This window comes from Equus asinus, chromosome 8 (assembly GCF_041296235.1).
Source record: "Equus asinus isolate D_3611 breed Donkey chromosome 8, EquAss-T2T_v2, whole genome shotgun sequence".
Taxonomy (NCBI): domain Eukaryota; kingdom Metazoa; phylum Chordata; class Mammalia; order Perissodactyla; family Equidae; genus Equus; species Equus asinus.
This window is the reverse complement of record NC_091797.1, coordinates 31,913,504-32,035,399: the sequence shown is the minus strand read 5'-3', so window position 1 is coordinate 32,035,399 and position 121,896 is coordinate 31,913,504. Positions and strand designations below refer to the sequence as shown.

Sequence of the window (121,896 nt, the reverse complement as noted above, 5' to 3'; positions counted from 1 at the left end):
ATTCTGTTGTAAGGTCTAAATCCTCAATGATGTGTCTTCATATGAATGTAATTTCAGTCGTGCAATAATTTGGTGTGCTATTTTACACTGGATATTTACATTTTTCTGAACTGGAAAATTTTGTCTAATTATTTCATTTATGATGTTTTCTCTTCCACATTGTCGGTTCTTTCTTTCTTCCACACATTATTCACATGTTAGAACCTCAGGACTGAGCCACTGATTATACAGTTTTCTTATCTTTTCCTCTTATTTTCTGTTTTTGTTTTTTTTATTCTCTAATATCTGGGAGAAGCTCAACTTTATCTTCTACATCTTCTCTGGGATCATTCATATCTATTGCCATTTCTAAAACTTCTCGCTTACATGATTGACCTATTTTTATAGTACCTTGTTCTTGCTTAGTGGATGCAATGTCTTTTGGATCACTCTGGAAATATTAATAATAATTTCTTTTAAAACTTTCTATTCCATGAATAGTCTCTGTTTCATTCAAGTTTTTCTATCCATTTATGTCTCTATATTCCATGTTGGAAATTTTACTCCAATACCTGTTAGTCTTTGAATTTTTGACCCTGATTAAGAGCAGGGGGATTGTGCTAAGTCTGAGTACATACGTGGATCTTGTTGACATTGAACTTCAATATAGGGTGATTTTGATAAATCTTTTGTCGGATGTCAGTATCTTTAGGTGTTTCCTCTTAGGAAAATCAGATTCCCCAGAAAAGGGGCTTCCAAATTGTTACATGGAAGTTACAAGTCTGGATTATGGAATTCTTGAACATATTCACATTTTATTGCCCTATTATCTGTTTCTACCTAACCTGTTGTCTGTTTTCTCCCTCACCAAAATGATCAGTTTATCCTCTCTGGACAGTATATTCCAGATTTCTTTCAGGATGGAAATAAGGATATGGGGGGAGGGGGGTTGGGGTAATCTAGTCATCTAGCACCTTAATCCAAATCATCAATCTTTAAAAATTTTATGGAATAAGCTTTAAGTGTTTTATTTAAGAAATTTTTACCTAACACAATGTCATAAATATTTTTACCTATTTGCTTCTAGAGGTTTTATAGTTTTAGGTTTTATAATTAGGTTTATGATCCATTTAGTTAATTATTTTTATAGTTGAGGTATGGATCCATTCTTTTACCTTTTGTATATGGATAACAAATAGTTACAGAACAATTTGTTGAAAAGATGATCCTTTCCACGCTGATTGTCTTTGCATCTTTTTGGACAATCAGTTTTCCATGTGAGTGTATTTCTAGACTTTCTGTTCTGTATCATAGAACTGTTTATCATTATACTCATACATTACTGTCTTGATTACTGTAGCTTTATAATCAGGGTATGTTAGTCCTCCAATTTTTTCTTCTTTTGCAATGTTGTTTTGGCTATTCTAGATCCTTTACATTTCTATGTGAATTTCAGAATATACATGCTAATTTATTTTTTTAAAAGCCTGTAGGGTTTTTTATTGGGATTGTATTGAACCTGTAGATAAACTTGGGGAGAATCAGCAACTTAATATTTAACTTCTCTCAGCAAAGTTTTATAGTTTTTAGTGTACGAGTATGTACAATGCTATTACAAATGGTATTGCTTTTTGTTTCTCTTTCTGATTGATGCTAGAAATTCCATTGCTGTTTTCACATTGATCTTGTATTCTGCAGTCTTTTAAAACTCACTTGCTAGTTCCAGTAGCTTTTCTGTAGAGTCCATAGACATTTTTAACTAGAGGATGATATCATCTGAAAATAAGGACAGTTTTATTTTTTTCTTTCCCATCTGTTTGCCCATTCACTATATTTACTACCTTATTGCACTGGCTAGAACCTCTAGCTTAATGTTGAAGCTTAGTAGAGCAAACATACTTATTCTTCATCTTACGGAAAAAAATCTTCAGCCTTTCATGATTAAGTATAGTAGTACTATAGATTTTTCATAATTGTCCATTATCAGGGTAAGGCAGGTCTCTTGTTTGCTGAGCTTTTTATTAGAAATGGATGTGGATTTTGTCAAATGCTTTTTCTACCATCTATTTATTCTTTTAAGTTTGCTAATAGGGTGAATTACATTGATTAACGTTTTACTGATTTGCATTCTTGGCATAAACACTACTTGATCATGCTGATTTCTCCTGTTGATATAGTCTTGGATTTGATTTGCTAATATTATGTTAGATATTTTGAAACTATATTCATGAGGGATGTTGGTCTGTAATTCCTCTCCTTGTGATGTCTTTGTCTAGATTTGGTGTCAGGGTAATTATGTCTCCATAGAATGAATTGGGAAAAATTCCACCATGTTCAATTATCTAGAAAAGTTTGTGCAGACTTTGTATTATATTATGCTTAAATGTTTTGTAGAATTCACCAATGAAGTCATCCAGGCCTAGAGTTTTCATTCTGGGGAGGCCTTTAACTGCAAATTTAATTTCCTTAATAGATACAGGGCTATTCAGGTTATCTAATTCTTCTTGAATACACTTTGGGAGTTTGTCTTTGAAGTAATTTATTCATCTTCATTGTCAAGTTTATTGGCATAAAGTTTTTCATAATGTCCCTTTATTATTGTTTTAATATCTGTAGAATATGTAGAGATGTCTCCTTTCTATCAATTATATGGTGATTTGTGTCTTTTCTCTTTTTTCTTGATCAATCTAGCTAGAGATTTATCAAATCTATTGAGCTTCCCAAAGGACTAGCTTTAGGTTTCTTTGATTTTTCTCTATTGTTTTTCTGTCTTTTGTTTTAATTATTTCGACGTTCAACTTTATTATTTCTCTTTTGGTTATGCTTTCTTTGGTTTAATTTGGTCTTCTTCTTCTAGTTTCTTAAGGTAGAAGCTAAGGTTATTGATTTAAGGCCTTTTTTATTTTATAATATAGACATTTAGTGCTATACATTTCCCCTAAAATATTGCTTGAGAAGCATGCCACAAACTTTAATCTGCTGTTTTTATCTTCATGCAGTTTAAAATGCACTTTACTTCCCTTTTTATTTCTTCTTTGACCCAAGGTTTATTTAGAAGTATGTTATTTAGTCTCCAAATATGTGGGGATTTTTCCAGATATCTTCTTGAGTTGGTTTCTAATTTAATTTCACTGTGAACAGAGAAGATATTTTCTACAATGTGAATCTTTTAAAATTTATTGAGATATATTTTTGTGGCTCAGAATGTGGTCTATCTTGATAAATATTCTGTGTAAACTTGAAAAGAATGTGCTTTCTACTTTTGCATTTAATGTCATTATTGATATGATTCCAGTCTATCATCTATTTATTTTCTGTTTGTCCTGTCTGTACTTTGTTACCTTTTTCTTCCTTTTCTGCTTTTGTTTTGATTATTTTTTAAGAGCCATTTTATGTCCTTTCTTGGCTTAATAGCTATAATTCTTTTTGTTATTTTAATGATTGTTTGTGGTTTATAGCATTCACATTTATCTTATAACATTCTAACTTCAATATTATACTACTTTATATCTACTATAGGACTTACAGCAATGTATTTTCATGTCTTCCCTCCTGCCTTTGTGCTGTTGTTGTTATACATTTAAATCTTTCCTCTGTTATAAAGTCCATACTTCATTGTTATTATTTTTGTTTAAGGAGTCTTTTATCTTTTAAAATTTTTAAACAATAAGAAGAAACCATTCTATAATTACCCACGCAGATACTATTTCCAGTGCTCTTCATGCCTTTGTATAGATCCAAATTTTCATTGGTTACCATTTTCCTTCTGCCTAAAGGGACTGCTTTTAGCATTTTTTATAGTGTAGGTCTGCTACTGATGATGGTTTTTTTTCCCCACTGCTTGTCTATAAATGCAAACGTCTTTATTTCACTTTGTTTTTGAAAAATATTTTCACTGGGTATTAAATTCTATTCTGGCAATGTATTTTTTCCAGTACTTTAAGATATTCCTCCACTGTTTTCTCACTTGCATTGTTTATGATGAGAAATAGACTGTCACTCTTATCTTTATTCTTCTGTGTGTGTTTTTATTCTGGCTTCTTTAAATCTTTGTTTTTGAGAAATTTGACTTTTATGTGCCATGGTATCGTCTTCATTTTTGTGCTTTGAGTTCATCGAACTTTGCTATATACTGAATGTTTGTGTACCCTTAAAATTCATATTTTGCAACCTAATTCCCAAAATGATGATATTTGGAGATAGGGCCTTTCGGAGGTGCTTAAGTCATGAGGGTGGAGCCCTCATAAATGGTGTTAGTGCCCTTATAAAAGAGACCCCAAAAAGTTCCATCGCCCCTTCAGCCATGTAAGGACATAGCAGGAAGACAGTTACCTATGGACCAGGAAGCTGGCTCTCATCAAACACCAAATCTGAAGGCACCTTGATTTTGGATTTCTCAGCCTGCAGAACTGTGAGAAATAAACTTCTGTTGTTTATAAGCTGCTGAGTCTATGGTATTTTTGTTAGAGCAGCCCAAACAGACTAAGATAACCTTTTGGATTTGGAATTTATAATGATCAAATTTAGAATATATTTTTCACTCTTATTTTCTGAAATCTTTTTTCTGTTTACCCTTCTCCTCTCTTCAAGGACTTCAATTACTTTTGTATTAGGCCCTTTAAAGTTTTCCCACAACTCACTGATACTCTTCATTTTTTCAGTACTTTTTTCCACCATGTGTTTCATTTTGAATGGTTTCCATTTCTATGTCCTCAAGTTCACTAATAATTTATTTCTGCAATGGCTAACCTGCTGTCAATCTTATCCCCTATAATTTTCATCTCATACATCATTTCCATCTCCAGAGGTTCAATCTGAGTCTTTCTTTTAAATGTACATCTCTAGTGAACTTTTTGAACATCTGGAAGATAGTTATAACTTCTGTTTTAATGTCCTTGTCTGTTAATTCTAACATCTAAATCAGTTCCATGTCAATTTTAATTTATTGATTTTCTTTTTATTATGAGTTATATTTTCCTGCTTTCTTATGTGCCTCATAATTTTTTTTTGTTTTTAGTGAGGAAGATTGGCCCTGAGCTAACATCTGTGCCCATCCTCTTGTATTTTGTACGTGGGTTGCTGCCACAGTATGACTTGATGAGTGGTATAGGTCTGAGCCTGCAAACCAAGGACACCAAAGCAGAGCATGCCAAACTTAGTGTCTATGCCACTGGGCTGGCCCCGGGGCCTTGTAATTTTTGATTGGATGTCAGACATTGTGAATTTTACTCTCTTGAGCTTTGGTTTGGGATGAAGTTGATATACTTGTAAGCAATTTGATCCTTTTGAGTTTTGCTTTTAAGATTTGTTCTTTAATACTGGATCGGTTTTTTTTTTTTTAAGATTGGCACCTGAGCTAACAACTGTTGCCTATCTTTTTATTTCATGCTTCTTCTCCCAAAATTCCCCCAGTACATAGTTGTATATTTTAGTTGTGGGTCCTTCTAGCTGTGGCACGTGGGATGCTGCCTCAAAATGGCCTGATGAGCTGTGCCATGTCTGTGCCCAGGATCCGAACTGGAGAAACCCTGGGCCACCAAAGCAGAGCATGCGAACTTAACCACTCAGCCACAGGGCCGGCCCCTGGAGCAGTTTTTATAGTCTAGCACTAATTATTCCCTGCTACTGGGACAAGACAATTCCAGTACTCTAATCAATGTCAGTTTTATTCTGTGCCACTGTTGAGAAATGTGAGGAGGTTTATCTAAGTTTTATTCATTTGAATATGGCTTTAGCTGTGCTACTCAAAGTGTGGTCCACAGACCAGTATCTATCTACAAACTTTTTCTTACCAGTTATTTATGAAACAAATACAGACATAGAGTGTTAAAAAACTTTTAGAGCAAACTGACAGAATTATTTTAGGCATATTGAACATAATCATAAAATAATTAGCACTTGTAATTGTATGGCTTTGTTTTTTATTCACTTCATTTTTCCAGTAATTCATTGAAGAAAATCATCAGTCTGTGATATAGTAGATATAAAGCAAGAAACATCATTCATAACAATAACAAGAAAAAAAGATTCTTCTCTGCAGAATGTTTAACAAACAGTGCCTGATGTGGTCAGAAACTATGGTTATGGAGACTCATGGAGACTTAGACCAAGAGGCCTCATAATCAGTGGGCTTGAGGCTCCCCATCAGGACTGAAGCCCCAGGGTTTACGAAGAATGGGCGACTGTCTTCATAGCATAGGTTCTTCCTCTAAGTTACTTAATATTGTGCAGATGAAGACATTTCCATGGATTTAAGTTTGAAGTAAGGATGGACAGACCCAGAGAAGCTTGCTTGGGTAAAGGAGAAAATGTGGGTACCATCAGTCATGTTGTAGAAAGAAATATCACCATCCTCATAATCCAGGAAAATCACAATCTTTCGCAGACACTTTTCTATCGGGAGAGACTTTTCTAGAGAAATATCTTGTAGACAATAGGTGAGAGCCCTGTATTCACATCCCTTCTTCTGTAAGACTCTGTATTTCTTCTTTTGTAGATATTTGTTATTCTCTATGGGCTCCTCATAAATGCCTAGAGTCCACTCATCAATGTCTTCAATGTCCACCTCCCAAAAATGTCTCCAGAAACTGAAGCCTTCCTGAGTAAGTGTGATAAGGTTGCAGTCTTCTTGCTTATTACTGAGAGATAGATCCTGTGTTCCCTCCCTGAAGTTCTCTTTTCTCTCTGGGTCAGAATTGTTCTGGTGAAAGATTTCATGACTTAGAGTCACAGGGGCTGTAAGGGGAATAAAAGGAAAGGAAATGGCCAACATTGTGTATTTCAGAAAGCTGTTGTACAGGGGAAACCTTAACAAAACAGGGCAAATGTGGATCCACTGGTGAAAGAATACCTCTCCTCTGAATGTGTGTTGGTTGGGGGAGGTGGAGCTGGGGTGTTAGATGTGCTCTCACCATGGGTTCCAGGCTACTGATCTCATCTGATCTTGGCTATGCTACTATCAGTTTCCTGGGAGAGTGCTGGAGTGAGCAGAGGACTTGCAGTATTTACTTGAGAACAGTGTTCTTTCCACATTCTCTACAAATTAGACCTATGTTCCTCAGTTAGCAACAGCCTCCATGTGAGCTGAGCTCTTTAAAAAGAGAAGCTGACTAGGGGCCGGCCCTGTGGCAGAGTGGTTAAGTTTGCGAGCTCCGCTTTGGCCGCCCAGGGTTTCGCTGGTTCGAATCCTGGGCACAGACATGGTACCACTTTTCTAGGCCATGCTGAGGCGGCATCCCACATGCCACAGCTGGAAGGACCTACAACTAAAAATGTACAACTATGTACTGGGGGGCTTTTGGGAGAAAAATGAAAAATAAAATCTTTTAAAAAAAAAAAGAGAGAAGCTGAGTTACTCTTGCCACTTTGAGCATTTTTGACTAGCTGGAGGTCTCCTCAGCTGAGGGACTATGTGAATTCCTGTTTCAGAACCAAGTAGACTCCACAGACAAAAAAGCTGGGCCAATATATAAAGGTGAGAACACAACCAGAGTAGCTAATCCCAGCAGCAATTTCAGTTCAGGCTAACATTTAATGATCTTCATGTTCTTCCTTCTCTTTAGTAGAATAATGGTGCCTCTATCTTTTTAACTAGGAGATGATGTTAGGAAGAAAAAATGGGACATCAGAGGGCAGATTGGAGGAAGCCAAGAGATAAAGAACCACTCACCAAGCTGGAACTGTTCCTTTCTCCAGTCTGAAAAAGAGCAATACAAATTGAGACCAAGGGGGAAGCATATCCAGGGAATGAAAAGGAGGCAAAATGCTTCTTCCTTAGCTCATCACTTTCTCTGCTCAACTCTCCTCACTTTCTCCTCTAAGCCCCTCAAACTCTGGTAGTGTCCAGGGACTATAACACATGTGGTATGACTTCTGTGCTCAATCCAAGTTTAGGAATTATCCCCTAATTCAGCCTGATGCTGGGGCAATAAGCTTCTGCAGCCTGAACCAGGTTTGGAGAACACCTGGAATGAGGTCTAGTGTTCTAGGTGCCTGTTCTCTTAAGACCTTTATGACTCTCCTCACCAAGGATGAGAGCTTTGAATGTCGTTTCATTTTATTTTATTTTGGGGTTTTTCCAGCCTATGACCTCTTCAGAGTAAAGCTTAAGCTTGTGACTAAGGCCTTTGAACTGACTCATTTTTATCCCTTTAATCAGATTTTTTAAATATCTTTCTCCTGAGACAGATTCCTCATGAGGAATAGAACTGCATGTGCTTCTTCCTGCTGCCACTTCTCTTATGATAGGGCTTGTGATTTTATTTAAAGATTGGATATTCTCATAGAGTCTTGGGGCAATAGGCAGATAAGGACGTATCTGTAATTCTTGACAGAAGCAGCACTATGATCTCTCACTGAACTGCCCTTCTGTAAGAAGTGTAGCACTCTGATGTATAGAATCTATGAATATATGAATCAAGAAGGACATCTCAGATCATCTATTCCAATCTTTTCATTTTAGAGATAAGGAGACTAAGGTGAAGAAAGAGAAAATGACCTGATTCCTCAGCTATAATTGGCAGAGTTGGGACTAAAACTCATATGTCCTCACCCTTAGTACTTTGCGCTCTCTTCTAGAATCATGGGAACATTTTTAAGCAGCTCATGAAGAAAACTCTTCATAGAAACTACTTAACCAACTTTAACCCTTGGGAGGGGTTCCTCTGACCTCCTTTTATCAAAGCACTTATCAGGCTTTGTCTATTTGCCTGGTTCCTAGCTTACTTCTCCCAGTGGACTTTAAGTTCCACATGCTCAGAGATAATGGCTTATGCTACCATCGGGCATGTTAACATTGCACAAGTATATGTTTAAGAAATGACCTGGTATGTTTTTGAGATCCAACTCTATATTACACATGCACACACACACTTGTAAACCCACACAATACAAAGGCACAGACATTAAAAGGTATAAAAATAGCCAATTCCCTCTATCACTAGATAAATATATTTTTAGAAATGATATTAAAATATTTTGAAAGATTGTTTTTCAAACTTTTTCAAACATAAATCTTTGTTACTGTATATTGAACTTTATTGTCTTTATTTTGAATAGGTAAGATAAGTAAAATCACAATTAACATTTTTTTTCCAAATATAAAATATAGTACATTATGTTCTCTTTTAAACTTTATTTGCTGGGGCCAGCCCCGTGGTGGAGTGGTTAAGTTCACACGCTCCACTTCAGCTGCCTGGGGTTTGCCAGTTCAGATTCTGGCCTAGGACCTAGCACCCCTCATCCAGCCATGTTGAGGTGGTGTCCCACACAGCAGAACTAGAAGAAACTACAACTAGGATATACAACTATGTACTGGGGAGCTTTGGGGATTAAAAAAAGAGGAAGATTGGCAACAGATGTTATCTCAGGGCCAATCTTCTTCACCAAAAAACTAAAAATGTGATATAATTTTTAAAAACTTTATTTACAGTATAGAAATGCTGATGTGATATAGGGTAGTCTTTATTTTTCCCAAATCTCATCAAAATCACTCTGAATTCTATTCCTTCCTTCTCCATAGTGGATGGGCTCACAATTCATGTTGAGTCCTACCCTATGCATGTTGTGGAATTTACCAGTTAGCAGTTATTTTTTCTTTATCCTTAGCTCTGGAAAACAATTGATTATTTGAGCCTCCAAATACAAAATACTACAGATTGATACCAAATAAATTTTCACAGTTTGCAAATGGATGTGTGTGTTTATGTCTCTGCTGATTATACTCAGAATACCAGAGGCAGATGGCAGGATCTAAGCCCAGAGAGTTACTTACCAGGATACAGCAGGGCCTTCTTCCAATCTAAAACAGAACAAATCCAGGTGAAACATTAATCTGGGGCCTTGTGTTCATTTTCATTCCCCTTATTTTTCTTCCACTGATCACCACTAAATCTTTGAGTCATTCCCTCTAAGAGAAGGAAGCTGAGGAAGTGTTGGGCATCAGGACATCAGGTGGCGAGGGAAACCCAGAGTCTCTTACCTTCATTGTATAATGCTTTTCGCCCTTCTGCAAGAAACAACACTCAGTGAGAGACCCAGAACACGTGTGACAGGGAAACAAACTCTAAACACAGCATGAGAAGAAGCAAGACTTACCAAGCTCTGCCTCAAGGTTCGCTGAAAAAGGAAGAGATGTAAAATTCATCAACTTGGGCTTTAGCTGCTCCTGAGTTCGGGGAGGAGCTAAATGAATTCAGTTTGGCCTTCCCTTAGGGGTCTCATAGTCAGGTAGGCATGAAATATTGGCAAAAATGTATGTCAAATCTAAAATGACAAGGATTAAGAAAAGCTCATAGGAAGTATCGTGGGATTACTGAGGAAGGAGTGCCGATTCTTCATGGGAAGCTTATTCTTGAAGAACAAATAGGAAGAGAAGATTAGGAAGACAATTCCACAAGGAGAAACAGCAGCACAGGTCAGAGCACAGAGGCATGAAAGGGCCTGGTGTGGTTTGAGGAGCCCCACTTTGGAGGACTCATGACCTCTGCCCACAGATCTCCTAGCTTCCCATATGGTTTTCTCCTTTCCACAAGACTCTCAGTTCAGTGGAATTCTTGATACCCTCTGTTTTCCTTGGGGTCCTTTCGCAACCTTTCATTTCCGCATCTGCCTTATACTACCTGTATCCCCAGCTTTTCCATGAACCTCTGACTTGCCCTGCTGCCCCGATTTACCTTTGGCAGTAAGTGCCATTTCCTTTTCATTCCTCATCTGGTCTCTTTCATGAGATTCTTTCTTTGTTTTCTTTACTTCTCTCTCTTTGGCTTGATGTTCTCTCCAGCCAGTGTAGCTGATCCCAATGAGGAGGAGCCCCAACACAGGGAGTGTCCCAGCCAGGGCTGCCTTCCATGGAGATGTCCTGGGGAAGAAAGGCTCTAACAGGGGAAGGGGAAACACAGTAAGGACCAGCCTAGAGGAAGCCCTGCCCTCTCTCCAAGGCTCCCTCCAGCCCTTCTTCCCTCCTTTCTGCCTTTACCACACTCCCAACTCTGCCTTGGGGTTTATGCCTCACTGACCTGGAAGGAAGATGGCTGACACTTTTTCTTGGCCAGAGAAGGGATTCTGGATGGAGCAGGTCACGTTGCCCAGGGAGCTGTCTGTGACCACAAGAGATGCTTCCACATAGAAGAGCCCATCTCCATCTTGGGTTTGAGACTCAGAGAGGGTTGGTAGCTTCACTCCCGCCATGTTGCTCCACTGCACTCTGGGTTTTGGGAACCAGCCACCTGAGGAGCACAGCACTCGGATCCCACCATCCTCAGGCCCCATCATGTGAACGTGAGGGGCAGAGCCCAAACCTGAGGAGAAAAGCCACGTGCCTGAGGCTTGTGGTCTTCGGGGCTTAGGACTTCCTGAATCTGAAGGCCAAACTATACCCTTCACTAGACTGATGAGTAAACTGAAGCTCAGAGGTCAAGAAACCACTCACAGCCAGTGTTAGGCTAACCTATGAAACAGTTTTGAAATCAGCTTAATGCCTTTGCATTCTTCTAGGACTAGGAGAGCATTGGAGTCATTCCAAAGAGAGGAAAAAAATGCACAAAGTTAAAAATAAAAGGAGTTTAATTCTGTTAGTTGTCTTTCTCTCCTGATTCGGTAAAAACTAATGTTTGGGAGTTTCAGTACGTATCTGAATTAATAATAGTTAATTCAGGATTTTTAGGTTGCCAAAACACCTTCAGAAATACTGGTGTTTAAAAGCAAATAGAGTATAGAGTCTTATCTTCACTGTACAGTTGAGGAAATTGCCATTCTGCAAGGTAAAGTAGCATAGCAACAGATGGAGGGTCACAAGAAATACTAGGTTAGGAATCCAGATGTCCTCACCGTTCTCTTTGCCTTACAGCATGACATATACACTCTGTGTCAAATTAACATACCTATAACATGCAGCTCCACGATGGCCTCTTGGGAGATGTGACCATCCTTAAAACGACACTGGTATTGGCCATTGTCAGAGGCACGGACGTGTTGGATCAGCAGCGCCACAGACCCCTTGTGGATGGAGTCCCCCACCAACTCCGTTCTTCCGCGGTACTCCAGCATCTGCTGCCCGCCTCGTTCCTGTCCATTCTGGTACACAAGCACAGCAGGGGAGAGCTGGTCTCGGTACCACCGGATGTGCATGTGGGCTGCACTCTGCTCAGGGGACAGCTGGCAGGGCAGAGTGGCATCTGCCCCTAACAAGACATTGATGGGCTCATCTGGTCCCTTCACAGAAAACTCAGACACTGCATGAAAATCAGAGACAGATTGGGGGAATGAGTGAGGGAACATGAGATGGAAGACCCATCTGCATCTCTTTATTTAGGGACCTAAACATATTTCTTTCTTATTTGTATTATTTTCCAAAAAATTAATATACATTTTAAATTTTATTTATATATAAAAATCTACTTCTTCAACTGTAGTCCCCAGAAGTAGCAATTGTTGACAGTTTGCATTTGAGAAGACATATTTTTTTTCTACACACTTACAAACAGTGTTTATATATGAATTATGAAAAACCTATGGAAAAGAGATTTATTGAGAATTAAATATGGCAAAGTAACTTATTAAGCAAATATATATTTTTTTTTGTGGTGGCAAGAAGGGGAGTATTGGAAGGTTCTTCTCTCCTCATTCATCCCATAGTCTCTCGGCACTCTGCTCCTAGGGGTAAGTAGATGTTTCTGACCTTGAGATTTAGGTTACTGTGTGTTGGGGTGGGGTGGGGGGAGGATTAATAGTGTTTTGTACCAAGATGAAAAGCAGAATTTATAAGGTGAAGTAGGCCTTTTTGGTTTTTCAAATAACTGTGAAAGTTTAGAATCATAGAGAACTTTTTTCATAAAAAATATTTTCCCGAGAGGGGTGCAAGACTTGGAGACCAGTGGTTCCAGATGTTAAGAGGCAGAGCAGTGCCTACCAGAGAGGACAGCTGGAGTCCCCAAGGGAGGGAAGGAGGATGCTGCGGACCAAAATGGGAACTTAGTCTGAATTCTAAAATATGCTCTTTCACAAAGTCACTTACAGCCATTTGCTTGAAAGTTATTTTACTGTAGAGATCCCATTAGCCAAAAAGTGACAGGTACCCCCTGGGCAAAATTGCTTATCAGATGCCCAGAATATTGTGGATCCTGTGAAAAGTGAGGACTTAGGGCCTGCAAATGCAGCGACTGTGGAGTGGGAAGAGTTCCCCAAGCCATGGCTATGTGGATATTCAGGAGGAGTGAGCACAAATGTCAAGGATATATGAGCTTAGAAGAAGGAGCCCATGGCCAGTCTGTCCCAGGGAGTGTGGATCAGGCAGTTCTGGGCAAGGAGCATCACATTGGCCATTAGGCTGCACTGAGGCTGTGGTCCCTCTTTCTTTTCCATGCCTGTGTAAAACCCAGGGTACTAGTATAACTCAATGGATGTGTGCCCTTAGTTAACTGATTCTGGGCTGTTGGCCATACCTGTTATATAAGCCATTTAATTTAAGAAAAGGTATTGACATTGCTTATAACCACAGTATAGTGGAAAATATCATTATGTTTCACATAAATGGGATCATTATATACCAATTTCTGCAATAAAGAACATCCAACCATTTTAGTATATGTAGTCAGCTCTACCTGATTATACAGATGGGAGAGCTTGCCTTTAGGATAGATTCTTGTAGAATTGAAGATTCAACATGTATGAGAATTAAACACTTTGATACTCACTGCCTAACTGTCCTCAAATTAAAGGGATGATAACAAAAATGTCATTATTGTTATCTCATAGCTGGTGTCTCTCCAAACTTAGAGTCTAAAAACTTCATCCTGAGGGCTCCTTTTATTTTATGAAAGAAGGATTCATGTTCCAGAAAGAATAAATGATTTGTCCAAGAACATAACCATATAGAGCTTAGGGATCTTGAGTCCAAATTCCTTGTACTCAGACTTGGGTTTTCTTGGCAGTGTGAACATTACAAAGCATATTTTAACCAACAGTTACATCAAAATCAAACAGGCTAAAATCACCCATACTCAATAAATGTTTAGATAAATATTACAGCTATGAGTTTTATGAGGTCTGCTCAAAGGAGGAAAGGGCATTGATATGAAGGAAAACACTCCCATTCTTGGCTGGACACTTCAACCCTCCTATTAGCAACAGACACAGCCACAGACTCCTTAGGATATAACTGTCTTTGAGAGGGGCCAGAGTTGTGAGTGATGGATGACCAAGTTTTTTCATTATATGAGAAGAGCCATTGAAACACGCCAATAAATAAAAGGCATGAAGCAGAACACTGACCTGCTGAGCACCATCTGGACGCCTGAAGGAGAAGAGGGAGGAGGAAGCCAGCGGGAGAATAGCCAGGAAAACACACCATCTTCTTCAGAGAAGAAAGTGGAGCACGCTGGAAACATGAACTGTTCCCTGTGACAATGAGGTGCTCTGTTGAGGAAGTTGGTGAGAAAGCCAGCAGAGTGAAAGTTCTTAGGAAACAATCTCCTGTTTGAACATTTACTTTTATATGCAGATTTTTGGCTGTTTTCCCTCATAGACCTTAAGACAAATACCCACCAACTCCTATCTACCCCAATGGGTTTTCCTTCCCTCTCTTCTTTCTGGAAACCACTGTGTCCCCAGCAGGTGTAGAAAACTGTAAACTGTTCACTTGTGTCCTATGCACTCTCTCGCTTATTTGTGTATTTACCCTCCCAACAGAACTCTCTTGAAATTGAAAACCCTGAGTTCAATAGTGAGGAATAAAGTTAGACAAAATTTGTCCACTTCTCTCAGCCAATCTATTGGAATTAATTCAATCATTTGTTTATTTATTTTGACCACAAATATACTTGTGGCTTAACTTTCAAAAGGGAAAGGAGTTTTCTCACCATGTAACCCAGAGCTCAAACCCTTTGTTTCTCAGAACCCACATCTCCCACAGACACAGCTGCACATCACCACACATTCCCCTCTCACGATCTGGATTGAGCCAAGGGGGTTCCCGGAAGCTCCTGGACTCCTCAGTGCACTGACAAGGCCCAGCTCCGGAGAGAGTTTGCACCTGGTTGTTCTTGTGGTCACCATCCGAGCGTGTGGTGGCAGGGGCTGGGAGCAGCAGGTTTCTCACCCATCTCTGGAATGGAAAAACACTATTCATAAGAGGGACAAATAGGGCTGCCAAGAGGCACTGGCATTTGAATACCCCTCTTGGAACGTGTCTAACAAGAAAGTCACAGCCTGCCTCCAGCTCTTCTAGTTACTTTAGAAGTGGAAGTAATAAAGATCATCCCAAGGGACTTTGGACTGGGTTGAGTTATAGAATGATAGGAACTCTAAAGTTGCTTTTGTTTAAAATGCTCAGTGTAACTCTCTCCTCTCATCTGCAAAGGGCTGAAATCACATTCTTGAGGGAAAGGGAGTCATCTTCCTGTATGACTTTCAGGTCTTCAGGTCATCCCAATGTTCAACTCACAAGGTTAACTGATTTAGAGAAGAAAACCAGGAGAAGCACATGTCCTCCTACCATGCCATAATTGACATTGGAAGCCATGGGCAGAGCTGTGCAGGGGAAAAAGAGAGGTCAACGATGGAGGGCTCTGTGCTCTGAGGACCTTAGAGCTGTATTTCCAAGAATCTTAGGGCTCCCAATAGTAGAATAGAAATAATAACACAATTGTACAGTGCCAGACATAGAATGTGATCAGAAGGAATTTTCTTGACATTTCACATTCTTTCCAAGTTTAATTCATGTTTCTTTCTAAATTTAATTTATATTTCTTCATGTCACGTAAGGGTTACGGATAATCAGGGACGCAAATAACAATTGCGTAAGTATTAGTATGAGAGCCACTAACAATATGGCCAAAGGGGCACCAAGATCTTAAATAAATATTCTCTAGAGACAGTAAGGTGCATTTGGCTTTCTAAGAAACTACATTTATTGAGATATACTTTGATATACAGAGAATGTCTTTTCAATTCTCTGTCTAATGGAATGAAAGACCTAACTGGCAGATGAAACTTTGCCATCCGAATGGCAGATATATTGAGATGAATTGAGCAAGACGTTAAAGTAAAAATTGCTAACACAGAATTTATATGTTACTGACACTCTTCTAAGTGGTTTACACATACAAATTCATGTAATCCCCAAGCCAAACTTAGGGTAGGTACTATTATTAAACTCAATGTCAGATGAGGGTACTGAGGCACAGAGAGGTTGTGTAACTTGCTCAAAATCATGCACTTGTAAATAGCCTCCCCAGGCTTTTAACTCAGGCAGTCAAGTTCAAATATCTATGCTGTGAACCTGGATAATATACTTCTCTGAAAAAAAGAAACCACTTGTTTTTGATTCTCTCTTTAACTTGTAAGTATGTAATTATTAGATAGATTTATTACACATGCCAAGTCAAAGTTCTTGCTCCTTATCTCATTTTACTTTCAGGTTTGAGTATGTCAGTGTGGCCAAAGGGAAGCACGCTGCTGACACATTCCTGTGGAGGGGCCATCTTTCTTTCTGTTTTCCAAAACCCTTTAAAAGACCACCCAAAACTTCCTCTGGGGCCCCAAGTTTTGTAAAGTCTGATATCACCTTGACATCTTGGAGCAAGTCTCACAAGAGAGACCTGTGGACAGCCGAGAGCGACGGTAACTGGGAGAAAGGGCAGAGAGTATTCCTGGTGCCTGCAGCAGTGAGGATGAGAAGTTCCAGGATGCCCTCATCTCTGTAAACAATGTGAGTGCTTCCTTTTGTGGGTGATGGGCAAGAGGGAGGGAAGTGAGAGAATCTGACCAAGGATCCCAGGGATGGAGGACAGATCAAGTTATATCCCTGCCTTCATCGTATGGGAATGTATAGGGAGAAAGTTTGTTGAGGTTGGAGTAATGTTCTTGTTAAGGTGATCTCTCTCTGTGGCTGCTCATTGCCTTCTCTCTGTCTCTCTGTCAATTGGATAAAATGTTCTTGACTAAGAGAAGAGTTTAGAGAGACTGTGGACAGATCTATCACTGAAGAACATGGCTGTTGAGATGAAGACTGCTTCCTTAGAAAAAGGAAACAAAAGATCTTTTTTTGTGAGTGTCAAAGGCTTCCCTGATGTTCCCTGAGAGACACTACAGTTGTTTGAGAGCTTCAGGAGACCGTTTCTTAGAAGGACTGTGAACCACCTTAGCCATGACCCCTTTACCTTATGGGTTCCATTTTTATCTTTACTCCAGATATTTTCAGGACCCCCATCTGTGTGTCATACTGTTCTCTGCTGTGGGAAAGATGGTGGGTTCTCTGCACTTCTCTCTGCCAAGTGACCTCTTCTCTATCCTGCTTCTCCAGGTGTCCATGTGGGGCTCAGGTGAGAATATTTTATATTATGTATATCTGGATTCTCTTGTTCTCTGAGTAGAAGGATTAAATCACTCCATCACTTCTCATGTATTCGTGGGTTAATTCTAAATCCTTCCTTTGATATAATGACTTATTTAGCCATACATGAGGACAAATAAATCAATGTTATTATTTTAGAGAGAAGTACCAGGTAGAATTGCTTCACTAATGCCTTCTAATTCATTCAGGTCTCAGCTTCATGAGAAGTGCATTTTATGATGTCCAAGACCTGATTAATAACTCCAATTTAATGATTTCTCAGCACTCTTCCCTCCTCCTTCAGAGAATTTATCACCACTGCAATTAAAAAATCATTTATTTAATATGAGATTGCATTGTTGATTGTAAGCTCTGAAAGGGAAGAAACCCTCTTTGTTCTGTTCACTACCACATCTTCATCCTGAATGTGTGCTGCAAATCATTGCTGTATAAATGAGAGAATGTCTATGGGGCTCTGGTTGGCAGTAATAATGCTGTGTTCTAAAATTCCCAGGCAGGTCATTCTGATACCCTTTTCACTTGTGGCTCTATTCCAGATTCATTCTTAGTGATTGGCCCCTCAGAGCCCATTGTGGCCATGCTGGGTGCAGACACGGTGTTGCCCTGTCGTGTGTCCCCAGCCATGAGCGTGGAAAACATGGAGCTGCGGTGGTTCCGCTCCCAGTTCTCAGAGGCTGTGTATGTGTATCAGGATGGAATGGAGCAGACGGGAGAACAGCTAGTAGATTTCAAAGGGAGAGCAGAATTGGTGAAAGATTACATCGCTGAGGGAAGAGTAGCTGTGAGAATCCACAGCCTCCGGATCTCAGACAATGGAATGTACAAGTGTTTTTTTAAAAAAGGCAGTGATTATGAAGAAGCCATTTTGGAGCTAAAGGTGATAGGTAAGTAATTACCTAAGAAGATAGACCACTCTAAGAGAAATGTAAATGTTCCCTATTTGATTTTAGGGGGAGGATGGCGAACAGGACAGAGACAAAAAAGGCAAGTATCCTTGGAGCTGGTCAACATTTCAGACACTGGATTTAACCCCAAATCCTCTTAATCTATTTATACATTTATTGTGCTCTACTTTAAAATTAAAAAACTTTCATAAATATCTACCAGAAAAATAATTTATTTCCTTCTTATGTCTCTCCTCACATATTTTGAAGGAAGCCACCATGATTACTAAAATGTACCGTTGCTCTCAGAGACCGTAATCCCAGTTGACTACACTGACAGACAGAGGCTCAACTGACAGTGTTAGTGGTTGAGTTGAAAGCACTGTTTGGAGGAAGTGACTGTGAGCGTTTGACAGAGTTGATTGGTATTGTAATAAAAAAAATTTGTCGTCAGAGGCTTGAGGTCAGAAAATAACCGACATTCAGTAACTAAGTGAAGCAGAAGTAGAGAAAACAATTAACTGAGTGGGTTTTGGGGGAATAAAAAGGCCCTGAAGAGAGGGATCAGTGTGAAAGGCTGGAACTGACTGAGGGTTAGTCCACAGAACACTGAATTGACCACTGTGAGTGTTGTCATCATTGGTGCTCTTTCATTTTTATTTACAGTAATTTCATAGTGCATTGTATCCAACTCAAACAATTCAGAAAGGTATAAAATATAAACTGATAACCCCCCTCTCCCTTCAATATTCCTTTTTCTCTTCCAAAGTAGCAATTAATACCAGATTGTTCTATGCTCTTTCAGTTATCTCTCTTTTTTTTTTAAAGATTGGCGCCTGAGCTAACAACTGTTGCCAATCTTTTTTTTTTTTTTCTGCTTTTATCTTCCCAAACCCCCCTGTACATAGTTGTATATCTTAGTTGCAGGACCTTCTAGTTGTGGGATGTGGGACGCCGCCTCAACGTAGCCTGACGAGCGGTGCCATGTCTGAGCCCAGGATCCAAACCCTGGGGCGCTGCAGCAGAGCGCGTGAACTTAACCGCTCGGTCATGGAGCTGGCCCCTTTCTTTCTTTATGTAATACATTTATATATAATTAAATCTTAATAGTATATTATATAATCACAATATTTCTAATATATTTCAGTAGCAAATTTTAATCTTTATTCATAAACTAATCTTCAAAAATGTTCATGTTAACTTATTTAAAAACAAAATTAAATCTATCTTTGGGCCCCCAGCCCATAAGCCTAGTGTGAAGTTATGTCTTGGTTCTTATTGGAGCTTCCTGCTCCTGCTCAATCCCTAGAGTACTAATTGGCAAAAGGTCCTTGGAGTCTCATGCAACCCGTAGTGCTTGGGATTCGGTAAATCCCCTCCAGTCTTGGTGCCTCACTGGTTAGTGCTGGGGTGCTTATCTTCCCAGGCTTTGCTACATCTCTCCAAACTGATTCCAGGAAGATTAAGTCGAGAATATTATTAAAGACTTGATGCGATTCTTCAAGAGGCACCTGAAGATTTCTGTCTCTTCCTTAGGTTTCGAGAAACCTCCCCTCCACTCTATCGGAGCTTCTTTCTATTCCCCTTAAGGATGCTAGCTCATCAACATTCTTTTTCCCGCCCATATTACACAACTTCTTTAACTAACGTATGCATTCAACAATATAGGAAGAAGGATCTTCCTCATGCAGTTCCTGCTTTATGCCAAATAGATATTCCTGAAACTGAAATACTATCAATGGAATCAGGAGAGGGAAAACCTTAGAGGAAAACTCAAGTAACAGTTATCTAAGCAGAATTAACAACACATTAAAATGTCAAGTAATTTTCTGCTCCATATACATACACTGATATTTTTACTTAAAATATTTCACAATATCTTTTTCCTATAACTTGCCTCTTCCTCCTTAACAATATATAGCAGACAAATTACAAAATATTGTATTCTTTTATGATTGTAAATGTTTTCATTATATAGAAATTCTGTAATTTATGTGAATATTTACTTTCTAATGAGCATTGACAGTTTTCAACTTTATATCATGGCAAAAATAATGAAATATACATATTTGCACATAGATCTCTATGCAGTGATATAAGTTGTTTCTCACAAGATGTTTCTCAAATGATTAAGTTTATATCCTATAATTTAACAATTCCAGTTTCAAGATAATCATGAAATTTCTTTAAATTATGGATAGTCCAATAAGTGTTCCAGTTTATACTCCTAACAGTGCTACATGAGAATAAATATTTATTTACACTTTTGATGACACTGAATATTATATTTCTTTTGCTTCATTTTTATCAGTATGAAAGGTAAAAATATCTCATAACAAATTTGTATTACTCTCATAACAAATGAATTGGATACCTTTTTATGTATTTCTTACCTGTTTGCATTTTTTCTCCCTTCAATTTCCTGTTAATATCCCTTAATTAACCGGATTTTTTTAAGAGAGATCTTTTTTTGAAAATTTTCTATAGATTCGTGGTTGCTCTTCTACTCAAATTTTGAAAACACTTTTTTCCTAGTTTGTGTTTGACTTATAATTTTTGTGATATCTTTCCTTTATAGACCTTTAAAAGTATTTTGTAGTCAGAATTGTCAACATTATCTTTCATGTGTTGTTAGTTTTATGGTGCTCTTAGATGTGTCCATCTATACTAATATTACAAAAATATTTTATTTTCCTTTCTCCTAATACCTTTTCTGTAAGATATATTAAAGTGTAACATACATAGAGAATTTAGTACTGACTTTAAATGTCTCTCTCAATGAATTTTCATAAAGCGAATGCACCTGAAAAACTAGCACCCTAATCATTAAACAGAGCTTAATTAGAATCCAGGAAAATCTGATTTTCCCCTTCCAGTCACAATTTCCCCAAGGACAGTCACCATTCTCATCTCTAACCTCATGGATTAATTTTGCCTATCTTTGAATTTCACGTACATGGATGCTTTCATGTCTGGCGTTTTTTTGGGCTGACGATTATGTTTGTGAGGTTTTTCTATGAAGTTAATTGCGTGTAGTTGTAGTTTGTTTCTATCTTTTTTTTTATTGCTTTGCTTTCTACATTTAAATCTTTACAGAAATGTGTTTTGGGTATAAAGTTTCATGGAATGCTCAAAATATTCTTTCTTAATGTATATTCACTTATCTCTGTGCCATTAGAGAATAATGTAGAAAATCTCCATCAATTTACAAATGCATTTTTTCCCATAACTGTCTCATAGATACCAAGGTATATTCTAAATTCTCTACATGGTTATAATGATTTGTCTGTCCATTTCTTTGACAACGTCAGGGTGTTTCCATTTTTAAAGCTTTGTACTCTCTACCTAGACAAATGTGTTGGTTTTTAAAATTTTTTCTTCTTCTTCTTTGAATATGTTAAGCCTATTTTAAACTAATATTTCTAACTTAACGCTATCTGACAATATATATATAGGCTCATTTATCCATCTTCTTTATGTGTAACTTTAATGGGAAGAAGCCAAACCTGCTATGTCTTAAAGGAAAGTGCTCTTTCCTTTAAGACAAACTCTCCTGAGCCATGTTGCTTTGATCCCACTTACTTTCAGTAAGAGGTCAAAGATTTTCACAGTCCCAGAAATAACCTCCTTGGAGTCATTGCATTTTTCAGTTCCTTTTCCATATCAGTTCATTGACTAATGGGTGTAAAGATAAGTCCAACCTTTAGGAGCAGTTGGTTGATTATCTATCCACACTTATCTTCCATTCAGTTAACCTTTGCCTAGTACAGCTGCTTCTATGCTCAGGAATGGGCATCCCTTCTTTTTTTCTTTCTTGACATAAGTATAGCTTTTGTCTGCTTATTTCAACTTGGAACTTCAATGGTTATATTCTTCCAGGAGGTGCGAGGTCTATTTGGTCTATTAGTTCTTGCTTCCTAGGCTTTGCTCTGCTTCATTTTGCTCAGGACCAATTTCACTCACTTATATTCATTTCCTTTATTCTAGAGAGTTGACAGCTCCCTCAGGCAATTCTGAGAAGATGGATTGTCTTTCAGACTGCTTTCTGTTTTCCAGAGTGTGTCCTCCCAGGCAGGTCAGGGCTTGGCAGTAAAAACTATTAGCTGTATTATAATTTTTATCCAAAAAAAAAAAAGACGATTAGGTGAGGTTCCTAATATATTTTCTACATCTGAGGAACTGGAATAGCACTGAGCCAGACATAAGAAGATTCATTCTTTGTGGTGTCAAGTTTAAAAAAGACAAAATAACATATAGTCTTAGAAGTCAGGATAGCCATTATTCTCAAGGAGGCAATGGATTCTTCTAGCATTCTGGTAATGTTATGTTTTCATATGAGTACTGGTTACATGAATCTACTAGTAGACCCAGCCTACGCAGAGCTGAAGAAGAGGAGAGGTGGTGGAAGAAAAAAGAAGGGGTGAGAGTGCAAAGATAAAAGAACACCTTTACTCTTTTATGGACTCACTTCATCTTGCTACCTTCATCTTTTAGATGATCTCTACTCAGAGTAAGAAAGAAAATTTGGAAAAAACTACAGAGATTGTTTAAGGAAGTGACTACACAAAGTCTCAATTTAAGCCTAGAAAGATAGTCTTCCTTGAGACTCCAATAAATGGAATAGACAGATACGTGATATAGATATAGATATATTGATTTTTTTTCCTGAAAAAATTCAACATTGACAAATTTTACTTTGCTCCTTTCCTATTATCCTTTATGACAAATTGCTGATATGCTTGGGTAAAGTAGTTATGAACAGGCGGTAATATAAGTCCTAGTGTCAGCTTAAAATCTCTTGTGATTTTTGAACCACAGACATCCATTTATCTTATGGGAGAAGAAAAGAAACCCCCTCCTTTCACCGAGAACTATGGTGCTTCGTCCATCTCCCCACTGGTGTTACTATATAAAATTAGGAAATTCTGGATAAAAAGTGTTCGGGTCTCAGATGAATTACTTTCCTCTCCAGGTTTGGGTTCTGCTCCCCATATTTTCATGGTGGGTCCAGAAGATGAAGGAATAAGGCTGACATGCACAGGCAAGGGATGGTTTCCCCAGCCTGAGGTACAATGGAAAGACGCAAAAGGAGAGAAGTTACCGTCTCTCTCTGAGGATGAGACCCAAGACGACGATGGGTTGTTTCAGTTAGAGGCATCCCTCATTGTGAGAGACAGCTCAAAGAGAGAAGTGTTCTGCTCCATGAAGAACCCCTTCTTTGGACAAGAGCAAGAGGCAACTATTTCCATCCCAGGTCAGTGTTGCTCATTTTGGGGACAGGAAAAAAGGAAAGAGGGGATATTTGGGACCTGGGATGGTATAGACTTGCCTGATGTATGTTTTTGATAAATTTTGGGGGGTCCTGTGTCAGAACCCTTCTTCCCTAGGACCTCTCCTTGGAAGGTAGCATTTGCTGTGACTTTCCTCATCCTTGGTATTTTTGTGGGTGCTGTTATGTTTTTGGCCTGGAAAGAACAGCAGGAAAAGAAGAGAGTACGGGAAGCCATGGAGGAAAAAGAGAAAGAAAGTAAAGCCAAAGGTAAACTGTGAATCAGACTTGGTGGGATCTGTGAATTTACAGGGTTTTTTTTTAGCATGGCTGTGCATATGGGTGGCATCTGTTGGAACACAGAGACTTACGTGTACTGAGTTAGAGCCCCAAGACCTTCAACAGGACATAGAGCCCAGGATCTCCATGACAAAAATATTATAATAGAGAGTTCAACTGAGAGAGAAAACTCACTAGTATAAACATGGAGTTAGAAAAAATGGCCATAGTAATTCTCAATTAAGGTAAATTTCTTTATGTAGGTATACGGAAGTAGCATTCAGGATCTGGGCTTAGTAACATACTCTAGAAAATAAACCTTGGATTTTTTTCTGTAAAGTCTTTTTTGTTATTTTCTTTCCTTTTTAGAATCACTTGAGAAAGAGCTTGGTAAGTTCTCCATTGTCTTTACTCTAATAGGGGAAATAGAGTCCTTATTCCATGCTGTGTACTTGGCATCTAACAGGCTGTTATTCTTTTTCAGTCAGAAGGAAGGAATTATATCAGCAAGGTGAGTTATATTGATGTTACAGTTGGGTCAACTCTCTCATCTGCCCCTGTGTTCTGATTGCCTCCTCTTTACCTTGTTGGTGAGGGAGACATCCCCCACCCTAAATAGAATGAGATGGTCAGATGCACAACAGCCCAAACTGGACATATGCAATTTACAGCAGTTTATTAATCACATATGTTCATATCCTGTGGTTGGAGGACACCACAAGCCATGCAGGGCCACATGGGGGTTGCACTTGGGAACAGAGTAAAGCAGCAAGGGCTGTGGGAGGCTGGCTGTTGTCTGCGGAAGTATGTGATTGAATTGTTTGAATAATTTTGCAGGCTGACAGGGAGGTGAAGCCCATTAGGTTGAAGACCAGGTAGGGTTCAGCTGGCTTGGCTGATCAGGAAATTAGCTGAGTGGGGAGATTTTCCTCCTGGGTGGAGGACATATCTGGTGAGAGCAGGGAAATTTAGTTAGGTGTTTGGAGCCCTGTGAGGCTCAAAGATGTCAAAATATCACATGAAATAGAATACACTCTCACAATTTGAGCCTATCTTCTCCTTCTCCCAAAAGAACAAGACCCTCATGTTTTATCACAGAAGTGTTAGTGGAATGTGGAAAATAACACAGGAGATGTAAAAAATGTCAAATACCTCAGAATAGTCATGAAGTGATGAATACAGCAACATAGCACTATCAAAAACCTTCATATTGTATGTTGTTGCTGCCATTTCATGCTCCGAAGTGAAGGTCCTATGGATGGGAGAATCTAATTCCTTTGTTTTATTTCAGACTGGAGGAAAGCGAAATTATATGCTGGTGAGTAACAGAGGTTGTCTTGGGGCTACAGCCACCCCTGGATTTCATGAGGTATTTCCAGGGCATTTTTCAGAGATCTACCATCTTCTGGAAACTTTATTTTGAAGGTGGGGGTCCAAAAAAATACAGACAGTAAGGAATAAGCATCCTACTAGTTCAGAAGACATGGTCTTGGCATAATTTCCCATATGATTTTTTTCTTTTTAGACTGGAGAAAGGAACAGTTTGAAGAAGGTGAGTAACCTTATGATTTTGTCCCACATAATCTCTTCTATACAAGTAAGAAACTCTTGTATTTGTATAAATTCCCAATAATGCCTGCTTGTAGCTTTCACTTCAGTCTCAATCTCCTGCTGAAACGTTAACAGACTTCTTACTGTTCAGATACCATTCATTCATTCCTTCAGCAGAAATTTATGCAACCATTTATTCAGTGGCAAATAAACAAAGTAGATCTGATCTTGACTTCATGGGAAAGTACATGTACAAACTGTGATACATGTTATGAAGGAATAAGAGATTTCCATGAGAAAAAAACAATGGATTAAAGGAATTTCCCTGATGGATTGATATTTAGTCTGAGACTTAAGTGTTATGGTCAATTCATTATTGTGAATAACACTGAAAGAGTAATTCAGTCAAAAGGAAGTCTATCATGTAACCAGCCTGAGACAGAGAAGAGCTTGGTGCATCTTAGTGCAAGTGGAAAACAGCTCCTGACCATCTTAAGAGTCTTTCCAGAATTGTGAGTTGATTACCAAATTCTAGTGCAGACTACTTTACTTTGAATGTCCCTGCATCCACAAACATTTTCTAGTTAGTTTAATCCTCCGAAAATTAAAACATATCCTAATGTCGCACATACAAATTCTTATGAGAAAAACTTTAATTATTCAATTTGTCTGCTTTGACAAGAAGCGGATAAATTACCACCAGTATTAGTACTGTTGCTACTATCACTACTGGTATTAGTGTTACTGTAACTATTGGAAGCTAAAACTTACCGAGTGATCATCATGGACAAGACACAGTACTAAGTTCTCTACACATTATGTCGTTTACTCCTCACAATAATCCTATGCTGAGGTATCATAATTACATGCATCATCGTGAGGGTAAATTGAGGCTGAGAGAAGCAAAAACATCTTCACCAAGATCACAGCCATTAAGGACAGAGTGATTATCAAAATTCAGATCTTTCTGACTAGAGCTTGGGATTTCAACCATTAGAAATATGGTAAGAGTGTATGAGAAGTAGATAACTTAGTTATTACATAAGCCCACAAAAAAAACAATACCAAAGAAGCTTAAATGAAAGTAGGTACACTTTGATTTGAAATATGACAGGGCTTAATTACTAAGAGCAAGCATTAAAGTAACAGACATTTGAAGAAGAATGGAGAGACCACATCCTGAAATACCTGACCCTGGAGATTTTCCAGGGGGACAGTCATCTGGACCAGATGGTCTCAGCCTGTCTGGAACAAATGGTTACCCAAGGTCCTGTCCAACTCTGGCCTTCTATGATTTACACATCATGTGTCTCCTATGAATGGACACAGGATAGAACATAATTTTTTTATCTGCTCTTCCATTTCTCTCCCTCTTGTTTCCTTCCATTATCCTTTCTCAGTATTTGCATCTTCTCTAAGGTCAACCAGTCTCCATAGTGGAATGATCTTTAATTTTTTTTCCCCCACATCTGCAGTGGCTGTTACTCTGGATCCAGACACAGCTCATCCCAACCTCATCTTATGCAAGAGTGGAAAACATGTTTCTTCAATAGAGAATGTACCTCAGAACTGTGATGCCCCAACATACCAAGGGCAAGGGGAATCTGAAACCATCTTCAGTGTTCTGGGCCAGAATTCCTTTACCACAGGGAGACATTACTGGGAGGTAGAAGTGAAAACAGGGACAGAAGTTGGACCTGGGACTAGATGGGCTCTGGGTGTTTGCTCAGATACAGTGAAGAGAGAGGGGTGGTTTGTAGAAAGTCCAGAGAAGAATTTCTGGGTGATGATATACAAGGATGGAGAAATCAGGACTCTCACCTCCCAGCCACAGATTCTGTCACTGATGCAGCACTCCCACAGGATAGGAGTTTTCCTGGACTGGGAAGCTGGGGATGTGTCCTTTTACAATATGGTTGATGGGTCGCACATCTATTCTTTTACTGAAGTTACCTTCTGTGGGATCCTCCATCCTTATTTTAGCCTTCAGGGTCCTGGCACGTCTATAACCATCTGCCTAGCTTCAGATTGCACAGAAAATTGTCCAGATTCTTCTCCAAAGACCTCTCTAGCTCGTTTAAGGAGTTGTGATATGGATGTCCCCCAAGAAGCTAATTCTCTATTACCTCCGTAAGAAGTGAAGTGTCACACCTCTGCTGCCTCCGCTCAAGCTTCTTATGGGTATGTTCTCCAAGAAAGCTGTCCTTGTGTGGAGAGTAGGTCATTTTCACTAGGTATGATTTTAGCCCCTTTCAAAGAGAGAGAGGCAGAAAGAGAAATGGGACAACTGAAAAATATCCGGGGACATTTCCTCTAGTGTCACTTTTGGGGAAATACAGCGTCTTTTTGAGCAGCAAAAATTTGTCATAAGAAAACTCCAAACAAACTCATGGTCTCCCTTCTGTTCTGGTGCTCAGTGTGTGTTGAAGTAAATATTTTTACAGCTACATTTAAAAAGAAAATGTCTCTTCTTACTATTTTTGTTATCAAATATGGAGGAGGGGGTGGTGTTTGAAGGGAAGGGTCTCAGTTGAGAGAATTCTCAATACACGTTACTACTGTTGGAGACACAGAAACCTGTTCAAGTCTTTTTAAATGTAATATCTCAGCTTGTCCCTTCTTCAGGCTCTAGTGTCCATCGGCTTATAAACTTGGACTTTGCCAAGGGGTGGGGAGGACTGATATATAACTTTAAACCACTTGAACAGGAGCCCAAGCTTTCTGGGAGGGAAGAGCCCTTTCCTTTAGAAAAAAGAATTGATGTTGCAGTTTATGTTTTCAGAGAAGAAGTCATCAAATAGGAATGAAGAAACATCTGCAGCCTTCATGAAGAAAGAGCCACTGCTAGTACTGACTTTTTTTCTTCTTTCTGATCATGTTCTTCCCACTGTTGAGGATTTCCTTTGCCTTTCATACCTTCTCCAGCTGTTTATCACCAAGCTTATGTCTTCAAGGATATAAAATATGAGCTTCTCCTGTTAAATAAGCCTTCTTTTCCTGGCAACAGAAAAGATCCACTTAGATTTTTCTGCAACATTAACAAATCTTTAAACTACAAGTCCCTTTAACAACCTCTCTTGGAAGATTTATCTCCTTAGCAAAATTTCCCTGGCACATCAAGTGGCAAAACCAGTATTTGAACCCAGGAAGAATAAATCCAGAGCCCAGAATATTAACTTCAGGGGAGTCAAGGGAGGGAGGGATTATATAACAAGCAAGAAAATAATAAAGGCAGGAGAGAGGTAAATGAACATTGGAAAAATATTAATAGATATAATCAAAGGGACATGATGGATGAGGACAGATTTCTGGACATGAGAACGCTATTCATGAGGGTAACAACAAAAAAGAACAAATGGGATTGGGACTATAATATAGAACAGAAAGGAAAATGGATTCAGTTTTGGATATTTTACGTTTGTTATATAATCAGGATATTCGGCATGAGGTTGCCAAATGAGTTTTTAGTGTCTCTTCTGCAGGAACTAAAGTCATATTTTGTTCTATAACAGGATTCTTCTGCCTGTTCTTCTCTACTCATTTTAATGAGTTTTTGCCCTTCCAAACTTGGGGATTGGGGAGCATAGGCTAGAGGTGGGCAAGGAAAGAAAACGTGAGGGTGGATGGTCTATTGGAATCAGAGCTGTAGACATGTCAGGGATAACATCTTCCATCATGTCCTCATCTCTAGCTATGGGTAAATCAACAAGCGGTGAAGGCTCTCCAAGTAGCCCATGGTTTGAGGCAAAGCAATGACCTTGAATTCATATTCTGACTCTGTTAATTAATTCTTTATTTCTGGACTACTCTGGCAATCTCATTTTGAGTAAAGTTGAATAGAGATCATAAATGTATGATAAAACATTCAAAAAACAAAGAGACTTCTCTAGAATAAAGAAATACCTTAGGGCAGGAATTGTCTTATTAAGCATTTTATCTCTAAGGCCTAGCACACTGCACTCTACAGATAAGGCATTCAATAAATATCCTATTTATGGATCTATTCATGCATTCCTCAAATGTTTATTGATCAACTAATATATGCCACTTCTCTAGATTGTGAGGATACACAAAAAAGAAAAATGTCACTGCTCTAATGGAACTTATAGTCTACTGGCAAATGAGGAAAAAGTCCTGAGGGGGATTACGAAATTTAGTCTCTCTAGTGCCGTTCCTTGAATGTGAGATCCATCCACTCATACATCTGAGAGCTGCTGTACCATGCTTTACATGACTACAATCGGCTGTCTATGCATCAGCTGTGAGAGGGAAGTGGATCCTTGAGGGGCCAACCCAATTACTCATGTATTAGCCACAGTGACTGTTTAGCAATTGGGGCATCTTACTCAAACCACCAATCATTCTCCTCCCCTATAATTTTTCTAAGTGGAATTGGAACTGAGAAAGTAAATTAATCCCCAATTTGGGAAGCTAGAGAAAAATGTTTCTTAATATATATAGTGAAAGAATATGACTGATAAAAAACACATTTTCATGAGACTTTGCTAGGGAAAGGCTGTGTATTGATATTTCGGGCCCACACAAGCACACAAGACTAACAAGCAAAGAGTTCGATTGATTAGGAAGGAAGATTCAAAAAGAAAAAATGAAAGAAAAAGGATAGTTAACCTTCAGACATTATTAAATAAACATTTTTGATCAAATTAAATCAAAATAGAGTAACATCAAACATATTTTAAGGCAAAGCTAGCATATTTACTAATACATTTGTCTTCAAAAATAAAAGGGTATAGGGGCTGGTCCAGTGGTGCAGCGGTGAAGTTCACACATTCTGCTTTGGCGGCCCGGGGTACGCCAGTTCAGATCCCAGGTGCGGACCTACGCACCACTTATCAAGCCATGATATGACAGGGGTCCCACATATAAAGTAGAGGAAGATGGGCATGCATATTAGCTCAGGACCAGTCTTCCTCAACAAAAAAAAGAGGAGGATTGGTGACAGATGTTAGCTCAGGGTAATCTTCCTCAAAAAAATAAATAAATAAAAGGGCATATAAGTGTATATCTGTGTATCAAAATTGTGTAAACCATTTGTCAAATCCCATAGACTGTACAACACAGAACGTGAACCCTATTTTAAACTCTGGATGCTGTTGAAAATAATGTGTCAATATTTTGCTTATCAGTTGTAACAAATGTACCACACCAGTGCAAGAGGTTAATAATAGAGAAAACTATGAAAAGAGAGAGGAAGGATAAGGAAAGGCTCTGGATTTTCCATTCAATTTTTCTGTAAACCTAACACAGCTCTTAAAACATAAAGTCTTTTAATTAAATGTAAAAAAGGAATATAGAACTGGTACATGCTACAACACGAATGAACTTTGAAAACATTATGCTGAGTAAAAGAAGCCGAACACAAAAAATTCATGTATTTCATGATTCGATTTATTTGAAATATCCAGAATAGGCAAATTCACAGAAAGTAGATTAGTGTTAGCCAGGGTTGGAGAGAGGGAAAAATGGATAGTGACTGCCTAACGGCTATGGAATTTCCTTTTGGAACAATGACAATACCCTAGAATTGGATAAGGATGACGGTTGTGCAATATTGTGAAGATATAAATACCACTAAATCATACACTTTAAAATGACTGAAGTGATGAATTTTGTTATGTGTATTTTACCACAATTGAAAAAAATTAAAGCCTAAATAAAATAAATGTGTAAATACTTGTGGAAGAATAATATATATTTTCAAACACAAATTTATGACTTTAAAAATGGAGAAAACATATTATGACCCAAAAGAGAAACTCCAGAACACCATAGATGAATGGTTTTCAAAGGACAGCAATAACTCTGTGGGGTCTGCCATCCTAGAGCACAGCAGAGCGTCATATCCAGGTGTTCCTCATTCTCACTACAGAAGATTTTAAGACTTTTTCCACAACTTTATTTTTTCATATTCTTTATTCCACATGTAGCTTATCTTTAATTAATTATCACTTTAAAATATTTTTACTGTGTTGCATTTATTGCTTATGTTTATTCATTTTATAATTACTAATTTTAAATTGTATGCTTTATTTTGTAAAAATAAAATTGAAATTTTCATATCCATGATACATAATTAATTTTTCTCTTGAACTAGAATTTCTAAAAATTTCCCCCACCCCATGTCCTCTACTAACTTTCTGAAAAAGTCTGGAGCAGAGGTTCCACAACATCGCATATGAATTTCAAGATTATATCTTAGTGATCATATTTTTCTTCTTATATTAAGACGCATTCTCTCTTACTCATTTTTAACTATAATTTTCATTTTCTCAGCCCCACTTGGATAACTAATGGTCATCTTCTTAAAGAAACTGATCAAATACTTGATCATTCCTTGCATTTCCTCTTCTAGGCTAAACTACATTTCCCATTGGATTTTCCAGAGGTCTTTGGCCATCAGATATCATACTGTGATCAGCAGGATATCAGAGAGCTTGGGATAGGATAGGTCTCTGAAGGAATCAGTCTCCATGTCATATTTGAAGCCAGAGTGAGGTTAAAGCACTCTTGACTTGGTACCTGGATGAGTGCATGAGTTCCCTTCAAGTAGTTGGTGAAAGGAAAAAAGATCTGGGACTTGGAATATAATCCTGGTTTCCAGAATCCAAGGTTTATGTTTTCCTTGGAGGTATTGCAGAGGCCTGCCTGGGTGCAGGAAAGATGTCAGGAGAGTCTACACTAGGAAACCAAAGAATGAAGAAGGAATGTCCAGTTTCAGGAAAATTTGAGGGAAAATTTTGGTAGGGCACCTGTTAGTCATGTTATAAAAGAAGAGGTATCCAGAGGCATAGTCAAGGGAGATTCTGACCTGACCTAGGGCCATCTTCAGAGAGAGAAGGTAATGGCCTAGGACTCATTTCCATAGCAACCAATTTCCTGAACCCGTTCTCAGGTGACACAGAGATGACTCCCTCACAATATTGTCTTTGGCAACACCTGGGACCCATCCCGTCCTGTCCCCAACCTCCACCTCTCAGTACCACCTCCCTGACATGAGCCTTTCCTGGCCCGGGATGTTGAGGAAGCCATCAAATCTCTGTGGGACGTCTGGCTGCGTGAATGTCCATGGGTCACATGTTTGTTTCCCTCAGAAAGGATCAGTTCTGGGTGACCTATATTTGGATCCAGTGTCACATTAACTGTAGAGAAAAAAATCCATTCTGATAACAATCAATATGAGGGGTATTAAAAATATTAATTTCATACTATTAACATCCAAACAGGCAAGTTACAGTGACATAAGAAACTTAAAGTGGAAGAACTTTCTAGCACACACAAAACAGCATCTCTATCAATATGTGAAAAGTCCTTCATTGGCAGAGCAGGAAAAGCCAATAAGCAAGTTACCATATTTTCAAAGATCTTAGTGAAATGTTCATGCCAGTAGAATTGCAGTTAAGTTTCAGCTCTCAATCTTCAAAGCAAGCATGGCTATGCCGCTAACTTTTTTCTTCCCCTCCTCTAACTAGATAACTTGAGAATGTGCACTAGGGGATCAAATTACTGTCTTTTAATCCTTTTGTTTCTATTATCACTGCAAACTCTGTCTCATTCAGCATTGACCTCAATTACATGAATGTAAGTCGTGGGTGGTTGTGTTTCATTAATTATTGAACATTCACTGAATGCCTCCCGTATGAGATTGCTGAAAAGAGAGGCTAAGGAACATGCACAGTCAGCTTCCCACTGCAAAGTGTGCTCCACACTGTTCCTGGTTACCTGACTTACCTTTTTTACAGCTCTTCCTCCTGATCAGGCCTGCAGCTCCAGCAAGAAGCAGTCCCAAAAGAAGCAGCATCTTCCATGAGAACGTCATCTTGAACTCTAAAATGGAAACCCCAGAATCTCATTAAATCATGAAACTGGAAAAATTTCAAGATTGTCCATTTCATCTGAGCGGCTCCTGCACTGGAGATGACGGTTAGAACTGGGCCTCCTGGGGAGGAAGTTGGTTTTCTCCTCCCTGTTCTGCAGAAGCTGAGGAGAGACTAGAAGTTTATGCTCCCTTTACTGTTTGCCCGTCTCAGAAATACTCACACGCATACATGCACACGCACATTTCTTCCCCTCTCTTTTCCAATTATATCACCACAATCACTGGGATAACAAGGGTGGCAAAAGGATAAAATTACCCAGTCCACAGCTATGAAGATGGTGTTAATGAAAATTAGTTTCTAATTCAGAAGAAAATCCATCATGAGGGAAAAAAACCAAAGTGAAAGAGTTTGTAGACAGAGTGACAACAGAGTCAATTCTTAGAGTTTAGTATATAAATATGTAACAATGTAACCTTAGGGCTTTAGTTGGAGATGTCGAGGAGAAACTCAGAGCAGTTGGATCCCTAGATATCTCTGAAGACCAGTTTTACCAGAGGTAGCAGAAGCCTTCATTGGAAAGAAAAAATAAAAAATAGAAGAGCAGTAAAATGAGTAAATCTAGGTTGGTCTTCATATTTATTTCCCAAAGCTGAGAGGAATACATGGAATCACCAACCTGAGACAGAAAAAGTTGCTATTTTCTCCTCGCCGAGAAGGGGGTTGCTGATGGAGCAGGTCACATTCACAAGAGAACTGTTTGTGACCAACAGAAATGTTTCCACACGGAACAGCCCATGGCTGCCTTGAGTCAGGACCTCTGAAAATGATGGTATTGTCTTTCCTTCCATGTCCCTCCACCGCACGTGGGGCTGTGGGAACCACCCTTCTGAAGTGCACATCAGCTGTGTTTCCCCGTCCTTCAGTCCCTCCATGGTGATCAGTGGGGAAGAACCCAGACCTGGGGGATAGCAATCAAGGAATGAAACTGAGAGTCTCTGCAGGTGGTTATATGGTGAGTGACTTCACTGAGGGGAAGAACAGGATTCAGAGGCTTGGGGAAGAGAGCAAAGCTGATGGGGGAATCACACTCCACTGAGGGATGAAACTAGCCGGAGCAGTTTCTTGGGGGTTTTTGTTTGTTTGTTTTTCTTTTCTTCTTATTTTTCATTGAGATACAATTAACATATCACATTACATTAGTTTCAGGTATACAACATAATGATTTGACATATGTGTGTGTATATATATATATACTGCAAAATGATGACCACAATAAGTCTAATCAACATCCATCACCACACAGTTAAAAAGTTTTTTTCTTGTGATGAAACCTTTTAAGATCTATTCTCTTAGCAACTTTCAAATATGCAATACGGTATTATTAACTATAGTTATCAAGCTGTACATTACACCCCCAGGACTATTTATTTTATAACTGGAAGTTTGTTTGGTTTACTTATTTTTATTATTTTTTTTTGTATTCCTAAAATCATCCTGGGACAGACTAAGGAATACAGTAAATTTCAAATCCAATCTTTTTCCTCCTACGTCTTATTTTGACCAGGACATGGATCACATGGCCAGGATAAAAGAAAATAAGTAAGAGAATATTTTTAAAGATCAAAATTTATAAATATATATGTCCAATGGCAGACAATGATGCAGTCCATTTAACTTCTCAAAATGTGTTTCTGTGGATATTTCCTAAATATGCTTATTGATTTAGACACAAAATCAGTGAGAGAAACAAATATATTACCCAAGATTTGGGCCTCTGTCCTCAATGGCATTTTGCTAACCTGGAAAACTGAATTCAAATTCACAAATATTGACAGCGGGAAATTATGATGCAGTGGGCAATTTTGTCTTTCCTCCTCCATCCTGTTAATGTTGTCAATAGTTATGATTTTTGTTTATATGTTGGATTTAGTTTAGTCTTCAAGTCATTACACTTCCTAGTAACTATACATTTCCCAGAATTTTAATAACATAACGTGAAATAATGAGTCTTGTGTAAAGTTACGGAGTAAAATTCTCAGATTTCACTAAATGTATGGTCACTTTTGGAGATCCTGGAAAAGATACAAATTCTATACCCAAAGAATTAAATCTGGTCCACTTGAATCCTTCAAGATTCTACCACAGTTCCTTCACATTGGAGGAGTCAATGTAAATTTTATGAGTGAATGGGCATTAAGAAAATTACAGTTACCAGAGAAATTTTCCAGGAACTGGCATCTTAAAGCAGTAGGAACAGATGTTGAATACAAAACATCATCTAGAATCCATACCTACTATCTTCAGATCCAAACTGGCCTCCTGGTAGACACCATCTTTTTCAAAAAGGCACCGATACTGTCCATCGTCTGAAGTTCTGGCATTGTGTATCTGCAGGGTCAGCCTCCCCTCGTGGATGGCATCACTCACCAATGCTGTCCTCCCTCTGTATTCTGCCATCTGCTCTCCATCCACATAGTCCCCATCCATATACACATAGACAGCAGGATAACGGTGGGATCTGACCCACCTCACCTCCATGCTCTGTGCGTTAGCCTTGGGGGACAGGGAGCAGGTTAATTGGATGTCCTCTCCCACTCTGACAAGGATGGGCTGGAAAGGTCCAATCACTTTTAAGGAAGCTGTAAAATAGAATGGACAAAGCACAACAAAAGACTCACAATGGAGCAACTAGAGTCATCAACAAAAACATGTTAAGTGGAGTTTAGAACCCAGGGGCATCCCAGGAGAGCTGTGAGGTGCAAGATCATCCTTCAGAGAGGGAGAGGTTTAGTGTAATCAAGATAGAGGTTGTCCTGTTTCAATGCAGAACCATCCCATGCTGTGGGTCAGTCAGAAAAAAAATCGTTAATGTAACCCACATCTGCCCCCACCTATCATTTTATTCAGATTACAGCCCAATAAAACAATTTTACAATTAAAACTCCCAAAATAAAATTAGCACTTTATCACTTCAAATCTGCATGACCTTAAACTACTTCTTAATCTGTGTATGCCTCAGTTTCTTAAATTATAAAACAAGTATATCATTATCAAAATCATAAAGTTGTTCTCGACTTAAACAAAATAATCTATATAAAGCTCTCGGATGACCACGCAGTGTGAATGGAGGCATGTAATCTGAGACTTGAAGGCATTGGAGCAAACACCGCCCTCTGCATTGATAACGGGGAGGAGATGAAAAGGAGTCTCAGGTGAATTTTTAGTAATGAAATGTGAGGAAGCTTTCCCCTAGTTTGTCTTTATAGTACCTTATAAGTCAGGTCCAGCCACTATATTTCAGTTCCCCACACACTACCATATTCCATGTCCTTGGATGATTTTGAGAAACATTAAAAGATCAAGAATTGGGGAGGTTGGCAAAATACAAAACAGAAAACAATGATGAATCACATTAGGAGTTTAATCCTCCCACTGTCAAGAATGGCGCTTTTTCTGAGGGTTTTCCTGGATCCAAGCTGTTTTACAATTTCCACTCTGATCACACCCTGGCCATGTGCCAGCTTTGCTCTATTCTAAATTGAGAGTCATCCTTTTCTATCAAATGGTAGGAATGCTTTCACATACATGGTGATCATTTATAAAAGAAATCCAGGCATAAATTTGTATATTGTATGAATGGCAGTCAACTACCAAAGGCAAAATGCCCTCATTGCGTCTTTAGCCAGACCTGCCGGGTGCTTCTCTAGGGAGGAAACTCACTGTCAACACAACTGTAATTTTCAGATTATTCCCTTCCGTGCAGCTAAAATTTGACTCCCAGTTATTCCAGCATTGTTTTTGCTTTGTCCTTCAATTTTACCTAAAACAATATTATCTTCATTCCATATGTATCACTTAAAATCTGAAGACAAAAGTAGGAGTCAGAAAAAAAGAACGAGAGTTTAGTTTGCTGCTATTTCTCCATTCATGTGTCCTAAAGTAAATCACTTAATGAAACAGACTGTTTCCTCATCTCTATTACCCATTTGAAATTTTTTTCCCCTGTCCAGGACCTGTGGTCCTTATCAAATCTCAAACTGGATTACCCTGCCAGCCACAAGTTAATTAAGAGCCAAAACTGATTTTAATGGAGACTAAAGAAAGCAAAATTTAAGTATGGAGATTTAATTAATTAGGTGCATTATAATATATGAAACTCCTGTTTTTCTGGAATTCATGTAAAAATAAGGTTTAAAGTACTAGAAAAAATCATGCAGCCCTATTTGTTAATAATTAATGTTCTACTGATATATGAGCTCTTAGAGAGTAACTGCATTATCTCCTTTTACTATGCAGTTTTGTATACAACCTTTCACATAATTTGTGCTCACATTTACTGTTTTGTTTAACATTTGAGTTACTTAAACGCCTTCTGAATATCCACTGAAAAATTAAATTCTCTCTAGAGTGTGAAGGGCACTGAATTATACACTCATTCCTTAAAACCTACTCATTCCTTGAAAACGATAATCTCATCATCGTTCTGTATAATCCTCCCTCAATCAGCATATTCAATTAAGTGGGCTATCTCATTCCCCAAATACGCTATATCATATTGTATCATATCATATATCATATCTAGACTTCTAGAACCTGACACTACATTAAAAATTAAAGTCAACATGTTCATGTTAAACATGAGAAAGATGGAGACCAATGACTTACTAAAATCACAAGTGATTAGGAACTTGCATTCTTAAATCAGGTAGACATAGATTAGAAGGCAAACATCACAATTTCCCTAGTGGTTTTTGGCAAACCACATATGTCTCTAAGATTGTTTCCCAACTGTAAACTGAGGATAAATATGTTAGTTTTTGTAATTATCATAAGAAAAAGATGAAGTAATTCCTGTAAAGCACTTAGAATAGTGCCTGGAATATAATTAATATTTCAAAACAATTCATCATTATTTTTATAAACCAGTAACCTTATTTGCCAGAGTGGGAACCGGGATTTCCGTCTCAGGACTGCTATAGGGAGCTGATTTGCTGGCCGGCCCTTTGTGGTGGGTCCTTCCCTCTAAGCACCAATTCATGAGGCTAATACAGAGGCGGCTGTGAACGCCTTGGCCTCCTCAGTCAACTGTGCACCCTCAAAGCTCCTGAGTGCACAGCCCTCCTCCCCTCACCTGACAGGGAGTCAAGAGAAGCTCCTCTTTTTATGTTGTTTTCTAGTGGTTCCAGAAGGTCAGCACAACTAAGGAATAACACATCAGATTGCATTTTGTGTACTGGGTCTCCATTGTGTGTGTCATATTGGTTGAGACAACTCAGAGGAGTAACTGTTTACCTAAAATCTTCCTGAGGGACAGAGACATGTGTCAACCTGCCCCAACACTGGCTAGACTTTCTGATCTGTAACTAAAAAGCTCTGCTGGTTAAAGTTTCTGTACAATCATGAGTAGATGCCGCCCAGGCAGGAGGGGATCTGACTTGCAAGGCAAGGCTCACAGGTGTGCAGCTCTCCTCAGATTGTGGAGTTACCTTTGACCTTCCTGAGGACCTTCCGTTTATCTTTATGGCCCAACGGGGCCGAAAGTATCACACTAGACTCTGGCAGAGATTGGGGTGTGTTTGTCACCATGACTTTCCTTAAAAACTCCTATATGGGCTGAAAAGTGTGCTTAAACTCACCCACATGCACACACACACACACACCCAAACACATTCCTGTAACAGGCGACTTGAAGGAGAGCAGGGTATTGATGGAAGGAGGAAATGAGTGATACAAGTTCATATGTATGTGGGCAGGGAGCAGGCCAGTTGTCATGGGCTGGAAGAAGAGGTCACAGAGAGGAGGAAGATGGTAAAGGAGAAACTGAAAGAGGATCAAACATCAGTTGGTTATTTTTTAAGCCACTTATCTTAGGTACAGTAAAATAATACCTGCACTCTAACTATTAAAAAAAAAAAAGAAAAGAAAATTATCCACCCAGACACAAGATCCCAGGCTGCATCTGGCAGAGTAAAGATTTGTCCCACCAGAGATGAGATTAGGGCCTACAGGGGTGAGAAGCAGGCACAGAAAGTGTAGCAGGGCCAGAGGGCGGAGGGGGTGGGTGGTGACCTCCAGTTACGATGACACTGCCCTCATTCACAATAGAAACTCACACTAGGGCTTCCAGAACCCAGTCAGCTGTCCTGTACCATCCCCTCCACTCCAAAGGCAGCTCCCTTTTCTCCTGCCCAATATGGTGGATTACATCTATGCCCCTTATAGGTGTCCATTTGAGACCCAGTGGAACACTGAGAGCGGCACGTTACGCAGTGCAAAAGTGCCAGAAGGAGGCTGTGGAGGCCTGCGCTTTGCTGGTCCCTCTGCTACTAACTGAACGTGAGACTTGGTAAACCCATACCTCAGTTTCTCATCTGGATCATGAGGTGTCTTGGTAGCTCCCACCCGCTTTGTTCATGGAGCACCGCCTCCCTCTGGGGAGGGCAGAGGCTCATCTACACTGGCGCATGTCGCCATATCCTACTTACCGAGCTCAGTCTGGAGTTTCTCTGGAAAAAGAACAAGAGTAACATAGTAAGGAATTTGGTTTAAGGGAAAGGAGAGAAAATATTTCAAAAGAATAAAAGCAAGTCCTGTATTTCATTGGAAAGCTTGATTCATAATAAAGAAATTAAATACAGAAAAACATTAAGTCTTTCCCATGCGTCACCTGGTGGTCCAGCTGCTTTTCCTTTTCTCTGCACAACAAAAACGCCCTTGGTTCTACCATCCCATCATTCTGTTTGTTTCTGCTGATATTTAACATATAGATATTTAACTACCTTATACAAATAATATATTTGTTATAAATGCATAGAAAGTATAAAAATATATGGACATAGATGATTATCACCTATAATTCCAAACTTAGAGACAAAATACATATATATATGTTTTGCTATTGTGATATACATATACATATACATAGTTTGACTCCTTTTAACATTAACATATAACATTTACTTTTAATTTTTTCCTATATCCATTTATATGAATAACTATATCCTTATCTCCTTATATCTAAATATAGAGAGTGTCTCAAAAGTCTTAGTGCAGTTATAAGGTATCCAAAGCCAATAATGTTTATATGACTGGAAATGTCTATTTGTAGATAGATAGATAGATAGATAGATAGATAGATAGACTCTTTACCATTGAATAGCGCATCATGAGGATTTTTTTAACCATTAAAATTATTTTAAAAAATCATTTTCATCCATGTTATAATTTATAGTAACATAAGACACAATACTCCACTGTTGTACTGTTTTATTGACCCTTGTTTTTGTTGCTATTTATAAAAGAGATTATAAGTAAGATGCTGTTATATAAATAGTTGTCTCCATCTCTGATTATCTTCATATGATAGGTTCCTAGAAGTAATTGGCACAATAGAGCATAGGAAAAAATTTCAGTGGAAAGAATCTGGTTTTATTTTCTTCACAACGTGATGCATACTTGTGAGTAAAGAAAATCAATGCAGAAAGAAGAAAAGGCAGAACTTGAAAATAACTGAAAAACCATTAACAGCTATTCAATCAAAATATAGTATATATATTTCCAGTCATAAATGTTTTATAGCTTTTAATACATATTACTAAACATTAGAGATTTTTCTCAGTAAAAAAATATTACGTGCTGTAGCACAGTCCCTGAAATCTTTCCTGTTAACCTGAGCATCTTGGTCCTAGAGGCAGAGCACTGACCTGGGATGGAGATGACTGACCCCTTCTCCTCATTGAGGATGTGGTTGTGGATGAAGCAGGATACGGTCTCTAGAGAGGCATTCCTAATGACAAGAGTGGCTTCCACATAGAACAGGCCATCTTCATCTTGGATGTGATGCTCGGAGACAGTCAGCAACTCCTCTCCCGTGATGTCTTTCCAATAAACCTGGGGCTCTGGGAACCAGCCTTTTGCAGTGCACACAAGCTGGACTTCAGTTCCCACAGGTCCCTCCATGTGGATGTTAGGGGCAGACCCCAGACCTGGGTTAGGGTTAGGGTTAGGAAGGAAGCCATAGCCCAGAGCCCTGGAGCCCTTGGAGGCACACATAATAGAGACTGAGACCCCATCGACATTGCTCATAGGGATAGGGCAAGACTTCAGGGGTCTGAGGAGCAGAGAGTGGTCTAAAGTCATCTTCCTATTCAAACTGTAGTTCACATACACTTTATTTGTTCCCCAGTCTAGATGTTTATATTTTAGCATCTTTAGCATTTTTCGTTAGATCCAGACAGAAGAATAAGAGAAGGGGGACAAAATGACAATTTGCTTATTTCTTTAGTACTGCAAACAAAGATGTGTTGTAGTTTATTCATGGACTCCCCCATGCTACAAACTCTGCCTTTTTCAAGTTAATATTATCTGTGTAAGGCTCTCTGTTTTATATTCTGACTCTAATTTAAACGGAATATTTAATATAAAGTCAGAAATCATCTCCATGGGGACTATTCCTCCCGTTCCTTTTGTTGGTAGTTGTGATCTTGGGATGCAAGTAGATAAAGTGGAGTGTGTGAAATAGGAAGGTCTGTGAAGAGTTCTTTTATCTAAATATTCCATTCAATGGGAAAATGTTTTTTGAGAAATCCTAGTTTTATATAATCATGAAATTATTTCTCCAGTCAACACAACTCTCAAACTCAATGGTGTCTATATTTCCATAGATGGGAATCTGTCTCTATCACTTCCTGGGGGAAAGGGACCCACTCCCTTCACCTAGAGCTTTAGAAAATGTGTGGCTTATCTTGAAATGTCCCTGACAGTGAAATGTCTTAGTATGTGCCCTCCCCACTCCACATCTCAGAAATACATGGGTTCTTTCATCCATCTTGAATCACCTTGAACATAATAATGATAATAAAATAATAATCATAGTCATGAACATTAAGAGAAAGGTGTTAGGAAACAGTAAAGAAGGAAGCAGCATCAGCCAGAGATATTAACACCTACAGAGAATTATTTCCCTGATAAGGTTAACAGATTTGCCTGATTTTCTCTTTAGGGGGCTGAAGAGTTATTCCTCCCAGGGAACCATATGATAGTTTACTTTTCAGATATTTGTTTTTTCTTAAGACAGACCCTTTCTTTAGTCATTCCCTTTTTCTCAACTCTTTCCTGCTTTGCTAATACAAAAGCGTCACGTAGAACCATGCCATTCTTAGCGGGCATGTCCAAATCATCTATGAGTCTCCAATTCATTGAACACTAGTATTTGATAATGTCCACAAGAGCACAATGTTCTTACCTCTTAAGACTGATCGCTAGCTTTCTAACTAGAGGCATTACAAAGAAACAGTTTTCACATCTCAGTTACTGCATGTTTGAGGTTGGGTAGAGAACAACCAATTCCATTGAAATACAGATGCTGGGCAGTCAGCTAGACTCACTCACTCAGCAATTGACTTGCGCCTGCATACCAGCTATGTGGCACAGATTTGTGCATCAGCAAAATTGCTAATGACCACATGTCATGGATTGCAAATAATTATCAAGAATAGTCAAAACTGTGTAAGTTAGATTTGGGAGAATTGTTTATAAGTGAGCTGCTTTGAAGACTTCAGAACTGCTTCTCTTCAAATGAATCAGGATAGAGGACTGGGCATTAGGAATTGCTTTGATGATTAGAAGGAAATTCTTCAACTGGCAAAAACTTACCACACAAATTTACATACTTCTCCCCCTAAGACCCTATGTCTTTTCCCAGATATTCACCTGCTACTTTGAGCAGCAAGCTTGTTTCTCCATAATAGTTCCCCTCGTGGAAACGGCACCAGTATTGCCCACTATCAGACGGCTGGATGTTGTACATCTTCAGAGCCACACTTCCCTCAGCAATGTTGTCCTCTATCCATTCTATCCGGCCTCTGTACTCCTCCATCTGCAACTCGGTCACCTCAGATCCATCCCGGTATGCAAACACAGGTGTGCCGGGCTCTGAGCGGTACCACCTCACCTCCATGTGCATCGCCGTCCTCTTGGGGAGGAGCTGACAGGTTAGTAGGGCATCTTCCCCAACCCTGGCCAAGATAGGATGGGCAGGACCACTCACTCTAAAGTCATCTACAAAACAGAGTGAAAAAGAGGAACGAGTAAATGTCAATCAGAAGATTAACACACTTGCTTGGGAGGTCCAATCTATCAAAATAGAGGCACCTGGAGGGAGGGCTTTATTTTCAATGTTTTAGAGAAATCCAGCAGGATTTGCACATTTGGCTGTTACAGTGACAATTCTGTGTACTAAAAATAACATGCAGTTCAAAAATTTGAGAGTCAGTGCTGAATCTGTCACCAGCTGCATAATTTGGGGGACAAAACCATTATTTTCAGTGAGACTTGAGATTTGTAACCTCAATTTCTTCGTCTTTAAGACACTAAAACCACCATCTCTGGGTTGTTTTTATTCTCAAACAAGTTAATGTGTAAATTCATTCTTTTTAATTGGGAACTTTATTAGTTAGTAATTTATTTTATAGTTAGTGATTTCACTTTATATTGTTAGTGACTGACATTGTAACCACTTTTCCTAAAATTTAGATAATATATTCACTCATTAGATCTTTTAGCTTTTCAGGATTACTCTCGTCCTAGGTAAGGAACTGTGCTTTTTTGTTTCGGGTCTGGAACAGGGAAGACTCCAGTTACTGGGGCTATATGTATGATGCAGGTTTTGCAAGGACATTTTGTGATAGATTAAGGACAATGGTTTGAGCCTTCCAATCAAATTTTGAGTCATGTTTGACCTCTTTTTTGTTACCTGCAAATTGAAGCAACGTTTAATAATTCTATCTGTTATTATGTTTAACAATTTCATTTGTCATGTATATTATGTTTCTTTTCATCGTAAAATGCGTCAGGGCCGTTTGCACTTCCTCTGTGCAGATTCAGTCCTCCTAAGAAGGAGCCTCATCTTGTTTATTTGCTGCTCAATGTCAAATAGATGCTGTTCAAAAGGTCACTATAAAACTTAAGTAGAGATCTGCTTGCATTCTTCATTGACGGAGTCTGATTGTGAAGCTAGAACTGAAGTCATACCATCTGGTTGACTTCTTTTACAGGTTGGGAAAGTGCAGCACAGAGAAGGGAGGGCAGCCTTGCCACATCACACAGCTTCTGGCAGCACTCACTCTGGAGCCTGTGCCTTTGGGTGCCCTGTCCAGTGTTTTTCCTACTTCACCACCCAGCATTTTCCTTGGGGCTCAGATATTTCCCTCTGACATTGAATTTTCATAATCCTTTATCAAGGTAGAATGCTTTGACTGACAACATTCAGCTATGAGATTTCCAAGTCCATTTCTAGTTTCTTGTTTCTAAGTATTTTTATGCTGTTCAATTTATGGTAAGAAGTAGTCACTTTTCTAGCCCCCAGTGTTCTGTCCTGCACAGAAGCAGGAGAGTGAATGAATAACTTAATGTCTTCCAGGTAGTGATTTAAGTGCAGCCTAGTCTAATCCTAAAGCCTGTGCTAGCCTGTGAGATGTAGGTATGTCATTATTCTTCTGATAAAGGTGAGGAAACTAAGGCGGAAGGTACTCAAATAACTTCCCAAAGGTAACACAGCTGGAAGTGGAGGAGCTCTTTTTGGAACACAAATGCTTTGTACCCTGGACTCTCACTCTTAATATTGAACTAGTCCTTTTGATTTAGAACTCTGCATCCAGACTGGATCTCTGGGACATTCGGGTATATAGTAAAGGGAAGAAGGCCATCCTACCTGACGGCTTCATGGTGAACAGTACAAAGATGAAGGAGGCAACAGCACCAGACAGACGGTATCCTGGAAGATCCACCATCTTCCCTGGAGCAATCACAAGAGAAACTATGACTTGTACCTAAATGAGGCTGCAATACAGCAAGCATACCCCATGGTTTCCAATGGTCATGTAATCATAACGAAGAATCAACATCAACCACTCCACAATCAAACAATGAAATGTACTTGGCTCCATTTCTCTGCAGTTATTGATTATTTCCAACCCCTTCCTAATGTGTTGTACTTTAAGCTATTTTTTAGGCCTGAAGGAAGATTTCTGATTAAAATGAAAAGCCTTCCTGGGGCTGGCCCCGTGGCCGAGTGGTTAAGTTCGCGCGCTCCGCTGCAGGCGGCCCAGTGTTTCGTTGGTTCGAATCCTGGACGCGGACATGGCACTGCTCATCAGACCACGCTGAGGCAGCGTCTCACATTCCACAACTAGAAGGACCCACAACGAAGAATATACAACTATGTACCGGGAGGCTTTGGGGAGAAAAAGGAAAAAATAAAATCTTAAAAAAAAAAAAAAAATGAAAAGCCTTCCTGGGCTAAAGGGACAATAGTACTTAGAATTTTAAAACACCTCCTTTGGTCCATCCATCTTGAACCTGCAGAAATTATAAAGCAGGCTTCTGATATTTTTCCTCATCCTCCTCCCAGTCCCTCCTGCAAAGTCCTTCATCACTACAGTTTCCCAGGTGTAGAGGAATGAGAGGAAAGGCTCTACATTCCCACACTGCAGCCAGGTGGCTATCATTAGTATCTCAGGAGAACCCAGCGGCAAGGAGATGCCTTGGAAAGTGAAGGAAAAAGTGGTGGAAATGGTACTACAGAAGGAGTTGGCCAAGGAAATGACTCTAAATGGCCTTTTAGAATCATCTTGAAGACACATAGGAATGAATAAAGGAAATAGCACGACTGTCAGAGATGGGCAAGCCCTACATGCCCATTTTACCTGCATTATAAAAATAGTTCCTCCCAGCTAAAAAGTTTTAAAACTACCAGGACAAAAATGGAATGCCAGCTTTAGTTTTGGAAAATGAAAAATTAAGAGTGAAAGCCCTCTAAGACTTATTCTATCTGATGTGACAAGTATCTTTATTGAAAGAACAACTTGCTTCATGACAAGTAGACTTACCAGCTCAGGAGCAATGGTAAGTTGGTTACTGCTTCTCTCTCCCCAGAAACTAATGCCAGTAAGATTCTATGAGGCAGGGGGAAAATCAAGTCATCTGAAATGGAAATCATGAGTCAAGTGGTTCAGGAGATTATTTTTACTCTATTACTATCCTATTTTCATTCTAAAATGACGCATACTTTCATTTAAAATAGCTCTCAGGAAGCTGATATAAGCCCAGTCACAATACCTAGATCTGAAAGGGTGCTAAAATACTTATTTGAAAATGGGGCTGAGCACTAGAGGACAGCACAGACCGTCAGTAGCTTGCCTCTTGAAACCTATCAGTCACTTCCCTCAGACTGAGGAAATGGCCGACGCCTCCTTGACTCTTCTTATGAAAAGCAGAAATATTTTGTTCCACCAGGGAAGAGCACAGAGAGCCCACAGAGCCCATGCCAAGTACCATCAGCCAAGCTCAGTCGTGTGGACCAAGAAGGACCACACTTCATACAAACCAGCTTATAGATTTGTGTTCCTTTAGGTTTTTTATTTTAAAGCAGAGAGGAAACCTACAAATGCACTCTAGTAAAAAAGTTGCCCAAATCAATGAAGCTTTGAAGGAAGTTGTGAGAACGCATCTTAGCCTTCATTGGTGCCCAGAGAGAGACTTGTGAGCCAGTATAAATGATGAGAATAACTGCCTTAGCCAAGGGTTCTGACGGGGGTAGGGGGCAGTTTCATACTTGGAGGACATCGGGCAGTGTCTGCAGATGTTTTTGGTTGTCACAACTGGAGGCAGGGGACATCTAATGGGTAGTAGCTAGGGGTGCTGCTAAGCATCCTACAATGCACAGGAGAGCCCCCTACAGCAAAGAATTATCCAGCCCAAAAGGTCAATAGTGCCGAGGAAAAACATCGCCACAGACCATCTGCTGTCAGCATGCTGAAAATCTTAGGCACATTTTTGTAAATAAATAACTGGACTTAAGTTGTAAACTTTAAATCAATTCATTTTATTTATGAGATTTTTTACATCTCTATTTTACCATTTAAATGTAGGACAGGAGTCTTCTGAAACTGCCATTGATATTAAATATGGTAAACTTTGATAGTGTCAAGAGATTTGATTTAATATGTATATGTATCACCAAATTCTCAAAAACTGGTGCTTCATTTAATTTTCTGGATAAAGTACAAGTGTTAAGATGTGATGATAAGTGGTGGTTTGTATTTAGGCATTAAATGAATAACAACTCTGAATTCCAAGGTCTACGCATGCACTGTTAAAATTCACACCAAAGAAAATTAGAAATTACTACATGTTGTGGGTCGTTAGAGGTTTTTCTTTTCAACAAAAAAAAAACTCAAATGTTAAATTCTCAAAATGCCAAGAGACCACAGTAACTAACTGATGAGAATAAATTTATCCATTTCATGAAGTTTGAAGCTTATATACCTATATAAATTTTAAAAATACATATAGTTTATCATATGTTAAAACAACACATTTTTTATAGAAAGAAAACAAAGTGGAATAAGATTTCTAGGAGACAGGTGACTTTGTGTTTATTTCAGTGACCTTGAGAATCTCACTTTACTTTTTGAATCTTTCCTTTCTCTCCTCCCTGATGGAGACAATCATTCCTAACATTTTTCCAGCTGTATTATCACCATGTGACAGACAAGGAAACCGAGACTGAGACACAAGCACAACATCATGTGTGACAAATGGATAATGTGATCCTGGTCTTCTGAGTTTTAACCGAGTGCCCCTCCTCACCCAGCCTGCTTCACAGTAATATTGTGAGGATCTCGTGAGCTATGATATCAGATTGAAAAATATAAAGTAGGGTGTGAGTATAAATACAAAGGGAGGTATTACTACAAGTGGCAAGTTTCCCTGCAGGGCACTGACTGTCTATATGCCTGGCTTCCTCAGCTCGGTAGACTCCCCCAACTTCCCCTGGCCATCTTCCACCAAGGACTCTGAAAACCACTCACGTGAAACCAGGGCCTGCTGGGTCCTCTCCTCACTTGGCCTCAGGTGTATGCTTCATCCACGCAGCAGGTGTCCCAGGACAGATCAGAGCCCTGCAGTGCTGACTGGAGAGAGAACTGTGGGACAGCCAGACTGGGTAGAGGCAGCTCTTGGTGCCCCCAGGCTTTCGGTGAAGATCCCACTCAAGCTGAAGGGAGAGCCAAATCCCTGAGGCCCGCTCTGAAAGTGAGATTCCAATCAGAACAGCATGTTCACCTCTGAAAAGTGAAACTCAGACAACAAGTGGACTTTGACTGGGTTTAGTTATGAGTTCCTTAAACCTGCAGACAAAAGTGTGACATTAGCACTTCTCATCCTTCCCCAGAAAGTCAGGGCACTCATGCTGTCCCCAGGTGACACCCTATCTGCACCATCCACTTAGGTCCTCACACAGCGTCTAGTGCTGGCAGTCTGTCCTCATCCCTCTGCCTTGCCAGATGTCAAGGATTTCCCACCTAATGCCAAGTCTCTACCAAAATACAGTACTTACAGAGCTTAGAGCCAGAAGCAAGATTGAATATCAAATACTCTATCCCTCATCACTGATGAAGAAACAGAGGCCAGAGAAAAGAATTAACTTATCCAGCATCACAGCACCAGGCCAAGGTCCTTTGCATGCTAGTTTATTGCTTTTTACTTTGGTTTTTTATCTCCTTTGGCTGGGTAATAAAGAGCTGAATTACTCTCAGATGTTTAATACGAAATCTAATAAGCTTCTCAACACAATGTTTGGGCCCAAAAATTATGGTGACAGGAGTTATAGGCACATTTCGTGTGTGTTCTTTTGTTTAGGCTAGATTTTCCTTTAAATTCCCTTTAAGTCAGATTTTCTTGAATCAGAGTGAGTGCAAGTAACCCCGGGGTTCTGCAGATGTATTCTCAAGGATTGAAGAGTTCTCCAGAATAATTTTAAATTTAATTTTAGATGTTCATTTGAATGCAGTAATAGAAACATATGTGACATTATGATGTGATAAGATTTAAGCTGATTTTTTTCCGTGAAATTTCTCCCCTCCCCTGTTATGATCAGCCCATATTTGGGCCACCTAACTTGAGGCTGCTATTTTTTTTTTAAGATTGGCTCCTAAGCTAACATCTATGCCAATCTTCGTTTCTTCTTTTCTTCTTCCTTCTTCTCCTCCTCCTCCCCCTCCTTCTCCTCTCCTCCTCCTCCTTCTTCTCCTCAAAGCCCCCCAGTACACAGTGTATATTCTACTTGTAGGTCCCTCTGGCTGTGCTATGTGGGATGCCACCTCGACATGGCCTCATGAGTGGTGCCATGTCCGCGCCCAGGATCCAAACTGGTGAAATGCTGGGCCACCGAAGTGGAGTGTGTGAACCCAACCACTTGGCCACAGGGCCGGCCCCTGAGGTTGCTATTCTTAAAGTGAAGATTTTTGCTTCTAATCTTCAGTGTAGATAAAGACCCTTGCCACTGTGAAGGATGAGGAGTTTGAAAAGGAGAGGAATATAATGAAACATTGGTGAGAGTCTCTTTACTCTGTTTCTCTCTCTCAATTAGAGTAGAAGGGACAGTGCTTCCCTGTACCTCTTGTTCCTGGAATGACAGCAGTGCCTACAGACTTGCCTTTCTCATAATGCTGCTGAAAAGCAGCAACAAAGGGAAAATCACCCAAGGCGAGAAGAGGTAGGCATTGGAAGGCTCAAATATTGGAATGAAAGTTGCTGCCTAAAATTCTGGCACAGAATGATAGAGCAAAAGGATAGTGGTGTTATGGCCATAACGGTCATCATCACCTGTATGGGAAGAACAGTGACAACTGGAGGGCACGATGTGACCATGACATATAGTAAGAGTCAATGTTGAAAATATGAAGGAAACATTCCACACCAACCCTGAACCATCTCCTACCTTAGAGCTTACAAATAACCCTGGGCAGAGGGCAGTTTTTAAATTATTAATTGTTGTGAAAGCCACTGAGTTTATCTGGAAATTGCTAGATTAACTCGTTGCTGTAAAACAGTATAGTGCTTGACATAAAAATTAGGATCAGTAATAGGAAAATACAGAAATTTATATTTTCACACCCACATTTGTGGAATGAAAATATTCTACCTATTGTGCATATTCTGTATCATCTTGATGATATATGGTGTTGGAATTCTTTCAGGAGTCTTAGCATCCATGTTTGCATTTTGTTTATGGGCAGTCATTGGCCACTTAAGACATTCTGTTTAAATTTTTGTGCATCTCCAGAGAGTTTCAAATAAGATGAACCCAAAGAGACCTACACCAAGACACATGACAACTAAAATGTCAAAAGTCAAAGATAAAAAGAGAATCTGAAAAGCAGTAAGAGAAAAATAACTAGTTACACACAAGGGAACTCCATAAGAATATCAGCTTGTTTTTCAGCAAAAACTTTACAGGTCATAAGGGATGACATGATATATTCAAAGGGCTGAAAGGGAAAAAGAACTTACAACCAAGAATACTCTACCCAGCAAGGTTATCATTCAGAATTGAAGGAGAGATAAAGAGTTTCCCAGACAAGCAAAAGCTAAAGTTCATCACCACTAAACCAGCCTTACAAGAAATGTTAAAGGGTCTCCTTTAAATGGCAAAGAAAAGACTATAACTAGAAATAAGAAAATTATGAAAGAAAAAAATGCACTGGTAATGGCAAACACGTAGTAAAGGTAGTGGATTAACCATCTGTATAGCTAGTTTTTTGTTTTGCTTTTTTAAGGTATGCTTTTATTTTTTTTGGTGAGGAAGATTGGCCCTGAGCTAACATTTGTTGCCAATCACCCTCTTTTTTTTCTCTCCAAAGCCCCTGTACATAGTTGTATATCCTAGTTGTGGGTCCTTCTAGTTCATCTATATGGGACGCTCCCTCAGCATGGCTTGATGAGCGGTGTGTGGTTCCATGCCCAAGAGCTGAACCAGTGAACCCTAGGCCACTGAAGCAGAGTGGGCAAACTTAATCACTACACCACTGGGCTGGCCCCTATATAGCTAGTTTTAAGGCTAGAAGACAAAAGTAGTAAAATCATCTATATCTACAATAATTACTTAAAGGATACATAAAATTAAAAAATATGAAATATGACATCAAAAACATAAACTGTGGGGTGGGGAATAAAAATGGAGCGTTTTTCGAATGCACTTGAATTTTAGTGACCAGCAACTTAAGATGGACTGCTTTATACCAAGGTTGTTACATATGAACCTCATGGTAACCACAAACCAAAAATCTATAATAGGTACCAAAAAAATAATGAAAAAGGAATACAAGCATAACACTAAAGAAAGTCAACAAATCACAGAGGAAGAGAGCAAGAGAAGAAGAAACAGAGAACTACAAAAACAGCCAGAAAACAATTAACAAAATAGCAATAAGTACACACCTATCAATAATTACCTTAAATGTAAATGGACTAAATGTTCCAATCAAAAGACGCATATACATACTGCCTAAAAGAGACTCACTTCAGATCTAAAAACACACACAGACTGAGAGTAAAGGGATGGAAAAGATCTTACATGCAAATGGAAATGAAAAGAATTCTGGGGTAAGAATACTTATACCAAACAAAATAGACTTTAAAATAAAGACTATAACAAGAGATAAATAGCGTGACATAATGATAAAGGGATCAATCCAACAAAATGATATATAACACTTGTACATATCTATGCACCCAACATAGGAGCCCCTAAACACAAGAAGCAAATGTTAACAGACGTAAAGGGAGAAATTGACACTAACACAAATAATAGTAGAGGGCTTCAACACCCCCACTTACATCAGTGCATAGATCATCCAGACAGAAAATCAACAAGGAAATACTGATTTAAATGACCCATTAGACCAGATGGACTTAATAGGTATATATAGAACACTCCATCCCAAAACAGCAGAATACACATTCTTTTCAAGTGCACCTGGAACATTCTCCAGGATAGGTCACAGGTTAGGCCACAAAACAAGTCTCAGTAAATTTAAGAAGACTGAAATCATATCAAGTATCTTTTCCAACCACAACAGTATGAAACTAGCAATTGATTACAAGAAGAAAACTAGAAAAAACACAAACATATGGAGGCTAAACAGCATGCTACTAAACAACCAATGAGCCCTCAAAGAAATCAAAGAGAAAATCAAAACATACCCTGAGACAATGAAAATCACAACACAATGTTCCATAATCTATGGAATGCAGCAAAAGCAGTTCTATGAGGGAAGTTCATAGTGCTGTAGGTCTATCTCGGAGAAAAATAAAAATATCAGTTAAACAATCTAACCTTACACCTAAAGTCACTAGAAAAAGAACAAACAGAGCCCAAAGATAGTAGAAGGAAGGAAATAATAAAGATCAGAGTGGAAATAAAAGAAATAGAGACTGAAAAAAAAGCAATAGAAAAGATCAATTAAACTAAGAGCTGGTTCTTTGAAAAGATAAAAAAAAAAATTGATAAAACTTTAGCCATATTCATGAAGTAAAAAGATAGAGGGCCCAAATAAATAAAATCAGAAATGAAAGCAGGGATATTACAACCAAGACCACCAAACTACAAAGGATCTTAAGAAATTACTATGAACAATTATATGCCAACAAATTAGACAACTTAGAAGAAATGAATAAATTCCTGGAAATATGCAATCTTCCTAGCCTGAATCAGGAAGAAATAAAAAATCTGAACAGATCAATTACTAGTAATGAAATTGAATCAGTAATCAACAAACTCCCAACAAGCAAAAGTCCAGGACCAGACAGCTTCACAGACGAATTCTACCAAATACTTACAGAGAGTTAATACCTATTCTTCTCAAATTATTCCAAAAAATTGAAAAGGAAGGAATGCTTCCAAGCTCATTCTAGTTAGTCAGCATTACTGTGATACCAAAAGCAGACAAAGACACCACAAAAAAGAAAATTACGGGCCAATATCCCTGATGAATATAGATGCAAAAGCCCTCAAAAAAATGCTAGCAAGCCAAATTCAACAATAAATTAAGAGGATCATACACCATGATCAAGTAAGATTTATTCCAGGGATGCAAGGATGGCTCAATATCTGCAAATCAATCAACAAGATACACCATGTTAAATAAATGAAGGATAAAAATCATATGATTATCTCAATAGATGCGGAAAAGTATTTGAAAAAAATTCAATATCCATTTATGATAAAAACTCTCAACAAACTAGGTATAGAGGGAACTTACCTCAAAATAATAAAAGCCAAATATGACAAATCCACAGCCAACATCATACTCAATGGTAAAAAGCTGAAAGCATTTTCTCTAGGATCACAAACAAGACAAGGATGCCCACTCTCACTTTTATTCAACATAGTATTGGAAGTTCTAACCACAACAATCATACAGGAAAAATAAATAAAAGGCATTCAAATTGGAAAGGAAGAAGTAAAACTGTCAGTATTTGCAGATGACAGGATACTATATACAGAAAAGCCTAAAGATTCCACCAAAAAGTATTAGAACTAATAAATGAATTCAGTATAGTTGCAGGATACAAAATCAATATAAAGAAATCTGTTGTGTTTCTATACACTAATAATGAACAATCAGAAAGAGAAATTAAGAAAATAATCCCACTTACAATTGCATCAAAAAGAATAAAATACCTGGGAATAAATTTAACCAAGGAAATGAAAGATCTGTACTCTGAAAACTATAGGACATTGATGAAAGAAATTGAAGATAACACAAATAAATGGAAAGATATACCGTGCTCATGGATTGGAAGAATTAATATTGTTAAAATGTCCACGCTACCCAAAGCAATCTAGAGATTCAGTGCAATACCAAGCAAAATACCAATGATATTTTTCACAGAACTAAAACAAATAATCCTAAAATTTGCATGATACCACAAAAGACCCTGAATAGCAAAAGCAATCTTGAGAAAGAAGAAACTGGAGGTACATGCTCCCTGATTTCAAACTATACTACAAAGCTATAGTCATCAAAACTGTATGAGATTGGCACAAAACAGACACATAGTTGAGTGGAATAGAGATCCCATAAATAAACCCATGCTCATATGGTGAGTTAATCCATGACAAAAGAGGCAAGAATGTACAATGGGAGAAAAACAGGCTCTTCAGTAAATGGTATTGAGAAAACTGGACAGCTACATGCAAAAGAATGAAACTGGACCCCTATCCTACACCATACATAAAAATCAACTCAAAATGGATTAAAGAATTAAATGAAAGGCCCGAGAGTACAAAACTCCTAGAGGAAAACATAGGCAGTAAGCTCTTTGACCTCAGTCTTAGCAATATTTTTTTTGGATCTGTCTCCTCAGGTAAAGGTAACAAAAGCAAAGATAAACAAATGGAACTACATCAAACTAAAAAGCTTTTGCATCAACAAAATGCAAAGACAGCCTGCTGAATGGGAGAATATATTTGCAAATGATATGTCCGATAAGGGGTTAATATCCAAAATATATGAAGAACTCACACAACTCAATATCAGAAAAACAAACAATTCAATTAAAAAAAGGGCAGAGGACCTGAATAGACGTTTTTTCAAAGAAGACATACAGATGGCCAACAGACATATGAAGAGGTTGAATGTCACTAACCATCAGGAAAATGCATATCAAAACCAAAATGAGATATCACCTCTCACATGTCAGAATGGGTATTGTCAAAAAGACAACAAATAACAAATATTGGGGAGGATGTGGAGAAAAGGGAACCCTCGTACACTGTCAGTGGGAATGTAAATTGGTGCACCTACTATGGAAAACAGTATGGAGGTTCCTTAAAGAATTAAAAGTAGAACTACCACATGACCCAGCAATTCCACTTCTGGATATTTATTCAAAGAAAACAAAAACACTAATTGGAAAAGATAAATGTACTCCTATGTTCTTTGTAGCATTATTCACAGTAGCCAAGATATGGAAGCAACCTAAGTGTCCATTGATAGATGAATGGATAAAGAAGGTGTGGTATACACACACACATGCACACACACACACATAATGGAATATTACTCAGCCATAAAAAGAATAAAATCTTGTCATCTGTGGCAAAATGAATGGACCTAGAGGATATTATGCTAAGTAAAATGTCAGAGAAAGAAAACAATATGATCTCACTTACATGTGGAGTCTAAAAGACAAAAGAGAAACAAACTCATGGATACAAAGAATAAACTGGTGGTCACCAGAGGGGCAGGGAGTGAGGAGATGGGCAAGTAAGTGAAGGAAACTAAGAGGTACAAACTTCCAGTTATAAAATAAATAAGTCACAAGGATGTAATGTACAGCATAGGGAATATAGTCAACAATATTGTAATAACTTTGTATGATGACTACACTTGTCCTAGCGATCATTTTGTAATGTATATAAAAGTAGAACCTCTATGTTGTACACCTGAAACTAATATTATATTGTATGTCTAGTATGCTTCAATAAAATAATAAATAAATGAGAAACATCTGATTAAAAAATAAATAAATAAATAGTAAATTTTTGTGCCTCTCAAAAAGCCCTTACATACATGTTCTCAAGAGTCTACCAGTTTTGAAATAAGAACTGTGTCCTGAGTTATGCTATGAATTATGAATGTCCATTTTCTGTAGAGACATGTTAGTGTAAGAGAGATGGAGGCGGGCAAACAAGACAAATGCTGTAGCACTGAGGAGACGGGAAGAACAAGGATCCCAGAGAAGGCACAAGGGAGACACAAAGGCAGGGAGAGTCATGCACATACACGGCACCAGAGGGCAGCAGAGACAGGCTCACCCTCCGGCCTTCCAGGCCTTTTCAAGACCTGATTCACTCAGTTTCTTCCTCCAAATGCTGCAGTCGTGCGATCCACATTCGTGACTCCCACAGCCAGTAGATGACAAAAGCCAATGGACATGAAGTTGGGCTTCCCCTCCTGAGATTTCCAGGGCTTAGGACAATGACGATATTTCTTCAAATCAAAGGGAAGTACAGTATTGCCATCTGGCCAAGGAAGATAAAGAATCAGCGACAAAGTGAGATCCTATGGACTGAGAAGACGTTGAGAAGAGAATGAAGAAGACCATGATTTCTCAAGTACATGCCACAAGAATAGGGTAACTGTTATTGCCCCGGACCCTCATCCAGACCAGCTTTCTTAGCAAAATCGCCTCATATTATAGATTTTCCACCAGAAATCAGTCCAAAGGAAAAAGGCAGTAGAATTTCTGAATAGCAGTACTTGCAATACCCAAACATTCGGATGGGGGACTGGTGTGATCCTGGTTCTGACAGCCTACAGTCTAAGCTGAAGAGCTCTTTGTGCTGTCAGATCCAAAACGTGTCTGACAAACCAATTCCTCTCAAATTTTTAAATTTTCTAAAATGTACTTTTAAATTTACTTTTATGCAAAAGTTACAAAAATGTAAAAACAATTACTAATTATCATCCACGATTTTTTGAAAATAAAATTATATATACTTTTTTATATATTTTGAAAATAAAATTATATATTCCGCTACAGGTTTCAGCCTGTAGGAGTGAAGTTCCTGGGAAGAGATTTAAACATTGGTAAAATTCACACGAACACAGATGCCTCACCTGGGAATTAGGAGGACCACAGAATGTGTGTTAAAACCTTCACAGCCCTCTCAGGATCCCAGAGAACGCACTCACAGAGATAGCCATGCATGTCTCACACTGGAAATAGGAGAACCTTCCGAATGTTGAGAGAAAATGTTAAAGAAAAGCACACCACCTATCAAGCCTCCTGCATTCGCACCAAAATATTCTGCTATACTTGGTTCATATACTCGGTCCTCTTGACGCCGTTCCCAAGAGGGCTATTGCAGTTCCTCGAGTGACCAGTAGATGGCAGGTTTGTCCAAGAACGTGCACGGGAGTTTCCCGGAGGCACCAGTGACTTCAGTGTGATGAGAAAAGACTGAGAGTCGTGTCCTAAAACGTGCCAGATCTTAACTTCCAATCTCTTCTTTTCTTAAATTGTGCTTTTAGTTTTTGTGGTAAACTCAGTTTAAAGCCCGCGGAATTGGGGCAGCGAGAAGAAAATTGCCGCTGCTGAATATGCTTCAATCTCATGGGGGGCCCTAGAAGTCCATGACTGAACCTCTCTGGAGATGGGGACGAGGGTGGGAGAGAGAGACATAGACATAAAGACTGAGGAGCGGGTGAAAGGAAAAAGGAAATTTTATTGAGAGAGAGGTTGCATCATTACCTTAATTCATTGTTATCCTGTTTTGTTACCAGGAACTCTTAAGGAAGCAACGACAAAAAAATTAGAAATCCAGATCTCAAGGGCATTTACAGTTTTAAGAGGCGAGAATAGAGGCACTAAAATTATAATAATTCATTGACTAATGAGGGAGTCAAGAAAATCTTCAAGGAGGGGGAGGTGCATGGGGTGGAACGAAAGGGATAGCTCATCCTTCACTGAGTGTCCTGAGGCATGGGGGCTCGAGCCAGCAGGAGGTGGAGCGCTTTCTATTAGGGGCAAGGCTTTTCCAATATCAGAGAAATATGTACTTGTGGACACGTATGAGAACAAAGAGTATTTCAGATGCTGGCAGAGAGAAAGGAAACCCACACCCTAAAGGATATCCTGGCCACTGATAATGATTTAAACTGGAATATGGAAACAATTGTTGATGTGTAGTTCCATGATCACGTATAAGACATTTAACTAACTGTCTGGTTGTAATTTAACAGAAAATTAGATATGAAAGGCAGTTTTTAAAAATAGTCATTAAATAGTTTAATTAAGCAGACCTTATATCTCAAAATAATATTATTTAAAAAATTAATATGAGCCAAGCAGATTTCACACAATTTCAGACTTCTTTTGTCAAAAAGTGAACATTGTAGCCTGGAAAGCATTTTATATGCTTACATAGAAAACCTTAAGAAAGCTATTAAAACGTCTAGAATGTGTGAATTTAATGATGGCAATATGCAATAAAACAGTTGTACTTCTATATACTAGCAGCAGAATAGTATATATAAAAGTAAAAAGTAATTCCATTACAATTGCAATAAAAACATTAAATACTTAGAGACGAATTTAACCAAAATATGTGTGATGTCTCTATGGTAAAAACTACAAAGTGCTGATAAGAGAAACTAATGAAATGCCAAAAATATGTAGAGATGTAATGTGTTTGGTTTTGAAAGAATTAATATTGTTGAATACCAATTCTCCTTGACACAATTTTGGTCAATATTCCCACTGGGATTTCTTTTCAGAAATAGGCAATTCTAAAATGTATCTGAAAATGCGAAGGATCTAGAATAACCAAAACTATCTTGAAAAAGAAGAACATAAAGAATATTCAAAATCTGGTGTCAAGTCAGACTATAGCGCTACAGGCAACATGTCAGGGCCAGTGCTATAGGTCAGACAGATTTCAACAAAAAATTGTACTTAGTTATGGGCATGAATGAGAGCTTCTAGAAAAGGAAGACAGGAAGCAAATGAGAGATGAGCCCTGAGTCCCAATCATTTAGAGGTTGGGGAGATGAGGGCAACTTGACAACTTGGCATAGGAGATTGAGAAGTGACAATCATTCTGGTGTGACAAGAATCCCAAGAGAGTGATATTTAGGGACAAATCAAGAAAATACGTCAATTATGCAGTAGTGATTAAGTATGTAAAAATAATTCTAATATGATAAGTAAGAGGATGCCTTAGAAATGACCATTGGATTTGGCAACATTGAACTAACTTATGACAATGACAAGAAGGATTTCAGCTACAAATGTAGACGGTAGCCTGATTTGCGTAGGATCAAGGAAGAATGGGATGGAATGGAAATAAGAAAGGCAGCCAATATTTTAAAGTATTTCCCAGCAAATTAGGAGTAAAAGACTAGTCACTAGTAGAGTTGGAATTAGGGGAGGGAAATACTGTGGCATGTTTGTATGCTGATTGGAACCACCCACTACAGAGGGAAAACTTTTTAGTACATTGAGCAAAGATCGTTGCAACATATTAAACCATAAAAAAGATTAGTATCTAGATCATATAAAGACCTCCTACAAGTCAATTAGTAAAGGAATATACACAAATCAATTAGTAAAGGAATATATTTATCTGAGGGAAAAAATAGTGGTAAAGGCAAAAAGAAACATTCTGCAGCAAGGATATATAAAGTGACACATATATACATGACAGATTGTTTAACCTCCTCATTACTAATCAGAGGAATGCAAGTCAAGACCACACTGGAAAAACAATAAAACATGTCAAAACATATCAGTTATGGGCAAGGATATGGAACAATGCTTCTACCAATATACTGCTGAGGGAAATATAAATTGGCCAAATCATTTTGCAAAACAAGTCAACATTACATAGTAACATCCTACTCTTGAGTGTACATCTAGAGGACTGTTGCAAATTCATAACAACTTTATTCATGGTAGCAAAACATCAAAAACAACAAGTACCCATCAACAATTGAATGGATGAATAACTTTACATATTTCCATATAAATTATAGCTAAATTTACAAACATGAATAATTTTTATAGAGCTGTTGAAATGGCTTTCACCTAGATTTTCTGAGTGGCGCATATTTCTGAATTGGCTTTCTCCCCTTGCCTGTTATGTAGGCCATTAGAGCTGCACTCATACAGTAACCAGTCACTTTCTGATAATTATAGAAGTGGCCGCCCCTAGAAGAAGTCAGCAGCCCCACAATTCTCACTTCTTGTCCAAATAAAATCCGTTTATTTGAAGTTAATTCCTGGTACATGATGTAGTCAGCATAATCAGAAGGTATAGAAACAGGAAAGATCACACCAAGGAGGGGCATGTCCACATGGGGAGAATATTATTTATGACTGCTGTGATGGCCAGATTTTTCTGTGGTCCAGATAAATCAGGGATGAAAAATAATTCCGAGGGTTTCATCATGAAGAAACATCTAAATAAGCAAAGGATGACAGTGGGGAAGTTCCAGGAATGGTTGGTGAGATAAGGCAGCTCTCTATGGTAAGTTATATGTTTTGTTCCAGTGTTCAGTCACGTTGTTTTTCTCTAGGACCAGTTCCAGCTTCGTCCTGCAGTGGAAGCTTCTGCTGCTCCACTTAGCAGGAGCTGTAAAGCTCAGGCCAAAACTCCTTTACTCTGGGGCCTCTCTGCTTCTCTTTTCTTCCTTCGTTGTTACTTTTAACGGCTGCACTGCACTGCATTGCGTGGCTGTATTTGTTTGGCCAGTCACTTGTAACGGACATCTGGACCGTTTCCAGTCTTTTCCTATTACATATAATTGTGTAACGAATAGCCCTGCATGCCCCTTGGGCAACTTTCACTGTGGTCAGACTGCGGAGCAATAAAACTAAATAAGGAAGAGGTATGGCGGAAAACTTTGTCAGGAGAGTACTGGAGCCCCCTCCAAGCCTGACGTGCACCCTAGTGTGTCGGAGCCAATCTTAGAGTCAACTCTTTTATAGATTTATGAACCTTGAATTTGAACCAATATTGCTCCAACTTGCCAGAGCCATTCCCTTTGAGGCCTACTGAGAGTGTGGGTGGTGCCGCCTTCCTTCTCAGATTTTCAAGGGTGAGCGATGCCTCCAGAAATTGAATACTGTCCAAAGAACAGGCCTCTCTCTCAGGGCAACTCACGATAAGGTGCCAAACCCTTGACAAAAGAAGAAAATGTGTCTGGGGTTCCTACCTCTTCTGCAGTATCTCTTGCATTGTGTACTGGACCTCTGGTGGGACCATCCCTATAACTCCCGATTTGGGGTGGGTGGGGATGGGGGCCATTGGCAGTCCTATCGCCTCCCCTCCACTCCTTATCTCACCACCTCGCACTGCACATCCATCCTGCTTGAAACCTTACCCTTACAGCTTCTCTAGGTGGGAGCCAGCATGAAGGCGAAGCTCTCATTCTTTTTACAGTTTAAGTACCTGATTATCACTGTTGGCTTTCCCTCCTGGTCTCCAGTGGTAGCTACAAGGCTCTGCATAAGCAGGTGTGGGTCTCTAGCTGCTGACCATGACCATCAGTTACTTTGCTGCCTTGTCCATGGCAAAACGGCCCACGCTGAAACTGGATAAGTTGAATTATTTTCCCACATATGACACTGGTTTCACAGAAGCCTGACAGAAACTCTATCCAACTGTAACAGAAGTCTCATTGAAACCAACCAAGTAGAGGGACACATGGAGACAGTCTCGTCTGGTGCCTGGTTGTTTAATAATGCATGGTCAGTGCACTGGTGCATGATCCATGTGTTGCAGACATGGATGGAACGTACCTCCACCATTCATGTGGGGTCACTGTCAGGGACCCACACCACGAGCTATGAAAGCTCCTACCCAATACTAGATCCTCCAGGTGATGGACCATACCTACCCAAAGGGTTAATGATGGTAACTCTCATCTTGCTTTTCCACGGGAGACTCCTGCTCGCTGTATCCCCCACCTCTTTCCCCAGAATCCCAGGGATAGCTGCAGAGCCCAGGTAAGCATCAATCCAGGTAAGGGACGGAGGACCCTTTTGCTCAAGCCTTGCTAAGGAAAGTCTAGAGGGCCCTTTAAGGAAACTCTCAGCTTTGTGCCAGGGGAAGAGGCCGCAAGACACATCTGCCTGCCTTGAGCATCAGTACAATCACAGACAGGGTAGCTCTGGAAGAACAGGCACTATGAGTGCTTTCCAAGACAGTCAGTTTCCTGCAAATCCACACATATTGAAAACCTAAATTACCCATCCAGGTAGAAGTGAAGCAATTCGCAAAGAGAAGAGTTAGAGTTTCTTGATTCCACAAGCAGCATTGATACGCAGCAGGAGTGACTTTCTACAAAAAAAATAAATTCATAAGAGAGTCTAAAGAATAGAAATAGTATCTTAAGGACATTCAAATATTGTTTTTAAAAACCGATAGTTTTATTTAGTGTTTCCGTGTGATGGAGGTTGAGACAAATCAAAAGAAATATAAATATTAAATGTTATGGGGTAGTTAAAAATCCATTTATTATGAGACTTAATCATGAACATATAGGGAACTACCTGCCTAACTTTCTGCCACTTTGGTGAATCGCAAAATGATGGTGATAAGGAGACTTGGTTTGGACTGTGGTCTGACTATCAGAAAGTGAGGGAAGAGCAATAAAAGCAGGAAGAACCATTAGTAAACCCTTTATGTGTGTCAGTGTAGAAGCTGACACTTTGGGGGGCCCTTTAATAACACTGATGATCTAGAGAGTGAGACAAGGGGTCATTCACAATCAATGACAGAGTCATGATCCATTCAGACAGAGCACAGGGAGAGCTAGAGCCCGAGACAGAGGCTTGGTTTCTTCAGGTCTCCGTGTCGTGGCCCTTGCAGCTCCTCCACTAAAGGTCACCACTGGCCTCAGATGTTACCGAGTTTCCTTTAGTAGTGCTTGCAGGGGGAGACATCCAAGTTAGCTGAAGTTGCGGGAGGAAGGCAGGATGGGGATTTACAGCTGAAACAAAAGTTAATTCCCTGTCCAGAGTCACATCCTTCCAGCTGACATGACCATCACAGCTCCAGGGCCCACAGGGCTCCAGGCCACAGTCCCTCTATGTTAGACTCTGAGTGTAGCTCCCCTCACATATTGATCAATGATCGGTTTCTGGAACTGAGAACTGCCTGGTAAGTGTCACTTAATGCCTCAGTCTAGAAACAAAGACTGAAGAATAAATGCTTCTGATAGGATTAGATGGTGATGTAGAAACTGACATGGACGGTTTGTTGAGGCAGTAAATAGGTTCTGGAACAGCCCTAAAATAAACCAGGTATTTTCACTCTAGAATATGAGAGTAACATTGTAATTTCTGAGGCCTCTTCTATTTCTTCTTCAATCCATGAACCTAAAACTTGTTCAAGATCAGCATTTTTCTTTTCCACTTAGCTAAAGTTTCCATTTGTCCCACACCCTACTGCATGTCTCTTCCTTCCTGCCCTTCCGTGTTCCTTCTGATTCTAAGGTGAGTTCGAGCCTGCTCTCTCTTCCATTGCTCTAAGAGATTTGCTTCTCAGTACTTCTCAGCACCATCCACTCTTGGGCCATTTTAATTCTCTGGTGGCCAGGATAAGGATGGCGGGGAGAGGAGCCTGTGGAGATCCCCAGGTGTGACCCCACTCAGTCCCACAGCTGTCCAGGTGGTGGTCTGTGCCCACAGTTGGTGCCACCCCCAGGCTGCTATGCATGAGCTCCTGAGAAGAGTCATCACTGATGGACCTGAGCCCTGCCTCGGAAGTGAGTGGCAAACTCTCCTTTTCTGAAGAAAAAGTAAAGTTTCCATTCCATGATGACAAACTCTAATTTGTATAATTGAGTTCTAAGTATAGTTTTTTTTTAAAAAAAATGATCCTGTAGTGTCCTTCACGTTACTTCCCCTCTGCTATTTATTCACAGATAGTGACGGGGGAGGTGGAGGCTTAAGGAAGAGCAGGCCATGGGTTGGGAGCCCTTTGCCCTTTTCTTAGAGGTCACTGTCCTGCAGAGGGAAGGTTCACTTTTTATAGAAAGTTTTTCCTGATTTAAGCTGGCTGCTTCCCTTTTCCTTCTTATACTGAACCAATGCATGATCACAGCTCTCTCAGTTTTTTGCTCCCTGACTGGTTTCTGCTCATCATCTACATGCCCCCTGCCTTTCATAATGCTCATCTGGACAAGACCTTTAACGAAAAAAATTAAGCAGGGATAGAAAAGAATATATAGAATGAAATAAAGAAGGGACGAAGGGAGGGAGGGAAGGAGGAAGGAAGGAGAGAGAGCGGGAAGGAGGGAGAGAGAGAAGGAGAGTGGCAGAAAAGGAAGGAAAGTGAAAAGAGTCAGAAGTAGGGAGAAAGGGAATGGAGAATAAAATAAAATAATTCTCATTGTTTAATGACTTCCAAAAAATTCTTATAAGGGTGCCTATCTTTGGACACAATATAAAATTATACCAATTCCTTCCATTCTTGGCTAGGGACAGGCTACCCCCCACCCTTGGATCACATCGCAGCCTCTCCACAGTGACACATCATGGTGAGCTGGTGGAAACCCACCATCCTGCCCTGAAGGACAGCATTCCTCAAAGGCCGTTCCCACTCTGCCCTTAGCCCACATGTCATTCCACGTTCTGCTCCAGACTTAGTTTGATCCTCACTGGGGGGTGTGTCTCTGCACACATTCACCTCCTTCCTTAATTTCCTTCCTGATAATTTCTGCCCTCCCAGTGCTCTCAGGGTCACTCATTCAACAAAATGACCATTTTAAAGAAATCCCTCTTTTCTACAATTATATTCCTGAAGTAACAAGATGCTCATGCCATTTTCCTCAACATTACAAGTTTCAGCTCTTTATGGAGGAAGGAGCCATAGAGAGGGTGTACCTGCCACATCTAAACATGTATTTTCAGTCTTTCTTGAAATTCAGACTGTGCGCGCACCCATTTTATGCCTGTATGTGAGAGTTAATAAAGATAACATAATTTTTTCTGAAACTTCTTTATTTACCGTCATTTGCAGCCAAAAAGGTTGGCTAACATATTTCATTTTTCAGTTTGAGGTGTCCTCAGGAGTAATTTTTAATGAGGGATCTGTCACAGAGCATGTCTGCAAGAGAAGAGACATATGGGATGGCCCCTGAAATACCTCTAGATTCAGGTATTTGTCTCCTCATATTTTGTAAAGAAGACAAATGTGAGTTTCACAGCTAATCAGCATAAAAGAACTAAGAGTTGGGAAACAAAGAGAAAAGCAGAGGTAGATACTATCCACTGATGATGCTGTAAAAAAAACCTACCTGTATAAAGTAAAAAGAAGGAACCAAGCAAAGAAAAACACAAAAAAGTGGGGGGGCGGGGGGGGGGGGTGGGCCAGGAGCATTAAAATATCTTTACAGCTTTGTTCAAAGGGGAGGATCTTTGGTAACAGCTAGAAATCTGAATGTGTTTAACTTTCTGACGATGCTTGTCTAATACAAGCACCACATAGCTACGGCCTGTGCCATATGAAGCAGAATCATAAAGGAAGTGCCCAATTCCATCTTTAGAACAAAGAAAGCAAATGGATAGCCCCAATTTTGTACCTCCTTGATATTTTTCACTTCTTTAGACTAGTCATGTATGTAGAAACCCTGATATTGCCAAGTTATAGAAGAGCCCACTAATCAGCCATGAGGGCACAACGTATGTGGATGTTTGAGTTCTTCATCTGCTCGCCTAGAGCTGTTGGTCTGATACAGGCAGCATGGAAACTACTTAGGCGGGTAGTGAGGAGGGAAAGTCTCATCTAAGGTCTCCACCGTGGAGGTCAAACACACCTTTACATCCATAATCATCCAGGAATGAGGACTAAGCTATTGGCCAAGATCAAGGGAGACAATCATGTCTACAAATGACTTTCATAAGCAGCAAAAGACCAGAAAATGTGAAGGCAAAGGCAGAAGGTGCTTCCCAGGATTCCAGCTCCTGTTTGAGAAGAATACAATGCTATTCGTTATATGAAGAGGAAACGTGGTCAAGAGTAAGTCCAATAGTTAGTTGCATCAGCTTTCATGTGGCATTTACTATTTGTTTTTTTGTTCATTTGGCTCAACTCCCATTACACAAAAACTCTCACAAAATGTATCATCTGGTTATTTTCATGTTCCTGGGGCTAAAGGGACAAATTTGGAATTCATGGCTCACAAAAAAAAGGAGAGGGCCCTTAAGATAAAAGCAGACTTTCCCTAAGAACATTGAAAGTCTAATGTGAAATGAATGAACTAGAAATAGATAATTCCTCACAGGGACTAACGCCCAAATTCCACTCAACAAAATCCTAGATTGGATTCAGGTAATTTGGGGCTGTTCGTGCCCTTAGCCTCACTGCCTGACACAAGCAAAACTAATCTCTGGAGAAATATGACATTGTCTGGAGTCTCCAATTATCTCTGATTTTTATTCTGCAATGGCCTCAATTAAAAATACAGCATATAAGAAGACAAAAAGTGACAAAAGGCTAGGAAAAAATGTTGTAGAAAATAAGTATAACAGAACTTTAACTCCCATCTAAGGTATAGTCAAATTAGCCCAATGCTCTCACTACAACAGCTAGAAAAAGCCGAAAGAATTTTTTTAAAAATCCACAAAATTCATACTTTAAAGGGAAAGGAGAGCTGTGGAAACAACATAGACTAAATGAAATAAAATTCCAGAGAAGGGATAATCCTGTCAAGGTGAGCTGACACTCAGCTGCTCCCCCACCACCCAGAGAATGTTTCCTGATTCATCATTCAGGCTGAGGACATATCTTGGACCCAGTCGAGGGGATCTGCTGGAGAAAGAGGAAACAAGTAGGATTTTGGCAGTGACACAGGGATTCAGTGAGAAGGTAGAAATTTTAGTGGATTCAAATTCATGGCCAGATTCCACCACAGGATATTTCTTGAGCTTTGAAGCAGCACAGGACTGTGAGCCAGGCCCAAATTTCCAAAGACAGAATGAAGTCTCCGCTATGATGTCCACGCTCAGGAAACAAAGAACTGCCTGAGGCCTGGGTCTGTCTCAAGCACACAGTGGGTCTCTCCCTTTCTACCTACGCCAGATCTGGAAGCTACCTGTGGAAGGAGGCTGGAGAGTGGAGCCAGCAAGCACTAAAATTCAGAGCTGAATCTTTCACTGCTGTTTGAAGGGACAGAGACCTAGCCAGGTCTTAATTAAAAGGTCTGGAAGGAGAGTTCTGGCCTCTGGTATTGGTGGAGTAACTTGTGTTGAAATAGCCCTCTTGCTGGTAACAATTGTATATTCTGGACAAATTTTTTTCCAGTTAATTTTACTTTCTTATTCTTGTGATAAGAACACTTGCCATGAGATCTACTCTCTCAAGCAATGTTTAAGTGTACAATACAGTATTGTTCACTATGGGCACCACGTTGTACAGCAGATCTCGAGAACTTCTTCGTCTTGCATAACTGAACCTTTTACCCGTTGAACAGCAGCTCCCCATTTCCCCACATCCCCTGCTCCTGGCAACCACCACCCCTCTCTCTGTTTCTATAAGTTTGACTATTTTAGATTCTTTATATAAGTGGAATCGTGCAATATTTGTTCTTCTTTGACTGACATTTCACTTAGCATAATGTCCTCCAGGTTCAGCTATGCTGTCACATGTCGTAGGATAGCCTTCTTCTTAAAGCAACTTTTGTCTTGTTTGCCTAGTTCACTAATCCTATCTTTGTGTCTAATCTTCCTACTGTGGTCTTTATTCACGATGTGTTTTCCAAAGTATCAATTTGTTGATTTTTAAAATTATAATTGTCTCATGAAGCTTTCTATTCTATTTTCTCAATTTTACTTTTTATTTGAACATATTAATCATAATAATTTTAGTCCTTTTATACTAATTCCAATAAAAGGAATTATCATCTATGAATCTCTTTCTGTTATTATTTTCATTTTATCAGCTAAATACTTATGTTTCTTCACATGTATTGTAGTTTTTTATTGTATACTGGATATTTTTGGTAAATGAATTGTAGATGGTCCAGATAATGTTTTCTTCTCCCACTGAGTTTCTCTTCTTTCCTCTGTGAGGCAGAGAAGGTGAGCTGTTGGCCCCTTCTATTCAGTAAGTGTTGGAGCTGTGTTAGTCCTAGGTGTGATTTGATGTGACTCAGACTACATGTGTTCTTGTTCCTAGAGCATGATCCTCCAAGACTTTCAGTGAAGAACCCAACAGTCTTCATCTTCTCAATTCTGAAAAGCTGGAGGAGATTTAGACTGAAGTTCAGAAATTTTCAGTTTAGCTCCGTAGTCTTCTACTCCGTACATCTCCTAAATTTAGCAAATATTTTGAAGAGGAGAACCGCAATGTGTTTGAGAACATCAGCTCTCAAATGATGGCATTTCAATACCACAAGGAGTGCCAAAATATCTGCTATTTTCTTAATCCATGGGAGGGGCAACTCTCAGAGCCAGATGTGGGTTTTTAGCTACTAGCAAGCACTCAAGATCGGTAAGTATACTAACGTGATAAGTGGCTGTAGATACTCACCACCAATTTGCTTCCTCCCAAGGTTTTCTTTCCTGCCTGTTTTGTTTTAGGACCCCTCCCAAAGGTAAATCTTTGTTTCCTAAACACCACTGGATAGTGAGAGAGTTTGTACCGCTTTTCAGAAATTGTCAGTCTAGTATCTTGTTTGTTTATTTTACCTTCCAGTATAGCATCAGAATTCAACAAATATCTAAACCAGAGTGTTTAAGGCACTTCAGTTTTCTAATTACATCTCATATAACCCTTCCTTGTTTCTCACTTCTCCAGCAGTAAACCCCTGCCTGAGCTAAGCACTAATTCACAGCCCACCCTCACAATCAGCAAATGCCACCAAGAGGACAAGTGACGGCCAGGCATCAGCTTACATGTGGTTCTTCTTTGGAGTTCTAGTTCGTCTGGTCCTATACGCTTTCTTAGCTAAGTGATGCCTTTAAAACAACGTGAATTTAAAATTTCATCCTTGTTTTTCTAGTTGTTACCAGTGGGAGAATTGTCCTGCTGTGACCTAATGCATTCTACACTGAAGAGGAAAATAAGAGTAAGATTCTTAATTTTGCTTACTGAGGTTTATATAAATGAAAACCCAAGAGGCTAATATTTGACTAGTAACATTCAAGAACTGCTATATCAGATAATGTTATACCTGGTGTAATCAACGTTAAAGGATTAATATTTCTATTGAAAATAGAATTAATGATAGTTATTAAAACCCTTAAAAATCTATCAGATACATAGACAAAGCTCAAATAAAGAAAATTTATAGAGAATGTGTTAGAAAAGAATAATATACTTTTGAATAATTATTCAAGAGATTTTGGATTGGAGACATTGTTTTTTGGCAATAAATGCATTTTCCTCTTTTTTGTGCTCTCTTCTGTATCACAGGGGGCTGAGAGCCTGGACACTACTTTTTCCACAGTCCCTTGCTACCAGAGGCATTCACGTGCCATTAGAAGGCAGGTGAAAATAACTGCATTTTAATTCTGGCAGCTAGTGGCAGCAGCCCCCAGTAATGTGGGTTTGTGAAAATAGTGGTGACTGTTTTAAGGAAACTTTGGAGTAATGATAGTGGATTAGGGCATAAGTTGCCCCCAAAAAACATAGAAAACATTAATTATTATGAGAGTAGAATGGAGGAACACAAGAAGAGATATAAGAAGTCCTTGTAGGCCAGATCAAAGCTAGGTTTTCCATTTATATGAAATTAGCCAAGAAAACAAATTTGAAATTTTCTAGGATCTCTAACAATATTTTGGTGAAGTTGTGAAGTGTGTTAAAAAATATGCTCAGGTAAAGGTGGCAGGTCAGGCAGGTATGTTGTTGGAGGATATGAGCTGAGAAGTCTATGTGAAGATTAGTGGTATTTGTGTGTAATCAAGGGGAAGGAGTGGTTGTGGTGGTCATGGTCGGAGATGCAAGGTGGGAGATAATGGTGGAAAACTGGGGGCAGGTAGTAGAATGTACTGAGGATTGGGTGGTCCTCTCTCCAAGGGGCACAAGAGGTTGACTGATACGAGGCAAGCGCCTCTTGGGCAAAGCAATAATCTTCATTTCAGAATGGCACAGATAGTAGTAACCACTACCAGATTTCCCTTTAGGCATGGGACTGTGGGGGTGTCTGTTTGGGCAGAGAGCAAGAAATATACCAGGACCATGGTGTAAGCAGACAGCAAGCTCAGAAACATAATAGAATCTCTAATATCAAAGGAAGAAAATCAAAATTGTCCTTCATCCAATTTTGCCTTAAGAGAGGCAGACCATGGACAGTGCTAGGTAGAGGTTTTAGTGTCTGAGGTGAAGTGATTTCCCGTGGCAGTGAGTCTTGACTTGGTGACATTTTCTGAGGCGATGTCATCTCCAGAATTGAGCTTTTGGGCCAGCGTAATGTCTTTGAGATGTGGGACTTGGGATATCCTTTTTAAGTGTGTACGCGCTCAAGTTGATGTGGATCTTAGCATTTGCTATATTTGGTTGAAACAATGACTTATTTGGAGGGTATGGGGCTCTGAATTGTAAACCAATGAAAGCAACCAGACCAGTAATAATAGGATCAACAGTCACCAGGATGATATGCAGCTACACTTGACAGGTTTTGGGTTTTGGTGGAGTTTGGGTTTAAATGGGTTCTAAATCAGATGAGCAGCTGCCTGGCACACAGAGCAATCTAAGGTTAATGGGTTCCAGGAGAGTATGCATTTTTGATCTCACCTCCAGCCCTCCTGGGATAGAGATAAGATAGAAAATTTATAAAGATGGGTTAAGGCCTAGGGAAAGATAGAGACTCATTTAGGGATTTGTCTGTTGGTCTGAAATTTGAAAGGGAATTGTTTGAGAAGACCATTATGTCTTTAAACTAACCCGGTTATCTGGGATCTATCAGGGACATGAAAGTTTATTTCTCACGGTTCTGGAGGCTGAGAAGTCCAAGATCAAGGTACTGGCAGATTCGGTTCCTGTTGAGATCCAGCTTCCTGACTTGAAGATGACCACTTTCTGACTGTGTCCTCACATGTCAGAGAGAGTAGCTCTGGTGTCAGTTCTGCTTCTTATAGGGGCACTAATCCCATCATGAGGGCCCCTCCCTCATAACCTTATCTAAACCTAAACCTCCCAAACATCCTACCTCCAAATACCATCACATTGGGGGTTAGGGTTCAATATATGAATTTGGAGGGATACAAACCTTCAGTCCCTAAGATTCCCCTTTTCCTTTTTCATTAAACATTAAGCCATTAGTTTCCAAGGATGGGATCCCATTAAACTGGGGAACAAATTGCAACAGTAGCAAGGCAGCAACAAGATTTGCCTTTGAAAGAACATTTTAAGGAGAAGAGCTCCCCAAGCCGCATCACCAGCAGATCCCTATAGCTCACTGGGACCAAAGCCTAGATCCTTCATCAAGGATGCCCTCTAGACTTAATCACTTAATCACTTATGGGGAGGAGAGACTCCAGCAGGGAGTCTGAGTGCCCACTGCTGACTTCGGTTCTGTTGGGTCAGATTTGCCCCCAACACAGTCTCATTGGAGGAATCCTCTCCTTGCTCCCTTTGAGATGAAACATTTCCCTTGTAAGTTAGTCAATTGTCCTAATCATCCCTGGGGTTATTTGCTGAGAATCTAGGTGTGTTGAATGAGGGAAACCAGATTTGGTGCAGCGGACCAAGCCGTCCAAGGTAAAGTGCCAACTAGGGAATTACAGAAACTGTCAATCTAAGACTAAATGAGGTGCAGCATACAGGCCTGTGCCTTCAAGGTCCTCTTACAGTTTAGGTTAGAATGTCATGGCAGCACATGAGAGACAACATGACACAGCAGCAGCCAGAGCACAAGCACTCGCTCTTTGGTGAACCCAATGAGTAAGCCATCAGCAGTCAAGAGGCAAGAAGCCTCCTCAGACTCCTCAGACTGTTGAACACTGAAGCCTGCAGGAAGGCTGCAGTGTATCATCCCTAATCAAGGAGGGCTCTCCTGGTTCAGCTCAACTGGCAGAATTGGTGGCAGTGTAGCTGGTCGAAAAGCAGGCCATAAAAATGAGACTTCTAAGGACACACATTTTTCCTGACTCCTACACGGTAGCCAATGGGCTCACAGTCTGGTCTGGACAAAAGGATAATTTCATGATGCAAGGAAAGCCTATCTGGAGTGTCTCCATTTAGAAAGAAAAAGCCAACTGACACATGCCAATAGGGCACTCATATCTCTGCACATGCACCAACAAATACCAGAAGCACATTACAACAACATTGCAGACTCCTTGTCAAAATTACATGCCTGCTCCAAGGCCCCACGGACTGCCTCCCAGAGTACCAGACATAGTCCAGGACACAGCTATTCCTCCAGCGATTCCATACCCATTAGCAGAGTGGACCCAAATTACATCAGGCCATAGGAGAGTGACAGCACTCACTGGGCACACAGGTGTGGCATTGTTAGCACCAACTAAATAGCTAAGATAAATACAGCCGATGGTTAACATAGGTTTGCATAAGGGAAGTCATCTTATAAAGGGGAACCATGTTAGGACTATAAATGACCCTGATCCACAAGACATCCCCCGCTTTTCCTTGTCAGCAATGCTTTAGTTTGCACATAGCCCCGATAAGTACACACCTGCTTGTGAGAAATACACATGCTCTGCTATTTTCATAGCCTTGGCTTATACGTAGACCTCCCTACTCTGATAAGGCAATAACTGTGTTCTTTCAGTTTTCCCAGGGATGTAGAGACCTTCAGGGAAAAAGCTCTCTGCTGGTATCTGTCACTGGTGATGAGAGAAAGAGATGATCTGAAGTCTCAAGGACTACAACACTAGATGGTCAACATTCTGAGCTCCTCCCTCCCTTCAGGCCATTTGCTGTCTATAACTGCCTCAAGATTTTGCAGTTTTAAGATGATTCCTTAGGACTTTAGTCTACCATCTTCCCCGCCTTGCTAGCAAGCTGTAATAAAAAGAAACTTTCTCTCCTACCACCTTGCCTCTTGACTGTTGGCTTGTCTTTGCAGCAAGTAGAAGATCCCTTTTGGCAATTACAGATTTGTGGCCTGGATGGAACTATAAGTCTTACTCGCAGCTAGTGGATCTTGGAAGGGCAGGCTGATGAGTAAGTCCCTAGCAGCTGATGAAGCCATTTTGTCTCTGAGATTTGCCTTTCCTGTTCCCATACCAACACTGGCTTCCTCCTTGCCCTGACTGTGGTACAGAGAGAAACAGCTACATTTGGAGAGTCCATGGGCTCAATCAGGAATAAGGTAAGTCACCTCAAGGACACCTGAGAACTACCTTCCCCTCCGTCTGGGGTCTTTCCATTTACAGTAGGGCCATCTGGGCACACTTTTGGAGTGAGAATAGTTGTAGAACTTACCTGAAATCTGGGGACTAGTTCACTGGTGTCTGGTTTATCTGGTGCTTGGTTGTATTTCTGTGTCTGTGTGTACATGTGGGATGCATCAACTTTGCGAAATAACAATGGGAAGCACACCATCGGTTCCCCAAAAAAGCCCCTTGGGGCAAATTTTGAATAATTGGTCTGATTATAGCATGAGCCAATAACTAAAGAAAAGATGTTTTATTGCATCACTGGCTGGACACAATATTCCCTAGGGTCAGCTGAGTGACCAATTAATGGCTCATGGAATTGTTAGACCATCTTACAGCTAGAATTATTCCGTAAATGAGCTGGTAAAAATGATGAGATCCCACATGTCCAGGCTTTTATGCTGTTATATCAGGATAAGAAAAGCGAGGGAAAAGATTTCCTTATGATACAAAGAACCAAAGGAGAAAAGGGACCAGTTTTACAGGGAACTCAAAAGGATAAAGAAGATATGACAATCATTCAAACCCCCATAGCACAAGCACAAGCAGATGCCACTGCCCCTCCAGCACCTCAGCCCCCAGAGGGAACTTCAGCCATGGGAGCTGAGGCCCCAGTATCTTATGAAGGAAATGCTGAAAAGGACACAGGGCCAGCCAGCTGGGTTTCACCCTCACAGACTAGATAGGGGATAAAATTTGGCCAGGAAACCACCACCCAGGTTGGGCAATTTCCCTTAAGGCAATATCCAATAGGAGTTAATGCTGAAGGACAACCTGCAGATTTCACATGGATACATAATCCCTTCCCCACCTCTGATCTGTTAACTAGAAGGATAACAACCCATCCTACTGGGAGGACCTCCAACAGATGACTGACATGTTCTCTTCTATTTTTGCCACCTTTCATCTGTCATAGGCAGACAGTCATATTCTGATAAACATGCTGTTAACTAGGGATGAAAGGAGGTTGGTATCGATGCCAGCCTTGATATCATTTCCCCTACATTAAACCCAGCATATATGGGGTTAAAACCAAACCACTCTGTCCCTGCTTACTCCCTGGCTCCCTGGCTCCAGAATCTAATATCTGCCATGGTGACAAACAGCCAAGGTCGCCCACCTGGATTCCTTATTATCTCCTCTTCCTCCCTGCACGCAACATCCCAAGGCTGAATGCAGGCTGGTAGGAAAGCTCTGACCAGCAAGGCCAATGACTCCCCTGCCTCTCTACAAGCAGCCACATTCCTCACAAACCTTCAGAACCCCTCGCTTCCCTATTGGGGGAAATGAGACAAATTTGAGGACTCATTCTCATCCCCCAGTTGGTATCACCCAAAATAAAAATCCTTTCCTTGCCATAAACCTGGCGTTCCAGTTTTTATTTGGCCCCTCTTGTGTGGCAGGTAAAGAACCTATGTTTGTAGGCAGTAACAATCTGGTGAGCCAGCCAGGAGGCTCTTGCCTGTGGCTCCGTGGCCCCAGGCCAACTGGGATTTCTTGGGAAGAAGTCCAGCAGCTGCCTAGGGGATTTGCCCTGAGGACTGTCCCCAGTACTTTCCTTCTGGTCTAGCACCACTGACCCTAGGCACATTTTCTTATGGCAAGGAAACAGGCTCTAGATTTGTGTTTGTTTCTTTGTTCTTCATTCTAATGAGTCAATGGACTCCATCTGAAAGGGTGAGTCACCTCGGAGACACCCGTGAACTTCCTTCCCCTCCTCTGGGGTCCCTTCCATTCATGATGAAAACATCTGGGTCCTTTGCATTCACGGAGGGGCCATCAGGGGTGCTTTCTGTTCGCAAGAGGGGCCATGTGGGTGTGCCTTCAAAGTGGGAAGAATTGTAAGGCTTTCTACCCTAAATCTGGGAACTGATTCACTGGTGTCTGGCTTTTCTGTGTCTGGATCTGTGTGTCTGTCTGTCTCTGTGTATTGGAATGGGAAACATGCTGTCTATCCTCAAGTAGAGCACATTGGGGCTAATTCTGAGTAGATGGCCTAATTATAGTCATAAGCCAATGTCTAAAAAGGGATGATTTTCTTTTGTAACACTGCATGGCCACAATATTCTTTAAACTCTGGAGAGAAAATGGCCAAACAATGAGTTCTTAAGTTGGAAAATTTTTGGAGAGCTCTCATCATAAACAGCTGTTTTATTGGTACCTATGAAAGCACCAAATTAAAATGAAAGTACCATGACTAGTCTTAAAAATGTAATCAAACTTGGGGTCTCAGCTTCTTCTTGTGGTCTTACAGATGCTTATGAAAACAGTAAGTAAACAAAGAAAAATAAGAAAGGGAAGAGTCACAAAACTTATAGGATAAAAATCTTTAGCTAATTACTTTAAATATAGAAAAATTGGATAAATGAAACAGACATGAATAAAATTAAAACAAAGCTTTTCATAAAACACTGCCTAAGGTTGGATGGGATAAAGGGACCCCACATTGGCCCCCCAACATTAAAGAACATCAGAGAGACCTGTTCTATTCACTCCAATTTGAAAAATTTTGAAAGATCAGGAGGCAAAAATCAGAGTGCCATAGCTACCAACAGTTGTTTGGGGCAACAGTTAGGCTGCTCAGGCCGATAAGATTATAAAGATTCAAGTGTTTAAGCTACTATTATATAAAGAGGTTATGTCAACTTTGCCTGGAAGTTCTCTTTGGAATAAATTTTATGTCTAGCTTGGAATGCTTTCCCTACTCAATATTGTAATACCAAAACTTGTTAATGAAATTCTAATATAAATTACAATTAAAAGTATAAAAGTTGGAAAAATTAAGATAAAGGTATGTAAAAATTGGTATATGCAAATGGCCTTTATGTAAAATGATTACGTCTCTTTTGCCCAATTGTATTATAGATTATTTTGTGGGGATAAACATTATGTCTCACTGGGGAACATTTCTCCTGCCTGATATTGTAAGAGCATATACATCCACCCTTCAGGCGATGTTAATTAAACATGCTAAAAGAGATCTCACTTTAAAATGGCCAAAATGAGGCAATTTCAGTTTACTCAAATGGATGTATGCAAATGGAAAAAGACAGCTACAACAACAGGAAGCCTATTTTAGTCTTTTGAGGTTTCTAAATAAAATCTGAAATACTTTACTGCCTCTTTAAGAGAAAATAATTAAATAATTAAACATGCCAGAGACCAAAGCCAAATCTGCTGTTTCTCTCTCTTCTCTCTTCTCTCGGTGAGATTCACCCTTAAACTCCCCCAAAATTTTTGATCTAAAATTAAACATGTGAAAATAAGTAAACCTTTAAGACCATTTGACATTGTAATGGCCATTCTGGGGAACCTCTGTTTCAGATAAGTCCACTTTAAGGGTCACGCTTAAAAGAGAGGATTCAAAATCTATCACAATGGAATACAACCTCTAATTAATATACAGAAACTTCTAAAAGACAAAGTTATTTAACATGAGATAAAATGATCTTTGGTAAATAAAAGCCTGTTTAAGTTTGCTGGTTTGATTTAAAACAGGCAAGTCCTCAGTTATCAGCATTAAATATAATGCAGACATGCAGTCTGGGTTCACTGGTCAAACGAGCTCATGTCATATTTGTTACAAAATTTGTCAGCAAGAGTAATAACTTAGAAAATAGCTGATTTTGTTTAATGTCTCATGAGATTTTTATAGATGATATAAATATAATTGTTGAGAACACGTAAACTAAATAGATATAAAAAGATAAAGGTTTTTAGAAAAACTTTTTAACAATAATTATGTGTTATGATGCATGTACTTAAAACAACTTAAGATAATAGCTAACTGCCTTAATGTCACACAAAGTTTTTGTGAGCAATCTAAACCTAATTGTTGGGAACAAATAATTTAAGTAGATAAAAATGGGTAAAAGTTTTTCAGTACAATAATTATGTTTTATGGTCTGTGTACTTAAAAAAACAACTCCCAAAATCTTTTTGGTAACTTAGAACTTAGAACTTTTTCTAAGTTAAATGACAACATCTGTTGAATATCTGGGTCATTTTCAGATAGGGTCGAACACTCAAACATTATTGCTGAACATGTCTAAGTTTATCTACCTTTGGCTTCTTGTTACAGAGAAACTAGAAAGTGTTTGGGTCTATTAATATACACACGTGTTTTATTACTATAAAGTAACATGTTTCTAAAAATTATAAAAGGTATTTGTAAATTTGTCAAGCCACAGAATGCTAATATAAAGAAAAGTTTGTAAACGCTTACTTGGTTTTTACATAGAAATTAAGGTTTCTAAGGGTTAAAAATTCTAATTGATATATGTAATTAAAACTACTAAAAATTAATAAGGAAAAACTCTTTGTATTCAAGGAAAGGAAAGTGTATGTTTTCAGTAAGAAGGTATAAAAAATAAAAGTATTTTTCTTTGTTGGGTTAAAAAAAAAAGATAGATTTGTCCTAAAGTACTAGAAGGGAAGAAAGGAAACCTGGGACAAATTCTAAATATAAAAATTAAGTGACAAAAGGTTTATGAAAGTAAAACCCTGAGGAGTTTTGTACATGGTCAAGTTGGTTAAAATGAAAATAAATTTAATTAAATAAATAAATTTATATGTCAAAAGTAAACTAGTACAAAATTAAAACTAGGTCTTCTCTTTCTTACAAACAGATAATTTTCCTGAGCTTTTAATCTACTCTTGGTAAAACAGATTATAAAAGTTTTTTTCTTTGAGTAGTCTACCAGAAGGATAAGGATTTTATATGTTGTCAAAATAAATTTCCTATATTGTTTTTATCAGGTCCTTAATCACTGATGCTAAGGTTTTTCTTACAGCTATTTAATTTGCTACATTCCCCTAAAGTTCTTTAACTGTCACCATGGTTAAAGAGATAATTAAACATTGCTTCAGGGGGACATATAATATTATATGGGTAAATGTTATTAATATAAATGTTTAAAAATTGTATGATGTTACTAAAATTTTGATCTCTCCTGAATGTCAGCCATAATTCTGGTTGTTGTATTGGAATGTTATGCATCACCAAAAATAGCCAAGTTTCTTTGTCAATTGCCATTTTTAAGTATTTTATTACTTACAGACAGTTGTTTTATTCTGATGATTTTGCAAATATGTTTCATCTTCAGAGAAATTCATGAAAAGGACTCTAGCACTTACTCTAGAATGCAGGTTTCTGATAAACTTTCAGATTATAAAACTGAGCTGGACAAAAAATTACAGAGCTGTAACAGAAAACCTGATGGCCTCATGAAACTGCCATCAGAAGAGCAAGAGTTGGTTACATAAAACTAAGTGAACTAACAGAGATGATTATAATTTTTATGACTTCTTGTTTAAAATACTGCTGATTTTTTAAATGTTTTGTTTTCTCAGATTTAAGGAAATCTTTTTCTTTTCTTCTCTCAGCTATGACTTACAGCAATTTGATAAAATTATACATTTATAAACAAAATTGAAACATTTATCTTTTTCTCTCTACCTGATCCCTCCAGAATTTGGAAATTCTTAGTGAGTAAGTATTCTTATTTTCATGCCTATATAGTTGCTTGCATAAGTTCAATAAGAATCTGTTCTTCTTATAACAGCACAGAATTGGAAACACTGGTTATATTACCAAGGCTTTGACTGGAATGTCATATCTGAGAGAAACATACAGACTCGGACATAACAAGACAGCATTTAAGGAACAAAGGTTAACTCTCTGAAATACAGCCACTTGGAAATATTGGCCTGGTACCTTCATTATGAGTTCCCAGTAACCTGGTAAGGTAGACTAAAGAATGTTACTCCCTCTGGCAGGTACAAACAACCTCAATATTTTGGGGACCTCATGAAAAGAGGAATTCACCAAAATCTGTAGGTATTGCAGGCAGAATCTGATGACAATTTCTTGGTCTGACTTTCCTGGCCTCAAGAGGCCTTTAAAGTTCAATCTGAGATTCCTTATAAAAAGTTTCAGCAAAGCATATTTAAAAGAGCCTGTATGATCAATTGCTAATCTTACTGTAGTTATGTAAGTAATTGGGCCAAATTTATTAAAACTAGACTTATTTTGTAAACCAGTGGGTCTTAATTTGGCTATCTTTGGTAAAAATGAGGGTGATTTTAGAGAGAAAAAATTATGTTTCAATAAAAATTATAGTACACATTTATAAATATTGGATTTTGGTTCTGTCAATTGTCGTTGAGGTTTTTGTTTTATATCTGTAAACTCAACTAGATCCTAAATTCTTCTAGTCTCCTGAAATATCTGAAATAACAAATCTCCAAACTAACGTTTTCCATTTTTTCCCATCAGTTTCACTTGAAATCATTAAAAACTGAATCTTCCCTTTTTCCTGAAGCCTTACAAACTGGAGCTGGACAACTTGATATAAACTTAAGAGTGATTCATGTCTACCGCTGTGTAAACCACTCAGAAAGATACTTGAGTGCCCGATGACACTATCAGAGACATTCAAACTACAAAAGATGCTTTGACCCTGACTTCTAGGAATCTTGATTGGCTGCCCCTGGGCTCAGGAGCTAGTTTATAATTTACTCCAACCATTAACCTTGTTTTTTCTTTTTGTTTCTCTATGCTTCTTATTAAATACCTGGTTACTTACTTACATGATACAGGCCTAACTTTGGGAGCCCATCTACCTCACTGCCTTATTAAAAGACTGCTTCAACAAGATGGAACAACCTATGCCCTGATTCAGCAGGAAGTAGCTGGACCAGTCATCACCCCAAATCCCTCAAGAGTGAGGAATGAACATAAAATGGGGAGGAATTGATGATGGCCCTGATATCATTTCACCTACAATAAACCCATCATATATGAAGTTAAAACCAAAGCACTCTTTCCCTGCTTACTCCCTGGCTCCCTGGCTCCAGAATCTAATATCCACCATGGAGAAAAAGAGCCAAGTTTACCCACCTGGATTCCTTATCATCTCCTCCTCCTTGCAAGCAATGTCCCAAGGCTGAATGCAGGCTGGTGGGAGAGCCCCAACCAGCAAAGCCACTGACCCCCCCCCCCCACCCTCCCGCCTATCTACAAGCAGCCACATTCCTCACAAACCTTTAAAATCCCTTGTCTCCTCTCTTTTGGGGAGATGAGATGAAATGCGGCAAATTTGAGGGCTCACTGTCATCTCCCAGTTGGTATCACCCAAAATAAAAATCCTTTCCTTGCCATAAGCCTGGCATTCCAGTTTTTATTTGGCTTCTCTTATGTAGCAGGTAAAGAACCTACGTTTGTAGGCAGTAACAGTATTAGATAAAGCTAGAGAAGAAGCCACCAGACTTCATGTGGAAGACCCCAATAACACCTTTAATGTGGCTGCCCCATTAGTAGAACCAGATTGAGGAACAAAGCCTCCTCATCAGGTGAGAAAACTGAGGAAAAAGCCCCCTGGATGGTGGAAGGGATCTTTGTTCTGATGAAGATTGAAGGCGCCCTGGGGCTCCTTTGAACCTAAAACAACCTATTCATATTTGCCCCAGGTAAAATATCAGTGGGGAACAGACTGATTGATTTTGTAGTAGACACTTGTACCACCTATTCTGTTTTAAATACAAAACTGACCAAAAAATCAACCAGGTCAACTCCTGTAACTGGGGTTTCTGGCAAAGTCCAAGATCGGTCATTTTTAGAGCCATTAGAATGCCAAGTGGGAGACTGAATTCTAAAGCATAGTTTCCTGTACATCCCACTTTTGGGCAGAGCTCTTCTTTGAAAACTAAATTCACAAGTAACTTTGGCTCCAGGACAGCTAGACATACAAGTCCCTCCAGAACAATCTCTCAGATCACAGAATCTGGGAATTTCAGAACGGGAGCCACAACTATTACCACCTGAAATCTCCGAGGAGGTAAGGCCCGATCTATGGGCAAATGGGACTCCAGGTAAAGCAAAGAATACCCAGCCAATACAAATACCATTAAAGGAAAAGACAGTCAAGCCTAATTTAAAACAGGATCTGCTCAAACAAGAAGCCCAAAGAGGCATACAACCCATTTTTAAGAAATTCCTGGAGGCAGGGCCAACTAGGCCCTGCCAGTCTCCGTATAATATACCTGTTCTCCCAGTGAAAAAACCTAACTCCAATGAGTACCGCTTTGTCCAAGACCTATGGGCCATCAATGAAATGGTTCAGGGCTTACACCCTGTGGTACGTAGTCCCTATACTGTATTGACAAATATACTGGGAAAATATGGTTGGTTTTCAGTTTTATACTTAAAGGATGCATTCTTCTGCGTACCATTGGCTGAGGAGGCCCAACAGCTGTTTGCTTCTGAATGGCATGATCCAGACACTAAGACAATAACACGACAATATTATTGGACTGTCCTCCCCCAGGGGTTTGAAAATTCCCCCACTTTATTCAGGTAAACCCTGGCTAAGGATTTAAGTCATTTAAAACTAAAGGATGGACCACTGTTAGAATATGTGGAGGACCTGCTAGTAGCGAGCCCCTCTTATGGACCGTGTTTAACAAATACCATCAAAACTCTAAATCACCTGGCTAAATGCAAATATAAAGTCTCTCAAAACAAAGCTCAAATCTGCAAACAAAAAGTCACTTATCTGGGGTTAATTATTTCTAAGGGGCAAAGGGAATTATTGCTCGACCGGAAAAAGGCAGTTGCCTGCCTGGGCCCTCCCAAAACTTGCCTACAATTGCCAGGGTTTCTGGGAATGGTCGGCTTCTGTCACATATGGATCCCTAACTGTGGACTTAAAGTAAAACCTCTATATGAGATCTTAAAAGGCTTAAACTCAGAACCTCTGGGCTGTACTAAATAATGTCAATTGGCATTTGACACCATCAAAACTAAACTGGTAACAACCCTGGCTTTGGGTCTGCCAGACCTAGAAAAACTATTTAATCTTCACGTGCATGAAAGGCTGAGCATAAGCCTAGGGGTGCTAACCCAACAGCTAGGGGCCCTTCCGAGACCTGTGGCCTATTTCTCCAAACAATTAGAACAAATGGTAAAAGCAGGCCTCTCTGTCTCAGAGCCCTGGCTGCTACTTGTGACATCCTACAAGAGGCTGAGAAATTCACTCTAGGCCAACCTGCCACTGTCTGTGTACCCCACCATGTCCTCACCTTGCTGGAACTGGCTCACCTCAGGCGGAATGAGTAGGTATCAGGCCATCCTGCTAGATAACCCAAATGTCAGATTTCAAGTGATGGGGTTCAGGGCAGGCCGCCCCAAAATGTGCCACTCTGGTATGCAGATTATTTCGAGCTGAAGACAATACAGGCTCAGAAGACTCAGGAAGAACATTTGGTCTGCCCCCAAATTGCCTGAAAGAATTTAAGATAGAAGGCCTGATCCAGGAAGGAGCTAATGCCACGAGATAACCATAGTATCATGTAAAGTGGTGTGACAGGAAAGGCCCCAACAAGCCTGCCTTATGGAAATCCTGTCTCTCTCCACAGGGGGCCCAGTAAACAGTTGCCTAACAAAGGTTTGCTTGTCCATCTCCATATGAGTTGCCTTCCTCCCCTTTGAAGTCCCAAACCACTACCCCAGCATCCTCCTTTGTCTTTAGTTGAGATGATATATAAGGGGGCAACTTTGGCTATTGTGGTGGGTCGCTCAGTCTTGGCTGAGTTTCTCCCATGTACATATGTCATTAAACTTTGATTTTCTCCTGCTAACCTGCCTTTCTAATTATTTGACCAGCCATAGGAACCTTAAGGGAAAGGGGTAAGGCGGAATTCTCCCTCTTCCCCTATACAAGTCTCTTCAACCCTGAGTCTGGCCACCTTACTCCCTGATGAAACTTCATAAGCAACAGACCATAACTGTTTACAAGTTGTAGAAATGGTTTATTCCAGCCTACGAGACCTAAAAGATCAACTATTTGAGGACCCTGAACTGGAACTGTTCACAGACAGCAAGAGCTTCATGGATCGAGGTAAGAAACGTGCCAGATATGCAGCTGTGACTTTACATGAGACCTTAGAAGCCAAAGCCCTACCTCCAGGAAGCTCAGCTCGAAAGGCAGAAATCATAGCCCTAACTGAAGCTTACACCTATCTCTGGGAAGAAAGGTGAATATTTATACAGATTCCCAGCATGCATTTTCAGTGGTCCATGCCCACGGGGCAATGTGGAAAGAAAGGGGATTCCTAGCCTCTGACAAAAAAGAAGTTGAACGTGCTATAGAAATATTACAGTTATTAAAGACAATTAATGAGCCCTCGCAAGTGGCCATAACACACTGCCCTGGTCACCAAAAGGGTGAAACCCCTATTGCTAAAGGAAACCAGCTGGCCGATCAAACAGCCAAGAAAGCAGTGAGAACAAAAGGCTCTGCCGTGATTGGCCCTTTGCTTCCTCAGATAAACTTGTCTGAATATCAGCCAACTTACCCGGAAAGGGACTTAGCGCTTGCAAAAGACTGGGGGTTTAGCTGTTTAGCTCAGACCCACAGACAGGCTGGAAGACTAATGACCAAGGAATAATTCTTGTTCCTGAGGCTCTCCTCTACCTGCTCCTACATCAGACACATGAGAGCACTCATTGTGGAGAGACAATACTTTACACTGGGTTCAAAAATATATTGTGGAACAGAATTTTAAAAAGACTGTGCAGCAAGGAACTAAAAATTGCATGATTTGTGCAAAAACTAATCCCAAAACTGCTCCAGGGCCTCCACAGTTAGGATCCCTACGCACAGGGGAATGGCCGACCAAAGACTGGCAGAGGGACTTCACCCAAATGTCCTGCGCTGCTGGAAATTACCGATATTAACTGGTATTTGTGGATACCTTTTCTGGGTGGGTGAAGGCTTTCCCCGTCCGGTTGGAGAAGGCAGCTGAAGTTGTCAGGTTTCTATTAAAGGAGATCGCTCCCAGATTCAGCCTGCCTAACACCTTACAGAGTGACAATGGACCTGCTTTTGTTTCTCAAGTCACTCAGCAGGTTTCCAAGACAATATTAAATATTAAATGGACACTATGTTCAGCTTGGAGACCCCAATCCACCAGAAAAAATGTAAAAGATGAATCATACTCTAAAAAAGAACATTGTTAAAATCTGTCAAGAAACTCCTCTCACGAGGGACAAAGCATTGCCTATTGCCCTGCTGTGGCTCAGGGTGGCTCCCCAAAGAGGACTTAAATTGAGCCCTTTTGAAATTTTTTATAGCTGTCGTTTTCAGGTTTCTTCTTTTTCAGGTGAATCACCTGAGACTCTAAAGGACAACACACTCGCAGCTTATGTCAAACCTTTCAGTGCTATGCTAACTTCTATTCATGAGTTTGCCTCTAGCAGGTCAGCTCACCCGTCTGATGTGCCGCTCCATCCCTTCCCTCCTGCTGATCAAGTACTGATGCAGACCTGGAGGGAATGAGGACCTGAAAATCTACTAGCTGCCGGATGGATGGGCCCTGTTGACGTACTGCTGACCACACACGCATTTCTCAAGCTCGATGGAATAAAACTGTGGGCACATCACTTTCGGATAAAGGCGGCTCCAACCTCACAGAAAAGTATATCTCGTAATAAAAGGGATACTTGGTAAGTTGAGACCCTTAATGAGTTAAAATATGTATTCAAGAAAAAATCTTAGCTTTTTATATTTGTTTTCTCTTCCTACCATTACCATAGCCTGGAAAAACAATGCTTTAGTCTGTATCGCTCAGGCTATTGCATCCTCTACTAATGTCACTAACTGTTGGATTTGCCATCCCAAGCCTGCTTCCATTTTTGATAATGGGGATCCATTGGCCCACCCCATGTATAATTTTTCCCAAGTTTCCTCCAGGTTGGACCAAAAGAGTTCTATACCAGGTTAAAACAGCCCAGTTCTCAACTAAAAGACAGGGGACTCTTCTCTGCCTCACTATACCCTTAAAGAGAAAACAACACAACATAATACAACATAGCATATGTTATGTCTTCTCCAGAAAGCAATATGTTGCCCATATGTGCAAGATCCCCAACTGAAATCCCTGCATATAGATTTTGTCAGCAAGAATTAAGAAATTCCTTGCTTTGTTTTCAAACAAGAGCTCTCATCCACGGACTCAAGTATTAGACACTAAGGCTCCATAGATAATTCAACCAAAAAGGGTGCTCAATGTAACCTCTGGCAATAATGTTACCCTACGTTGTGCTTTAACTTCTACTTCTCCAGTGAGCCCTGTTATCTGGTTTGGAGAAATTGAAACGGACCGAGAACTGTTCTTCTGTTTTAATGGGCACCATTTCCCTCGGGTCACAACTGTTGCAGATACCACTAAAAGAAATAATTTGGACTTTTCAATCCATATTAGCAATGTCACCTCCCTGGATGCTGGATTTTATTTCTGTATGAAATTTCAAAAAGGCAACCCAGATATTATGATGAAATCTGGCATAGGTACACAACTCACAAACACCAAACCATCCTCGTCTGTAATCCAAATCACCCCTAGAGAACCTACAGACTCAAAATGTCCGGGTCACAGTTGGGTGGAAAAGTCCGCACTGGCTATCAGCATAGACACTGACCATATGTATTGTCCCACGAAGGATATATATTCATATGCAGTCATAATGGAATACCCTGGACACACAAGTGTCTGTGGAGTCCAGCAGATTCAAGACAATGTCTACTGGGCACCTTAATAATATCTTCTAACTTATGTTCTAATGAAGAAACTAAACATATGACAAATTTCCTAAAACTGCTCACTAGAGTCAGCCGAGATTTGCCCAGTGGAATTCCTGATGGAGAGGCTTATTTCTTTGGGTATAGTCTCTTATGTTGGTGGAGAGTTGCAGCCCACCAACATGTTCTTCAAAACTTATCTCGTACTCTTGAAATTATAGCTAGTGAAACTGCTACCTCTCTCGCTAATTTACAAACCTGTCTTCACTCTTTAGCTAAAGTAGTCCTGGATAACAGAATAGCTCTAGATTACATCCTTGCAGAACAAGGTGGTGTATGCATGGTAGCTAACACCACCTGCTGCATTTATATCAATACTTCTTCCCAAGTAGAAACCAGGTTTAATAAAATAAGAGGGGGCCAGCCTGGTGGTACAGTGGTTAAGTTCGCATGTTCCGCTTTGGTGGCCTGGGGTCTGCAGGTTCGGATCCTGGGTGTGGACATGGCACCGCTCATCAAGCCATGCTCTGGCAGGCGTCCCACATATAAAGTGGAGGAAGATGGGCACGGATGTTAGCTCAGGGCCAGTCTTCCTCAGCAAAAAGAGGAGGATTGGCAGCATATGTTAGCTCAGGGCTGATCTTCCTCAAAAAAAAATTAAAATAAAGTAAAGTAAAATAAGAGAACAAGCTGCCTTATACAAATGACCTTAAATCATCAAACTCCTTTCCTGTCAGGAACAGGTTATTGGTTTACTAACCTTTTCTCCTGGATACCGGTGGGAATTCAATCCGTTCTTAAGGGTATCATAAAAGGTGTCCTAACACTAATATTAATAGATTACTAATATATTTAGCCATTAAAATTGGAATAAAATGTATATCCACTTTAACCACCCAGGCTTCCAAGTCAATGGTGCAACAGTTCCGCTTAGGCACTTCCCGCGGCTCATTTTAAAAAGAGAGTAAATCTCTTCCATGCCATGGTCTCCTCATGCCACCCAACTTCAACAAGAAGTAGCCAGACTGGACATGGCGGCCCTGTTCCCTATACCAGCATATGATTATTCCAGGGGGTGCAAGTGATATGGGGGAAATTGTTAGTGCCGCCTGAATAGCTAAGATAAATACAGCCAATGGTTAATATGGGTTAGCAAAAGGGAAGCCATCTTATAGAGGGGAACCACTTTAGGACTATAAATGACCCTGATTTACAAGACACCTCCCCTTTTTCTTGTCAGCAATGCTTTAGTTTGCATGCTGCCTAGATAAGTACACACCTGCCTGTGAGAAATATGCATGCTCTGCTATTTTTGTAGCCTTGGCTTCTACGTAGACCTCCCTGTTTTGATAAAGCAATAATTGTGTTCTTTCAGTTTTCCCAGGATGCAACAACCTTTGGGAAAAAGCCTTCTGCTGGTATCTGTCACTGGTGACGAGAGAAAGGGATGATCTGAAGTCTCAAGGACTACAAGACCAGACGGTCAACATTCCGAGCCCCTCCCACCTCAGCCCATTTGCCCTATATAACTGCTTCAAGATTTTGTAGTTTTAAGATGGTTCTTTAGGACACTGGTCCACCATCTTCCCCCTTCCTAGCAAGCTGTAATAAAAAGACTCTTTCTCTCCTACCATCTTGCCTCTTGACTGTTGTTTTGTCTTTGGGAGTAGAACACCCCTTTTGGCGGTTACAGCATCCCCCTCACCCTAGCTTTAGCCAAAATGGGGGCAGATAGTTGCCTCCTTTACTCCCAAACAAAAACTCTGGAAGGTTCCCAGATGGGCATAAGTGCCCCAAGGCAATGGCCCTTACTCACTACGGCAAATTGATTTTATCAGGTCACTGTTGCCTTTTGCTGGAGCTGGTAGGTATGCAACCACCATCACCAATACCGTCACTGGCCTCCTGCTGGCTGCTCTCTCCAGAAATGCTGCTTCTGATTATGTAATCTCCTTCTTAACCAGGTATGCATTCATTCATTTGGCCTACCAAATAGCATAGATTCAGATCAAGGTACTCTTTTGACCTTCCAAGTTGTTTAGTCATGGGCTCTAGAACATGCAATCTTGTAGAATTTCCACCTAGCTTACAGGCACCAAGCAGTTGGACATATAGAAAGCCACAATGGCCTACTCAAAGACACCCTCCTCAAGCTTTTAAACAATAAACGATCCCCTAATGGACAGAAATTTTACCCCAGGCTCTAACACTGCTTAGTTGCTAGCCCTCAGCTCTCCAAACCTGCCACACCAACTACCAGTCTCATCCAAAGACTCCCTTATTAGTATTTACAGTGAACCCCGACTCCTTTGACAATAGAGAGGATGTCATTCACATTTGCTCAGCAGAGAAATGCTTTCCTTACCATTTTGGTTTTCTGATTATCTTGTCATCTTCCACATGCTGGCAACCTATCAAGAGAGGATTGTGCAATGCGACCCTCTTATAATAGAGAAACCAAAGGGACAAACTTCTACCAAATTGTTTAGAGATCATGATTATACGGATTTTATTGGCCCAAATAATGGCCCAGTACCAGCTTCAAAGCTAAGACCACTGGCTTTGCCTCACTATTTGGGTTATAAAACCTGGTTAATTAAACTAAATTCGTTAAATATTTTGCAGAAGATTGAAATTATGTTCCCACCCAAGGGGGGTCCTCTGCTTACAGCAAGACATGCCAATAGTCAAGAGGCAAGGTGCTAGGAGAAAAAGGACTTTTTATTACAGCTTGCTAGCAAGAGGGAAGATGGCTGACTCACGTCCAAAAGAACCATCTTACAGACCAAAAACTACGGGCCAGTTATGCACTGCACTGCTCTCCAGGTGGCAGAGGTGGCTGGTCTCTGGGTGGGGCCTCCTTCTGGTCTCTAGGTGGGGGCAGACATCTGGTCCCAGTTCCTGACAGTCCTCTGTTTTACTGGATATGCATCAGAGAATAGAGCAACACTCTATGGCTATCAGCATAGGCTCTCTGCCAGGGGAGGAGGGGTGTTCATCACATTCTTAGAGAACTCAAAAGAACAAAGTTATGATCTTAAAGCAGCTGGGAGGGGCCACAAAATCTACAGCACTTGTCTGGGCTAGTTAATCAGAGGTCATTTAAAGTTACAAAATGGTTTCTTTTCTACAAAATGTCTTTCCCTATGTCAACCTTGTGTTGAGCTGGTATCAATTATAGCTGTCAACCTTGTGTCGAGATGGTATCAATTGTAGCTCCGGGACCCACTAGTGGAACTCTGTGGACCTCAGAAAGAGGAGAAGAGGTCCTTTACCTAGTAGTTGCCAGTAGCATTAGGAAATGAAATCCAAAAAGAACTCCAGGATCTAGCAGCCGCTGACAGCAGATGCATGCCAGGGCCCTACTCCACCTTAGATGAAAAGGTAAACAACTTTTTGCTCCAAAGCAACTGCACACTGAGCCTCTATAAGTTAGTCAAATGCAAGTGCTCTCCTTGGTTGTGGCTATTACTCTTATTGAGCAGAGCCTGGGTAATAGGGTTGCTAGTAGACCCCTTGGGGCTAACCCTGTCTCAGGAGATGTGCTGAAACAAAATCAGCCGGGTGCACAACTGCACCACGGGATGGTTGAGTGCCAGGTGCTGGCAGGCCCTGTTGGAAGGTTTTCTTCCAGTATGCCACAGGGCATAGATTCTGACCCAGAGTTCACCTCCCTCTACATTAAATGGTACCAATAGAAGTGATGCTTAGACGAGTCACTCCCTCATTATGATGCGGGGTCAGTGAGCCGAGGAGTCGAAAGAAAGATTTCTTGGACTCTCAAGATCTGGCAGTAGTGCTCTTTTATTTAGAGAATAGTGTGGAATAGCATGGGGACAGGACCCATGGGCAGTCAGGCTGCTGTGTGGGGACAGGGCCCACGGGCAGGAGGAGCCGCTGCTGCTGCCCCCACTACTGCTACCCTGGGGACAGGACCCATGGGCAGTCAGAGCTGCTGCTGGCATGGGGAGCTGCTGCTGCAGGAGGCTTGGGGACAGGACACATGGGTAGGCAGAGCTGGTGCGTGGGGACAGGACCCACGGGCAGGAGGAGGAGCTGCTGCTGCTGCTGCTGCTGCTGCTTCTGCTGCAAACATGGGTAGAGAGTAAGGCTAAATTTAAGGCATAGGTGTGTGAGCCATCTCTTTACAAGACAAAGGAGAGAACATGTAAAAAAATTAAAATGGTATCAATGCAGGTGGGGTCTGGCCATTGGGTGGTCCCACAACTTTTAGATAAAATCAAATTGGATTAAGTAAAAGCCAGAAGCCACCACCGTAAATCAGTTACATGAGGTTGCCAGACAGTAACCAACTTAAGTTCTTACCTTCCCCATTAAGGCCATCCCCCTTCTTCCTGGCACAGAGAGGGAGGCATCCTTACAGATGGAGGTTTCCCTTACAAATGTAAATGTTTCTCAGCAAAGGGCAATCAAACTCCAGTCCTTGGAGCCTGCTTCTCATCTGCAGTTTTAAAATTAACCAGCCTAAAATCTTCATCAATTATACCACACCTCAAATCATATTCCAGGCAGAATGGCCCTCCCACTGTAACCAAATCAGAGCCATCTGGCTGTCAAGTTTGTGCTCTAATGATCTTATTATAGTTTTAATGGGGTGATCTCTGGATTATAGAGCAGCCATCCACAAACTGTCCCTACAATTAGCCCATCAATGTGCCCAGAATCTAAATGCACTGTGGATAGAGCCCCACAAAGCTTGGTCATGGACATGTCATGATCCTTTGCAAGGTGCATCCCAATGATCCAATAGAGCTCACTCAGATCCGCTTAACTAGCAGTAGAGCCCATACTTGTAGTTCCATCCTGAGCCAGGCCTCTAGCACATATCCTCAGAATTTAATACCAGCCAGCCACTCCTACCCTGCTTGGATCTCCACCTGGGAAGGCCATTCTCCCCTGGGCTGGCCTCTGTTACCCCCAAGCACACCAGTTCCACAGACAACATCACCACCCTCTGAGAGCTCACCATTGAAGATGACTATGCCTCAGACAGTGATACCACAACCCAGAGAATAATGAAAGAAACCGTGTGTCCCAACCTCACTGGACATTAGGTATTCTCCCCACAGATTGCCTCTGCACCAGGAGGGAAATGACTGTGTTGATTGTCAACCTTGAGGCCGAGTTGCAAAAAGGCCTACAGTTGGTCAACCCTGAGTACCCTATAGAATATTATTTTTCTGAAATAGCTGAGTGCTTGCATCTATCAAAATGCTTGCAAAACTGAGTCAGTTCCCTGCTGTCTTCCTGCAGCACTAGACATTTCACCTTTACGGCAAGCCAAACAATGTATTCTGAACCACAATAGCAGACCCCATGGTCAGGCACCTCTCACTGCTGTGTTCGTTGCTCAGTAGGCTAGATTGCACCTTTTGCCTTCTACCCGATACTTCCACAACAGATCCTACTCCCCTCGTTATTACCACCACCGCCGCTGCCAGCACCTCCTCCATACCCAAAATTGCCACCTCCACTCCTCTTTACATCTTATCCATAAGCCCCTCCCTATTGTATGCGATGACCCTGCCACACACCACAACCAAGTGGACCAGATCCAACATGACAAATATATTGTTGCAAACCTCCAAGAAAGCAGCCCAGGACTTGCAAGTAAAATGATGCTGGATCTGTTGTCATGCAGGACCAGACCTACAGCCCATGTCACTATCCTGCAGCTATTCCTAATGATCAGCCCCTTGTGCTAATTCCCTCTAAAACATCTTGAGTCTCATGTAAGCTGGACCAAACCCCTAAACTAGACACCAAACAGGGCACCTCGTGCTCTACTTAACAGGTATTAATTTGACACATTCATGACAGTCCATTTTCTCTCTGTTGTTCAGATTGGGTAATTTCTGTTGTTCAGTCTTTAAGTTCACTGATTCCTTCCTCTGTTATTCCCATTCTGCCATTTAACCCATCCAGTGAGATTTTCATTTTGATCATTAAGTTCTAAAATTTCCTTTTACTCCTTCTTGATATCTTCTAGTTCTTTGTTTAATTTTTCCACTTGTTTTAAGCTTGTGCATAATTTCTCATCCAAACATTTTTAAGATGACAGCTTTAAAATCCTTGTAAGATAATTCTGACACCTATGTCATCTTGGCATTGGTGTCTGTTGATTGTATTTTCTCATTAATATTGAGATTTTTCTGATTCTTGATGTGATGAATGATTTTATTTATTGTGTACCAGACATTTGGCATATTATGTTAAGAGACTCTAGATCTCATTTAAATATTGTTTTGCCCTGACTCCCTGAACACCATGCCAGGAGGAGAAGGGGGATGCTACCTCGTTACTGGCAGATGGGTGTGAAGTTCCAGGTTCTCTGCCTGGTTTCATTGACACCACAGTGGGGCAAGAGTGCCTTGTGATCTCAGAGTAGGTATAGAAATTCAGGCTCAAAAATATTAAATGGAGAAAATATAGTCTTTTCAATAAATGGTGCTGGGAAAATTGGATGAATGAAATTTGACCCCTATCTTACTCCACTCACAAAAATTAGCTCAAAACGGATTAAAGACTTACATGTAAGACCTGAAACTAGGAAACCTCCAGAAGAAAACACAGGAGAAAAGCTCCTCAACATGGATCTTGGCAATGATTTTTTTGAATATGACACCTAAAGCACAAGAAACCAAATAAAAAACAAACAAGTGAGACTACGTCAAAATTAAAAGCTTCTGCCAGCAAAAGAAACCATCAACAAAGTGAAAAGACAACGTTTGGAGTGGGAAAAAACATTTATGATGCATATATCTGATAAGGGATTAAAATCCAAAATATATAAAGAACTCATACAACTCAATAGTAAAAAACCAAATAACCCAATTAAGAAGTAGGCAAAGGACCTCAACAGACATTTCTTCAAAGAAGATATACAAATGGCCAACAGGTAAATGAAAAAATGTTCAACATCACTAGTCATTAGGGAAATGCAAATCAAAACCACAATGAGATGAGGTATCACCTCATACATGTTAGAATGGCTATCATCAAAAAGACAAGAGATAAAAACTGCTGGCAAGGACATAGAGAAAAGGGACTCTGGCGAACTGTTGGTGGGAATGTAAACTGGTACAGCTGCTATGGAAGACAGTATGGAAGTTCTCCAAGAAATTAAAAAGAGAACTGTCATCTGATCCAGCTATTCCACTTCTGGGTATATATCCCAGGGAAATGAAAACACTAACTCAAAAAGATGTCTGCACCCCTATGTTCATTGCAGCATTATTTACAATAACCAAAACATGGAAACATTGGAAGTGTCCATCAATAGACGAATGGATAAAGAAATTGTGGTACATACAATGAAATATTACTCAATCATAAAAATTATGGAAATCTTGCCATTTGTAACAGCATGGATGGACCTTTAGGGCCTTATGCTGAGTGAATTAAGTCAGAAAGAGAAAGACAAATAGAGTACAATGCCACTTATATGTGGAATCTAAAACAAACAAACTCATAGAAGAAAAGATCATATTTGTGGTTATCTGAGTGAGGCAGAGGATGAAGAGGGGAGGAATTGGAGAAAGGTGGTTAAAAGGTACAAATTTCTGATGCCGGCCCTGATATCAGTTCCCCTACATTAAACCCAGCATATGTGGGGTTAAAACCAAACCACTCTTTCCCTGCTTACTCCCTGGCTCCAGAAGCCACTATCTGCCGGGGAGACAGACATGGTCAAGTACAGCCACCTGGATTCCTTATCATCTCCTCCTCCTCCCTGCAAACAGCGTCCCAAGGCGGAATGCAGGCTGGTGGGAAAGCTCTGACCCACAAGACCATAGACTGCCCCCCATCCTTACAAACGAAAACATTTCTTGCAACCTTTAAAACTCCTCACCTCCCATCTTTTGGGGAGATGAGATGAAATGAGACAAATTTGAGAGCTTACTCTCGTCTCCCAGCTGATATTATCTGAAATAAAAATCCTTTCCTTGCCATAAGCCTGGCGTTCCAGTTTTTATTTGGCCCTTGTGGTGTGGCGGGTAAAGAAACTATGTTTGTAGCCACTAACACTTCCAGTTACAAGATCAATAAATACTATGGATGTAATGTACAGCATGATGACTATAGCTAACATTCTGTATAATATATTTGTAAGTTCTTAAAAGAGTAAATTCTAAGAGTTCTCAGCACATGGAAAAAATTTTATTTTCTTTTTTTTGCTTGCTCCTTTTATCGGATAGTGTGAGATGATGGATGCTGACTAAACTTATTGTAGTAATCATTTCACAATATATGTAAGTCAAACCATTGTGTGTACACCTTAAACTAACACAGTGACGTATGTCAATCATATCTCAATAAAACTTGGGGGATAAAAAAGTTCAGGCTCCCCACTAGGCCTCTGCTTGCACAACCCTGGCTGAGAGAGGACGGGCACCTTGTCACTGTTCCCACATGGCCTCCACTGACATCAGGAAGGTAGGGGTGCCTCATTACAGCTGGGCAGTGGTGAAAGTCCCAGCGTTCCTCTTAGCCTCTTCTGGTAATACCCTGGCAGAGAAGGGGAGGGGTGCCTCATTACAACTGGGTGGGGTGAAAGTCCAGGCTCTCCATATAGACTTCACTAATAGCACAGTACGTATGTGGCTTATTACTGATAGACAGTGGTAAAAATCCTGGCTCCCCTGTAGGCTTCCTCTGACACAGCCCTGAAGAGTTTAGGGGTGCCTCATTGCAGCCAGGCAAGAGTGGTAGCATTGGCTCCCCACTCAGCCTTTGCAGCCTGGCATAGCGGGAGAGGCACAGAATCTTCTGCAGTGTTTGACTCACCTGTTCTGTGTAGCTGTGCTGCCCTTTCCTGTTCCCTTGGGTGGAGAAAGCATGCTTTCCTTAGGATACTTTTGTCTGTGCTTATTGGTGTTTCCCAGTTTCCAGTTTCTCCAAAACCCATTTCTGAATATGTTAGGCAAAAAGAAAACCCAGGGAACTCACCACTTTGTCATTTCTTAGTCCCAAGGCCCATAGCCCATCTGCCTTCTTCTCTCCACTGTTCAGAATCTTATATTTGTCTGTAGCTGTACTTAGCAGGAGGAATAGGGAGAATTGTATCTACTCGATCTTGTCCTGGAATGAGAAGTCTCTCACCATAAATTTTTAATATCTTTTTGACATATATTAAGATATTGTGTGCTATCCTTAGATAATTATACCATGTTTATTTAATATCAATTAAATTTGGTAAGAAAAAGAAAACTAAACTAAAACAACGGGTGTGAGATTAATTTTGTTAAACAAAAAAAGTGCAGATTTTTTCAAAAATATCATAGGAAATTGCATAGATGTATATTTCCCATGTATACACACACACCATGTCACGTACACACATATTTGTACAAAAATAAAATGGAAACTGTCCATGTATCAAGACTCAGGGGGTCTTCCTAGACTTAATCAAATATGGAGACTAACATGATTACCATAGGCCACGCTTCACTCTCAGATTCACTTAGAGGGATATCAGACAGCACTCAAAGCATGCCAACGGGACAGCATCAGATGTTTCTCATCAGTGAGAGAAGTTCTTGAAACAGTCCATAATGCAGTTCAGATGCTAGTCTCCCTGCCCAGCCACCCTCAAGTGACAGCTTAGGTACAAGAAGACGAGTTTACACCTCTGGGGGTTGACTCCACTCTGACTTAGAATCATCATCCCCCTTGAAACCGGTACCTCTAGCAACAACTCCATGGGCAGAGCTTCCAGACTCTTTGTAAGGGCACACCTACTTATAAGGGTCCCTGCATTCAGAGATGCTCAAACTATGGGTTTGTTGTTATAGTTCATCAAATGTTTCTCTCACGCAAGATACAATTTACCAAGCAAAGGTTTGTTTAGGAATCCAGCTGACATTTCTTTTGTATCAAGTTTCCAGAAAACCACTAGAAAATTAGCCTAAGATTATATTTGTTGTGAGGAAGTAGAAAGAGTGTTAAACATCTATCCACAAGAATCAAAGTGATTTACAGTTAATTTTTTCCTTTTTTAAGCATCATTTCATTTTTGAAATTATTTAAAGGAAACATTCCATATTTTGTGTGCTTATCAAAAAAGGCATGGTGACACTCAGTATAAAAAGACTTTAAAGGTTTTTAAATTGCAAATCATTTAAGCAACCTAATTAGATCAAACATACCAGGGAATTTTTGAGTGTGTATATAAGGAAAAACTTAGCTAAAGCACTTGAATTAAGAAATCTTTGATCTTTCATAGGTTGTCTGAATACTCAACGTCAAAAACATTTATGAAGAATGAGATACTACTGGCCACAAGAGGGAAGCCTAGTTCCACTTTTACAATGCATTAGAAAAACAGGAGAGAGATTTTCTGAGAACTTTTGAAATATTCACCTACAAACTCAGTGTACAAGACAAAACAACTGTCACCCCCACCTGAGGTGGCATCTGTGGTGGGAGTGCTTTTAGTGTTTTGAATGGACTTATTCTTGGACCCCACATATTACTGGCTACAGAGTTAGAGACTTGATTTAGAATACCACTGTTCCCACTTTCTAGCCTTGACCAAAATACCAGAGTCCCTTGTAACCCAGTTTTCTCAGAATAAATTGAAATACAATTGTTATCTGATGAATGAAATGCTAAGATTTAGTGTTATATATTATTAGTAGTATTTTTAATTGGTGAGAGATAAAGTGTGTATCAAAAAAAGGAATTTCAGTAAAACCAATAACAATCCTCTGGCCTATTTCTCATCTTCCTTTCCACCTCAAAAATTTCAAAATTCAGGGGCCAGCCCTGTGGCCTAGCAGTTAAGTTCAGCACTCTCTGCTTCAGCGGCCTGGGTTTGTGGCTTCAGATCCCAGGCATGGACCTACACCACTCATCAGCCATGCTGCGGTGGTGACCCACATACAAAATAGAGGAAGACTGGCAAGACGTTAGCTCAGGGCTAATCTTCCTCAAGCAAAGAAAGAGAAAGATTGGCAATAGATGTGAGCTCATGGCTAATCTTCCTCTGCAAAAAAAAAAAAGTTTAAAAGTTCAAAGTAACTTCAGAAATCCAAAATATGTTAGATTAAGTTTCCTTCTGACACTCTGTGCTTGGCCCATGCTGCACTCAGTGTGAATAAGAGCCACCTTCTCCTCATGATTTCAATTTTTATGTGAAAATTGCCTTCCTTCATTTATGACATTTAGACTTAAAGACTACTTAAGTACTTTTTTGATCATTTTCTACCACTTTCCTCATCCTAATCCAGCAAGTCAGCAGGCCTAGTGATTCATTCTTCACATTTCTTAACTTTTCATATTCGCACTTGTTTTCTTAAGTTCTCTACAATGAATGTTTAGCATGTTTGAAACCCAGCTCCTTGGCTGTGATTGCTGACCACATAGATTAAACAATCATCTTGAAGTTTTCAGTTTCTTACCCTCAACTATACCCTTTAGAAAAGGGTAGGTTTAGAAGAAGGCTGTTATACAGACACTCTAAATCTTCAGAATGAGTAGACATCATGCTCAATGGATAAACATTTCCAAATAACGCTACATATGCCCAAAGAAATGGTGGCAGGAATGACTGCACTATTGTGTGGATAGAGTCAGTTCTTAAAACTCCAGCCCCTTAATTCCCTCCTGACTAAAGGAAAGGGCCCATATAGAAAGCCTGCTGCTTTCCTCTGAAAGAATACTCTTCAGTGCTAAGCAGTTCTATGTGGTACATGCTCCAAGAGCAAATATCTTTTAATAACTTCGAAGTACTCTAATGCTGTAATGCTGAATAATTTGATAGAGCACGTAACTGTGTGAAGCCTCAAATACCAATTTTATACTTGGAACAAAGAGCAGAAGACTTACAGGAGATCGAAAGAAACTCAGATGTATTCCTTAGAGAAACTCCTGGGTAATGCTTAATCTAAGGAAAAATGTTTTATATGCCTACTCTTCTCTATCACCCTGGAGGAAACTAGACTAAAAAACACACCTTATGTTGCTAATTCCATGTTCATTTATTTCATTGTGTTACAGTTATGTCTATGTGACTAATGTTGGACATTGACTGCTATTTACACTTCTCCATATAGCATGTTTATTTGTTTGTTTGTGTATGTTCCTTCCTTGGTTTCACCTAATGGGTCATTAGTACAGATATAGCTATGGACATGTAAGCTATTCCTTACCTCTTTTGAAGATTTCCAAATGGGAAAAACATGTTTCTAATATTCTCTATCCATTGACCAAAGATGGTCAGAAAGTATCGAAGGGAGCATATTCGCTATACCTTTGTATAGATCACCTCTTTACTATTAACTCTATTCTCTACCCCCAAAGCATGTGGGAAAGGGAATAACTTACTTGCCTGGCATTTAGCAAAATTGTTTTCTAGGGGACCCAAGAGTTTGCTTTACCTGCCAGGAAGTTGGGTGGTTGAGGACAATGGAATCTGTCCCTGGCCCCACCCAGGAACCTAGAGGGTGGGGTAGAAGGACTAGTTGGTGGCAGATCCTGGAAAGGGTGGCTGTGTTGGGAATAGTCTGCACTCCTAGAGTTGTAGACGCAAAGGATGTTTCAGTGTTTCCTACACACCACACACAGACCGTGAGGGAATCTGAAGAGCCTACTAAAGCTCCCACAAGAGAAAAGCGGTGCTGTGAACATCATCCAGACACAGAGAACGAACATTTTATTTTCACTAAGACAATTCTTGCCTGTTCCTCTTCATCCCTCTCCGTGAACCGGCCTCAGTTAGAGCACGAGGAAGAAGGAGAACCAAGCTCTTTCCTGCCTGTAAAAATTTCCAGCAGAAGATAGGAAAGGAGCTAACTTCAATCAAATTGGGACTTTTGATTATTATAGTACCAAACAATCTAATCGCTGGATTAAGGCATGTTTGTGAAACTTAAATGAATTATAAGATGGTCTGTCAATTAAAATTGAGGAAATAATTCATGTGGTATGCTACAATTCCTATACAATAGCAAGAGAATGCTCCTCTAAGGAGAATATGTAAAGGGACAACAGCAGATCCAAGCAATTTCAGTTTAATTAAAAGTTTCATTTAGCACTTCTCCAACCTAGCAGTTACAACTGTATACTTAAGTGTTCATTCTAAGGAGAAGATGGAAACAACTTTGCATGAGAGTGTCCTATATGCCCAGGAATTGTGCTGGCTCTGGGGTGGCAAAGATGATAGATGGAGTTGGAAGTGGCTCTGAAAATAAGTTGCTAGAATGTCTAAAGAACAGGAGGAGGTGCTGAGAGAGTCAATCAAACTGTTGATTGGCCATAAGATGGCTGCCTTGAAGGCAACCACTCTTAGGCTTATTTGATGATTTTTTAAACTAATCTTTTCCAGTCTCTCAATTAGCAAGTTCAGGTTGTGCCTTTTAGAACAGACAAGAAAATTGGGAGTCATAGAACAATCAGACTATAGATGCTCAAGTTATAGTAATGGAACCTGTGGTTGGCTGGCAGAGAAATATTCTGAGATGTGGATTTGAAGTTTCCAAAACTGCCCCCCAACACACAAATACAAGTGTGTGTATATATACGTATATGTATGTATACACATGTATATATATATCATATATTATATGTAAGGAAATGCAGATAGATAGATAGGTAGATAGATAGACAAATAGATGGATATGAATTTACTTATTTGCAAAGACTACTCACACAAAGAAGGGTGATTTCACACCACTGGGGGCCAGCACAAAGAGTGCTCTGGTCTTTAAAACATTATATTTCAGGTGGAGGTGAAGAGAGAATTAATCAAACTCTCAAACTGTCATCCTCTCAGATTAGAGATGAGCCCAAACACCACAGAAACTTTCATTCACACAGAACATGATAGGAAGGCCCATTAACCCACCATTTTAGTACACTTGTTGATATCAACAATTGGCAGTTTTCGCTCTGATGGAGACTTATTTTGGCATACTAGCTTCTGCCCCTCTCAGGATGGGGAGGAGAAATAATACAGAACAAGAAAAGTTTCCTACTTGGGGGTTTGGGAAGGAAATGCCTAGATCAATCTTCCCTCAGCAACTCTGGCGGGAAGTCCTCAGTAGGAGAAATATCATGAAGACTGAGTGTTGAAGGGGGAAAGGTAGAAGAGAAGCTAAAAAGGGGGCTGGAGATTCTCAGAACTCAAATCACACAAACATGAAGTAGCGAGGTCCCAGACTTGACCTGGGTCCAATGTGAAAGCTGTCTCATTTCCAAACCCTAATCTATTACCCCCAAATTATATTTTCTCTGGATTTAAGTTCGATACTATAGGGAGAACCAGTGACCTATATATATATTCACATTTAGTAATTTTTAAAAAAATTCCCATTCGCTTCTATGGTCTGTCCATACCATAGGGAATAGAAGTAAGAATATTACATTTCCCAGGCTCTCCGTCCCCAGGTTTCTGAACGTGGCCTACGTTCTGTAGTGAAACTGCATGTTATGAGATTTGGGAGGTGGCAGGTAGGCTGAAGCCATCTCGTGGAGTGGACACAAGAGTTTCACAGACAGGAGCCTTGGCAGCAGCCTTGTGTTCCCAAGACGTTCCACCCCCTCACGGCTCTAAAGGAGCTGTGATGTCAGGAGTGATTTCCTACAGGTTCCTGATCTCTTAAAGTTAGGGGTCTGCACTGACTTCCTAACAGTTTTAAGGTATAATTGCCTGTAATAGGGAAGAATTCTAATGAACAATTCTGTTTAGAGTGTCTACAGAGATTTCTATTTGCTCACTGAACTCTGACTAGTGCAGTGACTCGTCACCATTTAATGTTACCAAAAAGACCTCATTCAGGTGCCCTCAGAAATCCCCTCAAACACACAGGAAGCTAAAGTTTAGGAAGAGAACAGGGAACCATGAGCAGCGTCCGAATAGGAACTTCTCTCCTATCACAGACAAAGGGAACTGAAAGTCTTTTTTAAAGTCTCCCAAATTTAGTAATCTCATGAGGAGGACCAATCAGTGCTTCAGGACACAACAATATCATAAGTTGCTGAGCAACACTTCAGGTTGAAGGTGCTATTATGACATGTAAAGTATTTTTCCGTAAAATACCTCTGACCTTACCATATATTTCTTGAGCACCTCGTAAGAATGAGGCATTATGGTACCCAGCAAAGGGCAGGCATAGGAAAATTATACTTGGTTTTGCCTCGGAAAGAGGAGATGACAAGCCTGAATCACAGGATCAGACTCTTAGCAGAGATAGATATGATAGAACTTTCACCTGGTCTAAGCCCCCGTTTCCAGGAAATGTATTCCTTAACAATTTTAAGGCAGAACCATGCCGTGGGTCTCTCCAAGTGACCTAGAAGTCAGTGTCAGAGGATGTTCAAAGCCCTCAGGATGTTTGCCCTCAGGATTTGTCAGGGAAGATTAAGACCTCAACATAACAGTGTGGAAAATCCACATTGAGTATATGTGTCATGACTGACATTGAACAGTGAACTCACCATCTGACGGGCTGCCTCACTGCCAGGTGGCTCTTCCTTGGAAGTGTTTACGTAGTTTAATTTTCCTTTCTATTGCACTGCATTTTCAGAAACATGAGAGTAAGAATGTTGCAACTTTAGGTATTCTGTTTTTTTCTTCTCCACAAAGCCCCTCAGTACATAGTTGTGTATTCCAGTTGTAGGTCCTTCTAGTCCTGCTGTGTGGGATGCCGCCTCAGCATGGCTTGATGAATGGCACTAGGTCTGCGTCCAGGATCTGAACTGGTGACATCCTGGGCTGCCAAAGTGGAGTGTGCGAACTTAACCACTCGACCATGGGGCCGCCCCCCAGTATTCTCAACAATGAGTGTCAAAATTAATTCTTTGGATCAGAACTTCAAAAATTGTATGACACGAGGAGAACTTTCATAATCTTATGACATGAGGGAAGTAAAGGTAAAACCCTCCTGCAAGTTATTGTCTCTAGCATTCCCAGTGAAATAAGCTCTGCCCAATTTACTCCACCATGTTCATTGACCTGAGTCTTCGAATGAGGTGAGTCCCAACAGTGTCCAATCTCTGGTCATATTTGAGATGGTAGGGACTAGGAAGCTGTACCCCCCTTACAGTCCACTGTTTCCAGGAACCACTAGCCATGTTCCAAGGTGTAGCTTTCCATCCCTCTCCAGCATTGGGAGTGTTGAAATCCAGAGTTTCTACTCTGATGTTCTCTAAATATAGTACAATGCCGGGGATCCCAAGCTCTTGGGCTGAGTGGCCATACGGGAGTCTAGGACACTAGAGAAGCCTGAAGCAAGGAAGCTTCTTACGTGAAGCTCTGCCACTCAATCCTGCCAAGACTCAGGCATTCTCCATAGCCTGACAATTTACCTTCTCTTTAGATGATTTGTTGTCCCTTAAATAAACTCCCCAGCTGTCACAGCACAGAGGCATGTCTGTCATTAACTCTCACTGTAGGGAGTTGGGACTGATACTATTCTCACTAATGTGTTTCAGGTATACCCCTTTTTAGAGCTTGGATTGGGACGGTAGAGTCTGGGAGTGATTGCCCAACATTCTCAACTCGATTTTTTGTTTTTATTTGGCTGTGTGATTATTTGATTAAGAACTTTACTTTTTTAAAAAAAAATTAGTTTATTGAGGTCATATTGGCAAAGGAAACTAAACTTTACTTTTTTATCTAATGAATGAAGTGTTTCCTTTCCTGAGCCCTTTACAAGAGTCCTTCCCTTGGCAACAGATGTGTCATCTCCAAGAATTTTTCTGATTGGCTGAAGCTCAATTGATTTGAATTTTACTCGGTCAGACGCTATCACACCCTACACTCTCTTTTCTTTTATTCTTGTCTGTGCTGTCCCATTCTTAACCTCTGCTGACCCCCATCAAAGCACCCAAGAAGAAAATGACCATAAGTGGAGTCCCTATGCTGGGACTTTTCATCACAGCTGTCCTGATGAGCTTTGAGGAATCACGGGCTATTAAAGGTAAGTGCTGAGAGAATCAAAACCAGGGACAACAAGGTCTGAGAGGACTGGAGAATGAACTGTCGACACTTGCAAGACAATCTTTAGAGTGAAGAAAAGTGTGACAGGTGTTATGTGGGTCTAAATCTAAAAGTACAATAAATTGTAGTTCGAAGAGCTTTCTCCTCACCACGGATTGAAGTAAGTCTAATTTACTTTAGAGGGGCAAAGCTGAGATGTATGTTGATTACTACCACTGACTTTGAGATAAGTCAGACTTGAGGGGGAAATATTTTCTGACAGGCATTAACAAGCTACCTCTCCAGGCTTTAATTTTTTTTTTCCGGAAAATTAGGAAAATTAAAAACCTCACATAATTTTGTGAGGATTAAATGAGAAAAAGCATGAGGAGTTCTTGGCACCTATTCTTAGCTGAAAACATGGTAGTTATTTTTTTGGTGTGAGAATCCTGTCAGCATATTTTGAGCACAGACATTTTATTGAAGATCAGTAGGAACGAAAGTCACCAAAAAGCAATAATCTACCCAAGGGAGGGGGAAGGACGGGTACGCTGATATGAATTGCACTTAATTTACTGCCTCTTGGGACAGTGATAGTCCCCCACTACAGTGGATCTTACCATGATCTTTGGTTACTATTACTAAGTGATATCCCCAAGAGAGTAGAAAAATGGGTAAAGTGGAGAGTCTGCTATTCTGTCATCTCCAGAGCAAACTGTTGTGAAAAAATATTCTTCACTCAGAGTGATCCCTACAGAGGGTGGCAGGTAGACTGGAAATAAATAAAGTAATAACCCAGCTTCAAGACCCATGATGGTGACTGTAGGTTTCTATTGCCTGGAAAGAGCTATATATGGGGATGCATACCGGGAAAGACAGAGGCTATTCCCATGGAATGGAAAGGAGCAGCCAGAATGTGTGTGTGTGTGTGTGTGTGTGCACGTGCATAGTTGCAAATGCTAAATAAATCCCTGGCTTTATCAATATACAGTCAGACTTTAAAATTCTTCTCCCATCTACATACACCACAGAGACTGAATGCTCTCCAATTGTAGCTTTCTTTTTTCAAGTTAATTATTCTCTTAGTATAGATTATTCTTAGTATCAACCATAATAGAATATGTCCCATGATGATAGTCTCAATTTAAGGCATGTTAAGATACAAGGGCACTTTGCTGAGATAAATCCAAATATAATCCTTCTCACAGAGGTATCCGTGGTGTGGGTGTGGATCCAGGAAAGTGGGTGCTCTACCACACTGCAAGGTCACAATCTTAATTTTCTGGAGACCTCAGGTCCTAGTTATATTTTCCATGGGTCTAGTCCTTAAATGCAAAGCAATTTCTGACCCTAAAATACTTGTTATAAGCCTAATGATATACCAAGAAATTACTTACTTTGTCTCATTTAATCTTAAAAACAAATCCAGGATGGAAGCAAAACCACGGAAGAATTATAATAGGATAACTGCTTATAATCTACTAATCTAGGTAAAATAATCTACTCAAAATCACTAGGTAAGTGAGTAGCCAAGTAAGAATTCAATATTTAATTTGATTCTAGAGTTCAGAACCCAGCCTTTTAAACAGTTTCCCTCTTCTTAGAGTTACAATGCTCTGAGAGATGCCCTGGGGTTCTGGCTGAAGTGTATTCAATGCCTGGGCAAAGAGAGTGAGAGACCTTTCTCTTTTAGGAGCTGCTGCCAGATTTCTCAAGAAGGAATCATTTCTCAGCTAGTAACATGGAGCTAAAAGCAGTTTCACAAGACTCTGGGTTTTTTAGACATCATTCCTTTCAACCCACCCTCTCCAACACTGCCCCTTTGCCTCTCCCCTCCCAGCTCTGTTTAGCACAGGTGTCCTTTACCCAGGCCTCACCTTCCCACTCATCCCTACTCTCCATTACTCCTCCATTCCACTTGGTACTATCAGTTTCCACTGTCCTCTGCCCACATGTTTGTGCCTCACATCCTGGGTTCTTCTTCATCTCCTTCTCCTGCTTCTCATCATAGTTCCCTTTCCTGCCTTTTCAGAGGATCACGTGATCATCCAGGCTGAGTTCTATCTGAACCCTGGCGACTCAGGAGAGTTTATGTTTGACTTTGATGGTGATGAGATTTTTCATGTGGATATGGACAAGAAGGAGACGGTCTGGCGGCTTGAAGAATTTGGACGTTTTGCCAGCTTTGAGGCTCAGGGTGCTTTGGCCAATATAGCTGTGGACAAAGCTAACCTGGAGAACATGATGAAGCGCTCCAACAACACTCCAAACACCAATGGTACCTCTCTGCTGCACTCCTAGGCATGGGAATCACAGCATTCAGATAGATACTTCAGCTCCTTGTGTTATGTTATTGTGACTAACTTTCCCTCCTGGGGCCTAACTTTGCCATAAGCAAGTCCCAGATTCTCATGCTACAGGCCCAGGAACTTAATGAGTTTGTTCCCTTCTTGATGTACTCACATCTTGTCTTTGCCATCCACAGTCACTCCCAAAGTCATTGCCCTGAATCCGTGCTGGCAGAGCCAGGAATGAGGTCCTTGGATATCCTATATCTCAATATTGGTTCCAGTTCATGGGGGAGGGTATCAGAGATACATATCTAAGACTGTGGCATAGATTCTCAGGGCACAATTTCAACTGCTTTTTCAGCTTTAGTGGGAGGGAGGGGGCAAGCCTAAGCAGGGAAGGCTAATTTCTGTCCTGTGTCCCCCAGTACCTCCAGAGGTGACCGTGCTCCCAAACAAGCCTGTGGAACTGGGAGAGCCCAACGTTCTCATCTGTTTCGTCGACAAGTTCTCCCCACCAGTGATCGATGTCACGTGGCTTAAAAATGGAAAACCTGTCACCACGGGAGTGTCAGAGACAGTCTTCCTGCCCAGGGATGACCAACTTTTCCGCAAGTTCCACTATCTCCCCTTCTTGCCCTCAACTGAGGATGTTTATGACTGCAAGGTGGAGCATTGGGGTTTGGATGAGCCTCTTCTCAAGCACTGGGGTATGGACCATTCTTCAATCTCCTTTCTTTTATGGTTTCCTCCTTTGAAACACATGTCTGGTCCTTTGGAACTCTAAGTCCCCTGTTTCATAACAATGGCTGCAATTCCTATTCCTTGTCTTCTCTCATTAACCAGCTTCCTCTACTCTCTAATCTGTAATTCTCTTACTTCATCATTCTGTCTCCCTCTTATTTAATTGACTAATAACTATTCTTTTATCTAAGTACCCTACATTTGGTCCTAAGTGCTATTCCCTACCACATTTGTTACTTCTGTATTGTTTTCTTCTTACCCAGAGTTTGAAGCGCCAACTCCCCTCTCAGAGACAACAGAGAATGTGGTGTGTGGCCTGGGCCTGGTTGTGGGTCTGGTAGGAATCATTGTTGGGACCATCTTCATCATCAAGGGTGTGCGCAAAGGCAATGCTGTTGAACGCCGAGGGCCTCTGTGAGGCATCTGCAGGTGGGTTTGATGTGGTCAAAGGAAGACACATATGGAGTTATCCAAGGGAAAGAAACAGAGCAGGGAAAAGGATATGTGATGGCTTTAAGGGAAAAAGATAGGAAAATTCATGGCTCTTGATTTATCTTTTCTAGGACAGAATCAGACGTTAACATTTTCTAGTATTCCAAAGCTTCCAGGTCCCTCATCCATCCTTTTCCATACATGTGTACCTAGACCACATCTTCAGTCTTGGAAATTATCTCCAGTACCTAAGATCATTGTTTTACATTAAAATACTGAGTCCAGTGATCTAGGAAAGTCAGCTTCAAGATTTGGGCACTTCCTGGCTTATATTTCCTGAGGCAGACCATCAGTTCAGAAGAATTTCCAGAGCTTGAATCTTTTTGGGTTAGGGTAGATTCATTGCATGAAATGGAAATCTCTTGGAGGTCAATGCCTGTTTTTGCTCCTCCAATCTGAAAAGTGGTGCCAGAGTTCTAAGAGAAGGTAAAGCATGGTCTGCTCATTCATGCTCACTTGGAGAGTAGGGTATATCAGTTCATGTTGAAAAGGCGATATTTACCAGAGATCAGATGAATATTAAGAGACCTTTCCAAAGTCAAAGGTTTAAGGGAGGAAAGGAAGGAATCCGAAGGAAAGAGCTCAAAATATTCATCTTAAATTCTTTAGTAACCATGTGTGTCCTTCTACAGGTAATGGCCTTGGAGAGAAGATCAATGAAGAAACTTCTGTTTTACTAGCCTTATAACCTGACAATACTCCAATTGTTCACTTCAGTGAAGACAACCATTCTTCAGCCTTCCAGCCCTTTAGCTACTTGAAGAGTGTTGATGCCTCCATATGCAGCTCTCTCCTCTGTCTGTTGCCCCTTCTTGTATCTGTTTTCCCTCCATTTCCCACTATCTTTTTATTATCACCATGTAATACCTCTGGAATAGACCCCACAGGATCCTTCCTCTGCTATGGAACCTTTTGAACATTCTATGGGGAAATCTTCTGTATGCTTATTGCTTGGAGTTTCTTCAAACTGTGACTGTGATTGTTTTGAATACAATAAACTACTAGATGGGTCTTAGGAGGAGTTTTTCATGTCTGAGCCAGTTCTTCATGGGGGCTAGGGAATATATGTGATCCCTCCATCCTGAAATATCTCAATGTTGAATGTATCTTATAAGCTCTGTGACTAATCAGAAATATCCATGTTACTTAGGGCTTGGTTTCATTCAGAGGATCTGCAAGCAATCCAGTTGCTGTGGTCCAGTCCTCATCAGGAATATCCTATAGTGGGGTTTATTAGTTGGGAGATTTCAACTTAGCAACGGATTCGGAATCTGGTTTTGGTTCTTAAGCCTCCAAGTCAACAAGATCTCCTGATCTTCAGTAGAGTGAATCTCAAACATTAGGGTTCAGCATCTGATAACGGGTGAGACAGATGGTAGGGAGCAGACGGGGAGAAGAATAATGGAGCAGGATCCATATACATTACAGGATTTATATATCAGCATCACCCATTCTAGACTTAATGAGGGATGGGATTGGACACTAAGTATTGGCATTACCTATTTCATTAATATAGTCTTGGATGCCTGTTTCATTACCAGGAGAAGAGTCTGGCTTATTCTTGGAAACTTCTTGTATTTGGAGATGTGTCCTTGAGTGGAAATACTGAGTAAAGCATTGGTGGTGGGTGGGATATGGCATTAAAATGGGAAGAAAGAATGTTTGAAGCACGGTGAGCTATTGCTCATTTATCTGTGAGACTATGACTTGATATTTATTTCTAAAATGATTACCAGAACCTATCCCAAGCCATAAAGATTAATTATCCATGACAGTGTGGTAGGCTAGCAAATAATGCTGTTGAAATGAATTAGACTTGGGCTTCATCTTCGCTCTATAATTTACTAGATATGTATTCGCTGGTATCTTAACTCAGTTTTTCCTGATTCTTATGAAAATACTGATGCTAATTTTTAGCACATTGAGTTATTATGAGAATTAAAAATGCAAGCAAAGTAATTAGGTTCCACACTTAGTGATAATAATATTGCAAAAATTATAAATTCCATTATTTTTCTTCAAAATTTCTGTAGCCTGATGAAAAAAATCTGAGAGAAGCAAAACAAAACAAGCACAAACCAAGGCAGCATGACCTTGAAGGGTAGCAGGATGTGCTACCCCAAAAGATGCCTCTTTGGCAAAAGGATTCTTTTCAGCTGATGAGATGGTGTTAGATAATAGAATTGCTTTAGATTACTTCTGTGCTGAGCAAGGAGGAGTATGTGCCATAGGAAATAGCTCCTACTGTGCCTGGATCAATACTTCTGGTACTGCAGTAACTCTTCATACAAGAAATTAACAAACAAGCCACTTGACTCAAAGAGATTGATGCCTCTTCAGGTACGTTCTTTGATTTATTTAGTGCCACTGCCAACTGGTTTGGTTCAGGGGGAACCTGGCTAAGAAGCATATTTCTGTCTGTTGGTATTATCCTCCTGATAGTCCTCATTGTAGTCTTCCTGGTGGCCTGTGTTCTCCTAAGCGTCGTGTTTACAGCCAAAGCAGTACATTAGATGATCTCACTTGGAGAAACAAAAAGAAGATGAACAATGAGATGAACAGCAAAAACCTTCCATGAACTCGACATCATAACCTATAAATAAGTTTCACAGCTAAACAAGAACAACTTAACCGTGATGGTGACTGAGAGTGGTGTCAATAACAAATTTTTGGTTATCCTCTCAAAAATGTCAGACAACTGATATATTATTAGTAACTACTGTCCATAGCTTACATTTTGGTTCATTCTTTGTGTCATACAGTTCTATGGGTATCCACCATTACAGTATCTCACAAAATAATTTCACTGACCTAAAAATTCCCTGGGTGTTCCCTCATTCGTCCCTCTGCTCCTCCCCCTGAATCCCTGACAACCTCTGATCTTCTTATTGTCTTTATAGTTTTACCTTTTACAGAATATCATATAATTGGAACCATATAGTAAGTGGCTTTTTCAGCCTAAGATAATTCTTTCACTTAGCTTTTAAGATTTTTCTCTTTTATGCTTTCTCTATGTCTTTTCATAGCTTAATAGCTTATTTCTTTTTGTCACTGAATAATGCTCCATTGTGTGGATGTATCACAGTTTGTTTATCCATTCATCCTGAAGGACATCTTGCTTGCTTCCAAATTTTGGCAATTATGAATAAAACTACTATAAACATTCTTATGCAAGTTTTTCTGTGGACATAAGTTTTAAACTCATTTGAGTAAATACCTGGGAGCATGATTGCTGGATCATATGGCAAGAGTATGTTTAGCTTTGTAAGAAACCACCAGAGTGTCGTCCAAAGTGACTATACCATTTTGCATTACCACCAGCAACAAATGAGAAGCCCTATTGAACTGCATCATTGTGCATTTGGTGTTGTGAGGGTTCTGCGTTATAGCTAGAAAGCCAATTTTTAAAAAATTTTTATTTTGAAGTAATTATAGATTCACAAGAAGTTGCAAAGATGGTACAGAGAGATCCTGTGTACCCCTTCACCTAGTTTCCCCAAATGTTTATATCTTAAGAAACTGTAGTAAAATATCAAAACCAGGAAACTGACGTTGGTACGTGTGTTTATAGTTCTATACCGATGTTTGATCATATTTGTAGATTTGTGTAATCACCACCACAATCATGCACAGAACCATTCCATTACTACAGAGATCTCTTTCATGCTCCCCTTTATGGTTACAACCATTTCCCTTCAGACACCATCACCCTCCATCTGACAACCACTAATCTGTTCTCCATCTTTACAGTTTTGTCATTTCAGGAATGTTAGGTAATATGGAATCATATGGTATGTGACTTTTTGAAATTGGCATTTTTTACTCAGAATAATGCCCTTGAGATCCATCCAAGTTGTTGGGTATATCAATAGTTTGTTCTTTTCTTTATTGCTGAGTAAGATTCCATGGTATGGAGGTACCACAGTTTGTTCAACTATTCACCTATTGACGGGCATTTTGGTTGTTTCTAGTTTGGGACTATTACAAATAAAGCTGCCATGAACTTTTGTGTAAGATTATTGTGCGAACATGAGTTTCCATTTCTCTGGCAATAAGGCCCGGAAATATGATTACTGGATCATGTGGTAAGAGTATGTTTATTTTTTAAAGAAACTGCCAAACTATTTTCCAGAGATTCAGTATCATTTCACAGTGTATGAGAGATCCAGTTTGTTTGCATTCTCACCAGCATTTTGCATTGTCAGTATTTTATGTTTTAGCTGTTTTACTAGATATTAAACTTAATGGGTAGTATCATGCTCTTAATTTGCATTTCCTTAGCGGCTAGTGATGTTGAATATTACTCAGTGTGCTTATGTTTTTGGTGAGGAAGATTCTCCCTGAGTTAACATCTGTGCCCATCTTCCTCTAGTTTGTATATTGGATGCTGCCACAGCATGGCTGACGAAGAGTATGCAAATTCCGCTCCCAGGATCTGAACTCGCAAATCTGGGGCTGCTGAAGTGGAGCACATGAACTTAACCACTATGCCACTGGCCCGGCCCCCAATTCAGTGTGCTTATTTTTTAATATGAAGTTTTTTTGTTTGTTTGTTTGGTTTTTTTCCCCCAGCAATTTTATTGAGATCATAATGGTTTATAACATTGTGTGATTTGGGGGGTACATTATTAATTATCAATTTCTGAATACACTTCATAGTGTTCATCCCAAGTAGTCTAACTTTTGTCCATCACCATACATATGTGCCCCTTTATGCCTTTTGTGCACTCCCAAACCTCCTTCCCCTCTAGTAACCACTAATTTGTCCTCTTTATCCATGTAGTTGTTATCTTCCACATATGAGTGAAATCATGCAGTATTTGTCTTTCTCTGTTTTGCTTATTTTGCTTAACATCATACCCACAAGTTCCATCCTTCTTGTTGCAAATGGGACAATTTTGTCTTTTTGTATGGCTGAGTAGTATTCCACTGTATATATATACCACATCTTTTTATCCATTCATCTGTAGAAGGGCACTTGGATTGCTTCCACGTCTTGGCTATTGTGAATAATGGTGCAATGAGCACAGAGGTGCATAAATCTCTTTGGATCATTGATTTGAAGTTCTTTGGATAAATACCCAGTAGTGGGAGGTTTTGATAGTCCTTTACATATTTTAGATATATACCTTTATGGTACTTGGAGTGTGCAAATATTTTCTGTGTTGCTTATCTTTTCATCCTCTTAAAAGGATATTTTGCAGAACAAAAATTTTTAATTTCAATAAAAAGCAATTTACTGATGTTTTTCTCTTATGGATCACGCTTTTGGTGTCATGTCTAAGAACTCGTCAACAGGCCCTAAATTCCAAAGTTTTCCTCCTGAGTTTTCTTCTAAAAGTTTTATATTTTACATTTAAATTTGCCATCTATTTCAAGTTAATTTTTGCATAAAATGTGAGAGTTGGTCTAGTTTCTTTTTTTCTCTTTCTTTTCTTCTTTTTTTTTCTTTTGCCTATGAATATTCACTTGCTCTAGCACGATAGCTTGAAAAAACAAAACTATCTTCCATTCAGTTGCTTTGCACATTTGTCAAAAGTGAGTTGGTGTGGTTCTATTTCTAGATCGTGTATACTGTTCCATCAGTCCATGTATCCATCCCTCCACAATACCCATCATTTTCATCAGTCTTGACTACTGTAGCGACATAAAAGTCCTAAATTTGGTTAGAGTAATTCTTCAATTTTATTTTTCTCTATCACATTTGTTTTATCTATTCTAAGTTCTTTACTTGTTCACATAAATTTTAGAAAACTTTGTCTACAACTATTAAAAATTTGCTGGAATTTGGATTGAAATCACATTAATACCAGGATATCAATTTGGGGAATAATTGACATTTTTACTCTGCTCAGTTTTTAGCTGAGGAATATGGTAAATGTCTCCATTTATTTAGATGTTTGATTTCTTTCATCAGTATGCCAGCATACAAGTACATGTTCTGTTAGAGTTTTATTTAAGTTTTCTTTTTTTGAGTGATTGTAAATGGTATTTATTTTTAATTTTTGTTTTATGTCTTTATTGCCATATATATAAATACAAATCAATTAGTTTGGTTGATCTTGAGTTCTGCAATCTTGATGAACTCATTAATTCCAGAAGGCTTTTTGGGGGCGGTATCCTTGGTATTTTTCATGTAGACCATCACACCGACTGAGGATAGGAATGGTTTTATTTCTTCGTTTCTGATCTGCATGTGTTCTGACCACATCCTCTTCATGCTGTCGATGAAGGAGGGGTCCCCCACCCTAAATAGTAATAGATGGCTGAACACACAACATGTGAAATAGACAGATGAGACTGACAGCAGTTTATCACATAAACTCACAGCCTGAGGGAGGAGGACACTGCATTCCATGTAGGGCCACATGAGGGTTGCACTCAGAAACACAGTGAACCAGAAGGGGCAGTGAGACTGTGAGAGGCAGGTAGCAATAAGGGGGTGAGGTCTTGCTGGTTCCCACGAGAGGATGTTATTGGTTTGTTTGAATAGTTCCATGGGCTGGCAGGGAACTGAGCCCTTAGGTTGAGGATCAAGTGGAGTGCAGCTGCTCAGGCTGACAGGGGAAGTTGCTGGGTGGGGGAACATACCTGGTGAAAGCAGGAGAACTCACAGCCAGGTCTTTGGGGCCCTTTGAGCTTTGTGGATGTTATGGCAGCACTTGAAATTTCAGATCTCACAATATAGCGTGCCATTTATTTTTTCTTGTTTTATTGTGTTGGCTAGGACTTCTGTTACTTTGTTAAGTAAGAGTGGTGAGAGCAGAAGAGGGAAAAACATTCAGTCTTTTACAAAGTGTGATGTTAGCTGTAGAAATTTTGTAGAAGTTATTTACTAAAGTGAGGAAGTCTTCCTCTATTCCCGCTTTTTGGATGGCTTTTATTAAGAAAGAGTGTTGAGAGGCTGGCCCTGCGGCCAAGTGGTTAAGTTCGCGTGCTGCACTGTGGGGGCCCAGGGTTTCACCACTTCAGATCCTGGGCATGGACATGGCACCACTCATCAGGCCATGCTGAGGCAGCATCCCACATGCCACAACTAGAAGGACCCACATCTAAAAATATACAACTATATACTGGGAGAATTTGGGGAGAAAAAGGAAAAATAAAATCTTTAAATAAAAAAAAAGAAAGTGTTGAATTTTGTCAAATGCTTTTCTTTGTTAATTGATGTGATCATGTGATTTTTCTTCTTTAGTTCATTAATATTCTGGATTACATTGGTTGATTTTCAGCTATTAAACCAAAATGCATTGCTGGAATACATCCCACTTAGTCATAGTGTATAATTCTTTTGGAATTTTCCCTAGTTTTATTTGCCAATATTTTGTCAAGGAGTTTTTCATCTATAGTCATGAAGACATATTGCTTTCTATTACTTCTTTTATTGTCTTTGTCTGCTTTTGGTATCAGGAAAGGCAGACCTCATAAGCTAAGTTGGGATGTGTCCCCTAGGTTTGGTAGATTTCTCCAGTGAAACCATCTGGGTCTCAAGATTTGTCTTTCAACAGTCTTTAAATTACAAATTAAATTTCTTTAGTAGTTATACAACTATTGAATTTACCTATTTCATATTGAGCTGGTTATGGTAGTTTTTGCTTTTCAAGGAATTGGTTCATTTCATCCAGGTTTTCAAATTTATTCCCTTAGTGTTTTTCGTATTCCCTTAATGTCCTATTAATATTTGAAGTGTCTATAGTGATATCCCCTAGATGATTTCTAGTTTAATCCAATAGTATCCAGAGAACACTACCTCTATGACTTTCGTTCTTCAGCATTTGTTAAGTTTCCTTTCATGGCCCAGGATATGATCTTGCTTGATAGATGTTCCATGGCCACTTGAAAAGAATGTGTATTCTGCTACTGTTTAGTGGAGTGGTCTATTAGTGATTAGATCCTGTTGATTGATGATGGTGCTGTTGAGTTCTATATGCTTGCTGAATTTCTGTCTAGTTATTTTATTAATTGTTCAGAGAGGGGTGCTGAAGTCCTCAAATATAACTGTTTATTTGTATATTTCTTGTTTCAGTTCTATCAGTTTTGCTTCACTTATTTTGCAACTCTCTTGTTTGATGCATACACATTTACAATTGCTATGTCTTTTTGGTGGATTAACGCCTTGATCATTATATAATGTCTCTGGCAATATTCTTTTCTCTGATTTCTACTTTGACTGATATTATACCCATGCCTACTTTCTTTGATAATTGTTTACATGGTTTATCTTTTTCAATTCTTCTGTTTTATCCTTCCTGTGTTGTTATATTTGAAGTAAGTTTGCTGTAGACGGCATATAGTTGGGTCATTTTTTTTCCACTCTGCTATTTGTCTTTTAATTGGTGTTTTTCGACTATTTCCATGTAATGCAATTATTAATATATGAGGGCTTATGTCTGCCATATTACCTTTTGTTTTCTGTTTGTTTCTTTTGTTGTTTTGTTTCTCTGTTTTCTTTTTCTGCCTTCTTGTGGGTTGCTTAAACACTCTTTAGGGTTCCATTTTGTTTATTTATCATGTTTTTAAGTGTATCTCATCATATAGTTTTTAGTGATGTATCTACATATAACATTGCAAATGCGTAATTTATCATAATCTACTGGTGTTGACAATTTACCAACTCGAATCAAATGTAGAAGCTTTACCTCCTTTTCAGTCTCTCCCATATTTGTAACATATTTGGCTTAAGTATTTTCTCTATGTACATTGAAAACCACATCAGTATTGTAATTTTTTATTCAACTGTCAAAAAAATTACAAAACTGAAGAGAAGGAATGTCTCTTGTATTTACCCATATTTTTACTAATTCTGTTGTTTATTCTTCCTTCCCGATGTTCCAAGATTTCTTCCATTGTCAAGAACTTCCTTTAGCCCTTCTTTTAGGGTAGATCTACTAGCAACAAATTCTCTCGATCTTCCTTCCTCTAAGAATGTCTTGATTGCCCCTTCCTTCCTGAATGATAGCTTTACTGGATATAGATTCTGGGTTAACATTTCTTCTCTTTCAGCTATTGAAAAATCTTGTGGCACTTCTTTCTGTCCTCCATAATTTCCAATGAGAAATTTACTGTCATTTCACTTGTTTTCTTCTTATACATGAGGTATTATTACTCTGTTGCTGCGTCTAAGATTATTTTTTGTCTTTACTTTCCATAAGTTTGATTATGATGTGTTGATATGAATTTCTTTAAATGTATCTTGTTTTGAGTTTGTAAACCTTCTTAAATCTTTAGGTTAAGGTCTTTTTCCAGATTTGGGAAATATTCAACCTATATTCCTTCGAAAACTTCTTCAGTATCACCCATTTCTCATCTCCTCCTGGGACTTGAATGGCACAACATTTTTATCTTTGGTTATATTGCTACAGATTCTACAGCATAAAATAATAATAAACATAATGAACAAATCTACGAAAATTAATTTTTATCTAATGAATAAATTACTCAAAATGTACAATGTACCAAAGCTCACAAATGACATATGAAAGATGAAGCATTCCATATCTACTAAAGAAAGTTAGTCCATTATATAAAACTTTTCCACAACAAAACCCCAAGTTTAACTCTCTTCGATAAATTCTTTAAAATATTTAAAGAAGAAACTACACTAACTTTATGCAAAGTTCCAAAAAAGTAGAAAAAAAAAAAAAACAGTTGCAAACACTTTTTATGAGACCAGTGTAGCCCTTATTTCAAGGACACTACAAAGAAAAGAAATATACACACTCATTATTCTTATAAGCATAGATGCCAAATTCTTAAGAAAACACCAGCCAATTGAATCTGGTGATTTATAAAGCATAATACATCACAATCAAGTGGAGTTTATTTCGGGAATGAAAGATTGTTTGGACATTTGAGAATCAATTAATGCAGTTTACCATCCTAATTGAAAGGAGAAAAAAGCCTGTGAACATTTTAATAAAAATCATAAAATATCGTTTGACAGAATTCAACACATGTTCTTAACTTTTTAAATTCTAGTATTAAAACACTAGTATCAAAAAGGAATTTCTCAATCCAAGAAAGGATAGCTACCCTACTTCACATGTCAGACTCAATGGTAAAATGTTTAAAATTTTCCCCTTGATTACTGGAGTAATGGAAGGGTTAGACAATGAAAAATGTCAAGAAAAATAAATAAAAAGTATAAGGATGGCAAAGGAGATAAACTTGTCATTACTTACTCTTGACATGATTGTGTACTCAGAAAACAAAAATAATAGACAAGTTAATAGATTTAAAAAGTAAATTTAACAATATTGCTGGATACAAGGTCAAAATATATTAACACCAATTATGTTCGGCTCTACCAGAAACAAATCAAAATCAAGAAAATACCATTCACAATAGCATCCCAAAACATCAAATATCTAGGAGTAAATCTAACAAAAGATGAACAGGACTTCTATACTGAAAACTATATCCTTGGAAGAAATTAATGGACCTACATAAATGACAAGCATACAGTTTGGAGAGTAATTGTAAAAGTAAATATTTTAAAGATGTCAGTTCTCTGCAAATTAATCTATATTCAGTAAAAATCTCATTGAAAGTCATTGAAAGGATTTTTGTTTCTTTGCTTGCTTGTTTGCTTGTTTTGTTTTTTCTGTTTTCTTTCTTTTGCTGTTTTGTTTTTGGTGTAGGGGCATTGTTAAGCTGAATTTAAAATTCATATGTAAAAACTGAAGTATTAAATTAACCAAGGAAATTCTGAAAAATGAGAACAAACAGGAAGAAATTCAGTACAAGATAACAAAACGTTGATGTTAATTAGCATTGTGTGGTATTGGTTATATTAATTAACATATTGTGGTATATTAATTAACGTACATTGATGTTGGCTCCAGTATAGACAAACTAGACAACAGAGCAAAATGGAAATTCTAGAAACAGATCTTTCCCCAAATACAATTCTCTGTTCTATGGTGGCGCTGCCAAGCAATGAGGTAAAGATGGTCCTTTCAATACATGCTGCTAAGTTGTTTGAATATTCATCTGAGACAGTTTACTGTGACACCTACTCAAATCATCAATAAAAATCAATTCCAGGTGGATTGAAAATATATAGCAGAATTCAACATTGAGGTAACCTGGGCATTGAATTTCCTTTGATGGTTGGTTATATTAATAGTTACAGTTTATGTATCAGATGTAGCACTATAGACATGGTCTATTTTTTGAGTCAGTTTTGGTAAATTATGTAAAGTAGATTAAAGAAGGATACAAATTATTTGTCATTAATCTCATGGAGAGGTAGATCGTATTTCCCCTCCCCTTAAATCTGAACTGCCCCTGTACTCACTTTGACCATTAGAATGTGATGGAAATGATGCCACACAACCTCTGAGGCTTGGTCTACAGAAGTCTTGCAACTTTTCCTTTCCTCTTGGGAGTCCTGAGTCATCAGGTAAGAAGTCTGTCTTCATTCCTGATGGGTCCATATAGGCCGTGTTAGAGGCACTGGAATTGCACGCAGAGAGAGAGAGGGTCTCAGTGTCCCAGCTGAGCCTCCAGAGGACCCCAGCCTCAGCTACCATCTGACTGCAACCACATGAGAGATCCTCAGTGAGAAATGCCCACTAAACTCAATCCACTCCCAGAACTGTGAAAAAAATCATTAAATGGCTATAGTTTTACGTCACAAAATTTGGGGAGTATTTGTTACACAGAAACAGAAAGTGAAATCTTATGTTTTTCAAGGAATTTCATCTAAAATGTCAAATCTACTGGCACAAAATTCTTTATAATACCCTCTTAGTATCTTTTCAATGCCTGCAGGATCTGTAGGAACAGCATTTTTTTTTTTATTCTAGATGTTAATAATTTGTAATTTGAACTTTTTCCTTTTTTCTTTCTTATCAGCCTTGAGGATGGTTTATCAGAAAAAGACTACAGTGGCTCTGTTGATCATCTTTATTATACATCTATTTTCAGATGTATTAATTTCCTCTCTTACTTTTATTATTTCCTTCCTTCTACTTTTTTTTAAATTTATTTTTCCTAGATTCTTTCTTTGTTTTTTTTAAGATTGGCACCTGAGCTAACATCTGTTGCCAATCTTTATTTTTTCCTTGTCTTCTCCCCAAAGCCCCCTCAGTACATAGTTGTATATTCTAGTTGTAGGTCCTTCTAGTTGCGCTATGTGGGATGCCACCCCTGCACAGCCTGACGAGCGATGCCAGGTCCATGCCCAGGATTTGAACCGGCAAAACCCGGGGCCACCAAAGCAGAGCACACGAATCCAACGACTTGGCCCCAGGGCTGGCCCCATTTCCTAGATTCTTAGGTTAAAAATTTAGATCTCTGATTTTTATGTATTTCTCCTTTTATAAGTATTTAAACCTATAAATTTCCTTCTGGGGAGCATTTTGGTTACATATCACAAATTTTGAAAATCTGTTTTAATATTCCTTTAAAATATTTTCTAATTCCTCGTCTGATTTATTCTTTGGTAAGCCATGGATTATCTAGAAGTGCATTACTTTACTTCCAAAAAATTGGCTATTTTCTCAGTCTTACAAATATGTAATTTAACAAGATTATAGTCAGAGAATATATTCTGTGTGACTTTAACCCTGTGAAATTTATTGAGACTTGTTTTACGGCCATAGCATATGTTCTATTTTGTGGACATTCTTTGTGAAATTTAAGGAAATATGAATCCTACAGTTATTGCATGTAGTCAATATTCATGTCAATTATAAATGTCAATTAGGTCAAGATGGTACATATCTTTGATTTCTTTATGATGTTTGTTTCATTACAAAGATATTTTCCTGCCTTCTATCTACCGCCTCAAGTTCCCACACCATCATCATGAACTCGGCAACAGTTCTGGGAGGAGAATCAGCTGGCCCGGAAAAGTAGCCATATATTATATTTGGGAATCTACAGATCCCAATCTATCACACAAGCCCACAGGGTTATTTAAAACTTTGCCAGTTTCTTCTTACCCCATCACAAACTCCCTTTCTGTGCCAGGGCCATTCTTCCACTCATGTTGATGTTCAGTAGATGACCCAAGGGAGGGGAGTGGGAGCTTGTCCCTCCTCACCCAAGCAGAAGTTGCCCATATCCAGAATTTGGCATTGTTACGTTTCTTTTCATCTATAGCTCTTTGAAGCAAAGACTTCAAAATGAGATTTTTTTCCATTTCATCCATTTAGTTTAGTTATTATTTTTCCTGTTCTTATGGTGGAAGTGATTGCCCTTTGTAACTTTTATCATCCTAGCTGGCACTGTAACTTATGATTTTTTTCCCTAACCATATTGATAATGCGAGTTCATTCATTTAAAACTCTGTACATTATTCCTTTGTATGTCCATACCATAATTAATCTGTTCTCTCTCTGAAAATTTAGAATGTTCCTTGTCTCTTCTATTTTTTACATGTCATCTTGGGCATGTATGTGGGAATTTTTCTAGAGTGTAAATGCCTAGGATGGAAGTACTAGATTATCCAAACTACCCAAAGAGGTTTACCAGTTCATGCTCACATCAACATGCACAATACTCAAATATCGTCCTGCAGCATGCTGTCATTTCACATATTTTGTTGTCTTTTGATGTACAGAATTTTTATAATCAAGACAAATTTATCAGTTTTTCTTTCTGAATTTGAAAATGCTTTTATTATTCCAAACCCTGGTGCAGCAAACATTCAATTTTAGGTCTTCTGGGGCTCATGTAAGATTATTTCTTTAAGAAAGATATCTAGAAGTTGATTTTTGTTATTGTTGATCCTGCAGCATTTGTATTTTTATTTATAATACTGCCAAGCTGTCACCTGTTCATGATCCTAATAACAGTATATGAGAGATTCCATTCCCATACAATCTTCTAAATCCGTGATTTAAAAAATGAGCTATTATATTGGCCAATTTTGGGGAAGAAATATTTCTTCACATTGTTATTTGAATTTGTATGTTTCATATTTTTTTTTAAGTTGTATTTGAGGTATGCTCTTTTCTTTTTCTTTTTTTGGTGAGGAAGATTGGCCCTGAGCTAACGTCTATTGCCAATATTCTCCTTTTTATTTCCTCCCCAAAGCCCCAGTACATAGTTATATATTGTATTGTAAGTGCTTCTAGTTCTCCTATGTGGGATGCCACCACAGCAGGGCTTGATGAGAGGTATATAAGTCCACACCCAGGATCTGAACTGGTGACCCCAGGCCACTGAAGCAGAGTGTGCAAACCTAACGACTACACCATTGGGCTGGTCCCTGTTTCATATTATTGATGAGTTTGAATAAATATTTCATGTTTATTGACCATTGGCACATTCTTTTCTATAAATAGTCAGTCTATATCCTTTGCCCAATTTTCTCTCGCATTTTTGTTCATTTATTTACTAGCTTCTTGGAAATTTTACATAATAAGAAGACCCAATGTCTGCCTTGTGTGTTGCAAATTTTTTTCCGAGAGCTACATATTCCTTTTTTGTTATTTTCTCCATGCAAAGAAATTTTTAATTTTTATCAAATATATTATTTCCTTTATATTTTCTGGATTTTGTCTTGGTTGGAGAGATTTCTTCTTTCTTTTTTTTTTTTGAGGAAGATTAGCCGTGAGCTAACTACTGCCAGTCCTCCTCTTTCTGCTGAGGAAGCCTGGCCCTGAGCTAACATCGTGCCCGTCTTCCTCTACTTTATCTGTGGGATGCCTACCACAGCATGGCGTGCCAAGCCATGCCATGTCCACACCTGGGATCCGAACCGGCAAACCCCGGGCTATCAAGAAGCAGAATGTGCGAACTTAACTGCTGTGCCACCGGGCCGGGCTGAGAGATTTCTTTTTTAAAAGGTTGTTTTTAACAAGTTTATTGAGATATAATTTACATACCACAAAATTCACTCTTCATACATGGAAAATTCAATTAGTAAATTTACAGATGCGTGTAACTATCACCACAGTCCAGTTTTAGAACATTTCCATCACCTCAAAAAGTTCCCTGTTCACAGTTAATCCTCTCTGCCATCCCAAGCCCTAGGCACCCATTGATCTGCTCTTTCTTTCTACAAATTTGTCTTTTCTAGCTATTTCATGCAAACAGAATCATATAACTTGCAGTCTTTTGTGCCTAGCTCTTTTCACTTATTATAACATTTTTGAAGTTTATGCATTTTGTAGCATATATCATTATTTTCTTTCTATATTTTAGTTGTTCTTTTTTATTGCTGAATAGTATGCCATTGTATGGATATGCTATATTTTGTTTATCTATTCACTAATTGTTGAACATTTGGATTGTTTCCAATTTGGGGCTGTTATAACTAATGTTGTTAAGAACATTTGCACACATATATTTGTGAGGACATATCTTTTCATTTCTCTTGGGTAGATTCCAAAGAGAGGAACTGCTGGATCATATGGAAAATATATGTTTAACTTTTTAGGAAATTGCCCAAGAGTTTGCCAAAGTAGTTGTAACATTATACTCTCCCATCGGCAATGCATCAGGTATTAGAAAGGCTTTTTATCTTCAGATATAATTAGGACAGTGATGATGATAGTAATAGAAATAATAACAATCCCTGCTTTAGTTATTTTAAACTTTCTTTTTATGTTTCAATTTTTATTCATCAAGGAATCATTTTGTTGAAAGGAATGAGTTTGAGATACAACTTACCAATGACTTGAAATTCTCTATATTAAACTACCCAACTGTTCAAGGATCTAATTCTGGACTGTTCTACTGGGGCACTTAACCCATAATGAATCAATGCAAAAGAAAGTGCTTATTAAATAGGTGTATAATAGGTTTTGGTACCTTATAAAGGTAGTCACTCCTTATTATATGTCTTTTAAAAAAATTCCCTGGAAAATATATTTTTCCTCATAAAATTAAGAATCCTTGTATTAAGTTATAAAAACAAAGAAATAATCTTCTTGCTTGCTTGCTTTTTTTCTTTTGGCAATTGGGCTGATAGTTGACATTTAATACTCAGTGTTAAAATAAAACAAAACTTTGAATTGATGCTGCCCATCAAGAATCT

General features: G+C 39.4%; 4 protein-coding genes across 12 annotated transcripts; 2 read left to right on the top strand and 2 right to left on the bottom strand.

Moving 5' to 3' along the window:
• Positions 1–5,860: 5,860 nt before the first annotated feature.
• Positions 5,861–15,217, bottom strand: LOC106827311 (butyrophilin-like protein 1). 2 transcript variants are annotated; one of them, XM_070515158.1, is made up of 10 exons: positions 14,923–15,217; positions 14,248–14,391; positions 11,859–12,209; positions 10,995–11,276; positions 10,653–10,853; positions 10,075–10,095; positions 9,959–9,985; positions 9,752–9,778; positions 7,649–7,675; positions 5,861–6,714 (listed from the first exon to the last, which is right to left on the bottom strand). In XM_070515158.1, the coding sequence occupies exons 1-10, from the start codon at positions 15,101–15,103 to the stop codon at positions 6,197–6,199; spliced, it is 1,779 nt and encodes a 592-aa protein (XP_070371259.1). In that variant the 5' UTR covers positions 15,104–15,217; the 3' UTR covers positions 5,861–6,196. The 2 variants fall into 2 exon arrangements, with proteins under 2 accessions (XP_070371259.1, XP_014690570.3); XM_014835084.3 differs by having other exon boundaries at positions 5,862–6,714; positions 15,008–15,147.
• Positions 15,218–16,387: 1,170 nt separating this feature from the next.
• Positions 16,388–28,224, top strand: LOC106827312 (butyrophilin subfamily 1 member A1-like). Of its 2 annotated transcripts, XM_014835086.3 has the most exons (10): positions 16,388–16,684; positions 17,167–17,297; positions 17,866–18,213; positions 23,186–23,467; positions 23,585–23,752; positions 24,131–24,151; positions 24,246–24,272; positions 25,053–25,079; positions 25,287–25,313; positions 26,788–28,224. In XM_014835086.3, the coding sequence occupies exons 2-10, from the start codon at positions 17,219–17,221 to the stop codon at positions 27,444–27,446; spliced, it is 1,638 nt and encodes a 545-aa protein (XP_014690572.3). In that variant the 5' UTR covers positions 16,388–16,684; positions 17,167–17,218; the 3' UTR covers positions 27,447–28,224. The 2 variants fall into 2 exon arrangements, with proteins under 2 accessions (XP_014690572.3, XP_070371258.1); XM_070515157.1 differs by lacking the exon at positions 25,053–25,079.
• Positions 28,225–30,703: 2,479 nt separating this feature from the next.
• Positions 30,704–57,084, bottom strand: BTNL2 (butyrophilin like 2). Of its 7 annotated transcripts, none has more exons than XM_070515152.1 (11): positions 56,619–57,083; positions 48,021–48,237; positions 46,038–46,131; positions 44,861–44,944; positions 42,862–43,209; positions 40,854–41,135; positions 39,636–39,656; positions 35,442–35,789; positions 33,827–34,108; positions 33,062–33,157; positions 30,704–32,472 (listed from the first exon to the last, which is right to left on the bottom strand). In XM_070515152.1, exons 4-11 carry the CDS (start codon positions 44,937–44,939, stop codon positions 32,246–32,248), a joined length of 1,683 nt encoding a protein of 560 aa, XP_070371253.1. In that variant the 5' UTR covers positions 44,940–44,944; positions 46,038–46,131; positions 48,021–48,237; positions 56,619–57,083; the 3' UTR covers positions 30,704–32,245. The 7 variants fall into 7 exon arrangements, with proteins under 7 accessions (XP_070371253.1, XP_070371252.1, XP_070371251.1 ...); XM_070515151.1 differs by lacking the exon at positions 56,619–57,083 and adding an exon at positions 48,548–48,637; XM_070515150.1 differs by lacking the exon at positions 56,619–57,083 and having other exon boundaries at positions 48,021–48,302.
• A 44,989-nt stretch (positions 57,085–102,073) lies between these two features.
• LOC106827315 (mamu class II histocompatibility antigen, DR alpha chain) lies at positions 102,074–106,923 on the top strand. The gene is made up of 5 exons (XM_014835087.3): positions 102,074–102,379; positions 104,411–104,656; positions 105,095–105,376; positions 105,674–105,839; positions 106,535–106,923. The coding sequence occupies exons 1-4, from the start codon at positions 102,298–102,300 to the stop codon at positions 105,826–105,828; spliced, it is 765 nt and encodes a 254-aa protein (XP_014690573.3). The 5' UTR covers positions 102,074–102,297; the 3' UTR covers positions 105,829–105,839; positions 106,535–106,923.
• The last annotated feature ends 14,973 nt before the right edge of the window (positions 106,924–121,896 follow it).

What these genes read in the sequence shown, in the direction of transcription:
- LOC106827311 (XM_070515158.1), bottom strand. Translation starts at nt 15,103, where the DNA reads ATGAATAGTGTTTTTCCATTCCAGAGATGGGTGAGAAACCTGCTGCTC. An exon ending in GTCAGCCATCTTCCTTCCAG is followed by an intron (nt 10,854 to 10,994) that starts GTCAGTGAGGCA and finishes TTCCCCTGTTAG; the next exon opens with AGCCTTTCTTCCCCAGGACA. An exon ending in AATGGCACTTACTGCCAAAG is followed by an intron (nt 10,096 to 10,652) that starts GTAAATCGGGGC and finishes TTCCTTTTTCAG; the next exon opens with CGAACCTTGAGGCAGAGCTT.
- LOC106827312 (XM_014835086.3), top strand. Translation starts at nt 17,219, where the DNA reads ATGGTGGGTTCTCTGCACTTCTCTCTGCCAAGTGACCTCTTCTCTATC. An exon ending in GAAGGAATTATATCAGCAAG is followed by an intron (nt 24,273 to 25,052) that starts GTGAGTTATATT and finishes GTTTTATTTCAG; the next exon opens with ACTGGAGGAAAGCGAAATTA. An exon ending in AAAGGAACAGTTTGAAGAAG is followed by an intron (nt 25,314 to 26,787) that starts GTGAGTAACCTT and finishes CCACATCTGCAG; the next exon opens with TGGCTGTTACTCTGGATCCA.
- BTNL2 (XM_070515154.1), bottom strand. Translation starts at nt 44,939, where the DNA reads ATGGTGGATCTTCCAGGATACCGTCTGTCTGGTGCTGTTGCCTCCTTC. An exon ending in CTTGCTGCTCAAAGTAGCAG is followed by an intron (nt 41,136 to 42,861) that starts GTGAATATCTGG and finishes ACCCTAACCCAG; the next exon opens with GTCTGGGGTCTGCCCCTAAC. An exon ending in TTTGGATCTGAAGATAGTAG is followed by an intron (nt 34,109 to 35,441) that starts GTATGGATTCTA and finishes GCTATCCCCCAG; the next exon opens with GTCTGGGTTCTTCCCCACTG.
- LOC106827315 (XM_014835087.3), top strand. Translation starts at nt 102,298, where the DNA reads ATGACCATAAGTGGAGTCCCTATGCTGGGACTTTTCATCACAGCTGTC. An exon ending in GGAATCACGGGCTATTAAAG is followed by an intron (nt 102,380 to 104,410) that starts GTAAGTGCTGAG and finishes CTGCCTTTTCAG; the next exon opens with AGGATCACGTGATCATCCAG. An exon ending in CAACACTCCAAACACCAATG is followed by an intron (nt 104,657 to 105,094) that starts GTACCTCTCTGC and finishes TGTGTCCCCCAG; the next exon opens with TACCTCCAGAGGTGACCGTG.